Genomic DNA, 144179 nt, shown 5'->3' on the forward strand with positions numbered 1-144179 from the left:
CCTACCTGCTTGCGGGCTTCCCATAACCATCCGGAGAACTGCAGGAGGCGGGACAAGATGGGCGTTGGGACTCTTCTGACGAAGCTTCCCCCGAGGATGCCCTCTCTCCACCTCTTCACTTTTGCCCCTTCCCAAAGGGCAATCAGGCGCGCGCCATCCTCCACCTGCTGCTTGTTTTGTGCACCTCGAGCGTCTCTTCCTCGCGCGAGGATTTCCCCGCTCACTTCGATCCCGACGGGGTGGCGTGGTGGGGAAAGCTCCCCTTCTCGCCGGGCCGTGGCTTTGCCGCCCTGCCCACCTGCTCCACCTCACCTCGGACTACCGCCAGTCATTGCTTGCTAGGTGAAGCACGAGGGAGGAGAGAGCGTCCCAAGCCCCGAAGCAGCAACAGCCGCCTGTGCAGCGCGGGAAGGCGATTCCAGTCCGGGTTTTCAGGCTGGGGCGAGCGAGCGCTCTGCGCCGAGAGAGAGAGAGACTAGCAAAAGAGCCTCGCTTGCTCGGCTCTGCCCGTCCCTCCCCGCAGCTGGGGAGCGCCACCGCCGGGCCTGCGGGAAGTCAGGCAGCCGGGGCCCCGGAGCCACTCGCCCTCGGCGCGGGTCGCCCTCATGGCCGCAGCGCGGCGGCCGGCCTTCCTTCCCAGCAGCGGCGGCGGCAGCAGCTGCCCCCTCGCTTGCTCGCCGTGAGTGCCTCCCCAGCCGCCGCCCCCTAGCTGAGCCCCGCCGCCGCCGCCGCCGCCGAGCGAGCCCGCTGCTGCTGCTTCCCGCGCACCGCGCCGAGGCGAGCTGGGCGCGGCCAGCCATGCAAGCGCGGCGCCTGGCCAAGCGCTCCAGCCTGGGGAGCCGGCGCCTCAGCGCCTCGCCGTCAGCCGCGCAGCCTTTGCCCAAGCTCGACAACTCGTGGAGGCCGCCCCGGCGGGAGGGCTCGGCGGCCGCCCTCGAGGAGGAGGACGAAGAGGAAGACGTGGTGGTCGACGTGGAGGAGGAGGACGACGCCGACGAGGCGGAGGCGGGCGGCGGAGCGGGAGGCAGTGGCAGCCCGCCGCCGGCGGAGCACGCCGGGCCGGGCAAGGGCCACGCGGCCGCCCGGGGGAGCCTCAAGGTACGTTGGCGTCGCTGGGCGTCGCTGGGCGGGAAAAGCGCTGTCGAAGCGCCGCCTGCTGCCTGGGCCGGTGGGGTCGTCGTTGCTCTAGTCTCCGGACGGCGTTCCGGAGGGGCTTCATAGGGCGACGTCTTGGAAGTTGCGCGGGAGGCGCGCCTCGCTTGCCGCCACCCCCCCCCACCCCCCAACTTGCTTGCAACCCCGAATACCAGCCCTGGGTAGGAAGAGAATGGGAGGTTAAGAAAGGGGAAGGGAGCACCGGGGCATACGCAGAGTGCCTTCCCAGCACGAGGCTGGAAGGACGGACTCCATTGCACATCTGACTGCCCTGCCAAGCTGGACGGGAAAACCGCCGCATACCATCCCCGCTGCATAACTGCCCCCCCCCAACCTACCCACGTTTATTGCGAGGAAAATCTAGCTGTCTGCGGGGAAGGGTTTGGGTGCATGTAATGTGTGACAAAGGCATCAGGTGTACGTCTACCGTTCTGGGTGGAAAGGGTACAAGGGTGGGAGGTAGAGTGTATTTAAAAAATAAATAAATTGTGGATTTAAACAAGGAAATGTAGCATAATCTACTGGTTTGTAAAGGCCCTTTGGGATTGGTGTTACCCATCTCAGACAGTTAGCTCATAGTGTAAATAAAGATGGCTGTTGTTTACATTTTTTTAATAAAAGCATCAACAACGATCCTTTTTACACGGTCTGTTGTGCTGTGTTGCAGAACTTTTTGCTGTTGCAGGATTAGGGATGGTGTGCTGTGCTAGAATGAATAACATGAAAGGAAGTGCCCCCTGACAGTAGAGGGCAATGCTGGAATGACCACTGATAATAAGGATCAGCGTTGTTGGGTACTAGGGTGTGCGTGTAGCAAGGCTTTGAAATGCTTGCATCGGAACCACGCTGCTGCAAAAGAATGAAGCCGGCTCAGCTGCAACAGTGAAACAGGAGAGAATGGTAAAACATAATGAGGCAGTGAAGAGAGCCATGGGGATATTAAGTGTCTTGGGGAGGGGGGGTGAATGGGTAATGGGCAGGTTTATTGGGAAAGTAGTTGGAGCAATTAGGGCTGCATCCCTGTACACACTTTCTTGGGAGTAACCCCCACTGAATTCTGAGTAGATGAGCATGAGGATTGCACTGCAAAGCACAATCTTTGCACTGTGTGTGACCAGAGTCCCTTGTGACCAGTGAAGAAATTCATTCATTCAAGTGGTTCTAAAATTTCTGAAACAAGCATGTGTGACTACTACAGGGTGCTTCTTAGGTGATCTTCAGTTTGTGGTGGGATTTGGGGAAGGCAGGCAGTATGTACCTAAGGCTATTTTGGATCTTAAAGGTCAACTTTTATTTTGTTGTTAGGCATTTATTTGATCTTCAATGCATTCATATACAAGTTTCTAAAAATCAACAACCCCATATATATATATATATATATATATATATTACAAAGAACGTTAATAATGCAGAGTAATGGCCTTTCATTTATATTTTTCTATTGCCCATCAGTTTTTTAATAAAATAATTCCAAGGTGCATTGTATACAAAGAAACTTACTAACAGAGGTGACAGAGAAGCGATTAAAACAGAAAAACATTAAAACATGAAAACATGAAAATGCATCAAGATCTAAAGAGCCAGAGAGAAGCTAACAATCAGAGCAAAAATCAGGCAAAAGGTTTTTGGGAAAACAAAGGATAAAAGCTGACTGAAGGAGGTACTTTTTGGGGAACCATAAATTGGGGTGCCACCACTAAGAAGTCCTCCATTGTAGCCACCCTTCCTCTCTTGTGCCCAGAAGACAAATAGGAAATCAGTCCAATACTCCTGGTGGTCAGTCTCTGTTTTATTTCTTATACTTCTGTTCTGCTTGCCCACATAGAGGTTTACATAGAGTTTTCTATGCTTCATATCTTCTTAGCATTGTTACTGTTGTAGAACTAAGCCCATGTTCTGGTAAAGCTAAAACTTATGAAAGGTTCTATGTGGGGCTATCCTATATGACATTTTGCACTTGTCCAGATTACAAAGGTACCTGATAGATTCCCTGAGTTAACGGGGGAGATATGTAACCCTGTGAAGTCTATGCTTTCAATGTATTCTCTGCTGCCCAGTGGAATACAGTATGAAGTGTATGCAAGGCTTTTTATTAATCATTATCAGTATCTACCATGTCCAATTTTACATAATCACACCACAGCCAATTGTGATTTGGCTGAGAAAGCGTGGAGAAATGTTGCACCTGCAAAGGTTGACAGGAGGATGTATCTTTCTGGTGTCTTATCATCTCCCTTAAAATTGTATTCGGCCACTTCCAAACTGTTGCCATTTTGCAGGTAGGATTGAGTCTCATACTATGAAATGCAGATGGCACTATTTAAATGGATTTGGCACTCTGGTACAATAAACCCATATAAACAATTTTTTGGACTTTTGCGGTAAGGGAAGTGATGGGGAAATGTACTGGAAAGTGTGGAAATTGCTTGACGTGATGTTGTATAAGCTCCCTGCGAACAAATTGGGATGAATGCTCTGATAAACAGGTATTGTAAAAGTGGCCTTAGCTTGGGTTTTTCCTTCTGCAGTCTTAACACCAACACCAATGCAAGCCATGATCAAGGATATATGTTGTGCATATGTTTGTGTCTCAGGTGTCTCCCTTTCTTGATTATGGTTAACATGGAAAACTGAGATTTTCAACTCTGGTGCTTTGGCTCCTTAATTGGTAGATGTACCAGTGATGGAACCAGTGGCTGAAGTGCTGTGAGTGTTTGTAGGCAATGGGATAGTAAGTGGTGATTGGAGACCTACAGTTAAAACCTATTTAAAAGTATATACCGTATATTTGTCATTTTTCATGTTCCCTGTCGAAATATGGCAGTGAGAACTGTGCTGGATGCTTGGAAATGTTTTTGGCTGTACAGTGAAGGACACATGCTAGTTTAACCCAATATCTGCTAAAGAAGAAAGCTTGATAGGGTAAAGTAGAAATGGGAACCTGTGGTCTTTAGATGTTGTTAGACAGCATGGACCATGCAATTAATATTAAAGAAATTTAGCTGCTGAGCTAAATTCAAGGATCCCTAAACAACTTGGGATCTAGTTCCCTGTAGGAATATCTTTTCTCATATAGACCCACCTGTGTGTTAAGATCTTTAAGGGAGACCCTCCTGCCTGTACTGCAGGCAGCCATATTGTAGGTGCTGACTCCTGGGGTGCCTGGGCACCCACAAAACTCCGTTGTGGGGGCTGGGCACCCACAAATTTCAGTACGAAGGCCATGCACACTGCATGGCACCCATGGCCCTGGGCACCCACAGTCTCAGGGCCAAGCTGGCACTCCTGCAGGCAGCTGAAATAAACCAAGTGTCAATACAGTGGTACCTTGGTCAGTGGCGGAGGTTCATGCTCCGGCACCAGGAGGCGGAGAGCAGGCGTGGCGCTCGTCCTGGGGGCAGGGTGCGCCGCCTGCAGGGGCGGAACAGCCGCAATGGCACCCTGCTGGGATCACGCTGCCGGGGGCGGGGCACTCCCCCACACTCCTCTTCCTCTGCCAGCGACCTTGGTTTGCATACGTCTTGGTTTGCATACGTTTTGGATTACAAACACGTCAAACCCGGAAGTGCGTGTTCCGGTTTGCAACCTTTTTTTTGGATTATGACCCTTTTTCATTATTATTATGAACAATTTTTTTTTGGAGGCCCCATTGGCGAAAGCGCACCTTATTTGCACCCTGTTTTGGTTTAGAAACGGACCTCGGAACGGATTATGGTTGTAAACCAAGGTACCACTGTATAGAGGAAGGGCCTTCAGTGGTGGTACCTTGACTGTGGAACTCACTCAGCATTGAGGTACAGCTGACTCTTCTGAGTTCCCTCTTCAGCTGAACACTCATTTGTTCACTCAGGCTTTCACAGAACATTAGTCCGTGATCTTGATGGCTTAATATTGTATCATGTTTCCTCCTAGTGATTAAGTTGTAGCCATTTTAGTGCTTTGGGGTGTTACGTTTTTGCATTAGTTTTAATGTACTATATACTATTGTATTCTTTGGAAATGAAAAGTAGATAGTAAATATTTTAAATAAATAAGTAATGCCCACTATAGTTAGTTTAGACAATTCAGCTTCATAATTGGTGGTTTGAAATCGGAAAGTTTTGAAAATGACTACAGCTAGCATTCAGACACTGTTTCTAGTTTGGATAAAACAAAACAACTAAAAGGGGGTGGGGGCATTCCAAACGCCTCTAGGAAAAGAATTGGGGAGGTTGCAAACTCAGGAGAACGCTATGGTTTTTTAAGAAGTGCTAAATCATGGAGTAGCTTTGCATCTGAATGCAGCCCCGTATCTAAAAGCTGTATAATGCTTACTTAACAACATTGCTAAAGGTATGGAATGGACAAGTTGAAACCACATTGTGTACTGATTGCTCCAGAAAGGCTTTTCTCAAAGATCCAACTGTGTTGGTGGTTAATGTGTTATGTTTTTTTAACTGAGATGGAGGCTGACAAACACTTGACACACGATAGTTGGATTGTAATGCAGAGAGTTCTAACCTGTTGCTGATGCCACAAATAAACTCAGCTTGGTTAAGACAAGAAACATCAAAGACATCTGCTGTGTATGACAAGAACACTTCTGTTCAGAAACATGCAGTATAAGGGGAAGTATTATATTTATTTTATATGGGGGAAGGAAGCTGTTGAGGAGTACTGTTTTGCATTGTTAACATTTGGGCCTTACACAGAGAATTTTAAAACCTGGTTTTTTATCATCAAGAGATGCATTGATATAGAAGTAAATAATAATAATCTGCTGGTAAAACCAAGAATGATGTACAGTACTATGACTGATACTGGAAGTAGTTGTACTATAAACACATTGGTCTGAGGGTTAAAAAGTAACTGTGCTATGGTCCCAAAAGCTGCGCCATCAGTTAATGTTACACATTTTTGAAACTCTGGCCAAAACTATGGAGAAACTTTAAAACACAAGACTATTCCTGGCAATGTCCCAGTTTGGATATTGTACTACTCTTCTGATATGCTGGGTCATAATTTGAAGGAATGGGAGCATGTTGCAAATTCGTGGTCTCCCTGCTCCCCTCTCATGCACCTAATCTCTCACTTTTCTTAGGCATTGTGTGCTTCGAAAGCCAATAATGCAAATCATAGGTAGTGCTGACATACAAACAATGGTCTGCAAACCTACTCCAAGCCATGGTTTTGAAGATTTAGTAGTAAAAAGAGTTTCCAGTTTTAGTCATTTAGGGGGGAATCTGAGGCTGGAGGAGAGAATGGACACGCAAAAGAAGGGAGTAGTGAGGAAAAAATGTAAAGGGCAATGGCATGTTCCTGCTTCTTAAAATTATGGTTGAAAAATTACCTGAATTGAGCCATGGCTTCTTTTTTTAAAAAAGAAAAGCATGGAGCAGAGAGGAGCTGCTGTGTTGGTCCGATCAAATGAAAAGTACTGTACACAAATTTACATAAATATGCCAGCTTCAATCGGCAAAAAGAATATGCAGTTACTGGGACTAACAGCCATATGTGTTGTTAATATAAAAGTGTATATCCTTCCCTTCTGGTGACTATGCACAATTCTGGGGTAGCCAATGAGTTGCCCTCCAGATGTTTTGGACGACAACTCCCATCCCATTCCAGCATGATTCAGGAATAATAGAAGCTGTAGTCCAAACACCTGGGGGTGCCATGTTGACCAGCACTGCTGTATATGCACAGAAGTGCCAAAAAGGTGCACTAGTTAATTCCATTTATCCTTTCACTGTTTGTTTTGTTTTTGCATGTGTAAACTATTTTTTGTTTCTTGTAATTTTAAATATAGTATACTGTTTGGGCATCAGAAGATTAGTACCCCGGTATGTTGTATTTCTTTCCTTTTTAAAGCATTTTTATTAAATTTTCCACTTTAACAATCTGATCAAATTACATTAAATGCTCCAAATTATACATATACATATCAAATAGTCTGAATATTCTGCCAAATTATAACTTTTTTAATAGGACTTCCCATGCTTCAAGTTCGGAGGGTTCTGATCGTCTCATACTTCTACTGCCTTTCATAGTCATTTCCGATGGTTCCTCTAATTCTTTCTGTTGTTATCCTTCATTCTTCCACAGCCTCTGAGTTGTTCCCACAAGCAAGTTAAAACAAACAATGATGTGTTTCTGTGTGGATTTTATATTTATGATTCCCCTCTATAAGTTCGCAGTATTTCCTCACAGGCTGGTGTTTCTGCCGAATCAGTCCAAAAGACTTTTCATTGCTGGCAGCCACCATCTTCACATAGTTCCGATAAAATCAAGTCTAAGCGTCTGCTCAGTAATTTTCCCAGACCGGTTGCATCAAACATTAGCCTTTCCAGGGGAGATTTACCAAATCAAACTGGAAATACAAATATAATGACATATTAAATGCTCACCTCCCCCATAGCTGTTAAGTTCTCCCTTCTTTAAAGGGAAATTCCCTTATGCTGAATAGGCTTCCTCATGAGAAAAGGGAAAACTTGACAGCTATGACCTCCCCCTATGACTACTTATAATTCTGCAGCCCGGTCTTGACTTCCAATATGGCGGATTTCTAAATTAAAAGTGTGACACAGCCCCCACATAGATTCCAGGAAACCATCCAAAGTTTTTTAACGACTCTTCAGCGGCTAATGAGATCCTGCTTCTGTCTGATGTCAACAAATTGGAGAATCTTTTATCCTCTTCCAAGCAAATCAATGATCAAAAGCCTTAATTATATAGTATTATTATTTCCACATAGTTTATAATTTTAGAGCCATATTATGTCAACAAATACAAAACCTTCCAGTCTCGCTTGTTATAGATAATGTAAATGGTTCTTTGGGGGAGGGGAGGGGTTGCCAAGTACTATAATAAAGCAAAGTACAATAATAAGAGAGACTCCCCCCCACCTTTCCGTTCCGTTCCAACATACCATCTTAGATGTTAATCCTTCTTCCACTCAGTCTTTTTTGGCACCTCAGTGGCTGGGTTAATTAGCAGAGTAATCCCCCCCTCCTTGCTTGAAGCATGTCCAAAACTTAAATCCAATTTTTCATCTTAAGAAATGGAACTTGATTCGCTTATGGAGACAGCGTCCAGGAGAGCCAGACTCTCCACCCAGCCCCTCCTTCCTTCCGAATTTGAGGCAGGGTTGTTGGGCATCTGCGGATGAGACTGTGTCTTCCCGTACCCCCCAGGAAGATTTTGGGAGGCTGATTACTCCCGTCTCAGCCTCTAATTACCCTGTGGGAGCTGGAGTGATGGAATTTTCAGCCATCTTCCATGGTGCCTCAAGCGGAAGTCCCCGTTATGTTGTATTTCATGCCAGAAAAATGGAAGGGAGGGAAAATAGGCAGGGTAAGCTAAGTATAGCTAAATGTTACTCGTTTCTGTGTTGAGGCCTTTGGATTGTCAAAAGTTACGCAGGAAAACTGTGCCTTTTTTGGCCCTTTTGGATGAAACTGTGCAATATATAGTAGTAGTCATATAATTTCTTGACCACAATAAAACCATTCACATTTCTGTTCTGGAGAAACTGATATTTGAGCAGAATATTATTTCTTCATCTGTTGAATAGCAAAGCTATGAATTCTCTTTCTTTGTACTATATTTTTTTAAAAAATGTTGATTCAGAAGAAATGATGCTTATAATGGCATTCCTAATGCATTATTTCAGGTCGTGTTCTTCAGCACAGCTATTTCCAGACACTTTGAATGATTAGGCTTAACTAGCATAGGTTATTTATAATAAGCAGGCATTGGCAAGGTGAGTAAATAAATTCAAAGAGTACCCTAGAATGTAACAATACATTAAAATTCAGAGCAGCACCTTTCCAAATATTGATAGAAGAATCTTTCTTACCTCATTGTGCTCCTCCGTGAATATTATTCTTGCTGAATAGATTGTACAATATAATTCTTCTTTTTCAAATTGATTTATCCTCAGGCTAGCACAAAAAAAAATATGTTTAAGAGAACTTGAGGTTGGAGTTGTATGTTAAGAATACAAATCAATTAGATTTGTTTTTAAATAGCTTTTTAGATGCTTGATATTTTAACAGCATGAGGTGTAGTCTGGCCCCTGATGCTCCCAGTGATGGTGTGCTATTAAGCATATTTCAGACTTACAGGAAGGGTTTATTGGTGCTAGTAAAAGCTTTGAGGAAGAATTTGCACCCTAAGCATTCCTGTAAGTCTCCTTTTATTATCATTGTAAGTATTTCTAAAAAGGTTTTGTGTAATGTTTCTATGCCCAGAACTCTCCCATTCCATATATCTAGTCCTGCATCTCCAACTAGCTTCCTGATATATATTTTTCATGGCTGTATCATTGTCATCTTAAATACGGTATATGCATGATTGAACTGCTTCTCCTAAGCCTCCTTCTCTTTGGCTACATTCAGACAATAATATTTTGGCCTAATAAGCTGAGGTGTGAATGAGCCTTGTGCCTCTGCAGGGAAGCCAGGAAACAAACCAAGAGGTCTTCAGTTAACTACAGTTTCATGTTGTATCCAAACTGGGAAGCCATGGTTAGCAGTTTGAGAATAAGGTAGGATATCAAACCATGTTTTGAAGTTGGTTTCATATCCGGGCTTCTTCTGGAGCCATTAACTAGCTTCCCAGATGCACATAGTGCAAAATTATGGTTAACTGAAGACTTCTTAATGTGGCTATAGACTAGAGTCTATAGATACTATCCTCCCTGTTAACCAGGCATTAATTCTTCTTATTTCACTAGAGGCTAAAATAACCTTGGTGACTAGGAGCATCTATCTCCAACTAGTGCAGCAACAATGTCCTGGAATTGGGCAGTCCTTATATTTGGATTGACGCGGGTGGCGCTGTGGTCTAAACCACAGAGCCTAGGGCTTGCCGATCAGAAGGCCAGTGGTTTGAATCCCCGTGAGGGAGGGGGGGAGCTCCCGTTGTTCGGTCCCAACTCCTGCCCACCTAGCAGTTTGAAAGCATGTGGTACCGCTCCGGCGGGAGGGTAAACGCTGCTGTGCGCTGCTCTGGTGCACCAGAATCGGCTTAGTCATGCTGGCCACATGACTTGGAAGGTGGCTGTGGACAAACGCCGGCTCCCTCGGCCTACAGAGCGAGATGAGCGCCGCAACCCCAGAGTCGTCTGCGACTGGACCTAGCGGTCAGGGGTACCTTTATATTTGGATTACTGTGATGCACTCTTTGTGGGGCTGCCCTTGGAATTATTTCAGAAGCTGCAGCTAGTGCAGAAGATGGCAGTGAAGGTACCGAGTGGAGAGCTAAAAGTGCTAAAACAGGCTGGCTACTGTTAGGTACCAAGCAATGTTCAGAGTTCTGTTTCTGGTGTATAAAGCCCTAAACAACTCGGGACCAGAATACTTAAAAGATTGTCTTCCCCTCCCTGTGCAGACATGTTAGGATGTTAAGATAATCAGAGAAATCCTTGTTAGTGGTACCACATTTTCTAAGCATGTCACTTGGGGTGGGAGAATGAAAAGGGGCTTTCTCTATTGTGGTGCCCACTCTTTGGAGTACTCTCTCTATTACTGGCATTGCTCATTGCTGATTTTATTTAGATTTTATGTATATTTTGATATTTACTTTTTAAACATTTTAGTGTTGAATTCTATTTTGTAAGCCTGTATGGAAAGCAGTAATAATAATAATAATAATAATAATAATAATAATAATAATAATAGTAATAGTAATAATTTATTATTTATACCCCACCCATCTGGCCAGGTTTCCCCAGCCACTCTGGGCGGCTTCCAACAAAATATTAAAATGTTTAAATAATTTTAATAAAATAAGGTTTTGTTTCAGAATCCCCCCTCTATCTCTCACACACAGAGTTTCAGTCACCAAGTCATGCCACTTCCCTCCTGCACAGCACAGCAAAACAAAAACAAAACAACAACAACAGCAAAACAACCCACCAGGTGTTTTTTCAGACTCCACAAATCACGTTCTGGTTATCTCTTGTCTTGGCTACTGCAAATTTCTGTCCTTCCCTTTATGTACCTTAGTCCTTTCATTTATGTCTAGAACTCTTCTACCCAAATCATTAATTTCTCCACTGAAGGGGGGCGGGGGAAGGTGCATCCTATAAAAGTACCACTTCAAATTAAGTCACAGATTGAAACTTAATTTGGTCTAATAAAGCAAGTTTTGCTACAGACCAGGCTTCTGTCTGCATAGCTATTGAATTAATGGAAATCCCCATCGAAAAGCAGATACAGTAGAGTTGAGTCATAGTGGGTTGCAGCAAAGCAAACTTACTTTATCTGTACCATTCTGCCTTGTAAGTCGCCTGCAGAGTCAAGAGGCATCATGTGATGGACTGGAGAAGCAACTAGCACAATAGCAGGATAGAGTTGTTAAATTTTTGACTTAGGAAGGGTCTCTATGCAGAGCAATGAGACTAAGAGAGAATATGTGTCATAACTTGGAACATTGCATTTCTATTCTTTACCCAAGTCTAAAATTATAATTACCCATCCCCTTTCCTAACCCTTTATAAAGAGCAAGTTAGCCAGTTGAAATTTGAAGGCTGTGTAAAAATCTGGTCTTTGATACATTGTAACTTGATGGGGGAATAGTAACACAAAGTTAATTGAACCTGTTGATTAGAATTTGAATCCAATTTTGCATGAACCCCATACATGTTATTGCAGATTGGGAGTGCTGTGCGTCTGTTCTCTTAAACTGAACTTTCAAAGGGGAAATTTCCATCACCCATAGGCCTACAGATTGGACCGTGAGAACTTGCTGCATCTCCTCAAATGCCTACACAGGTTTCAACATATCTAACAAAAACTCCTAGCTGTCACTTCTGCTGCATTTCATTTCATCACTCTTTTCTCTGCTGACTTTATCCCTACAGTATTTATTATTTATCCCTATTATCCCTATTATTATTGTATTTTAATATTCTGTTGGAAGCCGCCCAGAGTGGCTGGGGAAACCCAGCCAGATGGGCGGGACATAAATAAAAAATATATTATATTATTATTATTACTCACCATATACAGTATTGCCCATTATTGTTACCCATGAATTCAGCAGATGTGAAGTCTTCTGCATTCCTTAGCAGACCCATCCATTTGTACCATTGAAAGGGACATTGTGGGAGATTTTCAGTATACCACATTACCCCCTCCCACAAACACATTTAAAAGGGTGTAAGGTGTTAATCGTCCAAAGGCCTGGTTGAGGAGGGGACATTTTTGCCTGGCACCTAAAGGTGTATAATGAAGGCGCCAGCCATACCTCCCTGAGGAGAGCATTCCACAAACAGGGAGCCACTGCAGAAAAGGCCCGTTATGATGTTGCCACCCTCTAAACCTCTCGTAGAGGAGGCACATGAAGAAGGGCCTCAGATGATGAATGCAGGGTCTGGGTCGGTTCATATGGAGAAAGGCGGCCCTTGAGGTATTGTAGTCCTGAGCCATTTAAGGCTTTATAGGTTAAAAAAAAACCAGGACTTTGAATTGGGCTTGGAAACTAATTGGCAGCCAGTGCAGTTGGACCAGGATTTGTGTAATATGCTCAAACCGTCCTGCCCCAACCTGGCCACCAAATTCTGCACCAGGTTGGACAGCTGACCTACGCACATACATGTCAGGTACGTGCCATGCACACAGTGGTTGTCTGAATTGTCCCAGAATTAGTATTTGATTTCTTCAGGATAATTGGTTTAAAAATCAGCTTTCAAGATGGGAAATCTCATTGTCTTTCAAACATGACCGTTATTACTAAAGTGAAAGGTATACTTGTTTACAATTGTTGGCTGTGTTGTGTTGTGAGCTGCTAGCTTTGCAAAACAGAGGGGCAACATATTTTCTTGGCAATATGTCATTTGGCTGCATGTCGAGAAGTATAATATGACTAATGCTTTCAGCTTGGATACAGTTTGTGTTCTTAAAGTAATCATTCTGGTTTTACTCTTGAAACAAGTGCCAGAAGGCTTTCCAAGGAAACTACAAAATGGGAAATGTATTTAAATATTTTGCCTCTAATCATTTTAAGCGTGCGCTTGCACTGTAATTTTTCATTGTATTTTACAGTAACCTTATACCATATTATTATAATTATTTTTACAGTTTTTAAAAAATAAACTGGCACTGGGCAACAACCAGCAGTGTTTCCTGATAATACCCGTGTTGAACTCCCCCCCCCCCACAATCCATGTATTCAAAATTCTATGTATCTGTTGCAGCTGCACCTTTATTTTTTCACAGGAGTATTTTCACACATGGTCATAGTGTGGCTAGATGCAAGCAAAGTTGTACAAAGCTACCCATTTCTGTTTCAGTTACTCATTTTTCCAGTTTTAAATTCATTTCAGTACATTTCCACATCAGTTTGTGATTTTTTTATTTAAAAAAAAAATTAGTTCCTACTGTAACATTTTCTGCAAGCAGTTTCCCCTAATGTAACACATTTTGTATGCCATTTTCACTAATATATTTGTCGTTTGTTTATTAATTCAATTTCTGTCCCAGCCTTCCTCCCCAAGAGGCCAGAGTAGCAAACAACAAAGCAGTAAAACATGACAACTGCAATTTAAAATAAGTTTGAACACTTAAGCACATCTAAGAATATGTAAGCCATGCTCAAGACGGCTTGCAACATGCGTAATTGCAAACATTAACAAAAGTAATCATAGGCAATAAATGAAACATCAGAAAGTACACATATTGAACAATTTCCACATAAATCATAATAAGATATAAAATAAAGATACAAAAAAAAATTAACATTCGCAAACCATCCTCCCTCAACAAAACCCTAACCCAAGAGTCTGTTCAGCCTTAGCTTTTGTAGCTGGAGTTAGCGTAGGTGGGAAAAGGCCTGCAAGGCAGAGAGCAAGTTGCGACAAACCCAAAACGTTGCCACCAATTAGATGCGACAATCCCGGCGTTGTCACTAAAACTTTCAATGATCCCACCTAGTGTGTGCGGATCCCACCAATGCGATGTGCCTCCCTTTCTATACCACTAGCAGAGTGTTGAAGGAAACTGGTTATTTCACAAACCACCCACCTATCCTTCTTGCGCCCAAATAAACTGCCTGTTTAGGTTTGGGGTCTGCTAGTGATCGAAGTGCAGTTCCAGTTCTCCCAATAACGTGGCCCTGTATCCCTTTTAACTCCTGGCAAGTGTATCAGGAACCACCTTGTGCTCACAGTCAGGATTCCCTTTTACCTAAGGTTCACCCCTGCAGCCTTTGGCTACTTTGTGGCACCTTCCTCCTGGCACTTCTCTTCCCTGGGCTTGACCTTGAGGTTTTAAAACTACATTCCTGCTCCTCAGGTTAAGTCTAACCTCCTCTCTACAGTCACCACCCACTTGAGTTAGGATACTTCACTGGAATAACTAGGCACATCCGTTTTTAAGGTAACATTTAAGAAAGCTTTATTAAATTAGAGGACATGTAAAATGCGTAATGGTTTCATGCGTATAAGCTCTTAGATCATGTTCTTAGTTACAGATAGCATTGGCTGAATAATATATTTCTAGTAAACTTCTCCAAAAGCACTCTAATATCTCCTATAACCACCCAAACGCTCCCGCTCCCAAAACCCCTCTCGACTCTATCAACTGAAATAACTGCTCCCCATTCCTTTTAAACTCATGGCAGTTCCGCCCCTCAGGAATGGAATGCGTCACTCAACAAGGAGGTTGGGTTTAACACTTTCCACCCTGGGGTTCTATCGCAAGCCAGCCCTGTCCGTTACACAAGTCTTCCATGATTCACAGCCAAGATGGTCCTGCTGTGAGAGCATGCTGGGTCTTCCTTCCTCTGTGTCAAGGGTGGGGGACCTGTGGCCCTCCAGAGGTTGGTGGACTCCAGCTCCCATCAACTTCAGCCAGGATGACCAGTGGTCAGGAATGATGGAAGCTGAGGTCCAATAAACATCTGGAAGACCACAAGTTCTAGAACTGAGGCTGGGTGCTGCCCACTAAGAACACCTTTCTTGTTTGCCCTTGCTGCTCTTATTTGATATGTGGATGGCACTCTCAATGGGGTGCTCATGACAATTTGCAGATATCTCTAGTAAAGGAAATGAAGAGCTTTCTGTCTGAAGCCTGCGAAGCAAAGTGGTTGGTAATGTGAGTCGGAGCTGCTAAATAGAATTGGATGCCTAGAGGCTATGTCTGCCCCCTCTTTTTAAAATGATGCAAATGAATTGCAAGAAATCTAATAATCCCTTTTAATTTTTCAGGCAACCAGCATAAAGCGTGAAATGACCTTCGCAGCATTTCAGCAGGAGGAGCTAAAAAGTGATCTGAATCAAAAACTGTCAGACCAACATTTTTTTCTCTTGGCGATGAAGGAAGAGGATTCGAAAACAGCAGACACCAAAAAACCTGGTAGAGTTCATGAGCACGAGAAAGAAAGCACCCGCTCCATCTGCCTTCTCGAGCAGAAACGCAAAGTTGTATCTTCAAATATTGATGTGCCTCCTGCAAGGTAGGGAAGCCTGAAAAGCAGGGAAGGGTGGCAAAATGACTAGCCTTCCAAGTTCAACAAGTTGGGTTTTTCTGATATAAGCTATATAGCACTTCCTACAGGTTGAATGTGTGTGTGTTGTGGAGGTTAGTGGTCATCGTTCGACATGGACCACTTGGGTAGAAGATTCACTGGGCAGCCTTTGGCCAGTTGCTACTACTCCAGTCCTGTCATCGTAAAATAGGTATCAATAATAGTAAATTGTTTAAAATGAAGTGCCAGCAAGGAATATACTAACGCAGAGGCCTTCCACACTTATGACAGGTGAGACAATTTCATAGCCGTGCTGGTGTATCATCAGGAGGGTACCAGGTCAGATAAGGCTGCCCTAAACTATACTCAGAGGCCTGATTCAGCTATAATAATTTCAGTCTGGTTTAGTCTGATAAACCATGATTTCATTAAACGAAGAATGAGCATTGTGCCTTTGCTTCTGTCTTCCCTTCTTTCTTTGTCATTCTGCAGTGGAATAGAATAGAAACTGAATTTGAAGGATGGGTATAAAACCAAGAGGCAGAGCAAGCCAACCCACAACCCCTGTGGGCAGTGTTAGAAAGCTAGGAGCTTAATGGCACCTTAAACCTAGGTTATGGGCGCAACAACGGAATGGCTAGGTGTGCTTTTTTAATAACAAGAATACAAAGCTGAAAATGAATGAACCGCAGCTAAAGTATTATGTTCATTTTTCACATGGTCTAGTCCTTCCCCTGCCCACCTTCCCTAATATTATTAAGAGGGTCTCTTCTCCAGTCTTCAGAGAGTAGTTGGAAGTGGGGAGGTAGAAAAAGCTGCTCCTTTCCATCCACTCTGCAGTTTTAATCTGAAACCTTAGGCGCAAATGCGCCTAGAACAATTAGAGTTTCAAACACCGCCTGTGGGAGGGGTTGGATGGAGCCAGTCACCACTGACTTGCCCCTTCTGGCCACAGATCAGCCATGTGGGCAGGAAGCCTGCTAGTGGTATATCTGGTGGTGGAAAACTGCAAAACGGGGGGCATTCTGGAGAGGGGGACAGAGCGGGGCTGAACAGTCTGAGATTCACTGGATAGTGAGCCTGACTCATGGCTGTTGCTGCCAGCATCAGGCTTGATCCATACAGGATTACTGCAACAACCTGGAGGTGGTGCAGGGATCAGCCCCAATCATTCTCCTGTTCCTTCCACCATAGTCACTATAAGTGGCTGGGCTGTGGACTCAGCAGTGGCTCTGCAAAGTCCCTGCAGTGGCGGGTGGGGTTTGGATTGCAGATTTCATTCTAGTGCAGTACATAGGAAATCAGTGCTGGTTGCCTTCTAGGAGTCAAGACAAAATATCTAGATCAAGCATCCCCAAACTCCGGCCCTCCAGATGTTTTGGCCTACAACTCCCATGATCCCTAGCTAACAGGACCAGTGGTGAGGGAAGATGGGAATTGTAGTCCAAAACATCTGGAGGGCCGGAGTTTGGGGATGCCTGATCTAGATTCTGGAACATCTTAAATCTTCTTGATTCCCCAGATGGCACTCCTCCCCACCCCCTGCATTTGTACTGACTGCTGCAAGTTTCATTCAGAAGACTTATCTTTCCCTCCCTTATCCTGCTTTCTCCCATTTCCCTTCTTCCTTCCTTCTCCTTTCCCTCAATGCTTGCCTTGGGGCATTAACAAAAGACTCATAAAATATATTTACCGTAAGTGTGCTTGCATTATTATGGAAGCCATTCTGTGTGATACGAACCTTCCCCAGAGTTTGAGGTAGTTGGCACCCATGATTTTGTTCTGGTCACTTACTGGACTTCCTGTGGAAATTTGTCGGAAGTTATGGCACTGGGTTGTAGCTTTGATTCTGCCTCCATCCACTCTCAGATTATTAGACCTCTTGGGAAAGCTTTAGAGTTTGATATCCTGAACCCCTTCACTAATTGCTTGGTGCTGCAGCCATTAGGGAGCTTATAATGAAATAGCAAAATAAAACAAGGAAGAAAGGGAGCTGAAGGCATAAGGAAAGGTAAGACTCTTTTTAAAAAATAATTATATATGTGGTGCTGTTGAATGGACATCGTAAGAACAGGGGTAGTAATGGCTATTTCTTCAGGGCAAGTTCATGCCGTAACTACAATGATGCTGAATAAAAATGGGGTATCAACTAAAGAGCCCCAACTGCAATTTTGTGGGAAATTACAGAAAGCAAAGGACATACACTAAATGGTTGTTGTTTATTGAAAGTAGATAGATAGTTTTGTTTGTTTGTTTGTGTTTAAAATGGCCAAGACCATAATCTAGTTGTGTAGTATGATCTGTCATATCAGGGTTCGATTGTGGCAACTTTTAATGCCAGCCCAGTCTCTAGTTACCCCTCTGCTCCCTTGACAATAGAAGGGAACCTTGAGAGCAGCAAATCCCGAGCTAGGCAATTACACCTGCAGTCACTGTTGTCTAATACAATGACAGGGAGCATCAAAGCTGAAGTGCCCCAGGTGCTCTTTTTCAGGCTAGTATGCCATGGCTTATTAAATTCGAATCAAGCTGTACTCTAAACCTCATCAAAGACTGCAGCACCTGTAGTAACTAGCCAACATCATGGCTCACATTCTCCTTGCTAACATTGCCCAATAATATTCTTGGTAGCTTAGCATGATAAAAGTCTTTTCAGACACAGGACTCACGTTTAACTCCAATGTGGTATTTACTATTAGTGTCTTTTTTATACTTTTAGTGAATTTATATTTTTGCTCTCTTTTTCTGCTGCTTGTGCAGCCTAACACAAGACTCTTGCATGCTGGTTCTTGCTACACAAATGGCCTTTGGCATCCCTTTCATTTTTCAGTCCCACCCCCCACCCACCCCGGACTTTTTTGCACCCCAGTTCCATTGACAAAGCGCACAAAAGGGGGGATAGCATTTTTATCAAAATGGTGGTAGCCACAGCATGCCTTAATTGAGCTTGTGTGAGCCACCAGTTGAAACTCTTGTACAAAGGCACAAACACATCGGTGTTTTAAATGTGTATCTCTCAGGTTCATATCACTCCAGGACTCAATGTGCTAGGCTATGCCTGATGGTGGTGTTTTTTTGGGGGGGAGGGTTGTTTGTTTCTTTGCATATCAGCCCATGAACAGAAGCATTTGTTTGAATCTGTGATGTGTCTTGTTGAATTTGCTTTTTGACACTCCTACACAAAACCTATTTTTCTCTTTGGGTATTTGCTTCTTAAAATGTAGGTGAAATATTTCTGGGTGAATAAAAAATAATACTGTTTTCTCATCTACAAACATATGAATATAACATAACTTGATAGAAAATTCTGCAATGTATAAATAATATCCAACAAGTGGTTTTTTTTTTTAAAAAAAACAGCTTTTAAAAATTCCTACAAGTTTTAGGAATATCTTAGGATAGCCATGACTAACTCAAGTCTACAGAGTATGTCTTGTTGTTGTTTAGTCATTTAGTTGTGTCCAACTCTTCGTGACCCCATGGACCAGAGCACGCCAGGCGCTCCTGTTCTCCCGCAGTTTGGTCAGGCGCATGTTGGTAGCTTTGAGAACACTGTCCAACCATCTCGTACCGTTCTCCTTTTGCCCTCCATCTTTCCCAACATCAGGGTCTTTTCCAGGGAGTCTTCTCTTCTCATGAGGTGGCCAAAGTATTGGAGCCTCAGTTTCAGCGTCCGTCCTTCCAGTGAGCACTCAGGGCTGATTTTCTTAAGAATGGATAGGTTTGATCTTCTTGCAGTCCATGGGACTCTCAAGAGTCTCCTCCAGCACCATAATTCAAAAGCATCAATTCTTCGGCGATCAGCCTTCTTTATGGTCCAGCTCTCACTTCCATCACTACTGAGAAAACCATAGCTTTAACTATACAGACCTTTTTCGGCACGGTGATGTCTCTGCTTTTTAATATAGCTATCTAGGTTTGTATGTCTTAGTTGGATACAATCCATTGTCTTCATTCTGGTGTCAGTTTAGGAGAACAATCCATCTTGAGTATATTAACATGCACAATTAATAATAATAATAAAAACTATTATTTACATTCTTTGTTTAATTCTAATGACACAGCAGTGCTTAATTGTGTGCTTAACCTATTAATTCCATTGGCCCTAAATTTATCTAGATTGTGCCTATAACCTCGGAGTTTATGTGGAACCAACACAATCGTCACCATGAAATACAGCATAAAAGCATGTTTACATCACTGCCACAAGGTGTCACTAGAAAGTACTTGCAGCCTTGATACAGGAAAATGGATAAGGATTGTCCCACGCGGTTTTTAAAAAACAACCCAAATATTGTTTGTTGCATATTGTTTATTGTAATTGTATGAGGTTGAATTTGCAGTCTCTTGAGTTTCAAAATTCTTTACAAAGGAAATGAATAAGAATAAGGGTGTTGCATAGAATAGGATGGTGATCCTGTCAAACGTCACACAGCAAAACTCTTTTAATTTTTATTTAGTTTTACTAAATGATATTAAAAATGCATCAGCACTTCTGGGCAATAGTTAAGGTTAATGCTGCTCTTTCTTGTGCACTTTTGAATTACTTTAAAGTGGAGATCACCTGTTGAAGGTCAAAATGCTCACCTTGGTGAACATAAATATATTAGTTGTCAAAAAAATGCATTTGCATTCCTTGCATGGCTCAGAGCAATACAAATCCCCATTAAAAATACAAAAATGCTGATGGGTTTAAAAGAGAAAATTCAAGTTGCAAATGTGTGCCTAAACAATATAGTTTTCATAAGACATCTCAAGGGAGGGAGGGAACTTCCTGCCCAAAGTTCTGCTAGCAGGGAGTTCCACAGGGCAGCGCCTGTTAAACTAAAGGTTCCGTCTCTTGTGAAGGCCAGCCAAACTTCAGAGGCATGAGAGCCACCAGAGGTGCCCCCCCTCAAAGGATCTTGGTGATTGAGGCGAGTCAAATCTGAGTATAGCTTAGTTGGGTACCACCCTTTAATTTCTGGGACTGGCTCTGGAGCAGCCATGCAATGGAATGTGGCGTAGATCTTGCTTATTGGCAAGGAAGCAGTGCTATGATTCCCCAACAGAAATATGAGTAAGGATTGCAAGACGAAATGTGCATTCTGGCTGGCCAGTGTACAACAGAGCTGCTAAATTTACTTTCAGAACGGTTGGTCCCATTTGTCTGCACAGTTAAATCAGTCACCTAGAGAGTTTTATTGTGACTAGATTTGTCTGTTTCACCTAGACAGGTTAGATAACATTCATTGTCAAGTACTAATTACTGATATGGAAATAAGAGTGAGCACCTGTGTAGAAAGGAACTGATATGAGTTATGCACAGTGCTGATGATATCTGCAATTACTGAAGCAAAACTAACTCATGACAATACAGCACTTAATGCCATTAGATACTATGCTGTGTTAAATATGCACGAGCCCCTTCCTTCAAAACGTTCAGGTGCTGTTCAGGGACATAAGAAATGAGTAAGTGTAATAGTCTGTGTTGTGTATTGAGTCAAAGGATTTTATATCTGTATTATTATTGTCTGTATTTGCATTAGGATAAAGTAACTGCCTTTTGGTTCCAGAGGGTACAGCTACTATTGGTTCATTTAAGCTGCTGTATTTGGATCCTCTGTCTTATTGGTTTCCTCCAAAAGGCAGCACTGTGATTGCTTGATATTGTTCCCTCCAAAATGTATCCCTTCCTAGCTAGTCCCCTGTCCCTATAAATGTAGCTTTCCTCTCCTCAGTCTTCAGTCTTGTTCACTTTAATAAAGAGCTGTTACTAGAGAACTGTCTCCAGCATGTTATGTCAAGAGAGCTGAAATCACAAACCCCACGTCACAACAACTGGCGACGAAGGTGGGATCCGGAATGCTGAGGAGCGGTTAAACACAACCCTGCCTCAGAGTCCGGATTGCAGCTGAGAACAAGACTCACTGGCCAGCTGAGAAGACGACCCTGCCCGCTAGGACAATGGAGAGTCCAAGGGTATTGGAGCCCTTCCAGCCATCAGAGCCCCACACATGGGAAGACTACGTCGAACGCTTCGAGTTCTTTGCAGTGGCTCAAGGGATCACCGATGCCAGCAAAAGAAGGGCCACATTCCTGAGCTACTGTGGGCCCGAGACCTTCAAGCTGGCCAAGGCATTACTTGCTCCAGCGAAGCTGAGTGAGACATCTCTCAAAGATATTCTTGCCTGCCTAACAAGCCACTTGGCGCCTACTGAGACCAAGATGGCCCGGCGGATGGAGTTCCATAAGAGGCAGCAGCATGCTGGGGAGTCTGTATCCACATTTCTGGCTGAACTCCGGAAGCTCGCTCAGCACTGCGGCTTCCAAAATCTGGAAGAGACTCTCCTGGATCGGTTTATTGGTGGTCTGAGCAGCAAGAAAGCCAGAAGACGCATCGTGGCTAAAGAAGAGGTTACCCTTGCTTCAGCCTTGAAGGAGGCCACCGCCACGGAGAATTATGAAAGAGAGGAGCTTGATGCCAGTCGCAAGGCCACTAAGCCACAGATAGAAGTTGCGCATGCCATGGACGAGCTAGAGGCTACTCCGAGCCAGAGCCCAGTCCGTGGGGTCGAGTTGGTGCGTCAGGCCTGCACAGTGCACAAAGATCGCCGAGGCAGTTGCCCAGGTTGTGGCGGAAACCATGAGCGGAAGAGTTGTCGTTTCAGGGATGCTATGTGCCGGACGTGCGGAAAGACGGGTCACATCGCCAGGGTCTGTAGATCGGCAGCGTCGGGAGCAACAGGAGCACCTAGACTGGAGCATCGCAGACCGCCCACAGCAACTCGTTTTCTAAAGGACTGCCACTACGTAACGGAGATCAACGGGAGGGCCGTGCAGTTTCCAGCGCAAGGCAAGGCACACGTCAAGGTGAAGATTGAGGGTCAGCAGTGCGACATGGAGGTGGACTCCGGATCTGCATTCACCATCGTGTCGGACCAGACCGCGAAGACATTCTTCCCCAGGGGTAAGTTGCCCCCTCTGGAGCCCTTCCCGGCAACCTTGCAGTCGTACTCAGCAGGCCGCATCCATGTTATAGGAATGTGTGCCGTGAGAGTACAGTTCCGGGACAAACAGGCTGTACTCAAACTGGTGATTGCGAAGGGCAGTTGCCCCAGTCTCCTGGGCACTGACTGGTTCCCCGCCCTGGGACTGAGTATCTCAGGGCTTAATTCAATCCAAACCTGCCCTGAGATGAGCGAGGCATTATGCAAGGAATTTGCTGGTCTCTTTAATGGAAAACTGGGTTGTTATAAAGGGCCCCCAGTTGACTTCGAGTTGGACCCCGGTGTGGCCCCAATCCGACTCAAACCAAGGCGAGTGCCATTTGCACTGCAACCCAAGATCGAGGCAGAGCTGGATAAATTGGTCAAGCAGGGAGTTCTCTCACCCGTGGACTCTGCTAAGTGGGAGACTCCAATCGTCACGCCCCTTAAAGCAAACGGGGAAGTCAGGATATGTGCAGATTACAAATGTACTATCAATAAGGCACTCAGGGGAAACTCATACCCCATTCCAGTCGTATCACATCTGTTGGCTAAACTGGCTGGGGGCAAGGTGTTCGCCAAAATTGACCTGGCACAAGCTTACCAACAGCTGCCAGTAACCCCACAATCAGCGGAAGCACAGACTATTGTCACACATAAAGGGGCGTTCAGAGTTAACAGATTACAGTTCGGAGTTTGTGTGGCCCCAGGGATTTTTCAAGGGCTCATGGAACGCCTGTTAAGAGGTCTGCCGGGGGTCTTGCCATTTTTTGATGACGTTTTGATTGCTGGAAAAGACCCACAGGAACTGGTTGCGCGTGTCCGTGCAGTGTTGCTCAAGTTCAAGGAGGTGGGGTTGCAACTGAAAAAAGAAAAATGCAGTTTTGGGGTGCCAACTGTGGATTTCTTGGGGTTTAAAATTGATGCATCAGGCATCCACCCCACAGATGCTAAGATTAAGGCCATCATCGAGGCACCACGACCACAGAACAAGACGGAGTTGCAGTCATTCCTGGGACTTATTAACTTTTATCATTCGTTCTTACCCCAGAAAGCTTCGGTAGCTGAACCATTACATAGACTATTGCAGAAAAAGAATGTGTGGCGATGGGGGCGGGAGCAGCAGAAGGCTTTTGACTCCTTGCGAGGAATGCTGAGTAGCAGGAGCGTCCTTGCTCATTATGATGAGTCAAAGCCGCTGGTCCTGGCATGTGATGCCTCTCAATACGGTCTGGGGGCTGTGCTGAGTCATAGGGAACCGGATGGGTCGGAAAAGCCCATCTCTTTCTATTCCCGTACGTTGTCGCCCACAGAGCGCAACTATGCTCAAATTGATAAAGAGGCACTGGCTATTGTGTCCGGAATCAAAAGGTTCTATGATTATTTGTACGGTCGCCATTTCTCCATTGAAACGGACCACAAACCACTGTTAGGGTTGTTCAACCCAAACAAACAAACGCCACAAATTCTCTCCCCCAGAATGTTGCGTTGGTCAATATTCCTGAATGGGTTCCAGTACACCTTGACCCATGTGCCGGGGAAACAGTTGTGCCATGCTGATGCGCTGAGTCGATTGCCCCTTCCTGGCGGGAGCAATGAGGATCCTGCTCCGGCGGAGCACATTATGATGCTAGAAACACTTCTGGGGGCTCCTGTAACAGCTACGGATATAGCTGAGAAAACTAGGAAAGATGCTGTTCTCTCCCGTGTGCTCACTTGGGTGGGGAGGGGGTGGCCAGGTGGTCCGCATGAAGAAAAATTCAGGCCTTATGCGACAAGGCAGCACGAATTGTCCATGCATAAGGGTTGTCTCCTATGGGGAGATAGGGTGATCATCCCAGCACCACTGAGAAACAGGGTTCTTGAGACGCTTCACATGGGACACCCGGGAATGGTCAGGATGAAGTCGCTAGCCCGATGTTATGTGTGGTGGCCTGGAATGGACCAGAACATAGAACAATGGGTACGAACATGCAAGGCATGCCAAGAGGTGCGGCCAGAAGTGGCCAGAGCACCAGTCCACTGGTGGGAGCAGTCCAGGACTCCCTGGAGCCGGCTGCACATAGATTTTGCTGGGCCATTCCAAGGGAAGGTCTTTTTGGTTATCGTTGATGCATATTCCAAATGGTTAGAAGTGGCGATGGTCCCTAGCATGGCATCAGCTGCCGTAATCAAGGTGTTGAGGCAGCTGTTTGCTACCCACGGGTTACCTGAGACCATTGTATCAGATAATGGGGCAGCTTTTGTATCCCAAGAATTCAGGGCATTCTTGGCTGATAACTTTATAAGAGGGGTCACATCCGCGCCCTTTCACCCATCCTCCAATGGGCAGGCTGAGCGCATGGTAAGAACAGCCAAAGAATCCATTGCGCGCTTAATGGAGGGTAACTGGTCGGCTCGCATTGCGCGAATGTTATTTTTGCAGCATGCGACGCCGTGTACTGCGACGGGCAAGTCGCCAGCCGAGCTGCTCTTAGGTAGAAGACTGGTAACGGTGCTGGATTATGTCCACCCAGATAAAATGCCAAACCGTAATTCAAGAGCAACCCCCCAGGCTGAGACTGACACAACAAGGTATCTCGCCCCTGAAGATCTGGTCTGGGTGAGGAACTATTCACGAGGTCCGCGGTGGGTGGCCGGTGTGATCACCCGGGCTAGTGGACCTGTGTCCTATTATGTGACCTTGGAAAATGGGCAAGTTTGGAAGAGACATATAGATCAGCTGAGGCGCCGGGCGCTCAGCAGGGAGGAGTCAGATAATTCATCCCTGGCTAATGACGCACAGCTGCGAGACCAGAGTGAAGATGGCCCAGAGGTGCAGTCACCAGGGGCTTCAGCAAATGAACCAGGGTCTGCTAGTCCTCAGGATGACGAGGTACAGGTCGGGGACCCTGAGATGTCTGGGACTCCATCTGTTCCTGACGAAACCCCTATAGCAGCCCCTCCACCACAGGTAACACCCAATCCAGAACCTGCAACACCTGTTGTCAGGAGATCAGGTAGAAGTTGTAGGACCCCACAGTACCTGAGGGATTACGTCTGCTGTGCTCACTAGGGGGGGAGGGGTGTTGTGTATTGAGTCAAAGGATTTTATATCTGTATTATTATTGTCTGTATTTGCATTAGGATAAAGTAACTGCCTTTTGGTTCCAGAGGGTACAGCTACTATTGGTTCATTTAAGCTGCTGTATTTGGATCCTCTGTCTTATTGGTTTCCTCCAAAAGGCAGCACTGTGATTGCTTGATATTGTTCCCTCCAAAATGTATCCCTTCCTAGCTAGTCCCCTGTCCCTATAAATGTAGCTTTCCTCTCCTCAGTCTTCAGTCTTGTTCACTTTAATAAAGAGCTGTTACTAGAGAACTGTCTCCAGCATGTTATGTCAAGAGAGCTGAAATCACAAACCCCACGTCACAACAGTCTGTCTAAAAGAAGTCAGTTGCTGAGTATCCCATGAACCATGCTTTATAGAAAAACTAAAGCAATGAAATGTGTGCTGGCACCATATCTACAGTGCAGGTATAATACAGACATAACATGACTCACACCGAAAGCTTCAGATCTGCTTCAAGACTGTAGTTCAGCTGCAATTCATCTCACTGGTTTTTATCTGAGTCTGCAGTCTAACTTCGTTGCAATTCATCCTTGTTTCTGATAATCAATTCACATATATTGCTTATAAATAGGTAGCTTCCCACTGATTTCTCCAAAATCTGGGGAAAGAAAGAAAAAGAAAGCTATTCAACTAGCTCAATTAAGGCTTGCCAGATCACCAGTTTGTATGAGCATCTTTAATCCTTTTATACTGTCTCCATAGGTAAAAAGGTAAAGGGACCCCTGACCATTAGGCCCAGTCGTGACCGACTCTGGGGTTGCGGCGCTCATCTCGCTCTATTGGCCGAGGGAGCCAGCGTACAGCTTCCAGGTCATGTGGCCAGCATGACAAAGCTGCTTCTGGCGAACCAGAGCAGCACATGGAAACACCGTTTACCTTCCCACTGTGGCGGTACCTATTTATCCGTCGCGGGGATTCGAACCGCCAACCTTCTGATCGGCAAGCCCTAGGCTCTGTGGTTTAACCCACTACAAATTCAGTGGGAATCAGAGAGGTGCATTAATACAAACTGAATCTCAATATGTGTACATATATGTCAAGGGTGGGGAACAGTTAAACCAGAAGCTACTGCTGGACTCCGTTCCCATCATCCCCAGGCAGCATGACCGGTGGTCAGAAATTGCAGCTCTATTTTAAATTTATTATTTATTTGGTTTATATAATGCCCTCAGAGGAGATGGCGCTAGCTGTGAGACATGGTTTTTTTTTAAAAAAATTGCTGTCAAATTTTAGTAAAGGAGAATATAACAAAGGAAATTGAGGAAAGGGGGGAGCAAGGATAACAGGCAGAGAAGAGAAAGGAAAGGATGGTATGAGGCTAACCAGGAGCAAATAATATGTGTCAACATCTTCTAGTTTCAAGGCACTTGTATATTCCCAACCCTCCTTTTAATGGAATACTAAATGTTCACAGTTGCATTTGCACACTTTCCTGCATGTGTAATGCATGAAAGAGACAGGAGACTGTAAAACAGTACAGTTTTTGGATCATTGCTAATGTAAGACATGGAAAAGTGACTAGAGTAAAGGACTTCAATCAATGATGGGGAAAAACAAACCCACTGTATTATTTTTCAAAAAGGCGAATCATTAGCTTGAGAGACAAATAGATGGATCATTTTCGTAGTGTGTGTTCACTCTCCTGTCTTTACACCGTTCTAAATGGGAGATTGAATGAAAAATAGACAGTCTAGATACTGCTTTTAAAGGAGATGTAGTGGATAGCATGTGCACACACAAAGCCTCAGAGAATATTTCTGTATGTTATTTTGAGATTTGTATCCTGCCAAACATGGAGCACTTAGCATGACTTATTAGCAGATACAGTTCAAGTTAATGACTGAATGCTTTGTTGTACAGTGGTACCTCGGTTTATGAACACAATTGGTTCCGGAAGTCTGTTCATAAACTGAAGCGTTCATAAACTGAAGTGAACTTTCCCATTGAAAGTAATGGAAAGTGAATTAATCCGTTCCAGATGGGTCCGCGGCGTTCATAAACCGAAAATTCGTAAACCGAGGTGTTCATAAACCGAGGTTCCACTGTAAATGGTAAAGGTAAAAAGGTAAAGGACCCCTGGATGGTCAAGTCCAGTCAAAGGCAACTATGGGGTGTGGTGCTCATCTCGCTTTCAGGCTGTGGCGTTGGTCCACAGACAGCTTTCTGGGTCGTGCATGATTAAACCGCTTCTGGTGCAATGCAACACTGACGGAAGCCAGAGCGCATGAAAACACCTTTTATCTTCCCGCTGCAGCAGTACCTATTTATCTACGTGCACTGGCATGCAAGTGTAAATGGGAATTGGGCATGCGAAGGTGCATTTGTACTGCTGCTGTCTCCTTTTGTCACATATGTAAAAAGGATATGGGTAATGAGAAAGAAGAGCCTTGCTCAATCAGACCACCTAGTCTAGCACCCTGTTTCTCGCTGTAGGGAACCAGATTCTAACAAACGCGGGGAAGGGGCAGAGCAAAGAGGGGTGAGCATTGGTTGTTATGAACAAGGAAAATCCTTCAGTTACAGATGCTACTCCAGATTCCAACGCCAGCTTCCAGTAGGGAAAAGCCTGCTTCCATTATGGGCTGAACAACCTACAGCTGATCTGCTCTGCCCGGCAGGTGGCAAATTCCAGCAAGAGACTTGCTTCCATCTTAGGTTGAATGGGATCCAGCTGTTGGGTCTTCCTTCCCTTGAATCAGAGGATAGCACCAAGAAAGACCCAGGTGGGAAATGCAATCTTAGTAATCCAGTCACCCTAGGGGCATTTATTTGATGCTCATTTTTGTTATGTGATTTATTTTTTATTTTTTAGTAAGCGACTTCAAGAGCCTCTCAGGGTTATAAAGCAAGTTACTGTATAGGCATTCTAAATGAAATTGGGTGGGTGCTCTGTTATCCATCAGGATCATTTGGGTAATGTTGGTAAGGCCTCTTGCTCTTTTCTCAGGTGTTCATAAGTATTCAGCTAGTATGTGGGGGGGGGGCAGTATTGCAGCAGCAGGCTCTGCCCCTTTCCCACCCACCCCCATGTACATTCATTAGAAAATCTGTATGGAAGCTTACAGGTACAGACGTAAACACAGGTACAGTCCCTACAAAGACTCTAAGGGACACATGTAGGGTTGGAAATGGAGCCTGTTGACCCACTCAGGTGCCCCTTCATCATTCACAAGCAAATGCCTGAATTAATGTCAGTATCTTGCAAAGTATGTGAAGTGGCTAATTATAAGTTGGCAATATGTTCCTTAGGTAAAGGTAAAGGGACCCCTGACCATTAGGTCCAGTTGTGACCGACTCTGGGGTTGCGGCGCTCATCTCGCTTTACTGGCCGAGGGAGCCGGCTTATAGCTTCCAGGTCATGTGGCCAGCATGACAAAGCCGCTTCTGGTGAACCAGAGCAGCACTTTGATGTGCTTTCGAACTGCTAGGTTGGCAGGAGCTGGGACCGAGCAATGGGAGCTCACCCCGTCGCAGGGATTCGAACCGCTGACCTTCTGATCAGCAAGCCCTAGGCTCTGTGGTTTAACCCACAGCACCAACCGCATTCCTTACATTATCACAATTGAGCAGGGGCGGTGGGGGGGGGGAGAAACATTCACACATTAATCTAGGGCAGGGGTTGCCAATGCAGTGCCCTCCAGATGTTGTTGGGCTGCAACCCCCATCAGATCCAGCCAGCATGGGGGTCACTGGCCAGGGATGATGGAAGTTGTAGTTCAACAACATCTGGAGAGCCACTTACTTACTTACTTACTTACTTACTTACTGCTTTATCTTTCCCAGGGCAAACCAAAGTAGCTTACAACCAACCAACCAGACAAAAACACATACATAGATACATTAAAACCGGGGGGGGGGGGGGGTAACATTAACAACTTCCCATGATGTGTGCCCCAATCTAAGCTTTTGGCCACAGTGTGAAGAGGTAGAGGAAAGTCCTATGTTGTGCATAGAACATGGTGCTAGACATTTTGGGTTTATGCTGTTATTGTTGTGCCTGGGCTTATACCTGTTGAAAAAGCTAGTGGTAGTGTTGTTGCTTGTACGTAGCTTTTCTGTTTCCTGTTAATTTATGTTCTGCCCCCTTCCTTGTGGGAACAAAACTAAAAGCTCATAAATCCTCAATTAAATAAGTATATGCTTATATGATACTGCCACCAATAAAGCTTATATATACTGTAGAGTGCTTAAGCCAATAGCCTTTGCTTGAAGAGCAGTACTGCATACCCATTGTAAATGATCATGAAGTGAGGATATGCCTTATTTTCTAGCCAAGGGGCTCAAGAAATAGCTGTGAAATTTCAGGAAACTGTTAACCAGCAGGCAGCATCCTCTGTAAAAGTAGCAGCTTTGTAGCTTGCGTTAAGTAATGTACAAAAATATCTGTTGAAGTGCCAGACATCTGTGCTTACTAAAGCAAGGCTGAGAAAAGCTGGCATCTTTGTGTATGTGTTTAATTTGTTTGGTTTTCCCGAAAATTAAAATAAACCATTTGCAGGGTTTTTTTGGGTTTTTTTTAACGGGTGTTAGCTATTTGATTTTGACAGAGTACCTGCAGTTAAGGCATCCTTTATATCTGTTTTCAGCTAAGGCTAGCTTTGGCTGCTGTTGCAGTGTTGTGTTGATTGGGAGGAGGCCATGAATTGCCGTATGACTTACCCTGGATGCAAGGAAAGAGTATAGGCCTTGGTATATCAATAAACAAAATAGGCCCACCCCGTCACAAAGTGTGTCTTGTTCCGCTCCTGCTTCTGCCCATGGAGCCAGTTTGGTTAGATGTCGCAGCACCATGGAGAGGTCCTTGTTATCATCCTTCAGTGAGGGCCTAAAGTGAATACTATAGAAGCCTTTGAACCTCTGCGTCCAATCCAGTCCTCCTTTATTAAACCCTAGAGATTCTTAAAGAACCAGCCCACTGGGCTGCTTCTCCTTTGTTCTGTGCTTGGTGTGCTCCCTCAGCTGATGGACTGGCAAGGTGGCATGGGCAATACTCAGTTCATCAGGCCCAAGGACAGCACCTGTGAGGGTCCTGCCTCTGGTTCTGTGAGCCTAGGTGCTGTGCCTCTCTTGGGCCCCTGATCAGGTAACACCAGTCCCAGAGCCAGGAATCTAGTTCAGCTCCTTAGCCAGTAGCTCTGCAGCCTTTTCATTTAGTATCCATCATCCCATGCTACCAGGATTGTTGGTCAGGGAAGGTTGCCCAGAAGGGAATGTGCCCCTTGGACTGCAAAAAGTGTGTGCGCGCGTTCGTGTCTCACTGTGCAAGTGTTTTGGTGACTTTCTTCAAGGTGTTAAGACTGAACATCCTGCTCCTTTCCTTTCTAATGTTGTTATGTATTGAGCAGTTTGTCTCAACCAGGTATCGCTGGCAGCTTCAGCCAGAGCAGATTGGTTGGCCATTGAAGGAAGCCAGCCTTTCTGTGGGGATGGCTTGAATCTTTGGCTCCTGCATCAGACATGTGTGGATCCCGACAAGAGATCCCCCTCACTCTGTGCTCACATACTCAGGTGCTTCCATATAAAGGAACTGTGTGATGCTTAAAAATCAGTACTGGTCAGACAAAACTGTTATAGGAAGTAGAAGGGGGGCTGACAGATTTCAACAGGGGGAAATGAATGAGGATAAATTCCCTGTCCAAAGGCTTTGTCCTCAATAATTCTGTTTCCTCGTCCGTCCTTCTGCCCTCTCCAGAAATACATAGCTTCCATTTATTTTACAGAAGAAGAAGAAATGGCAGTGCTGGTGGTATTATTGACCTAAAGATTGGTGGGAGTGAAAGGGGGGCAGGCTAATCCGATGATGTTGAAGCACTGCATTTGTTTTTCCTATCCCCTTTCCCCCCTGAAGCTGTAATGATGTCTTCCTCATAATGAATGATCTTGGGAGGGGAGAAAGCTGTATTGGAGGGGATAGTGGCTGCGGCTTGAGAAATTAGTTTTACGCGTGTCAGGCTTCGGAGAAACATTATGTCATTCTCATTTGCACTGCTTGAGGATGAGCTCATTGGGGAGGAGCCTCCGTGAATCGCAGCTGTGCCAGTTCAGCCTGTAGTGATTAGCATTCTCTGCGCTCACTAGCAGAACAGAATAAGGAGGAGGAGAAGAAAAAGGGAAGCTGCATTATAAATTATTTAAAAACCTACAGATAAGTGTGTGTGTTTTTTTTAAGTAATCATAAAACCCACAACAGATTCAAATTTCCAATCAAAAGAATTCGAGCAACTATTTTTCTTGTTACTGTAGGCTGGAAGGGATTGAGTTCTGTCTCTAAGAGGACGAAAGCTGAGCCCTGTATATTGCACCCAACTTTCAGCCCTAACTACTGATTTGGGTGATCTTCTTGGTACAGTGAGGCTTATCATTTATATTGCTCTTCATCCCTCTCCCCTCCCTTCCCCCCCAATCGATATGATAATCTTACTGGATAGATATCCTGAACTTTTTAGATTATCTTTCTTTTTTCCCCTTTTAGAAGGAAAAAATAGATTGCATTTTGGATTTTGTAACCAGTGAAGCTTGGCACCTTAGCCCAGTGCATCTGAAATATGGTGTGTGCTGTGAATATGGGTGTCTCAGGATCTCCCAAATAGCTTAGTGTTAAAAGCTATGTAATGGAAGGTAATACTGTGCTGAGCATTTAAACAAAAACTGATTTGGATTGGGGGGAAAGAGGTAACAGAATCTGAAAATGAGGAGTGTTTCAAAGAAGTAGGAGAGGGGGGGGATTAAAGAATCAGGAACTAGAAATAAGAAAGGGAAGTTGAAATGGACGGAGAAGTCCTATATTGAAAGATGACTGTAAGGGCTTGTGGGAGAGGCTGAGGACCCCTCTAGACTGGTGGGGATTGGGGTGTCTTCCGCAACATGTCACTGATGCAATAATAGTGCATTCGTGGTGGATTTATACTGGACCATCATTCTGCTTTGTAGTTGTTCTGCAATGCTTCTCCAATTTTGCAAATGGTATTCAAAGTGGGATTACTTATAACTGCCCAGATACCATCATGAAAATGAAACATCAAGAATGCACATTAAAAGGGATGTTTGGAGGGGTCCAGGGGGGCTGTCCAGGGGTAAATCTGGAGAAGTAGCTTCAGCTTGTAAAGGTACCACAGTTATTAAAGAGAGGAAACAGAGAGGAAACTGGTGTTCACAGAGCAGCAGAAGTCAGTGAAAATTTGTCTATTCACAAATTGGGGTGCTGTTTATAAACTCCTAGAGGGCAGGTGCGTTCATCCTAGAGACACTGTTTCCAGAACAAGCATAATTTACTTTTCAAATAATTGTCCCTTTTCTTGTCATATTTATGATCTTTATAGAGATTAAACTATTGAGGTTTTTTAGGGTTGGCGGTGGGGATAGAACGTTGTAGTTTTCTGATATCTCTGTCAGGAAGGTAGACTTTTTCCAGTCCGTTAGTGAAGGAGGCTCCACATTTTAGATACAGTGGTGCCTCGCTTAACGAATGCCCTGCTTAACGAAATTTCCGCTTAACGAAAGGATTTTTCGAGCGGAGGTTGCCTCGCTAGACGAATTCGTTTTATGAAAAATTCGTCTAGCGAATCGCGGTTTCCCATAGGAATGCATTGAAATTCAATTAATGCGTTCCTATGGGCAAAAAAATTTCAAAAAATTTTTCAATGCATTCCTATGGGATTCGCTAGACGAATTTTTCGTTATAAGAAAAGACCCGTGGAATGAATTAAATTCGTCTAGTGAGGCACCACTGTAGTAAACTTCATGTACACTTAGGTTTCCCTCAACAAACTTGTAAAGTGTGAGTGACAGACATAGTTGCATCTTAAACAACCATATACACCTCTCTTGGTATTTTACAGTTTGCATGTTGCCTGAGTGAACTAGTGGTGTCATATTGTTTTATTTACCACAAAGCAGCAAGACTCTTAAGCGTGTTCACGAGGGCCAAACTACACATTACACACACGACACCAACCTGATTGTACATTTTATAGAGAAGGGAAAAGGCAATTTGGAGCAGAGAAATTGTAGTGAGATCATTAACCTTACCCTCCCCCTTGCTGTTTCCCTGGTTCCTAACATGAAATGTGAATTTTGAACCCTGGGATAGGGTAAGCTGCTGACGACAGGGTCATTTGGAGTGCAGAAAAGTGATAGGAAAGGGTTGAGCATGCACACATACCCGTGCTCTTTTTACTTTTTTTTTTTTTAGGGGGAAAGCAGTGGGTGGGAGGGTGAGGTGCTTAATCTTTCCCGAACATGTGCAAATCTCCTATGAAATGTGCCTCTCTTTTTAACACCAACCCAGTCTGCTTCTGGATTTAAAGCTCAGCTGGAGAACATGAATTAAGTCTGCAATCTTATATAAAGCCTTCCTTGGAGTAAGCCCCATTTAACACTCTTCTCCTGCCCTGTTCCTTCACCACTACCAGTTCTCCTTGCAAGTATCTCTTCTCCATCCCTGCATTTGTTTTCTGAGGAAAGCTCAGGATAGAGTGGGAACCCCATTTTTAATATCTACTTCCACCCCAAATCGGACGATACAGAGGCCCCTTTTCTGTTAAGAATTTTAATTTATTTGAACTGATACAGATCAGGGCCTGCTGGGTCAAGGCTAGTCTAGCATCCTGTTTCACAGTGGCCAGCCAAACACCTAAAAAAGCAGAATTTGAACACAAGCCCCCTCCCCACCTGCAATTCCCATCAACTGGCATTCAGAGGCACAGTGCCTCTCACCACGAAGGGAGAACAAAGCCATTATGCTAGTATCCATTTTTATTGCTATAATGTCATTTTCAACAGTAGGCAAGTATTTTAAAAATAAGTATTTTTAAATGGGAAATACAGCTTTTTATAGATGATCCTTCCTTCCTTCCTTCCTTCCAAAGAAAAAAAGTAACAAGTTAATGTTCTGGAGCAAAATTATAATCCAAACTACTGGGCTAAAGGCATCTTTTTCTAAGAACACAAATATTTGTTTTGATTCAAAGTGTGAACGCAATTTTTTAAAAAGAGTAGAAACAAAATATGTTTGCAACCTTCTGTTGCTGTTCTGTCTGGATTTTGGTTATCTTTAAAAGTAAATTATATAAAACCAACAGTCTTTGCTTGCCTATGGGTGTGCAAACATTTTGGGGTCAAGCTCCACATTTGCTCAGGGTGAAGTGGGGGCGCCCTCCCCTCTCCCTATTTCTTACACACACAGAGACACTTCTCTCCTGTTGATAAGCAGGTTCATGTGGAAGTCAATAGTCCTTCATATACCCACATCCCATCCTATATAGGGCTTTGAATGTTACACGCTTTGAACTGTGCCCAGAAACAGACAGGGAAGCAGTGAATCTGCGCTAAAGATGTTTTCTGGCCCACTAGTCCTGCTTTGTAATCTGAGCCAATAGCACTTCAAGTCTTCAAAGGCAGTCCCAATGTGCAACACAATTGCGGTAGCCTAATCCCAACTCCTATTGAGATTGTAAACGGCTTTTCCAGCCTAGTCTTAATACCCCCCAGCAGTGCACTATGAATTTTCCTGCCACTCAGCAGATTTGCATACAATGTTTGCCGCATTGTGAGCCAACTCAGTATTGATAATTCAGTAAATGTTAATGGGAAGGGTATACTGAAAGCAACCATCAACCTTGACTTAAGTACATTATCAAACATTGTGTCTGAAAGGCATTAGTCCGTAGGGATCACTCTCGGGCTTTGGAAAGATAGAAGCTTCACTACATCGTAACACCGTGTGAAGCAAATTTTCCTTTCTCTACCCTATGCTTAAAATGATTGCCATTCATTAGTCAACTCCGTGTTAAAGGGCACTATGTTTGCCTTGAGGCTACTTTGTCTAATTAGCTTCATGGGAAATTAAGAAGGTGCTGTTGTGTTTTTTGCATTTCCCCCCTTTGAATTTCATGTTGTTACTACTCTTCAGTTACAGAGTAAATACTGCTACTGCTTTGACAGATACTTGAGGGTAAAACCTGCTGCCTATTTGTAATGTTCTTTATGCTGAAATCAGGATTGAACTTTGTGCTATTCAGGAAGTGTGTTAACAATCTCCTTCTTCTGTTCTAATCAAACATGATGCTTTTTGTTCTTCCTTTTCAATTAAAACCCAAAATTATTAGGTGATGTATTCGTGTATCTGCAGTGCATCATGTAATCTGGTCTTGATTGAGAGGCTGCCTGGTTGTTGTTTTTTCCTGAGCAGTCAACAGGAACATAGAAAGTTGCCTTACAGTGAGCCAGACTATTGTTCTATCTAGCTTAGTACTGTCAACACTGGCTGGCAGCTGATCTCCAAAGTCTCAGGTGGGTGCCTTTCCCTACCAGGAGGTGCCAGTATTACTGAACCTTGGAATTTTCTGTATGCAAGACAGATGCTCTGCCACTGAGCTCTGACCATAGAGACACCATAGTACCTTGAGACCTCAAGCAGACATAAGAGACATCCTTCACTGTGTTAATGCATAAAAACTTCAGTCCATGTCTGCTAAGTCCCTTTGATGCCTAACTGTGTTGGATTGCCACCCAATATGTTCTTGGTGATGATCCTACATCTTTGGTACTCTTTTGCACCTGAAACACATCTAAGTCGGAGCCAAGAGATATTGCTAGACTTTCTGTTTATTTAAGTCAGCATTCCCTGGACCAAGTTGATGCTAATGAGGCCTTGGCTTATCTGTTTTATCCACTTTTGTCAAAACAGTTTAGGTTTCTGCTCTTTACAGAGCTTCTGAGCAGGTAGAATTTGGAATATCAACAACATTATTGTTTCCCCAGCCAGCCTGCGTTTCCTGCTGATGTAGATCTTTCTTTTCCTTCGCTTTCCATTTCAGAAAATCTTTGGAAGAACTGGATATGGATAAAGTCACAGCAGCTATGGTCCTAACCAGTTTATCCACCAGCCCTTTGGTCCGCAGCCCTCCTGTCCGACCCAATGGTAAGCACTGTATTCCTACTGACAAGAGATCGTGAAAAGTGGTAGGGATAGTGAACTTAAATTTCATAAGTGGCTGCAATTCATGAAGCATGTATGTCTAACTATAGTAAGTATCCATCTGTTGCACTGGGAACATATAGAAAAATAAATCATATAAACCAGGGGTCCCTAAACTAAGGCCCGGGGGCCGGATGCAGCCCAATTGCCTTCTAAATCCGGCCCACGGACAGTCCGGGAATCAGCATGTTTTTACGTGAGTAGAATGTGTCCTTTTATTTAAAATGCATTTCTGGGGCCTGCCTGGTGTTTTTACATAAGTAGAATGTGTCCTTTTATTTAAAATGCACCTCTGGGTTATTTGTGGGGCATAGGAATTTGTTCATTCCCCCCCCATATAGTCCGGCCCCCCACAAGGTCTGAGGGACAGTGGACCAGCCCCCTGCTGAAAAAGTTTGCTGACCCCTGGAAACCATTATGCTATTAGGGGACCTTGTGATCAATGCATTGTTCATGAGTCACTTTTTTCTGAACAAGGGGGTGGGGAGTAATTTTGAGCAGACAAACAGCAGAGAGGGAGATATTTAGGCACTCCTTTCCCTCCCCGGTTTTTCCTCTCTGGGTAGAAGCTTCTAGGCAGTTTTTAATTTAAAAACAAAACAAAAAGAGAGAGAAGGGGGGCATGAAACTTGCTGCTGTGTGTAACAGGTAGCATATAAGATCAAACTGACATTCTTCTTTAAATAAGACAAAGAATAACAAAGAAGATGGCAGGAAAACAAGAATCAGACTTACTCTCTCTTTGTTTGTTTCAGCCTCATTCTATCAGGCTTTCTTCTCTTTTCAAAATTTTGTTCAAGTATAAATCTTTTCTTTTAAAAAAAAGAAAGATAAAGAGAAGTTAAAAAGCCAGAGAACACAGAAACGCCATAATTATGACTGAGCGTTACATTTGAATGATAGGTGCTTTTTTCACCCCTTTAGCTTCTGTGGACAAACAGCATTTAAAACTATCCTCGACTTACTTATTTATTATATAAAATTTACATGCTGCTTGATTGTAAAAAAATACACACATAACTCTGATACCAGCTGTGCTATGTGTGTATAAATTAGTGAAAGGATTGCAGTACTCCCAGGTATAAACTCTTCACACATTTACAGCTGCAGGACTGTTGCCAACATTCTCTTCTAAAAAACTGATACAGTGGTACATCAGTTCTCAAATGTAATCCGTTCCGGAAGACCATTTGACTTCCAAAACGTTCAAAAACTGAGGCACAAAGGGCTTGCTGCAAGTTAAATTGAGAAAATTGAAAACACACAGTGAAAGCTATTCAACTTCCAAGGCACGTTTGAAAACAGAAGGATTTACTCCCGTGTTTTCGATGTTTGAAAACCGAAACATTCAGCTTTTGAGATGGTCAAAAACTGAGGTACCACTGTATTGAGTTGCTTTGGTCCAGGGGTAAACAGAATATTATCCTCCAGATGTTGTTGAACTACAGTTCCCATCATCCTTGAATTGTTGCCCAACACATCCGGGGGGGGGGGGCTACCATGTTGGCTGCCACTGCTTTATCCAGTGCTGTTCAACTTTAATTCACTTTCCTTTCCTTTTTGATCTCACGAATTTCTAGAATCCTTAAATGGATCTTGGAAAGAAGGAGGATTCGTGCCTTCGAGTACCAGCAGCAGTGGATATTGGAGCTGGAGTGCTCCAAGCGACCAGTCAAACCCATCCACCCCTTCGCCCCCTCTTTCTGCCGACAGCTTCAAACCATTTCGACTGCCCTCCCAGACAGATGACGGCATTGACGAAGCTGAAACTAGTAGTCTCCTCTTTGATGAGCCCATTCCTAGGAAGAGGAAGGTGAGCCCAATATTGACTTCATAGGAGACTCAAGCTTATGTGGTACCCTTGGGGTTAATTTACAAACCTGAGGGGTGCATTGTTTCCTAAGGGATAGTATATTCACTGTTTGCTCCAAGATGTTGGCATGCTTTTTAAGTGTCCAACCCTGGGGCTTATTGACAAAGTGCCACAGTCAACTTGTCATGGTTTCTCCTCTCTCTTCTGCCACATCGACGTAGGTCTCTTACCATCTAGTTCAAATATAAGTAATCAAAGGCATTATCCATCTTAAATTAAGTTACAGTGAAAAGTTTGAGCACAGAAAATAACTTGTCTTTTTGAAATAACAGAGATTCCACACTGGAGTGGAATGGAATATTACATCTCTCCCTTTTCACTTTGCAAGTTACATACATACATACATACATACATACATGTGTGTGTGTGTACAGGCGAAACTTGGAAAATTAGAATATCGTCGAAAAGTGCATTTATTTCAGTAACGCAACTTAAAAGATGAAACCAATATATGAGATAGATGCATGACATGCAAAGCAAGATATGTCAAGCCTTTATTTGTTGTAATTGTAATTATTTGTCGTTAGGCGGGTCAATTATAAATGGAATGTAATTAATAAAATGTAATAGCAAGGTTTATTTTTGTTTATTTTTGTATTATTGAAACTATTTGTTTTATTACTGTGGAATTTCCAAAAGAAAGCATTTGTAAAAATTAAAATAAAAATTAAAAAAATGAAAAATGAAATAAATGCACTTTTCGACGATATTCTAATTTTCCGAGTTTCACCTGTATATGTAACTGCATGTGGTGCCAATAAGGATGTCATCTTATTTTAAACAATCTCTGGGTGCATTCCTGTAAACCCCCTAGTGCAGCTGTGGGGGCTTCCTTCAAACAAAGCATATCCCCCCCCCCCTGCAGAGGATCACTTGGGGAAAGTGTTTTGACTCCAAACCACTTCCTCAAAATGGACTTCAAAGGGCTCATTGTAAACACTGATAATCAAATCAGAGGTTATAGTAAGCTCCTTTCAAGGTGCATTCCTGGCATCAGTCACCTGATAGGCAGTGAAAGTACATCTTCAAAGGTGGTTATCAGTTGAACATATCTAATTCCCCATCCCTTTGGTAAGATTTTTTATTAAAAATGCTTTTTTAAAAAAATGCCTGATTAATCAGGAACACCAGAAACACTTATCTATCATCATCATCACAATTATTATTTATTAAATAGCTATCTGCCCAATGTAACCATTTTACATTATAGAAGTAACAATACAGATAAAAGCACCAATTAAAATGGGAAGGGAAACATTATAAAAAGACAATCAAAAGCCGTATGGAACAGAAGAGTTTTACAGCTATGGTAGGTAATGAGCAGCCCAGCCTAATCTCTCTAGGTGTCTCTTGGTCATGGGACATCCATATCAAGGCCTCTGAGAGTCATAGATTTTAGGCAGGTTCATATAGGAGATGGTGGGTCTTGCCTACAAACTGTTTAGGGCTTTATAGGTAAGAAGAAGCACCTTGAATTGTGATTGAAAACAAACTGGAAAACAGTGCAATTGCTGTAGGACTAGTGTTATATGATCCATAAAGCACTCACCAGACAAATGGTTGCCATATTTTAGTTGATTAGAAAAAAGATCTAATAAGTTAATTAAACATGGCAGCCCTAAGGTGGATCAAGACACCGGGGGGGGGGAGAGAGACGGGACACGCTATAAATAAGTCAGATCGTTATAACAAAAGAAAGAAATCTCTATGGAAAACCTCGTTTTAAAATTTTGTGTTCTCTAGCGCCATCTGGTGTTGCATGTTTATAGTGCATTCAAATCGCTGTATCTTTACTAATGGAGCAGAGTCCCTAGTGTGTTCCTTAATTCTTGGTGCTAGATAGCCCTGGCATCATGATGAAGCCTAATGTTTTTTGGGGGGGAGAGTTTATGTGGCAACATACCACAAATTGGCAGTCTCAGTTTTACTTTACTAGAGAAATGAATAAATTATCCACACTTTTCCTAGAGTCTGCCATGATATACTATTATAAAACTTTAAAAGGTACTTTTTCTGCTTCCCTAGGAGTGCCTTTTTTGGTCAAGCAATAGAACAGTTCTACATTGAAAACCACAAACGTTGTACTCAGTGCAGTACACATAATTTACCTAAAAACCTGTAAAAGTGAACACATGGGAACAGTCACTTGAAAGATGCCATACTAATTACTTCTGTATTAGCGTTAAGCAGAAATTTACAAAATGGTCCAATTTATGATACATAGAAGTCAAGCAGATGTGTGAACAAATTAATTAATCTGTATTCTGTCATTGATTATTATTTTTCAGAATTCCATGAAGGTGATGTTTAAATGCCTTTGGAAAAACTGTGGAAAAGTACTGAGCACAGCCGTCGGTATTCAGAAACACATCCGGACCATTCACCTTGGGTAAGAAAACTACTGTCCCTTCTATCTGGGAAAAGACTGATATCCAAATCCATTTTACTCAGAAATAACCCTAATTGATTTCACTTGGATTTATATCCCTAAGCAACAGAGCTTGCTTAGAATCAACCGCTTAGCTGTGGTATCTCAGTTCTAAACTTTCAGATTGATAAACATTTTGAAAAAAATTCTATGGGCAGTTTCCATATTATGTCAGGATATCTTTTCACCTGTATCAAAGTTGTTTCTAAAGTGATTATGAAGATGTCATGCAGGTCTAGTACTCGCGTAACGCTAAAGCTAAACAGTGGCTCAACATGAATAAGCAAATGTGAGCTAAGCCATGCTTTGGCTTAGTGTGTCATCTCAATCTGTGCTCGTGGTTTGCTCTTTCCAGAAAAACCACAAGCTGTAACCAATGTTTGTCCTATGGTTTAAAACAGGCATCCCCAAACTTCGGCCCTCCAGATGTTTCGGACTACAATTCCCATCTTCCCTGACCACTGGTCCTGTTAGCTAGGGATCATGGGAGTTGTAGGCCAAAACATCTGGAGGGCCGCAGTTTGGGGGTGCCTGGTTTAAAATCCGTGGTTTGTCTGGGGGAGCCTCACTGTAACTCATTCCAGTCATAATAAGTCATTATTTATTGTGACCCATTAGCTTTTAAATTCTAGTGCCCCTTTATTCTGCCTCTGAGGCATACATGCCTTGCATGCACACATCAACAAAATGACACAGAAAGCCCACAGCCAAATGAAGAAGATATCTTAATATTGGTCCAACTGTCAGTTATAAAAGTTGTATGTCACATCAGCTACAAAAGATGAGAAATGTAACTTTTTGCATCTTCCCATATACTAACATCACAATTCTACTTTACTGCAGTTAATTTAATACGCTACAAATAACTTCTTGGTCTCCACTTGATTTAGGCGTGTGGGAGAGTCCGACTACAGTGATGGAGAGGAAGATTTTTACTACACAGAGATACGCCTCAACACTGATTCTGTAGCTGATGGGTTAAGTAGCTTGTCTCCCGTCTCCCCGTCTCTAGCATCTCCTCCTCCTTTTCCATCACAAGATGTGAGCAAAAGTGACCTGTCATGTGCCAAAACAGATGTGAAAGGGATGACACCTCTAAGCCGCTCGGCTCCTACCAATCTCTACCTCGTTCACTCTGACCATGCTTACCAGGTAAGATTCTTTTCCCCGTAAGGGTTACTTGCTCAGTGTAATGGGAAGCCCATGGTTTCTAATGTGAATGAGCCATGGCAAACATCAGTCTTGTGTGTTCACCTTCCCCTCCTTTTCTACTCTTATCATGGACAAGAAGCTTTTGATTATTAAGCAAACCACAGTTCAGTGTGACGTCTGAATTTTAGGAAATGTGGTTTGTTCAAACTATGGCTTCCTTCTACTGATCTATGGGGTGGGGGAATCCAGACTATTTATTAGAATCTATTCTTTTCTAATGTTACCATTCCTTTCTTTATAAATGAAATCAAGACAGCTGAAATCAATTAAAACATTCAAATTGTCAATGACACCGTCTACCAAGCCCCAAACAAGCACAACATCAGAAACAAGCAGAGAGAAAATATAGGCACCTAGCAATTCACAAAAGAACAAAGGCTGGTCTGAAAAGCGAGTAGGCTGCCTGGGGTCTGAAGGCATAAAGTACTATAAACTAGCTATCCCCCCCTCTAGGAGAATATTTCAGAAACTTTACGCCATGATTGAACGACCTGTTTCTGATAGACTCTTGCCAAACCTCAGTCTACAAGGGCACCCATAAGCTGGGTGTTCAACAGCTTATGCAAGGTTATATATATATATGAGAGGGAATCGATCCATCACCATTTGCTCCAGTATACGTGTTTCCAATCCCTGTGCAAGTCTTGTAGAGGAAAAATCTGCAGCCCCTCAGAGAATTAAACTGCAAGTCAAACATGAGACGATAGTGTTACTGATATTTATTTAACTTCGTTGTTTTTTCTTTCTTTCAGCAATTGCAGTTAAATTCTGAAAGATCTCTGCATACTGCCTTCCCTCTTTTCCCCTCCCCATTCTTGCCTTGCAATTGCTGCATAAGCCCTGACTTTTTGACTTGTTTCAAAATGATGCCAGATAGCACCCTGTGCTTGCTCATGTTTATTAACTGTTCTTTTCACCATTTCATGATAGTTTCTGTGAGAAACTAGCTAATGTCATTTTCTCTCCCACCCACTCTGGTGTTTGTTTCCCCCTAAAGTGCTGCTTCTGTGATATCTGATTTTTTTAAAAAAAAACCAAAAACCAGTATTGGGTCTGCATATATTGGAAAACCGTTCATTCCTCATGAATTATTGTGAATGCAATTCTTCTTTCTGCTTGCAATACATATCATTAGACATCCTCCCTGTACCCCTCAGAGAACTGCATGAAAAGTACAGTGGGCAGGGAAGGGCCATAGCACAGTAGCATCTGCTTGGCGTGCAGGAAGTCACAGGTTTAGTGCCAGCTAGGACTGGGAGACACCCCCAAACTGAAACCCTCTGTCAGTCACTGTTGGCAGTACTAACCTAGACGGACCAGTGCTGTGACTCTGTACTCCTATGTTCAAAATAATCTCTTTCCAAAACTTGATACCCAGTTTACGGTCCTTAGTATAAGACAGTTTGCAACATAATTCTGTAGAACAGAGATGTTCCTCCTTAACTGACTGCTGTTTTTTAAAACAGGCCACAGCTCCTGTGAACATTCCAGGAACAACAAAGTTCACTCCCAATGGAAATAGCTTTAGCATCTCCTGGCAATCGCCCCCAGTTACCTTCACTGGCATTCCAGTAAGTAGAAAACCAACAAAATAGAACAACGGGAGGTTTTCTTTATACCCGGGATTCAGAATCGCTGTCCCTCCAGATGTTGCTGGACTCCAACTCCCAACAGCCGTAGCCAGCATATGGACCATTGTCATGGAAGATGGGAGCCGCAGTTCAGCAACATCTGGAGGGCCACAGGTTCACTATCCCTGCTTTTATATTGCGGTACAATTGCTGGAAGCAGGCGCCGTTGTCTTTTGTCCAGGTGAACATTCCTTTGTAGCAGTGCTCTGTCCTCTTCCACCTGCCCTGCCCAAATCTGTAATTTGTGGGTGCATTGTTGAGATCAAGAGAGTCTAGTGGGAGCTGAGTAGAAAGACTGGCAAATGAACACAGTATTCCAGCTGTGAATCAACTAGTCCCTGCTGCCAGCTGCTTGCATTTTGGACCTTACATTGATGCTTCTTACTATAACAGGCAGTATCAAAGTGTTTCTCCTCTGGCACCATGATCCTGAATAGGTGATGCTCCCCAAAGTTATAACAGTTAATTCTGACGTCCTCCGGTCTATTGGATTTGTAAGCCGCATAGGACACTGGCTTGATGGTTTCTCCTCTTCTCTTCCCTTCCCTGCATTATTTTTGTTGACATGTGGTCCATTGTAATCCCATATTGCTTTCTATCATTCTTCTGCCCAGCTGCTTATAGCCCCTTTGTTTGCCATTTCTCCCTGCCTTGCATTTCTCCAACACAAATGGCTCCTATAAGTAAATTATGTTCTAATTTTTATTAAAATGATTGTTCCACCATTTAAGTGATTGCCATCAGAGCATAACTCTCCTTTTCCATATCTAAGTGTTTTACCTAAGGCCACACGTTCTGAATTTTCCATTTCCTGCAAATGCACAAAGCCTCTGCTTACTGACAGTGTGAATTAGGCACCGATAAGGTACTGCCCGCTTCTTCCCTCTCTTCACCAAGTGTATCACAAAAGCCTCTTACTGTCAACCTTTGGCATGTCTTGGAGGTTTTCTGTAGAGTCTGTGGTCTCCTGCTGAGCTGATAAAAAATGAAAGTAGCTGAATCAATTACATTGCTTTCTGCCAATGAATATTTATTAAATTCTATCAAGGAACAGCTAGCGGTGAAAGGCATCATGCTGGTAGCAATTTGAACAAGAGACTCTTAACAGAACATGCTGCGCATAAAATACTCCCAAAATTTGATTTCATGACAATACGGTTGATCTAGAATAATTATAAAGGTGGCTTGTTCTCTGTGGCGCTGTAGAAAATTGGCTGAAGTAGCACAAGAAATCCAAGATTCTTATTAGTCACTCTGTAAACCAGATATTGAAGGCAACTGGATTATGCATGTAGGTATTCGGGGAGCTTCAAGCAATGCCAGTGATCTTTTGCCTATAATGACTTACCATTCCCAACAAAATTAAACCAAGTAAATAGTTCAAGTGAATTAGAAAGTGCATGATTTTTGAAATTAAAAATACAACAAAACAGTTTAATATAAAGGATTTTCCGGTTTTCGTAGCAATACTAAAATGCACATTTAGATAAACATAATGCCATGTGTTTCAAAGCATTTGTATTGTTTCAAAGTACTTTTTAAAATCACAGCTATGTGATTTTGGCATGTGTTACATTTAACTCCTAGGATGGTGCCATAGCTTCTGCTAGCACAATTTAGTTGAATACGGTCGAAAGATTATAAGGAATCAATATCATTGTCTGGAGCATTTTCCCATTTCACTGTAGTTTTCTAGACGAGTCCATATATTAGGCCAGAAACTAATAAAATGTTGAAGCTGAATAATGAAAGCATTAATCCTGAATTTCTCTTGGAATATACAGGTGTGCCTTCAATGGCTTTTCTGGAGTGTTTGATAGCAGTCAATTTTTTTGCCCTAACTTTATATAGCAGGTCCAGGATGGTTGCAGGCATAAATCTCTTTGCAGTGTGCATTAAAATTTCACGGCATTGGTCAAACATTGATGAAGTTTTGATGAAGCTATATAGGCTCTTCTCGGAACAGGCTCGTTAATGGTCTGTCACTTGAGTAGCAGCCTCCGTGTTTACTGTGTGTTGAATGTCTTGTCCTTCTCACCCTATGATTTGGAATGTCCTAGGACCAAGTGCCAAAGGGACGTGGGTGGCGCTGTGGTCTAAATCACTGAGCCTCTTGGGCTTGCTGATTGGAAGGTCGGCGGTTCGAATTCCCACGATGGGGTGAGCTCCTGTTGCTCAGTCCCAGCTCCTGCCAACCTAGCAGTTTGAAAGCACGCCAAAAATGCAAGTAGATAAACAGGTACCGCTCCGGCAGGAAGGTAAACACCATTTCTGTGCGCTGCTCTGGTTTTGCCAGAAGCGGCTCAGTCATGCTGGCCGCATGACCTGGAAAAACTGTCTGCGGACAAACACCGGCTCCCTCGGCCTGTAAAGCGAGATGAGCAGTCATTCGCGACTGGACCTAACAGTCAGGGGTCCTCTACCTTTACCTTTAGGACCAAGTGCCAGAGATTCAAGTCCCCTGCTGGAAGATTAAAATGTGTTTTGCTTCTGTTGCAACTAGATATTGGTACTAAGAGAGTGCAGGAAGGTTCTGATTAAACCTAGGGAAGGCATATCAGTTGTGCATAAGTCATGAAGTCTTCCTTGAACATTTTAAAGGGAAGTTCAAATGGTCACCTGCTAGGGGTGGGTAGTGCTGGCTCATTCAAACTGTAAAGTCTACTGTTAGACTTCCCCTTGGCCCCATAGCTGCTGGTTCTGGTGGGTATCCCAGTCCCCATCTCTTCTCCTGCACCACCATTCATTTCGTTTTGATATTGGATACGCCAGAGAATTTGAGACAAGTGCAGTAGAAGAGGAATGAGGCAGAGGAACTGGAATAAATGTTCAGCAGGACAATGTAGCATAGTCCTACATGGAACCGTGCTAGTTCAGATATTTGTCAAAGGACACTGCATGTTCAGATGTTCCCTGTCACTTAACATTTCTTTCCATGCATATGGGTGGAGGTGGGGGGCTGAATTTTTTTTTTTAACATGGGACGCTTTCAGTTCTGCCATGTGCTCCGCTGAATGCTTGGCTTGGCTGTTGGAGGGCCAATGAGATGTAGCAGCCTTTAGGAAATGCAGTACATATAATCCATTGTGTCCCTTCCCATTGAAATTCTGTAATCAGAATTGTATTTTCATCTCTGCTTCTAGATTTCACCAACTCACACACGTCCTGCAGGGTGTGGAGAGCAGAAGCAGCAAATTCAGACCGTCCTGTCATCCCCTCCTAGACTGTCAGTTGGTCTAAGGTAAGAGATGTTTTGCTTCTGACAGCAAATCACTAAATTAATTGAGGGGGGGGGAGAGACTGTAAATTATTTGTTTCCCCTCCATTACATATGTTTCGATGAAATTCTTTTCAATATAACTAGACAGCAAAATAATATTGAAAATGTTTTTAAATCATTATTGATACATTTTTCTGTTTACAAATCCCATTAAATTCTTTCTCAGTCCAGAAAAATAAGTACAAAGCCCATCTTCCGTCTCTTCTTAAAGAAAAGTTTGTGTCCACTGATTTGCTCCTTGGCTAGGAAATGAGAGGGGAAAGGGGAATATAACTTTGCTCCTTTTTTGGAGTTGAAAGGAGACTGATAAAGGATATGTGAAGGTTTTTTTTTAAAAAAAATGAAATGGGTCTGAAGGAGTGACTTTTTGTTCTACTGAATGAGGATGAAGGATTCTTGCTAACTTCACTTGTGAAGATTTAGGTTGCCATCCTATATTCACTTACCGAGGGAGTAAGCCCCACTGAACTTATTGGACTTACTTCTGTGTAGGCATGCATAGAATTGCACTCCTAGCAGAATAGTTGGCCTCATATTTGACCCTTCAAAGAAAATTTAAGGAGTAGTAGAACAGCTGGTTATTCATGTTCAAATAGCTATAGGAAGAAAACCAAGTGTTCCATTCTGTTGAAAATTTTCATTGGTTTACCAAAAAAAAACCCTCATTCCATTCACCACAGCCATCACAAACTAGTCTCAATTGGATAGACTTCTCCTGATTCTATGCTTCTTGCAGCAATTTTCCATTTTGGTTGTCTTTTACATCCTTTTTCAACTCCAGTCTGAGATAACTGAGCTCAAAGTAATCTTTGGATTTCCAGTAACACTTATAGCAAATTCTCCATGTCAGTATTTTAGATGAAATAACCATAAAACCAGCTTTCCTTTCCATTATTCTCGCAGAAAACCGAGGGGAGAGGGGAAGAAATGTCGCAAAGTGTATGGGATGGAGAACAGAGATATGTGGTGCACAGCTTGTCGTTGGAAGAAGGCCTGCCAGAGGTTCATTGACTAAAGCATGGAAGAAACGATGGAGGGGTATGGAGTGATTTATGGCAGGATTTTCTCGCTTGCAGCCAGGCTGTGTGGTTTTCCTCTTCTTTTTCTGTCCACTTCCTTCAGTGCTGGCTTCTACTTTGCACTCTAAAGTGAAGTAGTTATACCCCAAGAGAAGGACTTCTTCGAAGCCGACATGCAGCAATATAGTGGGAAACAAACAAAAACAAAACCTTCAAAAAGTTTTGAAGCAGGAGCAGCTATATGTCTTTTTTTTTTCTTTAAAAGAAAAAAAAGAAAAGAACTCTTTTTAATAACCTTGAACAATTTGCCTGCTGGGACCATGTGTTTTTTTCACACTGCATTATTGTCTGTGTTGTGAACTTTGGGGTGGGGGTGGGAATCAAGTGATACTTCTTTCCCTAAAATGTTTATGCACCACACAAATGCATAACATAAGCTACAATTTTATCAAGAGCAGCTCTCCCGGGAGTGGTGAATATAATTATAATGTGAGCAAGTCTTGATTCAGAGGCGGGGACGTGTCCTTTAGAGGTACTAGGATGCTGCCTTGCTGGAAAGACAAGCATCCTTGTGAAGAATATTTTGTGAGAGGTCTCAAACTTGAAGCCCAAGCACAAGTCTTGTTTCTGTGCTAAAGGAGGATACGTGGGGAGGGCAGAGGAATCACCAGCAGGCCCAAACTAAAAAGTACAACCACAAGTGGGAAGGGAGTCAGTAAAGTTAAATGACCTTCGGCTGAAATAAGAATAAGAACTTGGGTTCCAATATGATCTTCCTAGAAGTGATTGCAGGAAAATTATTTGTGCTAAAGGCCCTGTTAAGGAGGAGCATGTGGACTTTTGTCAGCATTTATTCAGGGATGTGACAATCCAAACCAGCAGCTTCCTTCCCTGCCTTTTTATATGACATTCTGAAATGAACAGATCAGTTAAAATACAAGGCATTATTTCTGGGGGTAAAGGCTACATGGAGGAAAACAGCTGAACAACAACAACAACAACAATGCTTTCCAATAAGTAAAATAGGAGTGTCGCATAGCAGTTATATGTGTATATTAAAAAATACATAGAGGGTAAAGTTCTTTCAAGGTCAGAAATAAAAGGTCTTCAAGCTGCCTTGCACTTTGATAGGTCTTGGTGCTTTAGTGTAATTTAGTATTGGGGTGGCGTCCATTAGAAGGCACATATTATATTAGTGGGGTGGTGGCTGAGCGAGCTTTTGAATATCAGTGGGGGGGAAATGCATACAGGTAGATAGAAATTGTTTGTCTGAGCAGGCCCCACTAAAACAAATGAGATTGGTGCAATAGCACAATGGGATGCTTGTTCTTAAAACATCCTGATGGATTTTTGTCCTGTGATATTAACTCAGGTGGAAAAAGAATGGTATCCCAAGTTGGGAAAACAAGAGCAAGAGTGGGAGCCTATGTGGATGTCAGTCCAACTATTGCATGACTACATGTCATAGGCAAATTTTATTTTTTGTAAGACCACAGATACTGGTCTGTCTACCAATGGCTGAGGGGGGCAGCACAACATTTAATTGGAGCACAGCATCTATAGCTAGGGTTAGTCCCCACGCAAACTTTTTTTTAAAAAAAATAGCTTTAACAATAGGCCTCTTCCTTTGTAGGGTTCTCCACAGGTAAGCCTAAGATTCCAAAACGAGTGTATTTGGGAAACGTCTGGGTTGCATCAATAGGGTTCTCCTGTGTAAGCAGTCCCAAAAGAAATTCAAGCAGTTTTCTCTAACACCTCCAAAGAACACAATCCTACAGATCTTGAGCTGATGCAGTCAGTCTTAACAGCTGCAGGATAAGGATCATGCCTTCCTGGAGATGCGGCAGTGAAATACAGTGGTACCTCTGGTTAAGAACTTAATTCGTTCCGGAGGTCCTTTCTTAACCTGAAACTATTCTTAACCTAAGACACCACTTTAGCTGCTGCCACGCCGCAGAAGCACAATTTCTGTTCTCATCCTGAAGCAAAGTTCTTAACCCGAGGTACTATTTCTGGGTTAGCAGAGTCTGTAACCTGAAGCGTTTGTAACCCTAGGTACCACTGTAACAGAAGGCATGAGTTTTATACAAAACGGCATTTAAAACAAAACCAAAAATGAATAGTGTTGTTACTACATGGCAGCTTTTTAGATCTAGCCTGACCATTAAAGTTAAAAGAAAAGGTAATATTTGAGAGGCAGGGGAGTGAAGCTTTGTTTTTAGTTGCATCTTCAAATGTCAGTGGTGTTTGGCAAGGCTACCAGCAATGCATAGTGTTTACGTGATCGGGAAGCTAACTGCTAATTCCAGAGTTGTATACCTAATGTAACAGTCACACCCTGTGTTCATGCTTTAATGTGTAATGTGTTAGGTTGCAGTCATTCTTATGTGTTGCTGTATATCTCTTGAGTGTTCACAATGATCTGTTTGAGGTTTACTCAATAGGGATCACCCATAACCTCTGTTTGGACCTGTTGCTTGGAGACGAGTACAAACAGTAACCTACTTCCTTAATGTTCAGGGGGAGAAAAGGTAAGGCACAGGCTTCATTCCTAATGTTGCATAGGCAATGTTTGTAGAAGGCATGCTTGCTAAAAGACCCAGGTCCAATTCCTGGCATTTCCATTAAAAAAAACCTTAAACAGGACTATGAAAGACCTCTGCATGAGGCCTTAGAGAGCCACTACCATTTGGAATAGATATTATTGGCACCGATAGGCCAAGAGTTTGACTTTGCAATCACATGTTTTTAGAAGAATGAAGTACCGCAGAAATATTTTGCACTCAGCAAATTCTTTATTATTTAAATGTTCCAGTTGAGGTTCACATGGTCCTGTTCTAGTTCTGTGGCATTTTCACAGGACAATATTGCCATACAAGTGGCAGAATGATAACTCACATTCAAATAAACCATTATATGTCTAAAGGTCACAAAACCAGAAAGTGTAAGGGCAGAGAATGGTAAATATTTAGGCTGTTGGTGGGTGGGGCGGGGGCAGGTATTGGAAATACATAATAAACTAGAAACCCACAGCTGGTATTTCGTTGCATGTATTTATGGATACGATTGGAAATTCTGTTTCAGGATGGTGGCATATGATAGGGACTGTACCAAATTATTATTATTGGTGCTCTCAAATGTTCAGAGCTGAAGTCAGCCCTTGACATAGCTAAATATTCACAAGACTTGAAAACCAATGTTTGACCCTTGATCGTTTTAGCATTTTTGTCAGGCATTCTCAACTTAACTCTGCATTCATGAGGGCTAGAAACACTGAAACATGATCTTCCCAGGATAATGCCTGCTGAATATTGCCCACGACACTCTGTCTTAATGCAATAGCGTTCATAAAAATTAATCGGCATCAACAACTTATTTCTCCCATCTCCATTTCTCTGCTCTGCAAAGCTTTCTTATACTGTGTATGATTCAAGTCTTGAACAGTGGGAGTGTCCTATGTGGCAACACTGAGATAGGCTTTGTCTGAACTACTGTTTGCCATAGCTAGGTTTAAGGCCAAGCTGCCCTAAGATAGGATTTGGTTGTTTACTCAATTATTGAACCACCTTATAAGTGATTCTACTGGACCTCTTACAGGAAGAGAAGAGCGTAATTTTACAATAGAACTGCTTGAGCTTGCCTTGCTGTACATAGTAACTGCTTGTTCTAAAATTGCTTACAACATAACATTCTTTTTTTATTGTTGTAGAATTTCAATAGGGCTTTGAAACCCAGGAAAACCACAGAAAGTAGGTCATTAGCTAGAATTGTAATTAAGCCAGCTTGTCAGGTGAGAAAAAGGCTATACTGAACCACAGGAGGCTGCAGGCTGTTTTTTAAAAATACTTGTTGAAGTCCATTCATTTAAGTGGGTCTACTCTGAGTGAAGTTTATTTGGATACAGCCGAGTTTTGAATATCCGACCATGTCAGAGTTAGCCATCAGAGGCCTAGAGTCTCTTGGATGAACCCGTTGAGAACTGCCTTGTGGTTAGTGTTATATATGAAAATTACACCACCACCAAAAAAACATGCAGTGTGGACTTGCAGCTCAGTGGAAGTTTTTATTCTACTTTCCCTTTGAAAAACCTGCTCTTGCATTTCAAAAGAGGTTGAGCATGCAGTGGAAGAAAACAAATCTGAGGCTCCTTGGACACACAATTGTTTCTGGTTCTTTGTCACTGATTCTATTTGAAATGTGGAATATGCTGTTGTCGACCTGATCCCTATTCTAAAGATCCACCGCATCCTAAACTTACCGTAGTTTAGGAATCTTACCGTAGGCTTGCCCCCTAATTGTTATTCCCCCCCCACCCTGCCCTATTGACTCTTAAAAATTATGTAAATAAATTATTTTCCCTCAGGGAAGGAAAACAAAAAGAATAGCAATATAGTTTTGTTTTAAATAGAATTGGTTGAGCACAGAGAGAGAGATAAAAAGTTTTTGTTTTCTGGCCAGATTTATTCAATAAAATTTGGAAAAATTAGTCCCTTGAAGTTGTTTATAGAAACAAGCATTTATCTTAATCTTGTGTATATTCAGTAAGGCGGGTTTTGAAAGGTGACATTTGTTTACATTAGGAATTGAATTCTAGTGGACCCTAATTCAATTGGCAGTTGACCGTTCTTTCTACAATCACACTGCTCAAGTATCTGCAACAGAATAACCGCTCTTTTTTTTAAAGTTTATTATGTGCAAATAGTGTGTCTTTCAAAGACAAAAAGGTATTTGGACATAGTCAAGCCAGTCATTCCTATGCCCTGTAGGCTCAACATGGGATGCCCACTTGCCCCCCCCCCCCGTGATCCTCTCCCAAGGTAGAAATTAAATTCTTTCCCAGGCAATACTGGTCTTATCTGTACCCAAGGAGTTGCAGGATCCACTTTCAGGCATCTTTTCAATCCCAAAATGGGTAGCAGATTCAAGGGGGTACCAAGTGTATGAAAACTCAGTATTGTGCTGGGGGGAAACAGGCAAGGAAGAGGCTGTAAGACAGTTTGAGGTTTGTTTCCCTTCTGATCTGTGTTCAGATGGGAACTTCTTACCAGAGCTTTTTTTAATTGTTATTTATTTTTTCTTTATAGATTTGTTTTAATGGAACTTCCTCTAGGTCAACTTCATGTCAGCAAGATAGAATTTTAAATAAAAATGAGACTTATTCATATTCCTACATATGAAAATATGGCATAAATGGCCTTTTTGTGGCTACACATACAGGAAACCCAACACTCCCCCCTCCTTTTTAAAAAAATTTTTAAAAAGGCAGTACTTTTTTATGTGAATGAGGGGCCACCCATCCTTTATCTGAGCATAATGTAATACTGTTTTTGTATAGTCCCGTTCTGTCAAACGCCTGGCCCTCAAGTCCAGTATATAGTGCATGATTCCTTTTCGTGATCAGAGCTCTCATAGGGATGCTGATCTTGCGAGAACTTTCACTTTTGCAAAAGTTTTGTAGGAAACGAATACTAAAGTCTGCCCAGAGAGAGAGAGAGAGAGAGGTCATTCTGTATACAGTATTAGGAACATAAAAAGAGCCTGCAGGATCAAGCCAATGACCAGTCTAGTTCAGAGTCTTTTCCACACACACACACCAAATTCGCCAACCAGATGCCAGAGAGAAACTGATTATAATAAAAAAATATAAAAAAATCATTCCAACCTTAGAGACCAACTAAGTTTATCATTGGTATGAGCTTTCATGTGCATGCACACGAAAGCTCATACCAATGACAAACTTAGTTGGTCTCTAAGGTGCTACTGGAAGGAATTTTGTTTGTTTGTTTCGACTACGTCAGACCAACACTGCTACCTACGTGTAACTGATTATAATCAGTTTGCAAGGGTGTTTCTTGGAAATTTGGGGTGCCCAAGTGTGAATATAGTAAAGGCCAGTAAGCTGCTAGGCATTGCAGGTGTTCCAGAGTCTATTGCACCAGACAAAGAGTAGGAGTGGATTGGCAGACAAATTAGAGTCAGGCGGGTTGTCTGAGGAAAAGAGGTTTCTGAGCATCATCGTTCTATGTGATTTTCTGTCTTGGGAGTCCCTAGTTCAGCAAAACACTTAAGCTCACGTTTAATTGAACTTGCTTATGTTTTTTTTTTAAATTAGGACCACTTAACAATGAGGCTGAGTCCCTTACACTATTAGGGTGCTAGAATGTGACTAATTATATTTCTAATATTGTATTTATACATTTACATTGCACGACAATCTGGATTTTTTGAGGTGCCATGCCATTTGTTGTCTAGGTCCAGAAAGCTTTTTTTCCTCCCACAATTTATATATATATAAGGGAGAAGTAATTAAAGATATGCCAAGAAGTAGCCAGCTTCATTGACTCTTTATAAAATATTGTAAAATTAACGTGTCTCGTGGTGGTCTTCGTGTCTGAGATATGCAGTAGTTATAGCAAAAATTAAATAAAAAAGGAAAGCGACAACAGCCTTACTGAATGGTGCAATATAGATTTTCTATTAAACAAAGGGCTATCTTGCTGAAGAAAAGTATAAGCCACTGTGAATAATAATAATAATAATAATAATAATAATAATAATAATAATAATAATAATAATTTATTATTTATACCCCACCCATCTGGCCGGGTTCCCCCAGCCACTCTGGGCGGCTTCCAACAAAACATTAAAATACAGAAATCCATCAAACATTAAAAGCTTCCCTAAACAGGGCTGCCTTAAGATGCCTTCTAAAGGTCTGATAATTGTTATTCTCTTTGACCTCTGGTCAATAATTCTGCAGCATCTTACTAGCAAGTCTGCATAGCCAGAACTTTTAGCCAATTTAATAGGTTTCCAAAATTTGAATAGGGATGTAATTTGAAAATCCGTTTCAGAGAGGGATTTTTCTCGTCATTGTCAGTTTGAATCCTATTCTCAGGGCCATATGTCCCATAGGAAAGGAAGGTTAACTAGTATTTGAGTCCTGAAAAAGTCTTGTCTTTTTGTCATAAACTGGTCTCTGCCTAGTTCTGGCTTTTAGACAACATGAAGGTAGCTTAAAATTTGCTGGTTTCAAATCTGCTGGTTTCAAAACATACTTTGGATTGACCCACAGTCCTAGGTAATGATTATTTGTTTTTAACCACAAGACTGAAGGCTTTTCAAGCATCATAAGGAATTATCTTTTTTCTCTCTTACATTCTTCAAAGGAAAAAGAAAAAATGCTATCTAAAACCCCTAACGTTCACCAAAGATTAAAGATCCAGGGAGCAGGTTATCTTGTCGTTGCTCTCTTTTTTTACCATTGATGTTCTATTGTTATGGATCTCGAGGAAGGTCAGTGTGCAGACAAAAATACAAGCTATGCTTGTAAAGAATTTGAGCCAAGATGAAGTCTTTTTTTTATCAGAAAGCCCTGATTAGGGATACAGTAGTCATGCAATTTAGGTTATCAATATCAAATACCTTAAAATGCACTCATGTTGTACAAAGGTGGCAGTACTTTGCATCAGGTGAACAGATTTCTGGTGGGGATGGAGAACAGAGGCTAACTATTTAGCTGAATACCACCCTATTTTCCAAGTACTTAGATCAAGCTTGTGGCTTAATTACACAGAGTAAATTAATGAACATGGTCTGTTCTAATTGTCAAGCTTTGATTAAATATTTGGATTGATATTATATTATATTGATACTATTCTGGAGATCCCGAGTCATAAGATGGCTAGATTGGCCTCTACTAGAGCCAGGGCCTTTTCAGTACTGGCCCCCACCTGGTGGAACGCTCTTTCCCAGGAGACCAGAGCCCTGCGGGATTTGTCATCTTTCCGCAGGGCCTGCAAGACAGAGCTGTTCCGCCTGGCCTTTGGGTTAGACTCAGCCTGACCCCTGTGTTTTCCTCCCCCATGGCTTGGATTTATGGCCTACTTGAAATGAGGCTGCAATTTAAATTTTAATACTGTATTTTAATCTGTATTTTAATTAATTGTTTTTATGTTTTATTGTAATTCTGTTGGTGTCAGCCGCCCTGAGCCCGGTTATTGACTGGGGAGGGCGGGGTATAAATAAAAATTTATTATTATTATTATTATTATTATTATTATTGATATAGTAAAAGCTTCCTCAGGTTGCAATAATGGCACCAGTCCATCCTGACAAAGAGTAGCAAGCCTAATTATAATTTACAGTGGATCCCCCCCTTATCCTAAAAAAAAGGAACTTTGTTTTACTCCAGAAAGGTGGTCATTTTCTTTTAAAAGGGGGGGGATAGGGGAGAAACCATTTTGTACTTAGAAAATAATATGTATCTGAAGTCTGGGATCCTAAGTTCATATTTGGAAATAAGTTACAAATGAAATAGTAGAGCTGATTTTCAGACAAAATCGGTAAGGGCTGCAGCTCCTGTCATTTGCTGGGAATAAGTATTTAAATATGTGCTTTAATGTCAACAAGACAAACTATAGACTGTTAGGAACTGTCTGTAAGTTGAGGCTAAGAACCTGAAATCCAAGCTTTCCGTTTTCTTACAGTTATTTGAGATTCTCTTTAAATGTTTAGATGTAGATGTTTTAATCAGATTCTGATGTTGTGGAAATACCTTGGTTCTGACGAAGGTGGCACAGGCCTGGTTTGAATGCAGCGTTGCCTGTTTTGCAAACCATAGTTGGTGAAGACAAGAACAAGGGTCAAGCCTGCATACTCTTCCCCCTCCCCTCCTCTTGAGCATTGGCTTCAGTGTGGAGATCTTGGTTTGCTTTTAAATCAGAGTTCAGTGTCCAAAACAGGAAACTGCTTTAATATCAGTTTACTAACAGAGGTATTAAATCAGAAGACAACCCTGGGCAACCTGTCTGAATCCAACCTACTTTTTATTTTTTGACAGACGTGGCAAAGTTGCAACCTGTACATATATTCAACAGAGGCCAGCTCAGCATGTAAACTTCACTAAACAAATCAACTTGTGAGGTTAGCCTAGGAGGGGAAAGTTTGCCTGGCTCTCGACAAGCTTGGAAACCTAGGCTGTAGTCTACAAAACTACTTTGCTGAAGTTCTCTTGCAGATTTTTGCTGAACTTGAGTTTTATAGCTGCAGCCACTGTTGAATGTCTATGCTAATTCAACTTTTATCTCCTGTTTCTGTCTCATGTCCATCTCTGAGCTACGTTGCAGCTTATAGAAGTTTTGACTTATTTGTGAATTATGCTCCTAGCCTTCACATGTGAGAAGATATGTTTTAATATGCATGTTCGTCAGGTTCGGAGCTTTCTAGAAGAGAAGTGTAAGAGATTTCCATACCCTTTTTCTCCCTGTCAAGACTGTATTGCTGCTGAAAATGTATAATTTTAGTGAATGTTGGAGAGGCACATGGTACAAAATAATAAGCTTTCTTTTTTCGGGGGAAAAGCTAAGTTCCAAAGTGTACATGGAATACATGTTATCAAGCACACTTGGTAAGCGCAAAAGCACTAGTTTATATTTAAGAAATTGACAGCACAATCCTAACCATGTCTACTCAGAGGTAAAACTTACTGAATTCCATGGGGCCTATTCCCAGGTTAGGATTGCAGCCTAATATGTCAATCTTAAATGTTTAATTCATGTGTTCAGTTTGGTTTTCTAGCGATTACTTGCAGAGTTCTATAAAACTGCAGTATATTTATAAAGAAAGAAAAAAACGACCTGTTAACAAAAAGCTCATTGGGAATATCACTTTAAATTGAACTAGTGGATTCTAATAACAAAAAAGGTTTCAAGAAGGAAATGTAGTTAATATTATTCAGTTACTGCAGGGATCGGGAACTTTTTCAAGACCTAGGGCCATGTCCCCTTCTGGGAAAGTTCCCAGGGGAGAATGGGATCTGAGGCAAAAAGCAGGCAGAGCAAGAAATGCGAATTTTATAGGCTAGCTTCTACACAGACACTCCTCATCCTATATTCTCAACCCAGGCAAACAAGAGGCACTATCAAAGTTCAAGGATGCATTCAAGGCAGGCAGAAACACAACACTCAGTTGTAGGGCCAGCAAGGGGGTGTAGCCTGTGGAAAGTCCTGAGGGCCCCCACCCCTGAGGTTCCCTGCCCCGGAATTACTGCTTCCACAGTTAACGTTTGCAGGATAACTTATTTATGTCTCCTCCCAGAAGACTCTATGGGTTTTAATGAATGTAACTGTAAAACTATGCATTTTTCATAAGAACATGTGTTACGATATACCGGTTTAGAAATATTCCTAAAGGTCTACTAAAATGGTTAAATGTCGCCCATGGTGAATTGCTTGAATTTCCATTCTTGGCACACTTAAAATTCTGCTTTAGAGGGACGAGAAGGAATGGCGTCGTGGAAGAAATGTGTGTTTCTCTCTCTCTCTAGGTAATGCAGTTTTAAGACAAAGGGAAAGCAAGCAAGTGAACTGCTTTCATGTCCCATTTATTTTTAGGCAGGAGACTTGGGTGTTTGCCGGTGAGTCTTAACAGTGTGCAGTGCATGGTTTTGACTGGGTTGTGCCCCATGTTTTTATATTAACTGTGAGCAGCATTTAGTGGCCTGTCCATTCTACATCCTGCTCTATCAGCGACTGTGTACATTCAGCCCTGTGAGTGGTTACTTGAAACTAGTTGCCATAGAGAGTCGGGCCAGTCTTCCCCACACTGATGCCTTCAATATATTTTAGACTATGACCATCAATTCCAGCTAGCATTGCTGCACTGGGTAGGATTGATTGGGAAGTAATAGTCCAAAATATCTGGATAGGCACTAGGTTGAGGAAGTCTGGGTTCAAATACCACCAGCCAATTTAAGAAGTAACTTTTGAAAACCTTGTCAAGATTCTGAATATGCAGTTGTAACGGAGCAGAGTTGCAGAGTAAAAATGGCATTGTTAAGTTTTATTTTTTTACTGTAGTGTTAATGAGTTAAAATCCTGCCATGTTTTATTGTAAACACAGTGCCAAATATTTCCTTTTGCCTGATTAACAATACAGTTTTAGGAAAACTAGCATCCGTCCAATACAGGATGAAAGTCTCTTGCTAGTCTCCTAGGACTCGAGTTATACAATAAGATGTTCTCACAACTGGGGATCTATGCAGATTTGGAGGAATCTGCCTGCAAACATCATACTGAAGTGCTGAGCCTTGGACAATGCACAGATAGAGCTACAATTACTACATTACTAGAGGGCTTTTTCATAGTAGTATATTGTGCTCCCCGCGCCAAGGAGGTGACTTTAGGTTAGCCTCAGATTAGAGTCAAGCATACCTCGGAGCAGGGAGTGGAATTTCATCCACCAAAATTCAGCATGAATCTATCTGGGGAATAACTGCGGCCTACCTCTAGTCTGACACGGGGACAGGAGGCAACTTATCCCTAGGCGAATGCTGCAAAAAATTACTAACGTGTTTCAGGACCTGTAAGACTATGTCATATGCCTGCGGTTTCACTTCCACTGGAATCAGTGGAGCTCCTTCCAAAGAATGCAATGAGAGTGAGTCATCCTTTGGTTTTCAATAGGAGTCTCTTTTATTGTCTGTTTTAATATGGGGAATTCACTTTATAAATATTTGAAAGAGAGCTTCCAATTTTGGCACTAATGGAAATACTGGATACTTTTAATATATATTTAGAAGGTTATTTGAAAAGCAAAATGGTCTGTCTTTTTATATAATTTTTAGCCAGATACATATACTCTGATTACTACTTCTGTGGATTCCTATCAGACTGTAAGGGGGGGGGGGACTAGTTCAGGTTTCAAAACCCGGGAGGTAGGGGACAGGGGAACTGACTGTTTTGAAGTGCTTTGCTAGTTTTTAGTATATTGTGTGTTTGTATATAAATATATCTATATACAGTATAAAGACATATAAAAATAGGTCTGTAAGGTTCAGTGTTTTGTGTTTTTATCGCTGTACTCTAAGGAAATAAAATGTGTTTTGTATTGCTTTATGAATTAATTACAAAAGGCTTTATGCATTGATCAAAATGTTTTCTAGCTATTTTACACCAGAAGTTGATAAATAACTCTAATCCTATGTAAATTCACAACATTGAGTTTAGAAGTGGAATTTGAGATTTTTAAGCTGGCTCTGATGGCACCAGATAAAATGCACTTTCTTTGTGGCATGTAATATATTTTGCTCTCAATGGGCTTTAAAACAAAAGACCACAACATGTTTACATCTTTTCTTGTGCCCTCCTCGTCCCCTCCTTCCTTTATAATAATTGCAAAAAAATATTTCCTATTTGGGGGGGGGGGACAAACAAATATCTGAGTTACTGAAGTAACATTGTTCAAGAACGGATTGTTGGGAATAGATTAGTATGTTGGTTTTAAAAAAAACAAATCATTTTAGTGATAGTCTTCAGTATGTGAGCTCTATTTTGTGATGCTTGGTTGTGGCAAATATGCTGTTGCTTATCTAGTCTAAATATCATTGCTTTCTTGTATTTTACTGTTAATGGCTATTCCATAAGTTGCACTTGCCTGAACTGAGTCAGAAGAAGTCTTGCGGAACTATTGAGACTGTTACGATGTCCAGAAACATTACTTAAATGCACTTATAATTGATTTACTACCATGCAGTATGTTGAACTGTTTCATGTAATAAAGGCATTTGTTGTATAAACTTTGTCGTGGGGGCCTGTTTTCCTTGAGCTACTTATTTTTGTGCTGAAACAAAAAAATAGGGGGGACAATAGCAAAGGCAGGGGAACACACAGCCGAATCTAATGTACTAATCTACTTATGGAAACATGGAATTTAAGTAATTGAAAGGGTTCAAAAGTCCAACACATTTTTTAAGTGATGGCTCTTCTTTGGGACGGATTACAAAACGATGGATGGGTATAAAGACAAGACCAAAAAAGCAAACAAAACCCAATAGTTTTAAACACCAATATTTGTCCATATGTTATAATGATTTGAGATAGCTCTAATTTGTATACGCTAGATCCGTTACCCTAATGGAAGGGAAGCGAGACTTAAATATTTTGATACACAATTTTCCTTCATGTTTGGATAGTCCTAAGAAGCAAGTATTCTTGCGCAAGTACAGCTACACTGCAGACCACTACTGTAATAAAAACTCCCTTTGCTCAACCGTGTACACCATGGGTAGGCAAACTAAAGCCCGGGGGCCGGATCCAGCCCAATCGCTTTCTCAATCTGGCCCCTGGTGGTCCAGGAATCAGTGTGTTTTTACATGAGTAGAACGTGTCCTTTTATTTAAAATGCATCTCTGGGTTATTTGTGGGGCGTAGGAATTCATTCCCCCAAAAAATATATAGTTCTCCCCCCCCCATGGTCTGAGGGACAGTTTGCTGACCCATGGTGTACACCATGCAGGAGTGCCGGCTTGACCCCACAGCTGGGTTACCCAGGGCCAGGCACGCTGCCATGCAGTGTGCATGGCCCTGACACCTAAATTTGTGGGTGCCAGGCACCGATGACACCATGAGATACTAAGTTCTGTGTATCCTATTCAAAGTGGTACCCAGATATTGGAGTAAGACACACCTGCAATAATCTTCTCCATTCACAAGCCTTTTGCACTTTTACCAGTCTGGCATGATAGGACAGGCACCTGCTAGTGTTGCACCAGAGGGAGTCAGCCCAGCCTCACACACCAGCATGGATTTCCTGCAACTGGCTCCTCTATACCCAGCACAGCAGCACCTAGAACAAAAAGACATCTCACTTTAAAACCAGCTGGAAAACCCGTCCTACTAAATACATGTAAAACCATCTTATTATATACATGTATTCGTTGAGCAAATCTTTATCGTAGGTTGCCCTCTTGTGGTTAGAAAGTGTGTTTGCAGCTTTAAAATCCCTAAAACCGCTATTTACAAAGCAGCTAACGCCTGTCCTCTTTCCAAATAATCCATACAACTGGCAGTGCTGGTGGTGCTGATAGGAACTGCAGCCTAGTTAACATCTGCATCCATTCTCACTAAATTAAATGCTATTAAATGTCACATTCTCACTAAATTAATTGGAGCAAGAGCACAGAAGGATTCTACCTCAGAACCTGCTTGGACGGTCGGAGCTTAGCTCCAGGGCCTGTGGCATCATAAGGAAAGTGAGTGATGTTGATACCTCTGGGCTGTAGGAGGCAGGACTACCACATCAGAAGATGCCAATTCCAGAAAGGATGGAGATTGTGCCCCCCCTCTCTCTCTAAGGTAAAGGTACCCCTGACCGTTAGGTCCAGTCACGGACAACTCTGGGGTTGCGGTGCTCATCTTGCTCTATAGGCCGAGGGAGCTGGCGTTTGTCCGCAGACAGCTTCCGGGTCATGTGGCCAGCATGACTAAGCCGCTTCTGGCGAACCAGCACACGAAAATGCTGTTTACCTTCCCACCGGAGCGGTCCCTATTTATCTACTTGCACTTTGATGTGCTTTCGAACTGCTAGGTTGGCAGGAGCTGGGACTGAGCAATGGGAGCTCACCCCGTCGCGGGGATTCGAACTGCCGACCTTCTGATCAGCAAACCCTAGGCTCAGTGGTTTAGACCACAGCACCTGCATCCCTTTAAGATAGGCATGGCCAAACTTGGCCCTCCAGCTGTTTTGGGACTACAACTCCCATCATCCCTAGCTAACAGGACCAGTGGTCAGGGATGATGGGAATTGTAGTCCCAAAACAGCTGGAGGGCCAAGTTTGGCCATGCCTGCTTTAAGGCAATGAAACAGTTCAGCAGTTTAATGGTGCAAGGGATTCAGAGGAGGAAAGCTATCCTTTTTAATTAATTTGTATGCTGTTATTGACTTTTGTTTCCCCCTTCTTCCTAGCAAAACAGGATCAACTGACCTATTCTCCCTTTCCCCTTCCTAGTGCATAAAAATCCAAATTAAAAGAAAAAGATAACAAAGAAATATGATGCAAGGGGGGTTAAGCTATTGCACAGGTGATGAAGACCTCCTCTCCAATTGTCCCACTAGCACCTGGGTTGGGGGCCACAGAAGGATGTGGCCCTGTTTATGACAAGGATGGCCAGCTGTACAGACCTGTACAAAAATATTTTTTTAATCATGAAACAATAGCTTTTACACCTCAGTTCTTACTATCTTGGTTTGAGGGAATGAGTACGCAAATCAGGATAAAAGGCCTATTGAAGTCAGGCACTAGTGGCAACAAGATTATCCATTGTGCAAAATATGTACAATTTGTGCACCCAATGTTTGAGCTGTACAACTTAGTAAGTAACACTTTTTCGCAAGAACACTTACATGTGTAGAGATACACTGGGCACAGATACAAGCTAATGGGTGAGCAGCAAGCTTTTTTGCATTCCACCACTGATTCCAGTTTTTTGAACTGGAATCAGTGACTTCTAGCCTGGCAGTGGGGTCAATATACAATATACATACCTGGTGTGAGGCAAAGGTGTAAATCACAACAAATTGTCCTGCTTTGTGTGTAGGCAGTGCCTTTCTCCTTGCCTGCTACAGTTGCCTTCCCAGAAACTTTTATGTGCTACTTTCCCTGTGAGATTAGAAGCCCTGCAGCTAAAAGTAATTTCTTTGTTTAAATATTTATCAACCACAGTGTCATAAAAAAAACCCCACAACATACAAAAATTATAATAAGACCAATGAAAACATTGGTTAAAAACATCAATAAATACTGGCTGGCAAGAATAAATTAACATTTCAAAGACCTGCCTGAATAATACTACTTTAGGAGGTGCCTAAAAGAATTGTTGCCCTAAGGCTATGTACTGGTCTCCCCTTTGAGATTCTCCCACCTGTGGTAAGATTTTTTTAGGTGGGGTGTAACACATGTCTTTTCAGATTAGGATTTGGTGGGGCTCCATAGTTTTATTATGTAAAACACCTTGAACCTTGGGAAAGGCTGCTAACTAATGCAAAACAGAAAACAAAAAAAGGAAAGCTTGCAGGGGGAAATGTTAATAATAGAACAATAGGCCAGGTCTCCTCCTCTCCCCACCCCGCCCCACTGGCCCTTTAGCTCTGTCCATGGGGGAAAGTGAGGGGGGGAGAAAGATGCACCACTTTTTGAAGATGGGTCACATATTTGGATGGCTCTCAGGTGGAGGCTCCAATGGGGAAATTTAAACATTGCAGCCCGTTGCTGTAGTGGCCCATCTAGACAGATGGAAGGAATTAGTGGGTTCTCACTGCAGGGGTCACAGCTGCAGATGTCACTGGGAAATTCAGTGCTGCAGCAGCCTCCAAAACACCAAAGACAGTAAAATGGAGAAGAGGATCCAAAATCCCCTGAAGTCATGTGAGGAGGTTAGGTAACCTGAGCTGGAATTCAAACCACTAATCACTTTAGAAAAGTGGGGAGAGTATGCTCACATTTGCACTGCAGCCTAGCAGACCAATCCTATCTAGAGCTTTACCACAGCTAAAGCAGAGTGAGATCAACACTGCCCTGCCTGCTGCTGCTGAGACCTATATTTAACCCAGTTGCTGTATCTCCTTGTGCTGTTCTCTACTGACACAAAGGGAAAACGGGGCCCCTTTTTCTACTACCCACAAAGCTCCTTTATAGGCCAGCCAAGTGCCTTGTGGACAGTAAACCTGTTGAAGCCTTGGCCCCAGCTTTCTTCTGGGGCTTCGTTCCAGCACGAGAGGAAGGGAGTGAGAGGCGCATGGCACTATGCTCCACAGCATTACAAGGTTTTGCATTTTACTTCCACTATTCTTAGATACCCTGGGCACCTTTCGACACAAACACTCACCAGAAGAAGAATGTAAAGCTGGAAACAGGTGCAGCACTTTCAAAACGCTTTTCAACAGCAAAGCATTTACTTACGTTTAGCTTGGGGAACATATGTAGGAACAGGGTTTTCTGGGCCTGGAACCCTATTGTGGATGGCAATACTCCACCCCACTTGCAAAAAGAAGACATATCGTGTGCAAATTTATGGCTTCTTTTACAAGTGTGGTGGATGGGTCACACACAAATAATGTGTGACAGGGTATCAACAAATAGAGGTTTCCCCCTTAATTGAGTTTCCATACCAAAACAGGATTAACCTGTTGAATTTGCACCTGCCACACAGCTGTGGAAGCTGCAAGAATCCTGTTTGCCACCCAATGCCAATGTAAAACATGCAAACAACTTGATCAGTTGTAAACAAGTTGTGTTCCTGTAAGCCAGGGGTCAGCAACCTTTTTCAGCCATGGGCTGGTCCACTGTCCCTCAGGCTATATGGTGGGCCGGACTGTATTTTTTTGGGAGGGGGGGAATGAACGAATTCCTATGCCCCACAAATAACCCAGAGATGCATTTTAAATAAAAGAACACATTCTACTCATGTAAAAAACACGCTGATTCCTGGACCGTCCATGGGCCAGATTGAGAAGGCGATTGGGCCACAACTGGCCCAATTAGGTTGCCTACCCCTGCTGTAGGCCTTTTGTCACTGATCTTAAGTGGGCAATTCAGCATCTCTTTTGCATGCAGACAGCCCCAGGTTTGCTCCCTGTCATCCCCAGGGCAGGGAACGGTTCCCTGGAGAGGAGCTGCAGATCAGTTTGACAATACTACTGAGTTGGGCAGTGCAATGGTCTAATTTTGTGCAGGGCAGCTTGCTTTCCCCAACTCCAAAAGAAAGTTCCTCTTATAGAAAAATGTTACAGAGTTGCATATCACAATTTAAAAATAGCATAAAATTCCACTGTCATAATCTAAAGTGAGGCCTCTTGAATGTTTTTGGCTTTTGTTTCACCTTAATATTGGCTTTTATTTTTGTACGGTATTACGTTGTAAGTTGCTTTGAGTTTACTTTTCATTTTAAAATGACTAATAAGTATACTTTTTAACAATTAAAACATGCACATTATACTCGTAATAAAAGCAGTTAATGCTTTTATTTGACGTAATTAAACAGTCACAAAGAACTATGCAAGGTGTCAAGTGCATCAAAGCTCTTAACCAGTCTGGAAGGAAAAATAGAGGAAGATAAACATGATGGAAATCTCATCCAGGTAATGTTCATATGATTGCATCTTTTTACAGCAATCATAAGCATGTATCATCATCATCATCATCATCATCTAAGAAATTTGCACACCATCCTTCATCAGCAGATATCAGGGCAGTTCACAGGAATATAAAAACACAATACACATGATAAAAAACAAGAACAAAAAAACTAACCAATAACCCCCTCTCTTTTTCAGTTATATTTCTATCCTTATCTTGATTTTTTTTAAAGCTGGTATCACTAGGTCAAGTTCATGTGTTCTGTTGAATTACACTTGTTTTAATTGGATTTTGAATAAATGTGCAATTGATAGTTCCTGTTTTGCATTTCATTGTATTATCTTCTTTAGTGAGTCGTGCAACCCGCTATTCTGAATAATGTTTTCTTTTTAAATAGGGAAGGGTTGCGGCGGGGTGTTTATGTAACGGGGGGGGGGGGGTTGGCTCAAAAAGTTTGTGAACCAGGGAGTTAAAAGAAGACAGAGCCTCTCATTGACAAACCTCTCAAAGAGTCTGCACAGGAGGAGGAGGAGAAAGAGGGAAGGTTTCTATAGCAGCGGCAGAAGCCAAGCAAGCAAACAACGCTGAACTTGGACCAAGAAGAAGTGTGCTTGCACACGAAAGCTCATACCAGTGATGACAAACTTAGTTGGTCTCTAAGGTGCTACTGGAATGAATATTTTTTATTTGTTTCGACTACAGCAGACCAACACAGCTACCTACCTGTAACTTGGACAAAAAGAGTTGGGCTTCAAGTTCACAGCGTTTAGTAGCTTCGCCCTCGTAGGTGTCGGCGATGTGAGCAGGTAAGTGTATCTGGCAGGGCTGATCTGAATCTGAATTTACTCTGCATATAAAGAGGATTGGCTCTAAGGGAGGGACCTTCTCGAGAGGCAAGGAGTTTGGATGGGTTTTCAAGAGACTGGCCAGTGGAAAGCGAAGCCGAAAGGTCCACACGCCTCTTTAACTCCTTGAGGGTCGTTTCCCCATCCCCCCAATAAGATGGGGAGAAATCTTCTAAATCATTTCTTTCGCTTGCTGCCTCAGTTTCCCAACTGTAAAAGTGACATCACCAACCCACCTAGCCAGTAGCATTGTTTGCAGTGCTGAAATTGATTTAAAGCGCATCTTGTGTAGATAAATGATTAATAGTGCAATCCAATGCCTCTCTACTCAGCCACAAGTCCCAGTGGGTTCAGTTGGACCAGGTAAAGTGGGCACAGTGGCTCTTGCCTAACACATTAAACTTTTACTCAGCTGAAAAAAGTTTATTTTTCAAAAATGATGGGAGGGTGGTATACAAGTTTTAATTAAATAAATAATAATAATACTACCTGTGACATTTGGCCTGCCATTTTTTAATGTGACACTGGGGGCTGAGGGAAGAAAGGCAATATAAATTGATTTGGAAGCTTTTACAAAACTCCTAAGATTGCAGATGTAAAAATTAATAAAAAGCAGGTTGCATAAAGGAAGCCTCCTGTCAGCACAAGGACTTCTGCATGCACACTGGGACTCCCTCTGCATTCCCCCAATTTCAAGCCTTTATAAAATGAATTTTTCACTGGCAGGAATCAACTCCAAAGGACACTATAGAATAACGCAGAAGGGAATTTTGAATCTTCATTTAAATAAATGCCATGAAGCATGTACTTTAATAGTGAATTGCTGCAATGTAAAGAAACTTGGCATTTAAAATCTAACTTAAAATATCAAGAACTCCAAAAGTCCTGCTTAACATAAATCTCTGGAACAGGTTGACGTTGTCTCCTGTCCCTGGTTGGGGAAAAAGTGGACAACAGCAGGCAAGGGATCATAATGGACCGATCCTATTCAGAGCTATGTTTAGCTGTGCTCTAACTAGCTGTGCTGTCATATCTGCCCGCATGTCATCCAGTATAAGATTATGCAGGGACACAATTGCTTCATTGACGAATGATTCTGATTTGCCTTACCAGGTATTCAAAGCCAATGCCCAGCCTCCCCTCCTCCCACCCGTCCTTACCCAAGAGCTTGAACGCTTGAATCTCCTTAAAGTAACAGGCCCATTTATGCCATATGGGCTATAGAGGCACAGGATTTGCTTAAAACCGGGGGACACATCCTAAATCACAGAGTCTAGAGGAGAACACAAACAGAATTGAAATCTGCATTTTGTTTTGTCCAGATGTAAGCCAGGGCCAAGCAGAACTGAAAAGGCATAATTCAGTAGAGGGGGGATTCAAGAGGACTAGGGAGGACCTCCCCCCCCCATGTCAAAAATGTGCTGTCCTGTGTGCCCCCTAAATCTGTTCTGGGGGTTCCCTTAAACCTCTGGACCAGATTTGAGGAGCGTGGGAGAGGAGGAGTCTCATTACTCAAATGGAAATTCTTGCACTGATGGGATGATACCACCCCATTGCTTTTTCCTTGCCTGTGCTGTTTCAAAATATGCTTTGTTTCACCTTTACACCCCCCCCCCCACAGCAGCACAATGGACTCTGTGGGTGCGATTGAAGCAGAGTACATAAAGAATTTGCAGAAACAAGTCTGCTTACTGGAATGTGAGACGTCATATCTATATCCTTTGAAGTAATACTGTTTTAGTACAAGTACGGTAGCTATGAAAAGTCTGAGCTGTTCACACACACACAGCCCGCAAATAATATTTAGGAAACTGGAATATTGTGAATCCAAGTCATAGCTCTGGATGGCTTGTACATGTAAACAAACACCTGTCTTTAAAAATCTCAAAACAATTTCATTTGTAGTCAAACCAAGTATACAAAAAGAACACGCTCCATATGCTCATCACCCTTGACAAATGCCTGAAACCAAACTACATTTGAACTCAGTAATATGAAAAATAGAATCACACTTCCACCACACGGGCTCTCGTTTCATTCCTCATCATCAAAAAATTTAAAACAGAGATCAGAGTTAGTCTTATTTACACATTTTTCCTGTTTGTCATCTGATCTCATCCGGATTTAAAATAAATTAAAATGAATGGGGAACTTCAGTCATCGAAATCTTTGCATCCCAGGAGAGCACTTTCAGAACATTGATCTTTATTAATTGCGGGTGGTAATTATTTTTTCCACTCCTCAGCTACATGTACAGGGTGCCAATACTGTAATGTATTCTCAGTGGTCTGTTATTTTAAAAATGCGTAGTATCAGGAAAGCCAGCTCATCCAAATAAGTACTGGAACACCCAAAGATTGGAGCATTTAGGAAATTGGGAGCAAAAAAATAAAAAGCATTCATACCTCTGTAATTCTAAAGGTCATTGTGTAGTTAATAGGAACCGCACAATTGTACCTGCTTACACTTAGAGACTTCGAACACTGACAAGCAAAGATTTAATGTAAGACAGCTGGTCAGTTCAGCAGGCTCTTGGCAACTTATGGACATGTACACACAGCTTGGACAGCAGCAGATATTAACATATGTTTTTAAAGATGATCATTAAATGTTGCTTTTAATGAAACACCTAAAAAAACATGCTGATATCTCAATAGGGTAATGCATATATATTCATTTGAATGCTGGCTGCAGTTACTTTGAAGCACAGGATAACTGAGGTTTAGAGGTTATACATACTTTTACAAATGAGTTACAGATGTCTCCGCTTCCTCCTCACTGCCTGCAATGCTGCTGTCTGTGGATGCTGTGACATCTTCGTTGGTACCCTTGCCATTATCTCCTCTCTCAGCTGCTTCACCCTTTGGGCCACCCTCAGATGCACTTTTAACTTTCAATGGCTGAACGCCTTCTGGAAGCTGGACACCAGTTTCCGAAGAATCTGTGCCAGATGCTGTTTTCGGCATTTCTGTATTTGGATCACCTAAAAACTTCTGCCAACCCTTCAGTCTCTCTTCCCTTTCTCTTGAAGTCTCCTCAACCAGGTAATCTGTTACACCATCCCAGGTCTCCACAGAGAGCTGACGTCCACCAAACCATCGCCCGTTGAGTGCCTGTTTGCAGACATCTCCTTCTTCTGCTTCTTTAAATGACACAGAAGCAACACCATCTGGGTGCCTATCAAATAGAATGACTTTCTTTACTCGTCCAAACTTTTCACATTCTGTCCGAAGATCTTCTCTTATCTCATTTAGCACTAAAGGATCTTCCTCAAAATCGCTTGGGTGGAACATGTTCCTGATAATGATAACACGCTCGTGCCGCATTCGAACACTGCCATCTTTCTTCTCCGGTCGCCAATCCAGCAGTTTTTGTTGTCGAGACAGCTTCTTTTTGTAGTCTTTGCATTTCTTCTTCTTCTTGCTGGCATCATACTCCCCCTTCAGTTGAAACTGTGCAACTTCCACATGCAATTTGTAGCCTCTAATTTCATTTTCATCCAAAAATTTCAATGCTAGTTCGACAGATTCTCTCTTTAAGTAACAGCAGAGCCCATCTCCTTTGAGATTTCCTTCTTTGCCTTTGTAAAGTTTAATTTTAGGCTCCTCTGTTTGCGGATCACGCATAACAATACCACATTTTGACATAACCTGCACGAACTCATCTTTTGTAATGTCTGGTGGTAAACCCGTCACATATACATTTGTGTTTCTCTGTTCTTCAACATGAAACCATCCTGCGTCAGGTTTTATTTTCTCTCCTTTTTGTTTAAGATCTGTTGCCCGAGATGCTTTTGGATCTGCTGACTGCTGGACCTTGGTAGTCTTTGAGTCTGCAGGAGTATTAGATTCAGTCTTTGTAAGAGATGTAGGTGAATTGTCTGACCTTTCAGTGGGAAAGCCGTAGTTAGCATGATATGTTGCCAGGAAATCTTCAGTAACCTTTGGGAACCAGGCCTTCTTGTCGCAATCCCACTCATACTGCGTCCCGTCCTCTGGGTCTGTGTACGTGAAAGGGTCCTCGCCGCCTTCCCCGTCCTTCTTGCCGTACAGCTCCTGCAGCCGCAGCTGCTGGTAGAACTCCTCATTCCGATCCAAGCCGCCAATACTCATCTTGTTGCCAGAGCCCAGGCTGACGAGGCAGAAAATGCAAGGCGACTCAGCAGCGACTCACCAGCTAGGCCACCTCCTGCTTGGGTATCGCCGGACCTCACAAAGCCTTAAATCAGATTTTAAAAATAAAATGCTTTTGAAGGAAAAATCTTTCTATAGTTTTCTATTTAAGTTACATTATGGTCCAAAGGCTATTCATCAGGAAATAAGGATTTGTTTTAAGTTTTTCATGTGTGCTAAAACTTAGTCTAAGTTTTTTTTTTTAATTGTTTCACCACATCAGTTAACAAACATGGATACATATGCTGTAACGTTATTGTTTTAGTTAAATAAATCATTTACATTGTTATTAAGGAAATGATTATTTTTCTCCTTCCATTAAAGTACAGTAGAAAAGTTGTCCAAATATAAGCAGTTAACTTATTAAACCTCACAATAATTTCATAATTATCTGTCTATGTATTTCTAATAGCATAACCAAATCAGTAACTTTGGATATAAGTGTAAAAAACTACTCTGAAAATTTATTATTCCAAGAATGAAACCTTCATCTGGTTGTAAATATTAAGGTTATACCAGCAAGAATGAGTCTTTCTGTTAAAAAAGAAAGAAAGAAAAAGATTTAAATCAAGTCTTACTGACTAGTGATTTGAATCGTGATTTAAATTGATTTGATTTAAATCAAATCCACCCTGGATGTGTGTGCAGGGAAAAGCCCAAGTATGATCCTCAGAATCCCTTCCAACTCTACAGTTCTATGACACTGCAATTCTATACATGTCTACTCAGAAGTAAGTCCCTCCGAGTTCCAAGTAAGTTGGCACAGGTTTCCAGCCTAAATTATTCAAAATAAATATCCACATTTCAAATAACCCTTGGTAAATTTAAAAGTGTTATTTCACATACGCTTTTAAATATGGTTAATGCCACAAGCAGTCAATTGTTGCATTAACCATATTTAAAAGCGTATTACTAGAGGGGGGGCGGGTAATGCCTGCCACATTTTGAAGGTGCATGTGAAATGGAACCTGCTTTGGGGCCCTTGATCCCATAAGTGAATGCATCCAAAAGTATATGCAGGGATGACTGTAGTAACAGACTTTTCCCTCTGTGAGAGGCAAATTGTGACCAGCTGTGTGAGCTTTTGGCTTCACAGAGACCGTGAAACCTTTTCTCTTAACATCAGTTTATCTCAGACAAGAAATTTAGCTGTAAGCTTAGCTGGCAGCATATTAAATCTCTGGGAACCAGAGCTTAGTCTTTCATCTCTACTTTACCTCAGGAATATGGAAGGCCATCCTTTGAGGGGGAAAGTACTGCATTCCTTTTATGTTCTTTCTACTGACAGCTTGAAGTCAGTTCTCTGTCTGCCTATTCAGGAGCAGGCCGCAACATATCTGCCAGAATTATTTTCAGGAGAGAGAAGGCAGTTCCTTTATGTTTAACTTTATCCTACAGGGAACATTTTTTTCATTATCCTAATAAAAGAATGTCTGGAAATGTGCACACCTCTCAAGCTCCATCTGCAAAGCAGAAGCATGCCACATTCCTGGGAACTGTAGCTTGTGAAGGGTGCCGAGAGTTCCCCTCCCAGAGCTCCCTGGGAAGAGGAACTGGCCATTCACCCCCTTTGAAAATTGTAGCTCTTTTATTGTTTTATAATTTGAATTCAAACTGTAATGCAACAAAATGCAGTATGAAAGAAGCAATAAAATATGATTTAAAATATGTATTGTTTTTAATGCAGAAATAATAATAAAAATTATTATTTTTACCCCACACATCTGGCTGGGTTTCCCCAGCCACGCTGGGCGGCTCCCAGCATATATCAGAACATACTAAAACATCAAACATTGAAAAATTTCCGATACAGGGCTGCGTTCAGGTGTCTTCTAAAAGTCAGATAGTTGTTTATTTCCTTGACAGGGAAGGCACTAGTACCACATACTGTGGACCAGGTGAATGAAGCTCACAGACCACCATTTGGGAACCCCTTCTCGGTCCAGTATACCTGAAGGAGCCTCTCCACCTCCATCATTCTGCCATCACTGAGGTCCAGCACCGAGGGCCTTCTGGCGGTTCCCTCGTTGCGAGAAGCCAAGTTGCAGGGGACTAGGCAGAGGGCCTTCTCGGTGGTGGCGCCCGCCCTGTGGAACGCCCTCCCAACAGATGTCAAAGAGGAAAACAACTACCAGACTTTTAGAAGACATCTGAAGGCAGCCCTGTTTAGGGAGGCTTTTAATGTTTAATAGATTACTGTGTTTTATTTTTCTGTTGGAAGCCGCCCAGAGTGGCTGGGGAAACCCAGCCAGATGGGCGGGGTATAAATAATAAATTATTATTATTATTATTATTAATTATTATTGTGAAAACTGGGCACAGAACAGGCCTGGAATATGCCAGTAAATCATATGCACGAAGTGCTATTGTCAGTAGTTATGTCTTTTGTACTCCTTTATATGTGTGTCTGCTATTCTGAGGCTACCGGTAACACTTCATGTACCTGCTGAAGGAGGCACTAGCCAGGAAAGGCTTCTAACACAAATATGTCAATTATGCTGGTTGAGGCACAAAAGCAGTTTCCTGCTTTTACCAGTCAAGACACCCACAAGTCACTCTTTGTTGACTTATTCAAGGCAGGGGCGTAGGAAGATAGGGGCGGTGCGCCCCGAGCGACACGATCCCAGGGGCGCCATCGCCGCTGCCTGCCCCGCCCCCAAAATGTGTGCCCCGCCCCAAAACGCGCACCACGTCACTGGGAGCAGTGCGCCTGTTCTCCGCCCCTGGTGGCGGAGCATGAAGCTCCGCCGCTGATTCAAGGCCATATGTCATGACTAACATCTATTTCACGATACCCAACTCTCCTTTCACTCAGGGTTATATGTAACTTTTAATACCTATTAAGTAAACTAGCTAAATAGCAAGACATTTATGTGAGTGATTGGAGTGGGAGATACCGTATGCTTAACTCTCCCATAGGGCTCAGTGGAGCTTGCCTTAGGATTGTACCCATTCCCCAGCTACCCTCCTCAAATTTATTAAAATCTGAATTGGAAAGCAGCTGTTTTCTGTTGTGGGGGAGGGGTGCATTCATTAGCACTGCAGAAATTATTAGAGGGTATCTCAAACCAATAGCAAATTTGCAGACAGCGCGGGATTGTTAATGTGATTGATATTTCCAAAACATATGAACTGACCTTCCAACATCTCAAACAAATGCTCCTTAATTATCCATCATAAACTAGGGAGAGAGCTAAAAAGGCTACAAGCGTCCAACCCAAAGTTACCAGAGAAGCCGGAAAAATACTGCAAAAAATAAAGGTAACTCCCAAAGTTTTCTTGCCTTTGGATGAATTCCATTTGTAAACAGCTGTTAATTTGTTATCTGTCAACTGTCATCGGGACTCAATGAGCTAATCTACAGGCTCACATTTGTTTCACAGAAATTTGTTCTCATAGTTGCATAGTCACTGCATTTATATAGGAACCGTCACTTAGGAATAGGTATTAACTGTACACTAATAGGATACAGAGGTGTTAGATGTAAGCTTAAAACCTTCTGTTATGGACCAAATGCCCTATTCAAAATAAACCTGACAGTCTCAACATAACCCATCTTCCAGTTAAACCTTCTAAATGCTCCTAGTCATTTTCACTTTGGCAAGGCAGCATAGCTGGCTCTTAGGAATAAAACGCAGAATACTTCTACCAGTATTTAAAATACAGTGGTACCTTGGTTTAAGTACACAATTAGTTCTGGTAGTCTGTACTTAACCGGAAGCGTACTTAACCGGAAGCGTACTTTCCCATTGAAAGTAATAGAAAGTGGATTAATCCGTTCCAGACAGTCCACAGAGTACTTAAACTGAAGCATACTTAACCTGAAGCGAACTTTCCCATTGAAAGTAATGGAAAGTGGATTAATCTGTTCCAGACGTGTACTCTGCAGAGTACTTAAACTGAAAGTACTCAAACAGAAGCGTACTTAAACCGAGGTATGACTGTAAGTAGATATTGACTAGATGGAGATGGCTGAGACCTTACCTCCCCGCAGACTGTCTCGTCAGAGTGCTGCATGCTCTAGTTATCTCTCGCTTGGACTACTGCAATGCACTCTATGTGGGGCTACCTTTGAAGGTGACCTGGAAACGACAATTAATCCAGAATGCGGCAGCAAGACTGGTGAGTGGGAGCGGCCGCCGAGACCACATAACACCAGTCTTGAAAGACCTACATTAGCTCCCAGGAGGTTTCAGAGCACAATTCAAAGTGTTGGTGCTGACCTTTAAAGCCCTAAACGGCCTCCGTCCAGTATACCTGAAGGAGCATCTCCACCCCCATCGTTCTGCCCAGACACTGAGGTCCAGTGCTGAGGGCCTTCTGGCGGTTCCCTCACTATGAGAAGCCAAGTTACAGGGAACCAGGCAGAGGGCCTTCTTAGTAGTGGCACCCGCCTTGTGGAACGCTCTCCCACCAGATGTCCAAGAGAAAAACAACTACCAGACTTTTAGAAGACATCTGAAGGCAGCCCTGTTGAGGGAAGCTTTTAATGTTTAATAGATTATTGCATTTTAATGTTCTGTTCTGTTGGAAGCCGCCCAGAGTGGCTGGGGAAACTCAGCCAGATGGGCGGGGTATAAATAAATTATTATTATTATTAACAGCATCTGAACTACTTTGAACATGTACCATTTGTCCACAGAAGTGCAATCTCAGTCTTTCAGAGCACCACTGTGCATAAAAATCATAAAAAAACACATAAATATATTTTACCTCCAGCCTCATTACCTCAGTCCAGACAGAGCAATGCATATTCAGGACTGGATGTCACAAGCACAAGTGTATTAAAGGCAGAGCTGAATCTTTGCATCTAGCTCTCTAGATTATATGCACATTTGTAGATTTAGCGTGGAGCCCCAAATGATAGATAGATAGATAGATAGATAGATAGATAGATAGATAGATAGATAGATGGATGGATGGATAGATGGATAGATGGATGGATAGATGGATGGATAGTTATTTGGCGTCAACATTTGTCTTCCACATTTGTATTTGCATGATGCTAACCTATAGTGTATATTTTAAAGGAACAGGAGACTGCAATAAACACTGCCCAAATAGAAACTGTACAGAAAGAAAACAGCACCAAGATAGTGGAATCTGAAATCCATGCAATATACAGACAACTTCAAATACTATCGGGTAATAATGAATGTTCCATGAGTTGTTGTTCTTACAATCAAGATATATTCATAAATATGAACTGATGCTAGCTTGGCTTTTGTATATGGCTAGGATACTTCTCTTATGGAAGAGGCTAACATCCAACTACAGTATACCAATGATGGATACATCCAGGGCCGGCTCTAGGTAGACCCCCGGTGGTGCGGTGCGCGGGGCCGGTAGGCAGGGCACCGCACGGAAACCATGCTGCGCCCTGCGAGGGCAGGGGCGCCGGAGCGACCAGGGTGCGCGACCTGCTCAAGACTGCCTTGGATACATCTTCAGTTCATCCACCTTAAGTACTATCCACTGGGTAAAATGGCTGGTGGAATGGACAAAGTCTTATTTCCTGAATGCCTGCTCCCTTTTCATTTTTTTTTTAAGTTGCCAAGTGTGTAAAACTGTATGTGGGCAAGTTAAATGTGTGCAAGTTGCAGGCTTACTGTACACATCTTGAGTGCAGATGCTGCATTGCTTTCCAACACAGTGTGGCACTACCTTTTTTTCATGCAACCTGCGCTGGATCAAGGCACAAATGTCTGCTCTTTCACTGGTAACTTCACTCCAGAAGTTTCTAGAATATGGCCCCCTTGCAAAATTTACCACTGCCCTCAACACATTTTTACAATGAAACCGATACCGGTATATGCCCCAACACTGACTTACAGTCCTGGCTCAAATCTTCCTAGTTCTCTTTCAAGAACCAGGGATATTGAAAACTTACACAAATATTTAAGGTTTTGCATGTATATGAATAGGCATAACTTGTATATAGCTTCCTTGTTATCCGGCTCTAAACTTCTTGCTGGGCTACTTCAGCTGCCACAACCTAAAATACTGCTTATTCTGACATTATATGCCAAGCTGTGGAGTACATTAGAGTATCTCACAGCTCAATCATAAGCATGCTTTATTTGGAAATAAGCCCTGCTTAGCTCAAAGGGACATATTTCCTGTTTAGTATGGTCAGAGCCAGCCCAGCCATTAGGCAGAGTGAGACTGCTGCCTCAGGTGGCAGATAACCCCCAGATGGCACGCCCGTTGGTGCCCTGCCCTGCCCATCTCCACCAGAGGCCAAAATCAGTGCAATATTGCCTGTAATCGCCTGTGGCAGGGTGTGCTGCAGTGGCAGAGCAAGCGGTGGCAGTAGCAGGAGGAGACAGGTGCTGGCAGCAGTGACAAGGCAAGGGGGCACTTCCTGTTTCGCCTCAAGTGGCAAAATGGGACATACCCCGCTGAGCATGGTTCTTAGAAAAAACAACCTTAAGAATATCTGGATGTCTTTTAAAACATATATCACCTGAAAAGTTATCTGCAAAAAGAAACTGAAGTTTATTGGAAGATAGTAAAGCTTTTAAATGCTGAAGTGAACCTGATAATTTCCTGCAGACACAAATGCTAAAGAAAAGCTGGCCTTAATAGAGGCTGCTACAAAGCTGAAGCAACTGGCTGACATCTCCACTCAGAATGTTTCGCACAAGGCAGAAGAACTGCTAAATATTCAGAGAAACATACAGCTCACTGCAAATTCAGTGAAGGAAAAAGAGCACGAGGCCCATCTTTTGGAATCTCAGGTGAGCTATTCTAACTTCATAATAGACCCATCTTTCATAAATGTTCTGGATATGAGGAATTGCTGCCACATTAAGCTGTTAAGCCAGCGTGGTGTAGTGGTTAAGAGCGGTAGACTCGTAATCTGGTGAACCGGGTTCGCTTCCCCGCTCCTCCACATGCAGCTGCTGGGTGACCTTGGGCTAGTCACACTTCTCTGAAGTCTCTCAGCCTCACAGAGTGTTGGTTGTGGGGGAGGAAGGGAAAGGAGATTGTTAGCCGCTTTGAGACTCCTTAAGGGGAGTGAAAGGCAAGGTATCAAGTCCAAACTCCTCCTCTTCTTCTTCTGAATGATCAAGAGATAAAACACTGGACCCAGCTAAATCAAGTGACACCCCTGAATACATCCTGTTTTCTTTACCACAAACTCCAGCGGAAAGAGTGGCGTCCAGTGATGTCTGTCAACTTGTGCAACAGGAATTAACTTGTGCAATGGGACTTTCAGTTTCTCTCCTCCTCATTGCAGCCCCTCCCCCCCCCCAAATCTGCTTCAGAGAATCCTCCAGCCCTTTGGGGCAGGTTTTGTGGGTGTCTGGGAGGTAAGAAGAGCAAGCCAAAGCCCCATTGTCATACCAGCAGGCCCGTTTGTACTATTGCTGGATCGCACTCAGACCATTCTGAAAGCCGTAATTCACTTCAAGGGCTTTTTCATACACCTTTTAAGCTTGCACATAACAAAAGCGCTGAATTAATGCCAGATGACCACTGCAGTGATGTAGCAGAAGAGCTGCATCCTCATTGTTTTTATTCCAAGGGCTCAAAATTACTGCAAGCATAGAGGGGACACACCTATGTGCCATCACTATAATGGCACATCACATACAACTAGTCCAGGAATCCCCAAACTCAGCCCTCCAGCTATGTTGGGACTACAACTCCCATCACCCCTAGCTAACAGGACCAGTGGTCAGGGATGATGGGAACTGTAGTCCCAAAACAGCTGGAGGTACGAGTTTGGGGCTGCCTGAACTAGTCAATAGGTGCACTGAATCCCCATAAAGCAAAGAGCTTTTCAAGTATGTCGCTAATGTGGGTCAAGATGCATCTCAACTTCTGTTCATCCAAGACCCACTGGATGAGACTTTTGGTGTGGAGGGAGATGTGCAACCACAATCAAGGCTGTGAGTTGTTGCCTGTGTCTCCAGCAGGAAGCTAATGAAGAATTGCATGCTCCCTAGGCACAATATAAACAAATCCAGTGCTAGGAAAATGCAATATCCCAGTTACCAGCACGTTGCTTGGAAGAAGACAGCCATCTCAACGCTGTGTAACCAGTGGGTAGCAACTGTGCATTTATTGTACTATAAACAGATCACTTAAAAAAACCCGTCTGTATTTGAACCTTTTTCTCACTAGACATAGTAATTAATTATAATGATCAGAGTAATAAAACATGGTGGGGGAAGAGAATGTTCAGCATTTGCTTTCACAGTCTGCTTTATTCAGCTTCAGCTGCAGATTCAGCAGCACCAAGCTACAGAACAAAAACTCACAGAAAGCAGATCAGAATGCCTACAGCTGCAGGCATTACTTCATCAACTAGAAGAGAAATTACTTATCGGCTCCCAGTCACAGCAGCACATTGCAAAAGAACTTAGGTAGGCAGACACCAACTCCCTGTCTTTTAATATGTTCATAACTATTGAGCCTCTGCCATTCTCACTTGGGTGACCAATGACTTGTGTATGAAAACATGCTGTACAACTTATTAAAGAGTGGTTCATCTTTGCAGGATTTACTGATGTGTTTGAGATGGTGAACCATTAGAACTTTTGGCTAATATATCCGAGCACTAGATGCTGAAGATCTACTAAACTGAAGGGTGGGATTTCCCCTAAAGTTCGTAATAATCTACAGCTATGAATGGCTAGCAATTTTTGTTTAGTACAAGCAGACTTCACTGACAGTTCTGGTTATACAACTCCCCAGATTTGTCTTCAGCACGGGCATTATAAGATTGTCATATATATATTTTAAAAAATATTGTATTGGGAATACCCCATATGAGCCAATATTTATAATTATGTGCATTTAGTGAGGAGAGTGAAAAATTAAGGCAAGTCCTCAAGGAAAAGGAGCTTTCAGCTGATGAGGACAAATATTTACGTGACAAGATGTCAGAAGATTGTGGGCACCTGACAAGGGAAAATGGCCTCTTACAAGCTCAAGTGCTGAAAGCGACTACGCAGCTGAGGAGAGTAAGTATTTCTCTAGTATCCAACATGTTAGTTCTTGGTCTTCAATTTCTATCTAGAAAAAGATTTGAAAAGCTAACAGGTGAGCTTCATTTCAAGATTTTCAATATTAGCTTTTTATGTTGTTGTTTTGGGGGTTTTTTGGGGGGAGGCACAGATCAAAAACAAAAAAATAGATGCAAATAGTTTTGCTAGAATGCTTTCGCTACAGAAGCTAAACAAACAAAACAAGGCAGTAGCTCATTGAACATGATGTATGTCCCATGACCAGTGCAGCCTATATATACCTGGATTTCTGCCATGGCCCAAGACTGGCATTGTAGCAGCTTTCCTTTACTATATACATCAGGCATCCCCAACCTGCGGCCCTCCAGGTGTTTTGGCCTACAACTCCCATGACCCCTAGCTAACAGGACCAGTGGTCAGGGATGATGGGAATTGTAGTCCAAAACATCTGGAGGGCCGAAGGTTGGGGATGCCTGCTATACAGCTTATTATGGCCAAGTAGCTGGAAATAGCAGAACTCTGTGCTATCTCTCGTAGCAAAGAAATATTTCAACAAGTTGGCTAGAGCATGACCTGGCAACTAATTAATGCTTCTGCCATGGCAATGAAGCAGACGACTTGCTTGCACAGCAGCAGGGAAAATGTCAGAAAACAGGACAAAGCTGGTCATACACAAAGCAGTTGCGTGGCTGTAGTCCTCTTGAATGCAAAGTCTATATATCAACAGATCAATGAATTTATACTACAGAACCAGAGAACCTATTGTGATTTCCTAAGACAGGGCATAAGTGTGCCCACACTGATAAGTGCTAAAAGCAGATAGCATGGGATTTCTCCCATAACATGCAACTATAGCACAAAAGACCCAAAAGGATATGCCCCATACATCTACAGATTGTACCAATTCACACAGGCATGCAATTTGCCGCTGTTGTTTATAGCTTAATTGCCCTGAACTGAACAACAGCAAACTGCATTTGTTTTGTACATATACAGCATGCTCTTCCCCCTTCTCACAGGAGATGGCAAAATGGAGCCCCTGTGGCATTACTATAAAGCATTATGCCCCTGCATGGGTGGCACTCTAGCCTTAAAGAGCTTGCAGCTCCTTTAGACTGGAACACTGGAAGGAACCTATAGTCTTCCAGATGTCGTTAAACCCTTAACTTCCAACCGTCCTAGCCAGCATGGCCAACAGCCAGATGGAAGTTGTAGTCACAAATCTGGAGGGGCACAAATTCCCCTATTTCTGCACTGCCTATGGAGCTGTTTTATATTCACCAGTGTGAGGTGGTGCACTCTTGTTGTTGTTGTTTAGTTGTTTAGTTGTGTCCGATTCTTCGTGACCCCATGGACCAGAGCACGCCAGGCACTCCTGTCTTGCACTGCCTCCCGCAGTTTGGTCAAACTCATGTTCGTAGCTTCGAGAACACTGTCCAACCATCTCGTCCTCTGTCGTCCCCTTCTCCTAGTGCCCTCAATCTTTCCCAACATCAGGGTCTTTTCTCATGAGGTGGCCAAAGTATTGGAGCCTCAGCTTCACGATCTGTCCTTCTAGTGAGCACTCAGGGCTGATTTCCTTAAGAATGGATAGGTTTGATCTTCTTGCAGTCCATGGGACTCTCAAGAGTCTCCTCCAGCACCATATGGTGGTGCACTCTTAGCTTTAAGGAATCAGTAGGTCTTTGAGGTTAGGAAAAGGAACAATAATGTGACATGTTTACTGAAGCAATGTTGTAAGGTGAGAGAGAAATAGCAGCATCCCAGGCAAAAGGATGTGTACCATGTCCCTCGTTTATTACCTGCATGACTGTTTTGACTAATGTACACTCTTAACTCATATCAATGCTATAGGAGAAACAGCTGAGAGAGGACAAGAGCACCTCGCATTCAAGAACAGCGTCTGAGCTAGCATCAGGGAGAGAGAGAGAACGGCAATTAGAGAGGGAGCTTAACTACTTGAAGACACTACTACAGAACGAAAGACAGAGAGTTTCGAACGTCCAGGAGCAGGTCTCTGCACTCTCATATATTTTAAGTCAACTGTATTGGTAGAATGTAAAGGTTGTTGCAATTAGAGCACGTCACACATTTTTGAAGGTGAAAAGAAAGGAACCTGACTATTGATATAACAGCAACTTTCCAAATCAGACAATTCTATTAATTGTGTTGGATGCAGCAATTTAGAACAATATTTGTCCAAATATTGTCCAGGGATTAAACTTTGTGCTCCTGAAGTTGATCTGACACAAAATTTGCAATGAATCCAGCACCATCCATTTCCCTTTTATCCCAAACGGTCACTTTGCTCCTTTTAAATATAATTTTGTGTATCTACACAGTCAACGGCTTACTGCCACAGTTTTTAATACTGTTTTTCTCAATTGTTGTAACCCCGCCTGGGACGCTCTGATGAAGGGCAGGCAAGAAATCTCACAATGATGATGATGGTGATGATGCAGTCTTACTAGAGAGAGCTGTGCACCAGTAAGTCTGGTGACTGAGTATAGATTGGCAACATCTGCTTTGTGCCTTGCTGGGTAAGGAACCTGGTTCTTGAAATCCCTCACAGATTTCTACCAAGAGGCAAGTGGCCCAAAACTCCTCATCACATAAGATACGCTTTAGGTTGTAAAACATCTTCTTAATTTCCAAACAGTGCCTAGCACGTTTCCTGCATTAACTACAGAAAGTTCATTTAAGGAGTACGGGAGATGCATGAAAACAGTGTGGATCAGGCCCAATCGCCTTCTAAATCCGGCCCGTGAACAGTCCGGGAATCAGCATGTTTTTACATGAGTAGAATATGTCCTTTTATTAAAAACTAGTCATGAAGCCCGTTAAAGTAACGGGTGCTAGAACAGACCCGTTGCTCTAGCAACCTCGGGGACATGTGCAGAGCTGAAATTGCTCGCCCGCCGCCACTTGTAACGGCCGCTGCCGATTAGAAGTAAGTCCACGCGAGAAGTAAACGGCCTCATGAGTGTGCCTGCATGGAGACAGAGAGCGCGCGCGCGAGCACGGGGCTATCTTGCGCGTCCTCTGGATTCTCTTATGAGAACGCTCCGAACGCGTTCTCTGGATTCTCTTATGAGAATGCTCCGAACGCCGAGAGGCTGAGCTCCCTTAGGCGCCGGCCAACGTGCTCCGTCTCTGCGCTCCAAGTCCCAACGGCTGTCCGTGGGGCACATGCGCAGTAGCGCAATCCCACGGACACAGGGATTGGACGCAGAGACACTTGCACTTTATTATAGAGGATGCATTTCTGGGTTATTTGTGGGGCCTGCCTGGTGTTTTTACATCAGTAGAATGTGCGCTTTTATTTAAAATGCATCTCTGGGTTATTTGTGGGGCCTGCCTGGTGTTTTTACATGAGTAGAATGTGCGCTTTTATTTAAAATGCATCTCTGGGTTATTTGTGGGGCATAGGAATTCGTTCATTTCCCCCCCCTTCAAAATATAGTCTGGCCCCCCACAAGGTCTGAGGGACAGTGGACCGGCCCCCTGCTGAAAAAGTTTGTTGACCCCTGCTCTTGAGCAACTGAATGTCTGGTCAGCTCACTGGTTCTGCACACCAAGTAATGGTTACACAGTTAAATGGGCTGTATATTCCAAAACTAAGGGTTGTATCCACTGTTGACCCTATTCAGAGTAGACTCATTGAAATTAATGATTATGACTTAGATTCATTGGTTTCCATAGATCTACTCTAAGTAAAACTTAGTTGAGCACAACCCTAAGAGAAAACCAACTGCCCTAATGTTACAATAGCCTGAAAGAACACCCCATTGCTAAGTAAAAGGTTGGCATTATAGCAGTAGCTGTGAATGCCCCGGCTCTCTTCTAAACACACTTGCTTAATCCCATGCACAGGAAGCCTGGGATGCTACAGTGAGTTCTCAAGGCAGGGGGAATTAAAATTAGAGCAATGCCTGGACATTAATCAATGCTAATAGAAGCCATTGGTAAATAGGTACTTCACCTCCAGCAAGAAAGGAAATCTATGGATCAGAATGGGCAGTTGCTTCAGTCGCAGCTAATAGATTTGGAAAAGAGACGTGGAAAAGTTCAACTGGAAAATTCCAAGCTGCAAAGAGAAAAGACTCATTTGGTAGAGCACATTGCTCACTTGCATAAAGAGGTAAGTTTATCTCTGCACTTCTCAAACAGCATTTATTTTTTTAGCCTGCACTCCCAGTACAAGGGAGCTTCCATCTCCATCTAATTCTTCATGCAACCACATGCACTGGCACCAAATATGGGAATGGCCATTGACCTCAGGCCACAACCTAGACCATTTTGTGAGGTGTGTGATTGTATTTCATAGCAGCTGGACAGGACGGGGGGGGGGCTAGAGTTAGAATTGAGACTGTGCTGCATCACAGTTTAATAATCCTTTCTCTGTCGCACTCCTGACAAAATCCCCCACCCAACTGCTGTTTTTGCCAGGGAAGGAAAGTTGCTATTGATACCATTGCAACTGCAGCATATCAGGGGCAGGGGAGAGCATCTATTATGTCCCTTTAAAAAATCCACATTTGTATACCACCTTTAAAGAAGGTACCAAACTGTTCAAAGCAATTTACAAAATAAAAATATAAAACAGCATGGGCGTAGGGGCCCCCCAGACTTTTGTTGGGGGGACAGAACCAACATGATTGGTCAGTTAGTTATTTCTATTGTTTTACTTGATGGGGGGGGCAGCTGCTCCCTGCAACCCCCCCCCCGGCTACACCTATGTGAAACAGTGCTATATCTCAGCATTAGGTACATTCTAAATAAAAATATAGGTGACAGTTAAGACTAGAAGTGTGGAATATAAAGCTAGCAGGCAGACCAGATGTGTGAGAGCTTTCCTTGCTTTGAATATAGAATCTGCCATTATTATTATTATTATTTTATTTATTTATTAAATTTGTATGCTGCCCTTCATCTGAACATCCCAGGGTGGTTCACAACAGAAAAATACAAAATGAAAACCCCAAATACATAAAACAATAACAATAACAATAACCACAGTAACCAAACACATTTAAAAAGCCATAAGATATCAATGTAATTTATACTTACAGTTGCAAAATGTAAGAGAACCTTTGGTGGAAGTGCAAAAGGACAAAAAACCCGATCTCATTGTGGAGGAGAGGCAAGGAGCTGACATGTGACTTTATCAAGGATTCTCCCAGCCTACTGATGATGTAACAACCTCCAGGTGTGAGTGCTTGTGTTAGGAAGCTGCTGTAATTTCTTCACCTTGGGGGATATTTACCAAATTGTGAGACTGTGTGCAAGCAAAGGAGCAAGATAAGAACTCGCCAAGTCATGGCTTGCTGCTATTATTTGTATTTGTGCACTTGCCAGGACAACTTACTTTAGCCATATAAAACCAGCATCAATTAATTGCAGGTTTTGAGGACCTATTAGGAAGGGGGGGCTGTACAGAAAGGGCTCCAACCACTTTAACTCCTTTTTTTATCAAAAGTATGGCATCCAAGTCAGAATGAATGCAAGTGATCTTGCCTACCAAATGTTATGCCAAGTGGTCACAGCTGGCATTTTGCTGGTTCTAGCTAATGCCACAAGCTTGGAAAGGAGACTTCTCACCCCTCAGAAAAACCTCTGCTGGTTTCCTTTCCTGCTGGCCAGGAAGTAAGGTATCTTTGCCACCATCACAGAGTAAGTTTCTTACCTGAGCTTAATCATACTTTTTTAAATTATTTTTTTGCCACCTGTGTTCTAGTTGTCAACCCAATTGCTTCATAGCCCTCAGCTGCTCAGAACAAGAAGGCACTGATATGGCTCTACAATTTGGGTGAATATACTTAGGAGTGATTGCTGATCTCCTGTGTGACCTCACCATTCCCAGAGGTCAGGCCTCAGCAGAACTACCAGCTAAACTGCAGGAAACCATATAAATCAGGCATCCCCAAACTGCGGCCCTCCAGATGTTTTGGCCTACAACTCCCTAGCTAACAGGACCAGTGGTCGGGGAAGATGGGAATTGTAGTCCAAAACATCTGGAGGGCCAAAGTTTGGGGATGCATGATCTAAATCCCTGCAAGGAGTGCCTAGTAGGTCAAATGATCAGATAATCTGTGACTACTGAGCCGTTTCTAGCTCCTCCCATCATTGTCTCCTAAACCAGTACAGAAGATAAATTTCAGTTCATGTCCTGATGCACGCACTGGTCTATATATTGAGAGAGGCGTGTGGCATTCATCCTATGCCATCCAGGACAAGGCAGCCTCAGCATGTATGTTCCAAGCCTTGGAAGTCCTCGAAACACCTCAAAGACCATGCCCATCAGTTTGGGCAGGAAGACTTGATAGCAGCATGGACAGTATGCCAAGAGAATCCCCATTCTATCTAGAGCCCCCAACCCCAGGTTCAAAACTGACTGTTGGCACAGGGAATCTGACAAGGGTAGTGGAATCCTTATGGACCAGAAAGAATCATAGAACTGTAGAGTTGGACAGGACCGGTGGGGGGGGGGGTGTCATCTAGTCCAACCCCTACATTGTAGGAATCTTTTTGCCCAACAGGGGGCTTGAACCAACAACCCCGAGATGACAAGTCTCATGCTGTACAGACAGCTATCCCACAGATGTGGGCAACCTGTGGCCTTCCAGATGTTGCTGAACAGAAACTCCCATTATCCCTACCCGTTGGCTGTTTGCTAGCGCTGATGGGACACCCGGGGGAGCAAAATATTACCCCTACCTGTTACAGGTCAAAGCCACTCTGACTCCCCCGCTCTCAGCTGCACCTGACCACGTCAATGAGATTTTACACTGATCACTTCATCCCACCAGATCAGTTAACCATAGGTTTAGCAAATTCTTCCAGGACTATGTTACAGTCGATTTATCACCTTTCCATTGGCCAACCTGGCGTGCACCAGCAGCATCTTAAGGCCAGAGGGTCTGCAGTTGAGCCACTAGTTATCAAGGCTGGGAGAGAGGCTGAAAGTGGAGGCAGTGGAGATGTAGGGCTTGCCATTCCTGCACTGCCACAGCAACCTCTGTCCCTTACAACCCTAATGGGAACCCCACATTCTCCCTTGAACTAAACTCCAATATATCAGCATATTGAGCTCAGTAGGATAAGCCTGTTTTCAAAGGAGCTGTCTTACTTCATTTCTACTTACAGGTTTCAATCCCCCTCTCAATGGCAACCTGTTATTTGAAGAACACTCTGCTCTCACACAAGTTTTAGCTCCCCTTAGCCATCTTTAGTTTGCCCCTCAGGAGACAAAGGCATATGCATTTCCTCACTCAGAGAAACCCCACCCCAAATGGCTGTTCAATAGAAAACATGCAAAATGTGGCCATCTATTCATATATATCTTTGGCCCCAAAATGGTTTGTCAAGGAATCACATCAAGTTTATAATAGCCGCTTACTGTAGTAATGATGGTTCTATGAGCCTGGAAGTTCCACAGACAGGATGCCACTCGGTACCAGATATTGGGAGAGACATGAGAGAAGCCATTGTGTCACAAAAGTGGCCATTCCAATGGTGGCTTCCGACTTCTGGAATACTCTCCCAACATGCTTGTCTGCTTTAAAGCCACCAGGCAAAAACATTTTTATTTAGCCAGGCCTTTGGCCGTTAATTTGGCAGGTAACATTGTGGCTCATCCTTTTAATGGATGGTATTTATTCTTTTTATATATATACTTTGCATGAGCACTTTAGGACTTGTTTTATTGCTTTTTTATTTAGTTGTAATATTCTTTTATCCTGTAAGTTGCTTTGAGACACTTAACTGTAAAAAGTGCCCTATATATATAGTTGCTGGCATCAATATGTCTTGGGAGACAATGGAGGAGTGCACCTTTGGGGGTGAAGTCAAACCACTGGGAGAGGTACATATAGTAAATCATAAAAATAGTGTAATGGTACAGGCTTCCCAAAGGTGTCTGGTACACCACTATGGGAAACAGAATGCTGCATTACATGGACCTGCAAACTGAACCAGTTTTGAAGTATGTAAGCAACACTTGGTTTAAACTCAGAAACCACATATTCAACAGGACATCCAGGTGTTAGAGGTATCAATGTCAGTGCTGTATCTAACTTTTCCATTCCTCATGATTAGGAAAATCAGAATAAAATTTAATTGGCATAACTTATATAGTCACAGAATTCAGCATTCCTTGATAAAGAATGGAGATTTACCTTTGTGAAACTGTTAAGGCTCATTTCCTTATGTCCAAATTACTAACTACATTGCTGATAAGTTCTCTCCCATCCCAAAAGAAAATCTGGAGTCCATAACTATAATGGCAATAAATTCCAGAGGGATATGTTGCTCAGAAACAACTCTGGTAGTGTCTTTAAAAGGAACACATTTATTGTGGCATAAGTTTTCAAAGGCGAGAGCAATCTTCTTCTGATACATTGTATGCCACAAATTAGTGTTGTGTTTAAGGTGCCACATTGCAGTAAGTGACAAGATACTTAGTGAAGAGGAAGCATGTGTCTTATGTGGAACCACCAATTACTTACCCGCAATGCTTTAGGAAGAACTACATTTGGACTGACCACTCGATATACATGATTGTGCAGTGCAATTTTGTGCAAGACTGTAAACATCCCCACCACCACCTTATGGGCTAGAACTACTGCATGTTTTTTTTTTTTGCAAAAGCAAACTTTTCAGTGAGTCAAATGCTCATCAACCATTTTATACATATTTATATGCAGGTAGCAGTCAAAGATGAAGACTGATTTTTGAGCACAGTTTTATTGCTGTTTCAAAATTAACATGTCTTTTCCCATTACCCAGATTGCTGAAAAGGAAAAGGAATTCAGCTTTCTGCACAGCCATGTTAACAGCTTGTCCTGTGACCTCAACAGTTTGCAATCTCAAGTCGATACGGCATCTATTCTGCAGAAAGAAAAATGGAAAGAATTCTCCAATATATTAACAGCAAACAGAGCATCAATGAGCTAACTTTGGGAAGCAATCGTTCTTTTCTGCTGTTACTTTAACTCATATTTCTAGAAGCTTGCTCAAATTGAAAAGTTGCATGTTGTGCCACTTGATGAACTTTGTTTAGGCCATATTCTTACAAAGATAATATTCAGATATGAATAAAAATAGACCCGAGTCGCAGTCTAAAAAAAAGGAAAGTAGTCATTAGCCTATCCTCAGCTAATCAGAGAATGGCATCAATGTATTTTTTAAAGCCCTTTGGGTTATTCAGTGACCAACATTCAACAAGTGGACAGGAAATGTAATGAATTCATTAGTCCTAAGTGAACAAATGGAATTTGCATTGTATCCTTATTGGCAGTAAGAACTTCCATTACCATTGTAAAATTGGAAACCCCTTTCATCCAGATTATGATTCCACACTGAATTGCCTTAGACAAAGGGACAGCAGTTGATAAATTAATGATACCCTGCTCTAGAGGGAGGAAGCAAAAAGTTAGATATCCAAGTTGTCTTCACATAATAGTTCCTGGAAAACATGTAAAATGGGGTAAAGGGGAGTTGCAGCTCTTGGGACACTAACTCTTCTGCAAATCTCAAATGACTCTGGAGAGGATATATTTGGTCAGGGTACTCAATGGAATTAATCTATATGCTGAATCAAATTCTTTCATTTTCTAGAGAAGCTGTAGAGGTTTAGTTTTAACCAGGCCTTTGGTTATGTGGCATGTGCTAACATATAACTGCACTGAGGGGGGGGGAGCATGGATGGCACCCTTTAGCAATGCTAGTTCTAGACTATATTCTACACATGATGTTTCAACAGCACAAACAAGAATTGTATACATGTACCCACCATTTAGTGGCCATCAGAAATTTTCTTCAAATGTCTTATAATCATGGACAAAGAAATACAAGACTTGAGTGTAATAGCATGTACAAGAGCATAGAAATTTTAGAAAAAGTGGCCATTAGGTTATGTTTTAAGCACACTCAGACTTTCAGGATAGACAAACTTCTCTAGCAAAAAGTGCTGACATACACGGCTGAAAGGTGTTTAGCTTGACTATTGTTAAACCATGATCAGAGCCAAAAGTATTTGGATTTGTACCTTACTCTAATCACTTTCCAGAAAGCAATTTGAAAATTAAAATTGACTTCAAACAAAAAGTGTGAGGAGAACTGCTGCACTGGTTTATAAAAGTAGTAATAAAACCTTTTTCAGAAGTCAAAGGATCAGACATATTCTAAATGACTTTTTGATTAACATTTCACTTGACCAAGAGAATTATAGATACTAGCATAGAGGTCTGAGATACTCCGGTTTTGGCTGCTTATTCCAATAAAATAATCCTGACAATGCTAAAGAGACGGTGTATTTCGAAACAAGCAACAACATAAGACAACACATAAGACACGCTATTAAAAGACTTGACCAAAGATCCAAATAATTAATCTGAGGCCAATGTAAGCTTAAATATGTCTACTGTAAAATTTTGTCCAAAAAATATAACCCGAACAAAAAGCACAACAATTCTGTAGTGTACCAAGTGTATATTTCAATTTACTGTATGCAATCTAACAACAAATTTGGTCATAATTTACCAGATATACATAAATGATTTAAGTAGCAAAAGGAGATTCGGTTTCAAGAGAATAAGTAAAATACATTAAGAATGTAAAGCCAGGTCCAGTTTAAGCATTAAGTGAGTAGTATGCGCTAATAAAGCAGATTTAGGTGGATTTTGGATATATATATATATATAATCTTTTTATATATATATAGATCTACCAATTGTAAACTATTTTAAGGGGAATAAATGGGGTGGAAGAATCTTTATACTATAACTTACATATTCACAGAGCAGAACATTTACTTAACGTTTAAAATACTTCCCATTCATATTATCTTTGCCCACTATTTTCTACTTTGGACCCCACCAGAATTACACATTACTCATTTCAGTCTAGAACGAGAATAAGATGTATTCAGTTTTTTAAAAGTAAAACTCAAGAGCTACCCATCTGTCAGGTTTACAGTGATGTGGATTCTACCAATGAAGGTTTTGGATAGAAAAGGTTATACATTTTAATACCCATATAATCTCTGTTTCATCCTGCAGAAACAGTGTCTAACATTAAGCCATTGCTGTATTGAAAGAAGGGATAATAAAGCAGTCTCTTTAAATATATATATATATATATATATATATCTACTTCAATCAGATGGAGCACCATTAAGATTCCATCTGTCAAAGCAATTAAGTTTACCACACAACTACCATAATTTAGTTATCAGATATAAAATAGGAAAATATACTCATTTTAAAGTTAAACTCAAATATGGTGACCCCCTCAACTTATATAATACAGTACTATCACACTGGCCTAGCTATGTGTTATGGTAAATGCTGTGCATATTTATTCATTGTGACATAGAAATATATTGAATGCAGGTAGCATTCAGGTAGCTCACTTGCATTCAGGCTAGTTGAAATTGAGAATTCTAAGCATAAAAAGGTGCAATACCCTCCCTTTCCCTCAGAAAAAGGCCTGAAATCATTGGTACAATATAACAAGTTTAGAAAAGATTTATGGCTACAAAAATTCAAGTTTCAATATCTCATCCAAAAACAGAAGCAAAGAGCATTGGGGATAAATAGCTCTAGCAGTTATATTAACAAATACCATTTTTTTTAAAAAAAATGTTCCAGCAAATTAAGCTGCCAATTAGAATGTAGTTTGGTATATAAAAGAACCCCCAAAATAGTAGAGAAGCAAAAGTTCATTTTGTGTTCACTTTAATGAAGAGCAATGGGGCACAAAAAAAGAGAAAAATGACAGCCTCATGTCTAATTTTCCACATAACAAAAATAGACAAAAGCAGACAAATTGGATTGAACTATTTAAACAAAACAAAAAAAAGCCAATTACATTTACTTCTGTGACACTCCTCAGATTCTAGGACTCTATGCTTTGTGATGGACTGAGGTATACAGTAGTGAATAAAAATGATAGCCAATAGGAATAGTGCTAAGAAAACATAAATTAAAACATGGGTAGCCATGCCAGAAAGTGTCTAATATAAAGTTATTTAAGTGACAAGGAGAAATTTACTTCATTCCAATCACAATCCTCCTTGTAGCTTTAAGTCATTATTGTATTTTTGGTGAAAAGTAGCTTTATGCAAACTCAAGATATCAAAAACCAGAAAGTCAGTAAATTAAATATCAATGATTAAGTTCTCCAGGACTTGTCAGCTAAACCACATCCTGACAAAACTAAAAGACTTAGTTCATGTCATCAAGATGCTGATATTTAAACCATTGAGGGGAAGGCAAGGGAGGTGCAGCAAAATCCCCTTTCAGGAAACATGAGCCGCTAGCCCAAATTAGCTGCATTTTGTTCACAAACTATGATTGGAATCTCAATGGAGTCAACTCCAAAGATTGCAATTTGCTTCATTCGTGTTAAAGAACACATGGATGTGTAACACAAGCACAGTTATTACTATGCTTGATTAGGACCCAAATAGCTATATCCTATAAATAATAAAAAATACATTTCTTTTGATAATTGACTGTAGATGTGAGGACTCTATAATTCAACCAAATGGTTGTATGCTTTACAGTCCTGTGCAAATATCTTAAAAAATTAATAATCCTTTTTTGCTATAAGGCTTTGACCCTACGATTTTCACAGCAACATAACTTCCATCCAGCCTGTACCATGTTTCCAAGCCTTCAGTCCAAAAATTCAACATGGTCAATCCATGTGACGTCCAAATAAAGCATCTTAAGAAGATCAAGCCACCTCAGTCTTCTAAAGGCACAGAGACTTCCCCAGATTCATCCCACCGAGTCTGGTCGTTCTGTTCTTCTACATCATCAGGCAGCTCTTCGTCAGCCTCCCCCACTTCATTTTCTTCAAACTCTTCATCTCTAGGAAAATCTGTGTCCTGTACCTGATCTACTCCTTCTTGCCCTCCTGGTTGAGATTTATCTGCACAGTCAACGCAAACACCATAACGTCGAGATCCATGTCTTATTCCAACACTGGCTGCTAGCATGAAAATCTTCTTACACACCATACATTTGTACTTTTTATCCTTTTTGTGAACCTGCACAAGAGGAATCAGTGTCAATAAGTCACTTATGTTTCATATGAATCACTTTATTTGCTTGGAGCACTGCTATTAATCCAAATTATAGTTGCACACATTTTGTATTAACTCTTTCAAAGCATGAACTCTAACTATTAATAGTTGACCCAAAGTGTTGAATTTCACAAGACGTCAGAAATACACAAGTGGTTCTGTAGTACAGTTAACTCACAACTTATGTACATTTAATATTCAAACATTCAGCTTTACATGCCTGGCAATTTCTTTTAAAAATATTTAAAAGGGGGAGGGTTTATGGGAAAAAGACTTTGGTAATCTCACCCACCTTTGAACCCAAGGTGCCTTGACTATACACAATTTTGGCTTTGTGTACCATCCCCGGAACGTAACTCCCATGTAAGTTGAGAGCCGCCTCTATAACTACAATAGCTATTGTCGTATACTAGATACCTGGCTTAAACTACAAAAACGCTTCTATCCCTTACTGAATCCAGAGTTTATGTTTAACTACGCTGTTCCTGGGCAATGATTTAGAACAGTGTCAAAACCAGAAAGCAAGTTTCTGGAAAATCTGGAAGTAATTAGAACACAATTTTATTATAAGCGGAACAGCTTAGCTGTCTTATTGCCAGTGTGCACCAATATTACTTACTACAGTGACTGCTCAGACAGTTTTAGACAAGTAACACAAACCTTAGCCTTCCTTCCAGCCCCAGAGCTGCAGAGGAGGAAAGACAATTCCCTCTCCCCAACCCTGCATGACAACCCTATGGCACTACTCTCTAAAAACATATGACAGGTCAATGACCTGAAAGTGAGCAAGGTGTTTGCATGTATCTGTATTGCTAAGGGAATATTTCCTTTCATTTGTTTTTGCACCCCCATCTCCACCTCGTGTGACTGGAGCAATTTGTTCAAGGTCTCAGAAAGTATATATATTCCACTGGTGTGTGAATCTGGCAGAAGTCTGCAACCCTAACCCCATTTACCTGGGAGTAAGCCCCATTGAATTCAACAGGACTTACTTTTGAGTAGATGTGGTTAGAATTACACTGTTAAACACACTGGAGTGAAGAATTATAGTCAATGAAAAATTATTATTCACCACACCAAGCTCTCCTCAACAGTTCACTATAATAATTTAAAGCTGTTACATACCAAGGAATGCCTTTTTACATGCTCTCTACGAGTAAATAGCTTTCCACAAATGTCACAGCTGAAAGATCTCACTCCTGTATGAATGAGCAAATGTCTCTTTAGTGTTCTTCTGTATTTGGCTACATAGTTACAGTGTGGACACTTCAGTTTGTTCATGATTAAAGAAGAGTCACCTAAAAATCCAAACACAAACAAATTTAATAAGTAGCAATTTGACACTCAGCAGTTAGTCATGTCCACTGATTCAACATGTCTTCCTAAATTACATCTAGTTGAAGACAGCAGAACCTATAAACGCAGAATCATACACAAGAAAATAGACATGGTGACCATACAAATATCAACAGATAATATAGCAACACACAAAAAATGCTTCATGACCAATATGCAGATGTTACTGAAATCTTTTGAAGTTGAAGGTTATTATTATCATTGTTCTTGTAGGAGAGCAGATGGGAAAGGAGTACCAGTAAGCCAGAAGGAAGGTTCAAAAATCTTCAATACCTATCCCGAGAAGAGAACCATCTCAAATTCTGCCTGAATATCTACCCTTAGGTAGAAAGTTGGGTTTCTCTGGAGCTCTCTGGCTTCTTTACCTCTTCTCTTCTTCCCCCTTTTCTAAATAGAGTGGTACCTCGACAATCGAACAATTCGACTTCTGAAGGTTTCAACTTCCGAAGTCGACAACCCCGGAAGTCTTTTCACCACGTGCATGTTCTGCGCCTGCGCAGAAGCGGCACATTGACAACCAAAGTCCTCGACTTACGAAGACGGCCACAGAACAGATCGTCTTCATAAGTCGAGGTACCACTGTAGGAGTGTTTCACACTTCAGACCCTCTTTGTTCACCATCAATTCTGGATGCAATAACAACACTTGTTTTTTGGTGCCTCTGACACTGGAGATGGAGTTTATCCAACTTGATTACTAAGAGTCAGTATGAGTTTCTCAAAAACAAGTCACACCAGATGGTTCTCCTTTCTTTTTTATATACATAGAGCTTGGTGGATCAAGGGAATGCTTTGGATGTAGGGTATTTTGATTTCTGACAAAGTCCCCCAGGAGGTTCTTGCACAGAATATCATGGTAAAATGGGCTGTTAAGCCGATTTCTAGCTGGTTGACAGATTGAACCCAAAGAGTGCTCATTAATGATTCCTTCTCAACCTGGGGAAAAAGGGCAAGTGAGGTGTCACAGGGTTCTGTCCTGGGCCTGTTGTTGCTCGACATCTTTATAAATGACTCGGACAAAGGAATTGAGAGGATGCTCATCAAATTTGGAGATAACACCAAACTCGGAGGGGTAGCTAATGCTGCTGAAGACAGAATCAAGATTCAAGATGACACCAGATTGGAGAACTGGGGAGAAACTAACAAAATGAATTTCAGTAGGGACAAATGTAAGGTTATGCACTTAGGCAGGAAGAACCAGGTGCACAAATATAAGGTGGGTGACACCTGGCTTACTAGCAGTACATGTGAAAAGGATCTAGGGGTCTTGGTGGACCACAAGCTTAATGTGAGTCAACAGTGTGATGCAGCAGCAAAAAAAGCTAATGCTATTCTAGGCTGCATCAACAGAAGTATAGAGTCCAGATCAGTAATAGTAATAGTACCACTTTATTCTGTCTCGGTCACACCACACCAGGAATATTGTGTCCAGTTCTGGACACCACAATTTAAGAATATTGACAAACTGGAACATGTGCAGAGGAGGGCAACCAAGATGATCAAGAGTTCTGGAAACTAAACCAAAGGAGTGGTTGAAGGAGTTTGGTATGTTTAGCCTGGAAAAGAGACTGAGAGGAGATATGATAGCCATCTTCAAATATCTCAAGGGCTGTCACAAGAGTGAACAAGCAGGTTTTCTCCTGCACTGGAGGGGAGGACTTGAACCAATGACTGCAAGTTACAAGAAAGATTCCAACTAAACATCAGAAAGAACTTTCTGACAGTAAGAGCTGTTCGACAGTGAATCAGACTCCTTCCAGAGGTTGTGGACTCTCCTTCCTTGGAAGTTTTAAAGCAAATGTTGCATGGCCATCTGTCATGGATGCTTTAGCCAAGATTCCTGCCTTGCAGGGGCTTGGACTAGATGACTCTCAGGGTCCCTTCCAACTCCACACTTCTATGAACTTGGAGACTTAATTATATCTGTTGACCCTGTTTTAGTTCTGTTTTGTATATCAGATGAAAGAGTACCAATGCAATGCTCTTCCTTTGGGCTTTATCTGCACCTTCCTAAAAACTGAATGGAATATGTATATCAGGCATGGCTGACCCTTTTCAGCCTGAGAGCTGCATTACACATGCATACCATATACATAGGGACACAACACACAGGCATGTAGTCTCCAAACTCACCTTTGCTCCATCCCAGATCCTATAAGCAAGGGGAGATCTGCATCCCCACTGTCTCACTTGTCTGGGCAGAGACTGAAACCTTTCTACTCACCACTGCCCATCTCTTTCTTCTCTTTCACTATTAATCAATTATTATTGCAAGTGTTAGCTGCTTCTGTAAGCAGTAAGTAAAGGTAAAGGGAACCCTGACCATTAGGTCCAGTCGTGACTGACTCTGGGGTTGCGGTGCTCATCTTGCTTTATTGGCCAAGGGAGCCGGCGTACAACTTCCAGGTCATGTGGCCAACATGACTAAGCCGCTTTTGGTGAACCAGAGCAGCGCACGGAAACACCGTTTACCTTCCTGCCGGAGGTACTTGCACTTTGACATGCTTTTGAACTGCTAGGTTGGCAGGAGCAGGGACCGAGCAACAGGAGCTCACCCCGTCGCGGAGATTCGAACCGCCGACCTTCTGATCGGCAAGCCCTAGGCTCTGGTTTAACCCACAGCTCCACCTGCATCCCATTTCTGTAAGCAGTAACTACTCCCAAATATTATTGTGAGAGACCATATTTCAGAGCTGCTGGTCACCAGTGCCACCTAGTGACTTTAAATGGAGAACAAGATCAAAGCAACATTGTATTTCATCAATAGACAAAAAAAGTTCCCAAGAGCCATAGATACTGTCTATGAGCAAATAGTTTATGAGAAAGCTAATAGTAAGACAGTTATTTTGCTTCCTGGTGAAAGTTAGAAAACACAACTATAAGAACAGTAATCTCTTAGAAACTTAATACTTGCCATTTTCCCAGGTTTCTTTTGGCCAGGATTCAGGCAACAAGCCATACTTGAAATCATTTGAAGAACCTGGTAACAATCCAAACTTGAAATCACTTGAGATACCAGGAAACATTCCAAACTTGAAATCATTTGAGGTACCTGTTGAAAGGTGATATAGGGGAAAATTATATAAAAAATATTAAGTACACATGATTGCTTTATCTATACAGTAGCCTGTAAAGAATGGTAGATATTATTTTTAATGCAGACATTAAAAAAAATTCTATCTTTGGCCGAAGCCACTATGAAGTACTGAGAGTTGTATACTGCTGCACAGGCACAGTGGTCATGCACTGGCATTTAGCTAAGCCTGAGTACAAACCCTGCAACAGGTGAAGGTGGGTGGGTAGTGAAACAAACTGTACATCACTGTCATTGACTAGGCAGATTTCTGTACCCGCTCAGAGAAACAGCCTGACATCCTGTACCGGCATAAAATTGTGGCAGGCAAGCACAGATTAATGCAAAACAAAAAGAAAGTGACTTTCCGCAATCCAGGTTTTATGATAGGGTTGCAAGGATAAAGCACTCCCTATAGCTTTTCATTTGTTACGTTTTCATGATGATCTTCCTCCCAAAGGCATGCCAGGTTGCATACATGCAATCAAATAAAATAAAGACTCATAAAAATTGTAGCAAGTGAGGAAGTAGTAACCGTTTTGGAAGGACCTGCATTTACCCAACGTTTCTCCCCCAAAGCTGGTAGCAGAAGAGGTGCTATCAAAAAGGATCTAAAATATGGCAGGAACAACAGAAACTCTCTCCTTAAGTCCTCACCACACTAAGCACTTGTGGTTTTACATTACAGGCACACTATCGAATAAAACTGCTCAACAGTCATTCCCACCTACCACATTCAAAACAAAATCCAAGCAGTAAACAGACAGTAGATCTGCAACTGAAACTAATTCATCCTGGGAGATAAGTGAAACTCGGCCTCCACAGATGAACTTGGACCTAAACAGCCACACCTACTAAAATGGTTCTGCACAATGTGCAAAGCAAATGCACAATGCGGGGAAAGAGTGCAACTGGAAAGGGGGTGCACTTGAGCATTCAGCTAAAGTACCTGAAGTCATATGTGCACAGCCCAATGAGCTGCATTTCAGGATCTAAACGCTTTACCTGCAGCCCAAGCAGTATCACTACAGTATAGTAAATACCTTCCCTCACCACAAGCTACTGTAAGCTTCCCACAATGCTCTCAGAAGTCAATGTACCTAGAACCAATCAGGACGCAGCATCTTCTCTCCATATGCTGCTGCCCTAACATATTGCCACCAGTGTTCGAAACTCCCATTGTTCTCTAGGCATATTTTGTGACACAGAATTTCATTAATGTGAGCAGTTTCTGAGTTCTGGGTGCAGTACTGCATCTAAGATGTCAGATTGAAACTGCCACTGCTGGAAGGAAAGGAGGATCTTTTTCTGCCTCCCCACTTCCAGCCACTCTCTGAAGACTGGAGAAGGGACCCTCATAAGAATATTAGGGGGGGCAGGTAGGGGAAGTATGGCTTTGCTTTTTGCAGTCTTCAGATGAGGACTAGACCATGTGAAAAATGAACATAAGACTTTATCTGCAGTTCATTAATTTTCAGCTTTGTATTCTTGTTATAAAAAAGTGTGCCTAGACCAGGCATAGGCAAACTCCGGCCCTCCAGATGTTTGGGACTACAATTCCCATCATCCCTGGCCACTGGTCCTGTTAGCTAGGGATGTTGGGAATTGTAGTTCCAAACATCTGGAGAGCTGGAGTTTGCCTATGCCTGGCTTAGACACTGTTATGGTGCCCATAACCTAGATTTAAGGTGCCATTTAGCTCCTAGCTTTCATATCTCAGTTTCTAACACTGATTGCTACTAGTAAGTGTCAATAAAAGTCTTACCATATATGAAATCTTCTTACTCCCACAGGCACATGAATACACCTACTGGACTCACTGGCCAGTACAAGTAAGATCTTGAGCAGAAAGCATAATTCTATGGTAAAGCTAATGCTCCACAAGTCAAAGTCCCAAGTTTGATTTCCACTGTCTCTGGCAACTGAGGCCTGTTCCAGGAACATTCAATACTGCATAATGGATTAGTTCTGCTTTCCTCGGCTATTTCTTTCCGCAATCTAAGCTTGTAACTGTCATTGTTAGCTACCCTGGGATGATTTTTACCTGCCCTGGGCTTCTTTTACAGTATGGACAAGAAGAAATAGTAGTAGTAAGTAACAACATTTTAACCCTTTCTTCCTGGCAACATCATTCCAATGGCAATCATGCATGAGGATCCCGAGGTGCTGGTCTGGGGACTACAATTGATTGTGGTTACAGAGTATACTTCTATTCAATGGTAAACCAAATCAAGTGGGAAAATACTGTTAAAAGCAAGATACCTAGTTATACTAAGAGTAGACCCACTTAAATCAATAGTCTTAGGTTCACCAATGGCTTAATGCTGCTCAGGCTCTACTGCAGCACTTTTTTATGTATTAAAAATATTAATGTTATTGTGTTCTGAGTGTTAATGTCACATGCAGTTTGGCCTTGAGAAGGAATAATGCCTCTTAAAGATGGTGCTTGCCATTCAAAGCTTTTATAAGTACAGTGGTGCCTTGCTAAACGAAATTTCCGCTTAATGAAAGGTTTTTTCTAGCGGAGGTTGCCTCGCTAGACGAATTTGTTTTACGGAAAATTCGTCTAGCGAATCACGGTTTCCCATAGGAATGCATTGAAATTCAATTAATGCGTTCCTATGGGCAAAATTTTTTTTTAAAAAAAATATTCAATGCATTCCTATGGGATTCGCTAGATGAATTTTTCGTTATAAGAAAAGACCCGTGGAACGAATTAAATTCGTCTAGCGAGACACCACTGTACTTATAAAATCTTTAAAAGATTTTTTTTAAAATCTGCTGCTGATTCATTAAGGCACTTTTAGTTGATGAAACTTTTAAAAATGATTAACACTGCAAGTCTAGATTTTACCCAAATAGCATAAATCAAAAGTTTCTGCCAACTTGAAATATATTTATTTTAGCCTTTTCAAGATTGATGCAACAATTCTTTAATAATTAAAAGAGCTACAGCAGATGGTACTTTGCTGCCACAAGAGTACTGTAACAGAAATACTTATTTTATTGTCTTGTATTGTATGCACCTTGTAAGCCAGTGGACTGCCTGGATCTGCAAATGTAGGAGAAAGCATCTCCATGCAATCATGTCAATATCCTGCATCAAATTCACTGTCCCACAGGCTTACCTGATGAGCTACAAGGCCACTAACAATTATTTATAAAATCTAACAAAAACTCCTTAGAACAGCAAGTTTCCAAGGTAGGATGGTTTAAATTGAGCCACAACCATCGGGAGGGAAATTGTGTCCAAGATACAGATCTTGACCGGGTAGCATTCTGTCTATAACAAAGGCATTATTCTTACATCCCTGTCTCCCCAGACACTCCCCCATTTATATAAATGAATGAAAAATCCAGTACAAACTCAGCAATATGCAACACCACACTCGTTTGCTATGGCAGGGAGGCATCAAGTCTTTGAGGCTCAATCTAAGCCTGCTGAAATCCTCTATATCATACAGGTGAAACTCGGAAAATTAGAATATTGTCGAAAAGTACATTTATTTCAGTAATGCAACTTTTTATTTTTATTTTTACAAATGCTTTCTTTTGGAAATTCCACAGTAATAAAACAAATAGTTACAATAATACAAAAATAAACATCACTATTATATTTCAATAATTACATTCCATTTATAATTGACCCGCCTAACGACAAATAATTACAATTACAACAAATAAAGGCTTGATGTATCTTGCTTTGCATGTCATGCATCTATCTCATATATTGGTTTTACCTTTTAAGTTGCATTACTCAAATAATTGCACTTTTCGACAATATTCTAATTTTCCGAGTTTCACCTGTATTGAAATCACTGAGGCTTTCAACAAAGGCCTTCAATAATTCAGCCAAGCAGCCTGTTAGGCAGCAAACTGGACAAATCAGTAACAGAGTCCATTCTAAGTGTGATCCCTAGAAAAATAAAATTAATTTGAAACTGAAAGCCAACTTCACAATATACCTGGCCAAGAAACAAAACTGTATCCTGCATATCACAGCAACCACAATCATCACCTCCTAGCTAAGCACTGAATATTTACCCAAATAGGAACTAGCCAATATAGGTTCAGTAGTCTTACACAGAAAAAGTGCCGCAATGCAGCCCAAGTTAGCAAGATGATCCATTCCTAGTCATGAACATGGCACTAACCCACCAGCAGCTGATATCAGGCCAACAGTCCAAATATTCCAAGTCTTCATATCATTTAACCCAGTGCTCCCCAACCTTTTTATCACCGCGGACCAGTCAACGTTTGATAATTTTACTGTGGCCCGCTGAGGGGGGGGGCATTTATTGTTTATATTTTATTTAGATTGTTTTGATTTAATAATTTTAATTTAATTGTATTTAATGATCCTTAGGCGGCCCGGTGGGGGACCCAGGTGGCGCTGTGGTTAAATCACTGAGCCTAGGGCTTGCTGATCAGAAGGTCGGCGGTTCGAATCCCTGTGACGGGGTGAGCTCCCGTTGCTTGGTCCCAGCTCCTGCCAACCTAGCAGTTCGAAAGCACGTCAAAATGCAAGTAGATAAATAGGAACCGCTACAGCGGGAAGGTAAACGGTGTTTCCATGTGCTGCTCTGGTTTGCCAGAAGCAGCTTTGTCATGCTGGCCACATGACCAGAAGCTATACGCCGGCTCCCTCGGCCAATAATGCGAGATGAGCGCGCAACCCCAGAGTCGGTCACGACTGGACCTAATGGTCAGGGGTCCCATTACCTTTACCTTTAGGCGTCCCGGTACCAATTGATCCACGGGCCGCTACCGGTCCGTGGCCCGGGGGTTGAAGACCACTGATTTAACCCATCCTTCAACATTATCTCCACACAAATCTATAACTGGCATAGGTTTGACCCTGCCATCTCTCCACCACAGAATTAGATTCCAATTTATGTATTACTTTTCATACAAAATTACATCTTAGTAGGAATTATCCAGCCAGGGCTTAATAATTCTTAAGAAGAGGTAATCCCTGTTTACAAACACCAGAAAGCAGGTGTCTGGAAATTTTAGCTGTGGATCAGTCCTTGCTTTCAGGTCAGCAATGTCCTGCCCATTTTTCTTTGGAAGGAAATGTGTGGGTTTATCACATGTAAAATGAGATGCTGTTATTTCCCTTCTTCTAAAGAATTCAGGGGAATGGGAAGAATCTTCTCTCTGTGTGCTAAGATATGTAAAAAGTCTGATGGAATGTAATTCTCTTACTGCTAACCAAACACCTGTAACAAAACAAATTACAGACAACCCCCGATTTGTGTGGGGGTTGAGTTCCTGGTGTTCCCCCCCCCCAAGCAAGCCCACCCTCATGCTCAGCAATTTCTGGGTTGCAGCAATGCACGTGTGCACTGAACAAGTGTAAAATGGCAATTGCCTGTATGCTCTCGCATTTTGCACCAGATACAAAGACTTAAAGTACAGTAGAAGAAACTGTTTCAGACCTTCTCCAAAGCAGACCTGAAAATGAGACACAAGATACCATTCCTCCTCTAAATACCAGTTGTCTCCTGTGCTCAAATTTTTTAAAAAACAACAACAACAACCTACACCTCATTTCATGCTGGAAATCTGCATTAGTAGGCATTATTTTCCTCAGTAGGTGTGGTCACTGATAGAATTCAGTTTATGGTCACTATTGGTGGCGATATGGAAATGTTTGCAGGCCCAGTGGGTAAAAATGTTTAGATTTTCTCATAGATTTTTGATGGGTTCTGGAATCTATAAACATTTTAACCCACCCTTAGGACACATACCAGGGAAAGAACGATGGTACTGATATTACCATGGGATGTTGCATATTAAGCTAATCTCTGAACAAGAAAGTACAAGGTGATGGATTATTCAAGTTAAAATTAATAGGAACATGGAAAGTACTCTTACATGTCAATTGCTTAATTTTCTCACAGAATCCCTTAAAGACCTACCGGTACATCATTGTATATATCCATGTGAATGTACAAATGAAAATGATTTACCGGTAAACATTTAAATGCACAGAACACTCAAGGCACAGCTGCATGAGCTTTGCAATTTTTAGAACAAGAAAAGCAAAATTTTGCACACACAAAAAATTGTAAAAAAAATAGCACACATTTAGTCTGAATAAATAAATCAGCATATAATAGCAATAGAAAATGGGTATGGGCATCAAATGCCTGTCCACTAAAAATCCTACTGAACTCTTCTGGTTATGAAGATTTCATCAGCCTTAATAATTAATAGATTTAAAACAGATAGATTTAATTTTATCTCAATTTTGCAGGCAATGCAAAACAGTCTTTTTGCATGCAAAATAAACACCAGTTTGTTGCAATACTACAAATAGCTACTCAGAAGTCTATTCTGATAGACTATTCCGATAGGTCACACTCCAATGTAAAGGGAACAGAAGAATGTACAGTAGTCTCATTCTTGAGGACTGTTTGTATCATGGCCTGAAAATATACGGGGTGTGGGTGTGTACACCCACACCCACACACCGTATATTTTCAGGCCATGATATATATATGGTATATAAAAACACAGTTAAGTTGGCAAGTCAACCTAGGATTTAGGCAGAAAGCGTGCTGCTCTGGTTCGCCAGAAGTGGCTTTGTCATGCTGGCCACATGACCTGGAAGATGTATGCCGGCTCCCTCGGCCAATAATGCGAGATGAGCGCGCAACCCCAGAGTCAGTCATGACTGGACCTAATGGTCAGGGGTCCCTTTACCTTTAAATATTTTGAGTGTGTACTGAGAAGCACTATATGAGCAAAGGTGTTGTACAGATGAGTCACAATTTGCATGGGGGGTAGGTTCCAGGAACTGCATGAAAAGCCAAAATCACGTATAGCCAGAACAACCCCAGAACTGCCCCCACGCGACCATCACTACCTGTGTGAGACCTTCTGTGAGTCCACTAAGCAAGGAAGAGGTCTTAAAACAGAACTTTCCAAACTTTTTTACGTTGGTGACACACGTTTTAGACATGCATCATTTTGTAACACAGTAATTCAGTTTTACTACCAAACTGGAGGTTAAACTAACCCCTTTCCAGCCCAAGGAGGAGGGCGGGGAGCATTTGCATGACAGTGCAGCCGAAACACTAACTTTTCACGACAGTTTGGAAAGCTTTGCCTTAAAAGCTTTCTACGACAGAAAAACCTGGCTCTGGGAAGATTTCATATGAGCTCTAGAGATCATTGCAAGATATCAGATGACTAATAGGCTAGTTTCAACACACTCACATATCCTCCATCCAGACAAGGAAGAAGTATTATCAGAGTGCAAGGACTCATGCAAGCTAGGCAAGAACACTTAAAGAAGGTGAGATGCAGAGTGAATGAGGGGTGTGGCTGGGCAAAGACTCAAGAGCTACATACAGAGACCTGGAAAGCTGCATTTGTCCCTGTGGCCCAAGGTTCCCAACACTGGCCCTAGAGAATTGTTCTAATTTAGCATGTTTAATTTACTTGAACTGGGGAGCTTGCTTAACACAGTGGTACCTTGGTACTCGAACAGCTTGGCTCCCAAACGCCGTAAACCCAGAAGTGTTCTGGTTTGCAAATGTTTTTCAGAAACCAAATGTCAGATGTGGCTTCCGCTTGAGTGCAGGAAGCTCCTGCAGCCAATTGGAAGCCACGCCTTTGTTTTCAAACGGTTTCAGGAATCGAATGGACTCCCAGAATGGATTAAGTTCGAGAACCAAGGTACCACTGTACTGGATTTGCAACTGACAGACAATCAATGTTACTAATGAATTTATAACACAGAACTTTTTCCATGAGAAAGAGATACTGGAAACTTTTCTAAAAAAATTTCTGCTCCCTGATAATTGTTATATAAAACAATGTACTCCTGAGTGTTTCAGACTCTTCCATCTTCTGCAGGACATGAAAGTAACTCGTCTAATGCAGAAATATACACCAAATCAACAACATGCTAACGTGAGCCAAAAGTTACTTCTTAGAAACTGGTTCTAATTGGCGAAAAAATGAAAAATACAAATTTAAGAAAAAGCCTGCTGCACCCCAGCAGATAAAAAAGTCTTTGGTGGTGATGTGAACCCTGTCAGAAGCTATAATGCCAGGAACCTTTATCATGAAATAGTAGCCTATTCAGAACAATGTGTAAACACAATATGACTGGAAAGCTAGAACATTTAAAATTGCTGCATCCACAATATTGGTCATGTCATTAAGTCAAAATCTTCATCATTATTATAATTTAAAACATAGAAATGGTGTTAAGATGCCTATCCAGTAATTTCTCCTTAAATATGTGATCTTGGAAAGACAAATTTAATAACCAATATACCTATTGACTTAAGAACGCTGAAGCAGTGGGCAACTATGAAAGGAAGCAGCCTTTCAGGAGCAAACAACATCTACACCTTTTGTGGCACTGAAAAGTCAGATTGCCCCACCATCTCCCTTTAAGGGTTAGCCCATTTTAAATCAAATTATAAAACCAGGTGCCATTCCCCCTTTTACTTATAAAAACCTCAAGTGTCTCAGAGCAGCACAGCAAAGGAAGCATTATTTAAAAGCCCTTGGCACTCCTACCCTAAGACACAGAAAAAAGTGGTTGTTACAATAAAGTAAATCTAATTTTAAAATTAAACTAGCCTAGATTGGAAAAATGTGTTCTAGGGGAACAAGTTTACACCCAGACAGCACATTTTACTCCATGTGAGAGGATGTTCTAAACAGTTTTACAACAAGTCAATGAATATAACAAACCATTATGCTTAGGATAACTATGCTACTAGTATTTACCTGCTTCTTCTTTGATAAACTGCAAGTCTTCTTCTGGATATTGGACCGATGATTGAGTAGCTGCACATTCTTCTAATGTTTCTTCATTATTGGGTGGTATATTGTAAACAAACCTTTTAGCAGTTTGGTTTTTCCTTCTTGCTTTTCCAGGTTCTTGAAGCGATTGTCCCTGTGAGCTCATATCATTCCATACAAATACCTTTCCCTCACCTTGAGATTCATTTTCAGCCATTTCAGGTGAGCTGTCCTGGACCCAATCATGCATTTGGTAATTTTCAGATTGGCTCTCATCTATGCAGTAGCCATCATTTTCAGTTTTTATACTGCTTGCCAAGTTAGTAAGATTTCGTGTGGCCCAAAAACTAGCAACTTTCTGATCCCTTGAAGACAATCCATCCCTGCTAACAGACCTTCTATTGTAATCCACAACGACAGCTTCTGGGGCTTCTGATTTTATGCTTATATTTAAGGCATCTTTGATAAAATTGCGACAGGATTGGACAACCTCTGTCATTTGAAGGTAGCTGGCTACTGACATTACTTCAATTGCATTCTGGCTTGTTAGCACAAGGTTGCCAGAATATAGGAAGTCCAAGATGACAGAGAAGCCTTGAACAGCAACAACATCTAAGTAGGTAACAGTGGTTTGGTTACGGCTTTCTTTGTTTGTAAAGCAATATAGAGTCTTGAAGAAACGGCTGCCTGCAACCAGGATGTTTTTGTGAGCTCTGAAGACCTTTCCACTCACTACAATATGAACATCACAAAGAATGCCCTTTTTCCTCTGCTCATTTAGTTCTTGTAATAGTTGATAGCAGTAAGAGTTCTCATTTGGCCTAATGTTGTAATCACAATCCCTCTCATTAGCCAATTCCGATGTTACTTCAGATTCCTGTAATTGAGAATGGAGGAATTAAGAAGTTAGTATCTAAGTAGTGACTTTTTGGTTTGAAGTTCCAAATGAATAAGACTATTTTTTATTTCTAACTTACCAATTAAAGAAGTATTTTGTTTAGTGCTCAGCCCACAGCCTCCCCATCATTCAGTTCAACAAAACATACACTAATAATAATACAGTAATAATAATAATACCCTGCCACTCTGGGCGGCTTCCAACAGAATATTAAAATACAATAATCTATTAAACATTAAAAGCTTCCCTAAACAGAGCTGCCTTCAGATGTCTTATAAAAGTCTGGTAGTTGTTTTTCTCTTTGACATCTGGTGAGAGGGCGTTCCACAGGGTGCGTGCCACTTGTTCTCACAGCGAGGGAACCGCCAGAAGGCCCTTGGCACTGGACCTCAGTGTCCGGGCAGAACGATGGGGGTGGAGACGCTCCTTCAGGTATACTGGACGGAGGCCGTTTAGGGCTTTAAAAGTAAACACCAACACTTTGAATTGTGCTCGGAAACGTACTGGGAGCCAATGTAGGTATCATGCAGTGGTATCATGCAGCCAACACAAATCAAGGATTCTCAACTATTTCAACTCATTATTTCTTGACTCTATGGTAAACTTTATAAATGCATTTTTTATAACAAGCAGATAAGCTATATTAAGGATACAACCTCATGCTGTTTCCAGCTGCTTAGGAGAAACAGGCATTGTTCCCTCAATGAAGAATGCAATTGCACTTAGAATCACGGGTTGGAAGGTACCACCAAGGTTCATCTAGTCCAACCCCCTGCAATGCAGGAATCTCAGCTAAAGCCTCCAAGAAAGAGGCGTCCACAACCTCTCAAGGGGGAGTCCAACAGCTCTTACTGTCAGAATGTTCTTCCTGATGTTTAGTTGGAATCTCCTTTCTTGTAACTTGAAGCCATTGGTTTGAGTTCTATAATAATAATAATAATAATAATAATAATAATAATAATAATACCCCGCCCATCTGGCTGGGTTTCCCCAGCCACTCTGGGCGGCTTCCAACAGAAAGATAAAATAATCGATTAAACATTAAAAGCCTCCCTAAACGGGGCTGCCTTCAGATGTCTTCTAAAAATCTGGTAGCTGTTTTTCTCTTTGACATCTGATGGGAGGGCATTCCATAGGGTGGGTGCCACTACCGAGAAGGCCCTCTGCCTGGTTCACTGCAACTTGTCGACATCCTTCTTAAATTGTGGTGCCCAGAACTGGAACAGTATTCCAGGTGTGGTGTGAGTGACCAAGGCAGAATAAAGTGGGACTATTATTACTTGCCTTGATCTGGACACTATACTTCTGTTGAAGTATAGCTTAGAATAGCATTAGCTTTTTTGCTGCTGCATCACATTGTTGACTCACGTTAAGTTTGTGGTCCACAAGACCCCTAGATCCTTTTCTCATGTACTGCTACAGTAGTAAGCAAAGTCTCCCCCTACCTTATATTTGTGCTACTGCTTCTGCCTACCTAAGTGCAAAACCTTACATTTGTCCCTACTGAAATTCACTTTTAGTTTGGGCCCAATTCTCCATTCACTCTGCTAAGGTCATATTGAATCCCAATCCTGTATTCAACAGCATTAGCTACCCCTCCGAGTTTGGTGTCATCTGCAAATTTGATGAGCATTATCTCAGTTCTTTCAACCAATGACTTCAAAATAAGATGATTAATCCTTTGCTTTAGAAATAAAACTCAGCCATGTATACACTGTGGATCCAAAGTTGAAGGTGCACCTGTTTCAGAGTTTGCTGACACAGCAGAATCCCCTCACAAGAGGAGTTCCTCTCACCCTCAGCCAAAACACCCTCATCCTCCATCCCACAAATTAATACTCAGTGGTGCCTTTCTTCCTTGCACAAGTTACACACCCAGAAAAAGTATAGACGATTCCACTGTCTTTGCCTACCAAACCAATAATCTCAGTTAACACAATTATGGGTATCAACTAACACTCCGTCAAAAGCAATGGGACTAGAACTCTTTGTACCCTAGACAGAAAGAGGGCGGGGAGGGAGAGTAACAGTAGCACACACATACACATTTGATACTCACCTGAAGGCGACTGTTGCTGCAAAATGCTACATCAATTTCACCTTTGCCACGCACACTTTCAACCTATCTGTCCTGTGCAGCAGCTCTACACACCAGAAGTTGGTGGTTGCTCTAGCAACACAAACCCATGTTGATATATGGGTATAAAGCCAGAGGCTAGGATGTGAACCCAGTTACAGTAACTGCTGTATCATCTAATAACTTGATACAGCTGGTAATAGGATACAGCTGAAAACTTATGACAATGTAAGCAATTCATTTGTGAATTGGAGCACAATTAATTCAGGATTCAGCAACCAAAACCTGACTTTGACTTGTTCCCAAAGTGCCCCATGCTTGAGCAATAGATATTTAGTGGTTTTATTATTCATTTGCTATTATCATTCAAGTTAAGTCTTTATGATTACATTATTTCTTTTTGAAAAATCTCAGTATACATATTGAAGGACATGTGACAAAAATATAGTCATACCTCGGGCTGCATCTGCTGTGGGTTGCGTCTTTTTGGGTTATGGACATGCCGAACCCGGACATCCCGGAACAGGTTACTTCTGGGTTCAGCGCGTCCATAACCCGTGCGCATGCGCAGAAGCGCTAAATCGCACTTTGCACCTGTGCAGATGCGACTAATGATGTCACGTGCCTGCATAGATGCTTAGGTTGCGGACTTTTCGGGGTGTAAAAGGCACCCCGGAACGGATCCACAACCCGAGGTTCCACTGTACAAGTAAGACCTGATGTTAGTGTCAATATAGCACCTGAAAAAAGTTAGTATTAATGTAAGAACTATCCCCATATGGGACAGTTGCATATTCCTGCATTGCAGGGGGTTGGACTTGATGATCTTCAGGGTCGTTTCCAACTCTACAATTCTATGATAATTTGCAATAAGTGATCCTAAACCAGTATCATGCTAAACAATTCTTCTTTAAAAGCTCATGTGCCAAAGGTATTTTCTAGAAATTTAGTTACCAATTACCACAATTTGTGGGGTGCGACAAGAGCAGTAGCAGATCTTGATTGCACCTGGAAAGGGACGGACTATACCTTGTGGTAAGAGTGGCTCAGAACCCTGCCCAACTGCCAAATAGGATTAGAAACTGGCTCAATCTCTGTATTAAAACAAGCTATGAATACTAGTAACTATCACTATGCCATTGCAGCTCTAATGCTGAACTATAATGAATGCTAACTAGTGAAGATGCAGGGAAGCCTAATGGTGAGTAACAAGACCACCACTCAGGACATCCCAAATTGTCAACTCATGTCTGAACTTGGGTCAGTTGCCACAAGACTGCCCAATACCAGAATTATTTGTAAGAATCCAGTAAGCAGTGAGTAACAACAACAACAACAACAATTTATTTGTATCCCACCCTCCCCAGCCAAAGCCGGGCTCAGAGCGACCAGCAACAAGTAAAAATAGCACAGTGTACATAAATCACAGTGTCATTTAATTAAAATACATTCTAAAATCAATTCAGAATCAAATTAATGGCAACCATTGGGTTAGGGTTCTATGAGGATTACAGAAAGAGAGAGTGGGTCAGACTGTGCCTTGGCCAAAGGCCTGGTGGAACAGCTCTGTCTTGCAGGCCCTGCGGAAAGATGTCCAGTCCCGTAGGGCCCTAGTCTCTTGTGACAGAACGTTCCACCAGATCGGGGCCACGGCCGAAAAAGCCCTGGCTCTGGCTGAGGCCAGCCTAACCTTCCTGTGGCCCGAGATCTCCAAGATGTTTTTATCTGAAGACCGTAAGGTCCTCCATAGGACATACCAGGAGAGGCAGTCCCATAGGTATGAGGGTCCTAGGCCGTATAGGGTTTTAAAGGATAAAACCAGCACCTTAAACCTGATCCTGTACTCCACCAGGAGCCAGTGCAGCTGGTATAGCACCAGGTGAATGTGATCCCACAGTGAGGACCCCATAAGGAGTCTCGGCGTGGCATTCTGCACTCGCTGGAGTTTCTCTGGGATAGTATCAAGGGCAGCCCCACGTAAAGTGAGTTACAATAATCAAGCCTGGAGGTGACCGTCATGTGGATCACAGTGGCTAGGTCAGGGCAAGAGAGGTAAAGAGTCAACTGCTTAGCTTGGCGGAGATGAAAAAATGCCACCTTTGTTATATAGCTACAACCTCCGCCTCCATAGAAAGGGAGGTGTTGAAGATTACACCCAAACTCTTAACAGATGGCGCTGACACGAATTGCACCCCCACAAGAGATGGGAGTTGGCCCCCCAATCCCATATCGTCCCGACGCAGCCAAAGGACCTCTGTCTTCGAAGGATTTAACTTCAACCGGGTCCCACGTAACCATCCAGCCACAGCTTCCAAACATCTGATCAGTGTGTCTGGGGCCGAGTCAGGATGGCTGTCCATCAACAGATAGAGTTGGGTGTCATCAGCATACTGATGGAAACCCAAACCAAAACTCCGGACAAGCTGGGCAAGGGGGCGCATAAAGATGTTGAAAAGCATCAGGGAGAGTATCGCACCCTGTGGCACTCCACACACCAAGGAGTGCCAAGACAACAGTTCCTCCCCTCCCCCCAAGCACCACCCTCTGTCCCCGACCAGAGAGAAATGAGCACAGCCATTGAAGGGCTATGCCCTGGATCCCCACATTGGCGAGGCGGTGGTACTAGGTTAACGTGCAGACAAATCAATAGTGAACCAAAACCACTGAGCTACCATTTACTGCCTAATCCTATGGTCTTGGGAAGACCTATATTTACTCATTTCTTCTGCAAGTTGACCTACATTTGTTCATTTCTTATGCAACTTAATCAATTGAAAGGCAAGGTACAAATCTTAATTGGTAGCAGGGTTAGAAACTCAGATATACTGCCAGATGGCACCTTAAATCTAGGTTACAGTTGCCACAATGGAATATGTAGGTGCCATTTTTTCATGGAATGAAATTTATTTTTGTTTAATTTATATAGCTGCCCCATAGCAGTAGTACCCTAGGAAGCCAGTGGGGTATAGTGGTTAAAGTGTTGAACTAAGACATGGGAGCTTAGGATTCAAATCCCCACTCAGTCATGAAGCTCACTGGGTGACGTTTGGCCAATCACAGCCTCACAAGGTTGTCATACAGATTAACTGAGGGGGGAGGTAAACAAAAAAGGTGGGATATAAATACAATAAATAAGCTCTTCTGCTTGCTTGCTTAAGAAAGCTGGAGATGTCAGTCGCCAACCTGGCGTCCAGAGATCTCCACATGGTCACAGTTAAACCTGCTCCAGTCGCAAAATGCACCTGACGGATTTCTAACTCTGATTGGTAGAATAGGTTACTGTCCACATTGCAACATTTTATAGAAAAATATTAAGTACAGCCTTTCCCTCCAAGACAAAATGCTCCTTTTCATTCAGAATCCTCAAGTCAACATATGTTTTAAAAAGAAAAAGGTAAACAGTCAAAAAGGCTGATGGGATTATTTTATTTTCCAGCAAAGAGCTGACACTTAAAATTATGGCATATTTTGAAATATTTTCTTCACACCCAATTATATAGAAACAATATACGCAAATAATTTCATGTCAGTGCTGGTCTTTAGCTGTGATTTCCATTTTTTAAAAAAATCTATTTTTATTTATGAAGAATACTACACTATTGACCACTACAGTTTACATTTTAACTTTCTAATATGTGATACAGTTACTTACATTACAATCCTATACATGTCTTGGAGGCAAGTCCCAGTAAGTTCAATGGAGCTTACAGTCATACCTCGGTTTAAGTACGCCTCGGTTTGAGTACATTCAGTTTAAGTACTCCGCGGACCCATCTGGAACGGATTAATCCACTTTCCATTACTTTCAATGGGAAAGTTCGCTTCAGATTAAGTACGCTTCGGTTTAAGTACTCCGCAGACCGTCTGGAACGGATTAATCCACTTTCCATTACTTTCAATGGGAAAGTTCACTTCAGGTTAAGTACGGACTTCCAGAACCAATTACACTCATTCTTCGGGTTAAGTACGCTTCAGGTTGAGTACTCCGCGCACCCGTCTGGAACGGATTAATCCACTTTCCATTACTTTCAATGGGAAAGTTCGCTTCAGGTTAAGTATGCTTCAGGTTAAGTACAGACTTCCGGAACCAATTGTGTACTTAAACCGAGGTACCACTGTACTTCCAAGAGACAGAGTACAAGAATGGAGCCCTAACATTTCAGCTAAACAGGATAGCTACACCCCACTGCACCTCTTCAGATATGTATGCCAAGACATCTAGATAAAAAATAGAAAATATTAAAACACAGGTGTACAATTTCATTGATACAGAATTGGGGACTCTCCACAGCAGGAAGGGCTGTTGTGTGTGCATGCTAGAGAGGAGGAAGGAGAAGTTCATCCATGCAACATTGGATTTCACCCAAGCAATTTCACAAGTATTGTTGTTATTGTGTGTCTGATTTCTGAAGTGGTTCACAATGCATGGACAGGGAAGGGGGGTGGGTCTGCTCTTTACACTAAACTAAGTAAACACACAGCTTCATGAACCCTAGGCACTAGAAGTTTAGAAGCAAAGATGATAGTAACAGAAGCTGAAGATCATTACTTTTCAAGTTAAAGAACTTTAGCTCCCGCTGAGCACAAAGCCTACATATTCAAGCAGAAGTGTGCCATGTGATTTTCCAAGTGCTACACTGGAAAGAGAACAGAAATCCTACTTGTCTTACTTCTCGTAACTGAAAATCATCATCATAAAAAAAAGTATAATTAAATTTTCTTTGTAATGTACTGTTGTGATAATCACACATCACCTTTTCTAGACAAGGCAAAGTTTCTACCTAGACACATTTGACAAAGGGAAACAAGTGAATGGATTCCATACATTCTACAAGAAAATTCAGATTGCTATTTTATACTGCTGCTCCCTCAAATGTCTGTGAAATGCAAGGTGAAATATAAGATGTGCAAACGGGAGGATTTTAATTAGCTTAACAACCTAATCCTCAAACAGATCTTCAGACACAAGCCCAAGAGATTTGGAGACTAACGCCCTACATCTATTTTCAGGATCCTTAAACTGAAGAGAGATCAGCTTCCTGTGCCTATTTAAAATATTATACCCCACATTCTCCACTGCATGAGTCTAAACCAGCTTTCTCAATCTGTTGCCCTCAAGATGCCTTGGACTACAACTCCCATCAGCCCAACTGGCATGGCTATGAGGAAAACCTCTGCATTTTACATAATTAAGTATGGCATAAGGAAAGCAACAACTACGCTAATTGGAGCTGCTCATGTTTTACTTTGAGGGGAAAATAATTTGTTAGGCTTCCCAGATATGCTACCTTCAAATAGAAAGAAAGAGATATAAGACTTATGGAAAATATCTCCCAAGCAAAATGTATTCAAGTCATTTAGAAGGAATCAGAACAATGACTTCCTATACCTGAGACTCCTGTAAACTTGAAACTACAGCTGTTACCCACCACCACTATATCTCAGTGCTGAAATACAATAGCTGTTATAAAGAAATTAGAATACGATAACTATTGAAATGCTAATGTTTAAGGACATACTTTGTAGGACACATTGCTTTCACTAGTCTCCAACACTCTATTCATTAAAATCACTACTGCTACAGATGAGAAACACAGTTTTTCAGTTGTTCTTCAGCAAGTTGATACAAATATAGCCACCAGTGAATATTTCCTTTCCTTTAATCACAGGGAAGAATTTTATAGAGTGGTACCTCAACTTACGAATGCCTCGACTTCCGAAGGTTTCGACTTCTGAAGTCCGCTAACCCGGAGGTATTTTTGCCGCGCACATTCTGCGCATGCGGAAAATGGACATTTCGACTTCCGAAGAGCGCCACGGAACAGATCACCTTCGTAAGTCGAGGTACCACTGTAGTTAAAAGACTGAAAAGATGCACAGTGCACAAAAAGCACCAAACCAAGCTTTGGGTGTTTGAAAGGCATACTGTCCTTTTTCCAGCACAAAGGTTTCAAGCAGGAAAACCTAGAAGTTTATAAAATTGAAAAGGCATTTATTCAATAGTGCTTGAAGCCTAAGTGACTATCCATGCTAAAAGCAGTAGGAACATGTAGCACACAAAGACAGAAGTCAATAGAGAAGGCCACAAATTTAAGCTAGCCTTCAAAGCCAATCATCATTACTATGACCTTGCCCCTTAAGTACCAAATATTGTACTGTTCTGAGGCAAGCACCTTCAAAAACAAAGCACAAATGCAGTGAAAACAATCCTTATTTCCAGCTCAAAGCTCAGAAAAGCAGAGGTGTCTACATTCTGCTTCATAAATTACCTCCTAGGCACCTGTACAGAGATTTCCCTGTACAGAGAACTTCCCTGTAGTTCATCTGTCCAGCACTCACTGGTTCTGGCAAGGAGGCAAGAACATACCAGTGATTTTTTTGCAGGGGGGGGGTGACTGGCCTACCATGCTTAGAGTGAAAGTCTATTTATGCCCCCCCCCAGATGAGAATATTTTGGAGCCTGCCTATGCACAGGCCCTCATTCCAGCCTCTCTAGTACTGCCCTACTAACCCAAATGAGGTAAGAAGCACACTCACACCAAGACATGGAATGGAGGGAAAAGACTGTGTTGAGGGTACATATATTCTGTAATATGCACTTAGGTTTTAGGGAAACTGCCATAAATTTGAACAATGTTTTCCACATGGCCAATTTCAGTTGATTGCTGGGCAATTTAACTTCCATTCTACTAGTCATACTGGCTGGGGCTGACGGGAGCAACAAAATCTGGTGGCCCCGGGCTCCTACCCTTGCCTTAGGCCAAGTCACTAGCCATAAACTAGCTCCAGTCCCCACGTCCAATAAGGTCCCAACTTTGAATGTGCCCAACAGGCTTCATCAGATGACCGCACGATTCAGATGTACATTGGCATCCATTTTATTTACATATCCCTTAGCTGATTTTCTTAACCGATCTCAAATGATTTTTATGAAACTAGAAATGCTATTCTGAATTCCTAGAAATGTAAAAAATTCTACTTCACCACTATTTTAATAAATGTAGAACCAAACATACTATGTAGATATTTAATCATCTATATCCAGGTTTGCAGATGCAAAAGTGTCATGTGCAACTAGTTTCAGTATCAGTTTTACATCTGGAAAGCTGAGGGAATTTCTAAAGTTTGATATTATCTAGGAATACAGAATATTCCTATTGGAGTACGCTAAACGATTAATGTAATATTGCAAACCTGCACAAAAGCTTCTATGCAACTCACTTGGTTTCATCAATATTCTACACATAACCATTGCATTGAAGATAATGAAAGCCACTCAAAGCATCCTTCAGAACTATTTATAAACTATCTACTGTCCTTGTGTGGGGGAGAATTCACAAAACTCTAAGAACTCTTAAAGTTTCATTTCAGCCAATTAGACATAGTGTGGTGTAGTGGTCAGTATTACACTAGGACCTGGGGGACCAGGATTCAAATCCCCACTCTGCCATGAATCTCACTAAGTGACCATTAGCCAGTCATTGCCTCTCAGCCTAACCTACTTCACAGGGTTGTTGTGGGGATTAAATGAAGACAGAAAGTACACCATATTGAGCTCCTTGGAGAAAAAGGTGGGATATAATGCAATAAATAAATTTCAGTATCATTTACAAATTTTTCCAACTGTGGTTATTCATGTTTTTGAAGCATAGGGTGATCTATGTAAAAGCATCATATATGCATCTTGATCCAGGGTCTATGTAGTGGTACAAAGACAAATGTCACAGGGATCAACTGCAGAGGTTACTGCCTGCCAGGAGAACCTTACTTGCGTCCTCTCCATCTTTTACATTGGAGAACTAGATTGGAGAAACAGGTAATTACCATACAGGAAGCTATTATACAAGGTAAACATTATGGTAGCTCACAATGTTAAAAGGTTATGTGGCGGTCGGTAAAGCTTCTAAACAAAACTAACAGACAAGTCAGCTAGAAAACAGAAGGCAGAATAATCTGCTTACTGGAGACAGAAGGTGAACAGAGTACAATGTGCCCTCAAACCCAGGCTATAGGGGAGAGAAGAATCCAGTTAAAGCAGCTTGCACACGTGGGCACGCTGCTTTGCACGAGACTCCCCAAAGGAGAGATATGCCCCACCAGCCCTGACCCCCACACCAGCCGCCCCGCCCGTCCGAACCCGCTGCTCCCCCCTCCCTGCCCTGATTCGACTGACCTGCTCAGCAGTGACAGGCTCGTTGAGGCGGTGTTCGGTGGAGATGTGGTGCCTGAGAAGCAGGGCGCGCTTGTAGTTGCGAGTGCCCTTGCAGAGCTCGTCGTGCCCTCCGCCGCCGTTGCTGCCGCCGTCCGCGGAGGTGTTAGTGGAGGCGGCGGCGGTGCACCAGGCACAGGACACGAGCCCGGTCTGCTGGCAGTACTGCAGCCACGGGAACTCCTTGAGCCAGGCGCTCTGGAAGGAGACGTGCAGCTTCTGCAGGAGGGACTTGGGCCGGGCCGCCAGCGGGAAGTGCTGGATGCTTTCCCCCTCCCCCGCGCCCACGCTGCTGACCTCCGCCTCGTCCCCCCCGGACCGCCTGCTGCTGCTGCAGCTGCCGCCCTCGGCGCCGCTGCCATCGCCCAGGCTGCCCCCCTCGCCGTCCTCCTCGTCCTCGCTGCTGTCGCTCAGCGACCCCCCGTCCTGCACCAGGTCTTTCCCCTCCAGCACGCCCACGAGCTCCAGGTCCTCCTCCTCGCCACCGCCGCCGCCGGCCCCCCGCCCGTTCAACGGCCGCCGCGTCCAGGCCGCCCCTTCGCAGCCATTGTTCGCCGACGCCGAGCCCCCGCCGCGGAAAGCCAAGGTCCGGCGGTTCCTCTCGGCGAACATGGGGCCCACGGGGGCGGCGGCAGCGACCGGCGCGTCGGCACCTTCCGAGTTCGGAGGGGTGGTGGGTAAGAGCAGGAGATCCTTCCCGGCGGCGTCCGTGGCCTCCAGCTCGGCCACCTCGAACTCCACAGTCTCCAGCTCCACTTCCTCCTCCACCCCCTGGCCGTTCAGCTGCTCGGCCTCCTGGCGGACCCAGGCCTCGCTCGCGGCGCCGCCCCCGTTAGCCGTAGGGCCGCCGCCTCCCGCAACGGTGGCGGCGGCGGCCGCGCTGACCAGGCCGCCCCCCCGGAACGCCAAGGTCCTGCGGTTCATCTCCGCGAACATGGCGGGCGAGCGCGCGCGCGCCCCCCGCCCGCCTGCCTCCCCCCCGCCCGCGCGCCCCCTCCCTCTCTATTCCCGCCGCGCGCCCAACTGTCCCCCTCCTAACCGACCGCGGTGACGGGTAAAGACGACGGAGGCAGCGAGCCTTCCCTGTTAGGTTCCAGTCAGCCTTCCCGAGTAATTAAAAAAAAGGGGGAGTAAGGGCGGGGGGGGAGGTTGAAATCTTATCCCGGCGCTCTCTAGCCCGTGTGGCCGCCTCCGCCTCCTTCTCCTCAAGCGCTCGCTCTCCCCCACAATGGATCCGACTCCGCCAGCCACAGCAGCAGCAGCAGCCCTTCCGCCCCAGCAGGCCCCGGCCCAGGTCGAATGGCAAATGAACAACGGACTGCGCCCACAATGCACTGGGGCGGCGGCGGCGGCAGCAGCAGCAGCCGCCGACGCCGCGGGGGAGGGGAGGAGAAAGAGGGAGAAGGAAGGGGGGCGAGGAGGAGCCCGAACAGCTGGCGAGTGTCAGGTTTTAGTGCGCGGTCGCGTCATGCGCGCCGCCCCGCCTCGCCACGAGTTGGCAGGACTTTCCGTGCGCGGCGTCCCCCACTCGTCGTTGTCGTCGTCAAAGCGCCCCCACCACTCCCAACACAAAACACCTTTCCGTCCCCAAAGACACGGCGCGGCTGTGCCCGCCCCCTCGCTGAGGGAGGGCCTTCCACCCTCCTGAGGCGAAACTCCCACCCCTTTGACATCATCGCCCTACAGCGCCCAGAAGTGGACATCTTGACTCGCCCACTTCACCGTGGGCCGCGCCGCCGCGCCCCGATTCTCCTTCCCTCCCCCCCCCCACACCCGGCCCTGAGGACACCGAAACCTTTCTCGGTTACGGCTCGCTGGAGAGCCATCTCTGCACCCCGCCCTGGGCGATAAGGAACTACGACGCTCCCCCTCTGAAGCGCTCGCACAACAAGGCGCCACGCACAAACACACACACAGAGAGGGTGTATAACAGGCTGTGCTAATCTCCTTCCCCTCGGAGCACACGCTCTCCCCGTCCAGCAGCACCCAGTGGGAGAGCCTCGCTGCGCCCTTGAACCCGGCGCCCGCCTCTGAAAGTCGCTCCGCCGGGGCTGTGTGTGAGCGCGCTCAGCATTTTGGAAACGCTGCCCGCGGGCTACGACGCTCCGGTGCCAGGCCCCAGCATAATTACTTTTTGCAAATGCACCGCCCCGAGTGCCTTTATTGCGCTTATTGTGAAACGGGGAATTTAATTATAAAGGTCATGCACGTGCTGCTGCTGTTCCTGCTGCGAGTGAGGGTTGCTCTATTGACACGCACGCGCGCGGCCGTTGCGTCACTCGCCGCCAACCGAAGAGCTGCTTTCCCGGGCATGTTGAGACCTGCGCAGCCTTCGAAACCGGAGTTGACACACTCCAGCGACCCGAGAGGTTGCGACGAGGTTGCTAAGCCAGCGCGGGGGAGGGAGAGCCGGAAGGAGCGCCGCGGCTGCTGCAGCCGGGCCCACGGCAGGGCTGCGAGCGCCGAAGCCCGTGGAAATGGGGAAGTTTCGGTGAAAATAAAAGTTTGGGATAAGGCTGAGGCTGCCAGAAGCTGGATAAAAAAAGTTACAAAGCGCGCGCCGCTCCGTCGTGTTGTAACGTTTCAAAGCATCAGCCGCCCGTTTTCCAAAGTTTCCCGCTATGCGTAAAGGAAGACAGAAGCGGGCCATTCAGTAGCTAACCAAATACTGTACTGCTTTGCTGGTTATTCTAATGGGACTTTTCTTTCTCCGACCAAGGCATTGTTCAGTGAAACAAAGACTTAGGTTTGTTATTTTATAAATAACACATTTCTAAGGAAGATATGCATCCAAAAATATTTTCTCCGCTTTATGGATGGTTATAGCTGGCATATTATTAATAAATAAATAAATTAGTTTAGATAAATACACATATTGGCAATTATAATGGGTGGCATCCAGACAGGGTATAGTCTCTTACAAGGTGGGGGCGATCTTGTATCACCTTTGGGGGGGGGCACATTGTTTTCAAATAGTTATTGTTAATATGCACTTATGAAGCACCTGCCTTCTAGCAGTGCAGTTATGAAAAGATAAGGCAGTCCTTGCCCACAGTCTCACAATCTAATAGATACAAGACCTAAGGGAAACGGAATGGGAAGAAAAGAGCAAAACAAGCAGGGGATAAACTGCTTCAACAGAAGTATCAAGGGAAGAATATTACCACTCTATTGTGCCTTGGTCAGATCACACCTGGAATGTTGTGTTCAGTTCTGGGCACCACAGTTTAAGGAGGATGTTGACAAGATGGAACGTGTGTGCGGAGGAAGGCAACCAAAGTGATCAAGGATCTGCAAACAGGCTTTATGAGGAATGGTTGAAGGAGCTGAGTATGTTTAGCCTGGAAATGTGGAGAGTGAGGGGAGTTATAATAATAGCCATCTGTGTGAAATGGGAGAGGGAACAAGTATGCTTTTTCTGCTCTGGAGGGTAGGACTTGAACCAATGGCTTCAAGTTACAAGAAAAGAGATTCTGACTAAACATCATGAAGAACATTCTGACAGTAAGAGCTGGTGGACTCCCCTTGAGAGGTTGAGGACTCTCCTTCCTTGAACGTTTTTAAGCAGAGCTTGGATGGCCATCTGTCATGGATGCTTTAGCTGAGATTTCTGCATTGCAGGGGGTTGGACTAGATGAACCTTGGGGTCCCTTCCAACTTTACAATTCTATGATTCTATTCTTCACTAAATGTCTTAACTGGAACAGATGCTCCTTCACATATGGATGTCATGTGATTCTGGAAATCACTTGATGGTGGTGGTATTTGAAAACTGAATGAAACAAATAGTATGACTAAAATGTGCATTCAGTTTTGAAATGAATTGGATTTACATTCAATTACATTTCCTATATCATTTCAGCAACATTCACACATGACCCACCTTAGGGCATTCATCTAATTAAATACATTTTAGAGAATGAAATGAAATGGGAGAATTCATGTGAATTAATCAAAATATATGCATATGAAGAAAACTAATACTTTTGAAGGGAAAAAAGCATACTTTTTGCATGATACAAGGACATGCTGCAGGAATCTTGAGCAAAAGCCAAGCTGGTCTTTTTGTACAGGGCTTCAATACTGACTAAGGAGAGTGGAGTTAAGTGTAAGATGAAATAAGTAGTGTGTGCATGCAGACCTGAGAAGTTATTGCTGGGATACCCGTCCACCGAGCTTCAAAACCATAATGGATTTGCCCTAACTGGTTTGTGATGAGCATAGTTTTGAGGCAGTAGTTTACTTCATGGCACAAGATTTGTTGCTATTTTCACCATTGCTAATAATCTAAGTTCACTAATCATGCACATTTTAGTTGATTATTTGGTTTTTAAAACTGATTAAATCTGCTTACGTCTGCATGACTATAATGAAAGCAGTTCTAAAGTAGGGAAAACATTTTGGGGTAAAGTATGCTTGGCATCAGGTTTGACAAAGGTTTAGTAGTCAAATTATGATCTTAATGTTTAAATATTCTACCCTTATAAAAACACTAAAATTCTTCAGATAAGTTAGATAATATCATTTAAAACATAGTTTCTGATAGCATTCTACAGAGTGTTTTACGGTTCCAAGCAAAACACTCAGGGATGCAATATTTCATTGCAATATACAGTACACAGTTGCTTCATGAACACATAGACACCCCTACCCCCCCCCCATAATTTCTACTTCAATTTCAGCCTGTTGGTTTCAACCTCGGTCATGAAAAAATGGTCTAAAAAGTCAGATGATCCTGTGTACTCTAATCTGTATCCTGGAACAACAGCTGGCCTATTAATTATAATGGAATGCTAGGCCTCCTACACAATGGCTATTCAAATAATTTAAGTAATTTTGAGTAGGAGGTTTCACCTCATGAACTTACTCCAAACTCACTATCTCCCATGCCTTCCCAAATATTAGAAGCCACAACTGGATTCTACGCAGACACTAACATTTCAGCCTTTTCCTTTTTGGACATCACAATGAGCTTTAACACCATAGTTTTGAGGCAGATTGCTATGCTGAGAATAAAAATTTCATCCTAACAATTTAGGCTGAACTTCTGAACAATTATTATTTGGAATAAGCACCATTTAACTTACTGAGACTTAGTAAGCATGCATACTATGCTGTTAGTCTGGCAAACAAGTTCTCTGGTGTTTTTCATTGCTCTGTATATCGGGCTACTCACGAGGAAGTGAGTTTTTTAAAAATGAATGTAGGCCAGTTTGTAAGAAAATAAATACTTATTTTTTCAATCTATTAATACAGTGGTAAAGGTAAAGGGGCCCCTGACCATCAGGTCCAGTTGTGTCCAACTCTGGGGTTGCGGCGCTCATCTCGCTCTACAGGCCAAGGGAGCCAGCGTTTGTCTGCAGACAAACAGGTCACATGTGGCCAGCATGACAAAGCTGCTTCTGGCGAACCAGAGCAGCGCACGGAAACGCCGTTTACCTTCCCGCCGGAGCGGTCCCTATTTATCTACTTGCACTTTGATGTGCTTTTGAACTGCTAGGTGGGCAGGAGCAGGGACCGAGCAACGGGAGCTCACCCATTGCAGGGATTTGAACCGCTGACCTTCTGATCAGCAAGCCCTAGACTCTGTGGTTTAACCCACAGCGCCACCTGGGTTAAGAACTTAATTTGTTCGGGAGGTCTGTTCTTAACCTGAAACTGTTCTTAACCTGAGGTACCACTTTAGTCAATGGGGCCTCCCACTGCTGCTGCACAATTTCTGTTCTCATCCTGAAGCAAAGTTCTTAACCCAAGGTACTATTTCTGAGTTAGGGGAGTCTGTAACCTGAAGCGTCTGTAACCCGAGGTACCACTGTATTACATTTCACAAAGTAGTTCCTTCCCAGAGAGTCTAGGTCAGCTGGCACAGGGCTAGTTCTCTGAAACCATATCTGATAACCTGCCAGCCTGGTCCTTCATGCAAAGCCCAATCCCATCCAGATGAGACTGATTCACATCTGCTTGGTCACATGAAACATGGGCGACAAAAAAGAGCCTGTGGTAGCTCATAACTGCCTTCTGGAAGGGCAATAGTTCCAGCACTATATTCTGGAAATGTCCATTCATGTAGGCATGAAAAGACTACAGAACTGTTCCCACATCACAGATAGCTGCTCCAGAAGTCTACTAGGGTGGATGGGATCAAAAGCCACCAAGAAGTCCAAGAGAAATAACAAGGAAGCACTCTCCTCCTCCTTATGACATAGCCGGGACCACATAACACCGGTCCTGAGAGATCTACACTGGCTCCCAGTACGTTTCCGAGCACAATTCAAAGTGTTGGTACTGACCTTTAAAGCCCTAAACGGCCTTGCTCCTGTATACCTGAAGGAGAGTCTCCACCCCCATTGTTCAGCCCGGACACTGAGATCCATTGCCGAAGGCCTTCTGGCAGTTCCCTCATTGCGAGAAATGAGGTTACAGGGAACCAGACAGAGGGCCTTCTCTCGGTAGTGGCACCCGCCCTGTGGAACGCCCTCCCAGCAGATGTCAAGGCAATAAGCAGCTATTTTACTTTTAAAAGACAACTGAAGGTGGCCCTGTTTAGGGAAGTTTTTAATGTTTGATGCTGTGTTGTTTTTAATATTCGGTTGGAAGCCGCCCAGAGTGGCTGGGGAAACCCAGCCAGATGGGCAGGGTATTATTATTATTATTATTATTATTATTATTATTATTATTATTATTATTATTTTATCTTCCAGAGCAACCAAAGCAGTTTCAGTGCCTAGACCAGGAAAGAAACCGGAATGAAAAGGATTTTTTAAAAAACAGCCGTCGTCAAGAATTCCAGGAGTTCCATGACCACCACTAACTTAAGAATCTTGTGCTCTTCTTTTCTGAATAACTATTCTTCTTCCTTTTGCATTGTCCAGGTGGCCCCTCCCCAGTGACCAGATCAGCGATCACAGCACCAAACTGGAAGCAGGAAAAGGAGCACAGTGCTCCCAGGAGGATATAGCATTGAGAAAAAGGACTGGCACTGCAGTAATTCTTTCCCCCACCCTCTGCTGCTTATGCTACATACATTAATCTCTGCTATGGCTACAATTAACAGAACCAAGTGGTGAAGCTTTTCCTGTGGCTGTGTCATTCAAAGTGAAGGTGGTCATTCTAAAATAGTGGTCAGGTAGCAGGGATATCACTGCAAGCAGAAATAAAATAGTATGTCTGGTGGAATCTGTCTTTCATATAAGCTTCGTTGTTGTTGTTGTTGTTGTTTACTTGCAGCCTTTGGTTTCCTGTAGTGGAATAATGAAATATGCAATCTAAAACCTGCAGTCTGACATCCAGGAAACCACAAATCTCTTGACTGGGGAAGGACCATAGCTCAGTGGGGAGAGCAAACGTTTTGCATGCGGAAGATCTCTGGTTCGATTCCTAGCATCTCTAGTTCAAAGGATTGGGTAGGTAGCAGGCAATATGAACCACCCCTCTGCCTGAAATCCTGGAGAACTGCCAACCAATAAAGGGCAGAATAATCAGACAACTTCCTGCATTCCACAATGGTGCTGATTCTGTTGCCCCACAGCTAAATGGACTATCAGTAGGTTTCAGCATGGGGGTTGCCACAGCCCTTTGGTTTCAAAACCCTCTCTTTCAAAAATGCCCTAGAGCGAATTAACATTGGATTCATTCACTTGTGAGGGATGGGTTTAATGTAAGTTTGTGGATGTAGATCGTCAAATCCTTCAAAAGACCATTGTTGTGCAGAAGTGTTTCAGATACATTAGATTTAATCCTATTAGTCTTTGAATTTAATGGGATCAGGATTGTGCTATTTTTTTGCTAAGCATTGGTGATAAAGGCTTCCCGTTTTTGTTGTTATGTTAATATGTACCTTGTTTTGCGAGGGTTTACTGCTGATGGATGTTTTCTCACTCCCTTTTTAACTTTGACATTAATTCAATTACCTGTGGTTTGTCTGCTTGATTGCATTCCTCATTTTCTTCTTTAACATTCTGAATTTGGGAAGCTGTCTTAGACAGCTTCCTTGTAGATATGTTCTCTCTCATGAGAACATAAGGCATAAAAGTTGGTCAGGGTAACATAATAAATGGGTCCATATTACAAGACTGTTTACATTCGTGTGCAAGCATAGATCCCGCTACTAAATTCTGCTAGAAACTTCAGAATGTCTTTTAGCATACTATTAGAATGGGGTGGGCAGACTTTCTTTTCCATAAAAGTTAAAGATTGTTCCCTTTTCAGAAAACGTTTTCCATAAGTGAGATTATGAAATGCCTGGTCCAATCAGACCCCCAAATAGCATGATTATATATTTTTTCTTTTAGAAGCCCAAGGAATACCTGCTAAAGATATTACTAACCATTTGTTGCCTGGTGCCAGATTTTTAATTGCCAGTAGTGGAGGACTCTTAATGTAAATCTCTTTTAGTTTGATTTTCACAGGTATGGGGCTCTATACTTGTGGACAAACTAGTGGCATTGCAACAAGAGCACCATACTGGAAAGAAAAACACAAACTTCGAGTGAATACTACACTTGGGCAAAAAAAATGAAAGGCACAAATACAGGATGGGAGACGCCTGGCTTGAGAGCAGTACATGTGAAAAGGATCTAGGAGTCCTGGTAGACCACAAACTTGACATGAGTCAACAGTGTGATGCAGCAGCTAAAAAAGCCAATGCAATTCTGGGCTGCATCAATAGGAGTATAGCATCTAGATCAAGGGAAGTAATAGTACCACTGTATTCTGCTCTGGTCAGACCTCACCTGGAGTACTGTGTCCAGTTCCGGGCACCACAGTTCAAGAAGGATACTGACAAGCTGGAACGTGTCCAGAAGAGGGCAACCAAAATGGTCAAAGGCCTGGAAACGATGCCTTATGAGCATGGGCGTAGGCAGGGGGGGCAGGAGGGGGCAGCTGCCCCCCCCTAGAAGCAAAAAAATTAATGTATTTTACAGACCATAACCAGCACTTTTCCCCTCCAAAAACTGAAGTGGAAAGGGCTTTGCTTTAGCAAGAGCAGCTAAGTCTCCGCTTGCTGGGGGGGGGGACACAGCAGTAACAAAAACACATCAAATAAATAAAGCAAAGTGGCTACCAGTAGTTAAGCAGTTAAGACAATGGAGCATATATCCCCAGGCAAGATTCGATAGCTGACCATTTCACCCTATTGTTCTTAAGTGGCAGTTGTTAATGAGCATTCAGGAGCATTAAGAGTTCTATTGGCGATTTAATGAGGGTGCAGACTCAGAGGATTCAATTTGAATAAGGTGGCTCTGCAAGGCTAAAAAGAAGTGAATAAGAAAGGGGGGGCTGTAGCATTGACAGACACAGTGATGTTTATAAAAAGCATTGGTGTTCTAGTCTGCCCCTCCTCCTGCATCTGTATACTGTAAATCAGGGGTGGCCACCTCCCAAGAGACTCTGATCTACTCAGAGTTTAAAACTGGGGGTGATCTACCCCCTTTTGGGGGGTTCAGGTCAAAGCTATTGAGTTTTTTTTAAAAGGAAGGGAAGCCCTGTTTTTTGGGGTTTAGGTCAAACTTGTTGAGCTTCTTTTAGGAGGGAGGCCCATTTTTGTTTAGGGCTTCAGGTCATAGTTCAACTTTTTTGAGGGAGGAGGAAAAATTTGGGTGAGCTTTTTTTAGGGGTGCCAGTGACCTACCAGTGATCTACCACAGACATCCAGTGATCTACTGGTAGATCACAATCTACCTGTTGGACGTGCCTGCTGTAAATCAAGCAGAGCGAAAGCTGCTTACAAGGCTCCTGTACATGCAGAGTTCCAGCATCACAGCGTCACCCAGAGGCACCCACAAATATGAGTTATCCCTCTCTCTATTTCTTCCTTCCTTCCCTCCCTCTTCCATCCTTAATAAAATACGGGGGGGGGGCAGATAAGCCCCACATAGAAAGCCCATCAACATGGGGGGATGACTCTTTCAAATACGGTATTTACCAGTAATTGGGGGGGGGGGAGAGGCACCTAGGCCTCTAGGAGTTGGCTGCTATGCCTAGGAGTAGGACAATTCAAGAAAGCAGAACGATGCATATGGTATGGTAATATATCAATAGAATCATAGAATTGTAGTTGGAAGGGACCACAAGGGTCATCTAGTCCAACCCGCTGCAATGCAGGATTTTTTCCCTAAGGTGGGGCTTGAACCATGGTTGAAATATTATGCTGATATGCAGCAACGCCTCGGAGCCGTCGTGGCTGCGGCCATGTCTTGCCTCGCCCTCGCCCGCCCTGCCACCCCCTCTCGCCTGCCCGACCCTCCCGTCCTCTCCAGCCAAGCAGGGTAGCCGCCAACACTACCAGCCCCAGAAGCACAAGGTGGCCGCTGCTGCCACCGCCACGATGTCATCAGGCCCGTTGGCCCTTTAGCCCCGCCCACTTTGTGGCCCCTCCCCTTCTGTGCCTTGGCCCCGCCCCTGAACGACCATGGCTTGCCCCCCCCTAGTTTTGATCCTGGCTACGCCCCTGCTTATGAGGAACGGCTTAGGGAGCTGGGTATGTTTAGCCTAGAGAAGAGAAGGTTAAGGGGTGATATGATAGCCATGTTCAAATATATAAAAGGATGTCATATAGAGGAGGGAGAGAGATTGTTTTCTGCTGCTCCAGAGAAGCGGACATGGAGCAATGGATTCAAACTACAAGAAAGAAGATTCCACCTGAACATTAGGAAGAACTTCCTGACAGTAAGAGCTGTTCGGCAGTGGAATTTGCTACCAAGGAGTGTGGTGGAGTCTCCTTCTTTGGAGGTCTTTAAACAGAGGTTTGACAGGCATATGTCAAGAATGCTTTGATGGTGTTTCCTGCTTGGCAGGGGGTTGGACTGGATGGCCATTGTGGTCTCTTCCAACTCTATGATTCTATGAATAAAACTTGTATTTCCCTAGTTAATTCATTTTTAATTTTATTTTTTGCCAGATTTGTACTTTCACTTACCTCATGCTTGCCACAATTTCTCCACTGCATGCCTACTGTATGGCCAGACTGCGTAAGAGAGATTGGGGCTGCTATCCAGAAACACTAAACTGAACCCAATGGGACTTACTTCTGAGTAAACGCATCTAGGATATCACTTTTTAATGTGCATGGCATACTGGCACAGTATGATAAAGGAAGGATCGCTCAAGTGTTCTAGAATAGATTGGCTCCTATTGTGTCAGGGAGTGGCTGGCCAGATGAAATTAAGCAGAGGAGCTGATCAGAGCACAACAGAGGACAAAGGTCTCTGGATGATTTCATCTGCAATCGTACGCCCACTTAGCTAAGAGTAACTCCTGTTGACCTCGACGTTGACCTGAACTTTTAAGTAGAAATGTACAAGATTGCATTGCACAAAAGTACATTTTTCTTTCTTAGAGTTGTGCTGTACTTGTTCCAGTGCTGATCTAGCCCTAGTAATATTATTTTTTTGTTCCCGTATAAGAGATATGGGCTGTCTAGGCGACAATCTTGTTGCTAGGAAGAGTACAGTCCTGCTTGTGTTCAAGAGATGTTGCTCAGTAGTAGAGCAGCATGTCCCCATGTTCAACCCTCAGGAACTCCAAATGGGGCTGGAAAACACACACTCTCTCTCTCTGAAACCCTGGGGAGCTGCTGCCAGCCAGTGTAGACAATAGTGAGCTAGATAGACCAAGGGTTCAAATAGAAAAAAAGGCAGCTTCGTATGTTTTGAGAAAGCAAGAGGCATGTGCATACCTGTGCTGAAAGGAGGGATATTCAGCTGTCAAAATTAAAGCAATGTTTTAAAAAGTAAACTGTTCACTATGTGGTGGATATTGCTGCAGAGGAAGAGTCAGCCTTGGCAGTAGATTGCCAGTAGATTGTTCAGCGGCCAGGCCACAGGCATAATCACATGGGATAATGGAGAAGCACACAGTCTCTAAATAAATATTTATTTATTTTTATAAAAAAACCTTTTAAAGGTCAACAAGTGCTACGGGCACTGTGGGGGAGAGAAGCAATGTCATTAACAATGTGGACAATTTTCCATGACACTGGGGCAACCATATCTCACACTACACATGCAGCACCAGTGCATATGCTAGCTAGTGGGGGGAAAGTAAATACAATTTTATCAGTAACAAAAAAGTTTGAGAACTAAAGGAAAAAAACAAAAAAAAATATCTCATGCTCTCCTTTCCATGCACACACGGACAGAGAAACAATATCAATATATTTTTGAGACATTTGCTGCTCACTTTATTTTTCAAAATGAATGTTCTTTCGCTTTGGTTTAACTCCACTGCCCCACCTAGAGACAAATGATAATACTACTGACTTGCGCTATTTGTAAAAAGTATTTCTTTGCACAGTCCCTTAAAATTATTTTTTAAGGGATATATCCAAACTTCCTTAGGTGCATAATGGATCATTTCTGCAGCAACATAAAAAGAGGCTTAAACAACAAAGGACCATTTAAGAACCTGGAATGTGATTCATTCTCTTTTGAATCAGAGAGCCAGAGCTTGGTTTCAGCGCCGGCCCAAGGCATTTTGCTGCCTGACGTGGATCAGGATATAGTGCCACCAGCAAATCAAGGGGCACAATATCCAAGGCCTGCCAACTTGACACCTAAAGGAGAAAATCCTACAAGCTCCCCTCTCTCCATCACCCAGCAGTTAAAACACAAACACCACCAAATTGAATAATGAACAATTTGTTGCCCTTTCATGACATCCCTCCTCAACCTTTTACAAGACTGTTAGACAAGGACAGTTTGGGAGCCAGTGTGATCTAATGGTTAGAGCAGGGGTAGTCAACTTTTTTATACCTACCGCCCACTAATGCATCTTTCTTGATGGTAAAATTTCCTTACTGCCCACCAGTGCTCGATGGAAGGAGGATTCAGCTTGTGCCGTAGAACCCCCTACCGCCCTAGAATCCTGAAACACCCACTAGTGGGCGGTAGGGACCAGGCTGACAACCCCTGGGTTAGAGTGTCAAGACTAGCCATCTGCAAGGGATTCCCCCATGGCACGGTTATAAATAGTTGGAATAAGTAAAGAAAAAAGAAGGTACAGTATTGGCTTATTTTAATTAATACTACATTTGTTCTCTGTGCTCTGAAAACTGGTTTCAGGGATCCAAGATGAACTTTGGTATAAACAACTCCTTGACCTTAGTATTTACTTAAGGACTTAAATCCCACAGAAGCGTTCCACAACTTTGCTAAGTGAAGTTGAGTCAACGTCTTCTCAATCCAGTTTAAGAGCACAACACAGCCATTGTCTTCATTTTTGTTTTCTAACACATCAGTCTTCCTGAAGACTGTGAGTCTCCTTTCATCATTTATATCCTCCCCTGGCACTACAGTTGCCTGTCACTGAACTTTCCCTGGAGATGTTCCTGTTCTTAATTGGAATTCATTTACATTTCTAAGATCATAACAGTGCTCTATCAAGTAACAAAAGCACTGAAAGCTAATCAGTATCTTACCTTGGGCAGGGAGTGGGAATCGGTTAAATATGCAATTTCCACTGGTATCTCACCTCCCACATTAGATCACCAAATATGCTAAAAATGAACTTAGTTATTTGAGTGTCACCAAGATGGTATCAGGGAACTTGGGAAAAGCCCATGATTTGCCAAAGAACAAATATCTTTAGACCGCATCCTGCTGCCAGACTAAGTACATCATCAAAGCCATATATGATTGAGGCTGCTCAGTGGGCACTGAATGTTGGCTTGCTGTTGGGGCAGAGGGTGGGACATTGGGGATGGGAAGGAAGAAGGGAATGGAATATCCTGGAAAAGGGCAACGAAAATGGTCAAGGGGGTGGAGAGACATGCCACCACCCCCATGAGAAAGGTTGCAGTAAGAGCTGTTCAACAGTGGAATGGACTCCCTTGGAAGGTGGTGGTCTCTCTTTCCTTGGAGGTTTTTAAGCAGAGGTGGGATGGCCATCTGCCATGGATGCTTTAGTTGAGATTCCTGCATTGTAGGGGGTTGGACTAAATGACCCTTGGGGTCCCTTCCAACTCTACAATTCTATGATTTTCTTCTTGGAGACTTTTTAGTTTAGAAAGGATGTAAGAGGTGGCGTGGCAGAGGTTTATAAAACTATGCCCAGCATGGACAAAGTGCATTGAGAAAAATGGATCAACCCTCTCTCCTAACGCTAGAATTTGAGGACATCCAGCAAAGCTGAATGTTGGAAGGTTAAGGACAGATAAAAGGAAGCATTTATCCATGCAGTACATGGGCGTAGGCAGGGGGGCAGGAGGGGGCAATTGCCCCCCCAGAAGAAAAGGCTGAGGGGTGCAGGCGTGGCAGCCCCAGGCTCCCGCTCCCGGCGCGAAGCTCCAGAGGCGCGCGGGGAGCGTAAGCGGAGGAGCGCTAAGCAGGAGCGGGGAGCATAAGCGGAGGAGGCAGCCACAGGCTCACGTTCCCCGCGTGCCTCTGGAGCTTCGCGCCGGGAGCAGGAGCCTGGGGCCGCCTCCTCGGAAGACCGGGGAGGCGCGGAGGAGGCAGCCACAAGCTCGCGCTCCCCGCGCGCCTCTGGAGCTTCGCACCGGGAGCGGGAGCCTGGGGCCGCCTCCTTGGAAGAGCTGGAAGGTGTGGAGGAGGCAGCCACAAGCTCGCGCTCCCCGCGCGCCTCTGGAGCTTCGCACCGGGAGCGGGAGCCTGGGGCCGCCTCCTCGGAAGACCTGGGAGGCAGAGGAGGCAGCCACAAGCTCGCGCTCCCCGCGCGCCTCTGGAGCTTCACACCGGGAGCGGGAGCCTGGGGCCACCTCCTCGGAAGAGCTGAGCAGCGCAGGCAACATAGCCCCGCCCACATTCCCACTGTGGCCCCTCCCCTCCCGCCCCTTGCCCCTCCCCTTGCCCCCCCTAATTTTTATCCTGGGTACGCCCCTGATGCAGCACATGGTTAAACTATGGAACTTGCTCCCACAGGGGGTAGTGATAGTCACCAATTCAGGTGGCTTTAAGAGAAGATTACAGAAATCTAGCATTGCCTGAGCTCTGCGAGTGCAGCTTTCTCCCGATTGAACTGCATAGTGTTTGAGGAGCGGGACATTTGCAGGGAAACCAAAACGCTTGTTTACAAAGCTATTGTACTATCAACCTTACTGTATGCTTGTGAAAAGTGGACCACTCATAAACGCCATCTCCAACTCCTTGAAAGATTCCATCAACGGTATCTCCGAAAAGTTCTACATATCACCTGGGATGACAGGTGAACCAATGCCAGCATACGGGAAGAAGCAAAGATCACCAGTGCTGAAGCAATGATTCCTCAACATCAACTTCGTTGGACTGGTCACGTTGTGCAGATGCCCGATTATCGTCTTCCAGAGGAGCTACTGTATTCTGAACTTAAAAATGGAAAGTGTAACACTGGTGGTCAACAAAAAAGATTCAAAGACTCTCTCAAGGCAAATCTTTAAAAATGTAGTATAACCACTGATAATCAGGAAACACTGGCCTACGAGCGCTCCAGTTAGAGAATAGCCTTTACCAAAGGTGTCATGGGCTTTGAAGACGCTTGAACTCAGGACAAAAGGGAGAAACGTGTTAAGAGGAAGGCACGCTTGGCAAACCCTCACCGTGATCAACTCCAGCCTGGAAACCAATGTCCCCACTGTGGAAGGACGTGTGGATCCAGAATTGGCCTACACAGTCACTTACACACTCTCTGTTAAGACTGTGCTCATGGAAGACAATCTTACTCGACTACAAGTGATCGCCAAAGAAAAAGAAGAAGACACAAATTCATGGATGGTAAGGCTATCAGTACCGGTAGCTACCAGCCATGATTGGTTCTATTCTATCTCCACTGTCAGAGCCATCATGCCTCTGCAAGCCAGCTGCTGGGAACTGCAGGTGGGCAGAGTGCTGCTGCACTCAGGTCCTGTTTACAGGCTTCCCAGGGCTTAGCTACTGTGAGAAGAGGATGCTGGACCAGATGGACTATTGGCCTGATCAGCAGGCATGTTCTTAGGACAGCAGAAACACTCCACATGACAAGGTCTCACTGATTCTATGTGCAATCCACTGTTTTGTTCCTTGCTCTTAAAACAGTCCTTTAAAAATTAAAAAAAACCACAACCCTCTTTTCTATATGGTGGTACCTCGGGTTAAGAACTTATTTCATTCTGGAGGTCCGTTCTTAACCTGAAACTGTTCTTAACCTGAGGTACCACTTTATCTAATGGGGGCTCCCGCTGCTGCTGCCGCACGATTTCTGTTCTCATTCTGAAACAAAGTTCTTAACCTGAGGTACTATTTCTGGGTTAGCGGAGTCTGTAACCTGAAGTGTTTGTAACCCGAGGTACCACTGTATTGCTATTTCCAGAGAAGGAAACAAACAAACAATAATGCAAAGGCTACAGAGCCAGTGTGGTGTAGTGGTTAAGAACGGTAGACTTGTAATCTGGTGAACTAGGTTCGATTCCCCGCTCCTCCTCATGCAGCTGCTGGGTGACCTTGGGCTAGTCACACTTCTCTGCCCCACTCACCTCACAGAGTGTTTGTGGGGGAGGAAGGGAAAGGAGAATGTTAGCCGCTTTGAGACTCCTTCAGGTAGTGATAAAGCAGGATATCAAATCCAAAGTCCTCCTCCTCCCCCCTTCTTCTTCTTCTTCTTCTTCTTCTTCTTCTTCTTCTTCTTCTTCTTCTTCTTCTTCTTCTTCTTCAATCTCAAGCAAACTAACAAAACCTGCAGAGCAGTAAACTCAGAAAAGCCCAGGTTGTAGCAATAAGCTGGAATTTAAAAGGCATGGGTAAATAAGATACTCTGAAAAGACGTGCAGGAGAATATTGGGGTGGTAGAAAGCATGGAGAAAACATTCGAAAAGTCCACACATCACAATCCAAAAACCCCCACAATTCTCTGCTCATCACCTGCCTGGGGGCACCCAGGCTTCAAAAGGTGACCTTGGATTCTGGGTAGGTTAATGTGAGAAATCCATTTTCTTAAGAGTGTGTGTGTGTGTGTGTGTGTGTGTGTGTGTGTGTGTGTGTGTTTAATCAGCAAAACTGATCAGTTCTCCACCATGAGAGAAAGACTTACAGGAGCAAGTCAAAACGTGCATTCAGATGAATGCCTGGCTCCTCAACACAAAGCTTATTTTTCTGGCACTCTGTATTGAGCCAAAACAAATAAAATAATAAAATAAAATGGTGGCATGTTCCAGAGTGGAAAAGAAATATCTGTCCCAGCCAACTTCGTTTCTTGGGCACTTGTACCACGTAGTTGTACATGTGCAGCTCAAGGCAGAGGAATTGTTGGCCCAGCCAAAACAATGTGTCTGCAAGGAGGGGGGGGGGGCGGAGTGACTGGTTGCCTACAATGGATAAATTGTGACTCTGGAAGGAACTCCTGCCAGCCGAAATGTTGAGAAATTAATTATGAGAGAGGGGTGTGTGGTGGGCCACACTTCAGACCCATTTAGCCTCAGCTTGAGAAAAAAGCAGTTATTGTCTCTGTGTCTCATCCTGCTCCCTTTCAGCCCTCAGAGCCAGTGTGATATAGTGGTTAGAGTGTTGAACTTGGACCTAGGGGACCAGGGTTCAAATCTCCACACAGCTATGAAACTCACTTGGTTACTTTAGGCCAGTCACTACCTCAACGCCTAGTCTACCTCACAGGGCTGTTATGAGGATTAAAGGAGACGGGGGGGGGGAACCATTTACACCACCCCGAGCTCCTAGGAGAAGAAGGTGGCATATAAACACAAAGAATGAATCAGCAATTTGTGGTGGCCCATGAATTGTCAGGCTGCCCCTTTCCTTGGCAGGCAATTAACACACGTTTCTTGAAAAGCAAAGTTCAGCCATCCAGATCTTCAGAGAAAGCCTTGGAAGAAAATATTCTCCTTCTACAGATTTGCAAACACTTTAAGCTGCCTTTGTGCTTTGTTGGGTGGGGATTCTGGCTTGTTTGTTTGCTCCTCTATTCTTAGAAGCCCCCCATTCTCTTGTTGGGGGAATTTCTTCCAAGAAATGGTTACAGCAAGCATTGCCTTATTTCCAGGTTGTCTCGGTGTATCATCTCTTCTGATGGATGTGCCTCTGTAGATGTAGTTACTGTATTCCTGATTTAAGACAGCATTTGTTTGTTTGGTTGGTTGGTTATCGCTCACGCTAAACCTCTGTGTCTTGCTTTCATTAACAGCTGTGAAAGCTTTGCAGTGGCTCACCAGCAGCATCTGAGAGGGTAAGATGGAGACAGAACGATAATGATTGATGATGACTTCACCCTATTGCAGCAGAGGATAGAAAAGACTGGGAAAGCAAACCGGTGACCTGGAAAACAAGCTCAGATTAAGAAATGTCAGGTCAGTAGGCAATAGCAAAGGAGCACATATAGGTATAACAAAGATACTTTTGTCACACTGGATTATGATGGCATGGGGGATGGGAAGGTACTGTTCAGCTCCAACCTCATTGTGATGAATGTTATGAACCTGGGAGAAGGAAGGGAAGGGTAATCCCTCCCATAAACACGCTCAGTATTCCCTCTCCCCATTGCTATTTCTGTATTGACACACAGCCATACACGTTTCTATACACAACCACACACACACTCAAGAGTTTGGAGAATGGACAGTATTTTCATAGATTATTCATGAGCCATCTTATGTATGCAGGTATATTAAAAAAAACAAAAAACTTCGTTAGATACTAGAAAATGCCCCTGGCATTCTGCAGTCATAGATAATGTTTTCCATGACCATTTTGCTGTCCTCAGTGCGGAGATAATTCAGGTGTGTACATTCATGTGTCTTCCTGCTGAGCTCTGCCTGGTGGTATGTTCAGCATGCTGGTTCTGTTGTGACTAAAACTTACACCGCATAAATAACTTCAAACAAAGGAGTAATCCCTCTGGAGGAAAGAAAAACGCTTCTCTGCTTTCTTGAATCCCCGTCAAACCAGTTGATGTGAATGTTTGGAAAAGAAAGCATAAATATGGCATCTAGTATCAACATCTATGTCTCTACATCAATAAATAAAAGCAAAGCTTTGAATATTAATAATATAAGCACATGAGTTTTATTGTACACATAAATATGTGTCCAGGCACACCTGCAATACAGATTTATATCAGCAATACAGCAAAAATTGGGGAGGCCATGCATCCTATTTTATAGAGGACTGTCCTTTGTTTGGACGGTCCCAAGATAGAAACATGTGATGGTTCTTGGAGTTGGCCATCAACAGAGCACCTGGAAAGCAGAATAAGCAAGGCACACAGAACCTGCTCAGTCTTTCTGACAATGGTGGTATGTCTGTACACTAAATTATAGAATTTCTCCCTTAATTTGTAGCTATATATGTCATTTAGTGTCTGCAAGTTTTATGCAAATCTGAGGGTTTTTTGGTCCTTTTTGTGATTGTCTTAAGTGATGTGTGCATGGGCTCCTCTACAGAAAATTATCTGAATAGCACCCTAGAGATGTTAGTGAATCAAGCTCCTGAATTAATCACTGGGGCACAGTGCTTCATATATGCTTAGGATAGTTGAAATCATGACATTTGCACTATTTATAACCAGAGCAGAATACTGACCAGTCCTCTGAGGAAAAAACATATGGAAAAGAAACTGTACCTATTGCGATGGTAAGGAAGCACCGAAAATAAAGGAACATTATTATTCTGCAGAATCAGGGTGCTTGACTTTATAACTCTGCTTAGCATTAGCATTCTAAGGCAAAACATTAATGAGAGAACTGTGAAAATCCATCACACTAAAAGAGATCAAATTTTATGATCAATATGTAAATTGGTTCCTGGGCAGAGGTGAGTAAATCATGATGTAATATCTAGATTTTATTAGACCACAATATTCATGAATATATTCTTCAAGGACAGCTTTTACTTTAATAAGTATCTTGGCTGATTATCTCTCATGCGTCCGTCCTCAAATTGTGCTGAGTGTGTTTCTACCTTACCATCCTTGAAACTGGTTTCACTCCAAGTTTTCACTCCATTGGCAGCCTAGATAATGGACCACACGGTAGATGTTAGCTTGGCAAAGTCTCAACTCTCACATCGTCTTGAATGGCAATATGCTATTGTCATGGACTGGTTGGACACAGAGGAATGATGGGATGAACCAGCTGAGAAGCCACCAGGGGAAGAAGGCTTACTTAGAGCCTGGGGAGTGGTGGTGGGACAACAATGAGTGGTCAGAGGGAGAAGAAGAAATAGAAGACTGGGGGGGGGGGAGGTGTCGGAAGCTGAAGATGTAACAGGGCTTACTGAGCTGGGAGAGTCTGTGGCAGAAATAGGGTTGCCAGACTCAATAGAGGACAGGACTTCTGTGCCTTTAATTGCCCGGCTCTCTTTTGAGTCTGGAAACCTTAAAGAGAAACCAGCAGACCCTTTGCAACAAAGGGTCTGCTGGTTTCTCTTTAAGGTTTCCAGACTCAAAAGAGAGCCGGGCAATTAAAGGCACAGAAGTCCTGTCCTCTATTGAGTCTGGCAACCCTAGGCAGAAAGAAGTCCAGAATCAGAGGCAGTAACTGAAGCAGGTGAGTGGGAGGAGAGAGGCCAAGAGGCAGTGATGAGTCAGGCTGGCCAAGAGTCATGGTTGTCTCCCCTTCCTTCCCCCACTGTTTCCCAGAACCAGAAAAGGCCTGAAATGGGTAGAGTTGTGACAGGTTTCACACAGGCTCAGATGGCGATGAGGAGCCGGGGACCTTCAGTCTTGGGAACTGATTCATGGGGTAAGACCTACCAGGGATGAACTGCTGTGCTCATTAGGCCTAATGCTTAATAGATTCCCCCCATTCCATTCTACAGCATTGTTTTGGCGCTCTCTGCAGGGTGGCACCCATTCTGGCTGCGCCAGTCTTGCTACCCCAAAACTGCCTCTGTGGCTAGTCTAATGCCCTCTAGAGATGGTTAGATTCTACCTCCCATCAGCCACACTGTCCAATGGGCAGAGATGTCCAACAACATATGGAGGATACCATCTTGGCTACCCTCACCATAGGATACCAATGTGATTTTCATGGAATGTTTTGTCATTGTGGGTTGTAAACTGCCTTGAGTACAGTAATATAGAAAAGCTTTTAAATATTGTAATATTTCACTCCTTGGGCACTTAAGAGTTAAAGGCCAGCACCAAAAGTGCCTTAAAAAGCCCCATGACCTCAGAGTATGAGTTGAAATTCTAAGTAGCAGAACAGGTTTTGGTAATGCATTTGGTAATGCATTCAAAACCCAAAGGCTATAATCTCTGCTGCACAATTGTTAACTCTTTGGCAATGTTTCACCTGACCTTCTAGACTGATAGACATCAAAGGGTCGGACTTCTGTGTGATAAAAATAATTGCATTGCTATCTTGCACTTCCAAGTATTACCTTCTTCTTGAATAGTCCACATTTATTTTAACCATTTGAAATGGATACCTAAACACTTATCAGGTCTCACAGAAATGCAGTCTCCTCTGTATGAAATGTGACAGCTGTCTGAGTGTTTCTACTGATAAATGACAATAGCTTAGGGCTAGGGATTGCATACAATCAAATCCAAACAAAATAAAAAAAATCCTTCCAGTAGCACCTTAGAGACCAAGTAAGTTTGTCATGGGTATGAGCTTTCGTGTGCATGCACACTTCTTCAGATACACTGAAACAGACCAACACGGCTACCTACCTGTAACTAATCAAATCCAAATGAACTTGCAGGAAGAGCTATAAACAGGTAAGAAGCCCAATATGTTGGATTTAGGACATCTTGCACAGCTGTTATTTCACACTTAAACATTTTGTTGAAGGGAAGTACAGTACCACTGAGAGCAGGAGATTAGAAGAATGCATTTGCTTCTGCTTTAAACAAACCACAGTTTCTCTTCAACACTTGGAGAGCTGTAGTTTGTTTAAACTCATCCAAACAAACCAAGCATCTTGTTTCAACTCCTGGCTTATTTATTAAACAGAATTTAAGCAAAACACAGATTCCCCCCAGTTCAGCTGTAACAAAGAAATCTTGTTTGTTGAAAATCTCCTGATCTTTTTCTCTAGTGCCTGTTAGAAGAGGGGATCAGGAAGATAAAGCTTGGTCTGGCTTGCTCAGCTAGTAGCAAACCAGGCTTCCCTGTTGTGTCTGAATCAGTCGTTCATATAGAGAAAAATTGGGGTGGGGAAGTTTCTGATAGGTGTTTTTTTTAAAGGAAACCACCGAAATTCTTGAGCTTTTTTTTTTTTACAAGCATGCTAAAATTGTGATTTTTTGATTGGAAAATCCAGATCCAGGACAATGTGCTGCCTTTTGGAAATTTCCCCCGGACATCAATTCTGCCTTTGAAATCCCGGTAATGTCTGGGAAGATCCAGACATGTGGCAGCAGTAATTTCTGATAATTGATAACTTTGGTTGTTCAAATCAGTGTACGTAAAAACAAAATGGAAAACAAATTTCCTATGAGCACCTATGACTGGATTTCAGCTTGAGTTAAATATTTAAGAAAACAGCAGCATCCAACCAAACAAGTGTCTCAACACTTCTTAAAGCAGTGTCGCAGGTAGAAACAGGCCCTTTGTATCATTCTACATTTTAAAAATTGTAGAATCTCTCTGTGTGTGTGAATCTTTACAGGCCTCTGTGTCAGGTTCTTGGGAAATTCCCCATGCAATCCTTCTCCTAGAATTATAGAGTTGGAAGAGACCACAAGGGCCATCCGGTCCAACCCCCTGCCAACCAGTACCTCTCTCACCCAGCTCACCGGCCTTGAAATTTCCTCTGAGCTGCAATGTGTCCTTGACTTCTGATAATGACTCTTGCTCTCCTGGAAGATGGAGAGGCTGTGTGTGAGACTGTGAGCCAGCCTACTGTACAAAGGTAAGTTTAACATCCATTACTGATGTGGTCCTCAGAAGGTTACCCAGAAGAGAAGGCTAAAATAAATTTCCCTACCCCTCAGTTACACCATGGTAGCTCTCCTTTCCCTTTCATTATGAAAAAGAAAACCCCCACGCTCAAAAAACAAAAACAAGCAGGTGGCATAATTTAAATTTAAGCAGCATCTCATGATACAATTAGGAACAGAATCAAGAGCAAAGGAACACATTTTAGATTAAACACCTGTCTTGCTAAGGCATGATTTTCAAAGGCTTATTTCCTAGCGAGAATTGAGTTCAGAAGGAAATCAGCTATTTTACCATCTTAATATGCCTTCATCAGATAACAAAATGGATATACTTTGTTAAAAAAAAGGTAACGTGATAATGGTGATACAAAGAGGAGATAAAACAAGAAAGTCCCAGCATGTCTTCCTTTCATCTTGCTGGTTTTCTGCAAGTTTCCTTACATGAAGGATTTTTTTCATGTGTTCTCTCTCCTCAAGTCTTGTCAAATGATTCCGAACAAAAGTGAGATTAGTTTAGTGGTCTAAGTGCCTCTAAAACATTATTGGCTGTGTGCATGTGGTCGCTTCTCTCCTCAGGGCTCCCTGGGATTTCATCTCTTCCCGAGCCCTGGCAGGAGAAAATTTAGAAAGGAAGACCGTTGGCTCATGGCTCAGTCAGCAGAGCATGGGGTTCTTAATCTTAGGGTCGTGAGTTCGAGCCCACATTGGGCAAAAGGTGCCTACATTCAGTGGCATAGCAAGGACAGGTGGTACCCAGTGCTGAAAATTTCTTGTCACCCCACCCCTCCACATTTAAATTATTAAAAGAAGGAAAAATAAGATACTTACAGTTGCAAGTGGTATTTTCTGGTTTATTTGCTTAACATTGTGAGCATACACACTTAAAACCTTTTTTCCACAATGGGAATTTCTTATTTTTAAAACACATATTTTTTGCCATTTTGTCACCCCCCTCAGTGATGACACCCGGGGCGGCCAACACCCACCACACCCCTTCCTACGCCCCTGCCTACATTGTAGGAGATTGGAGTAGATGACTCTCGGGGTCCCCTCCAACTCTACAATATTCTGTGATTCTTTGGGAAAGTGTATGTACGTTTCTAAACAAAGAATTTAAAAGCACCACATAGACTCTGACTTGCCCCTTTGGGAAGCAACTGGTAAAATCTAATGCAAGTCAAGAACTACTGAGAGCCAGTGTGGTGTAGTGGTTTAGAGCAGTGGTCCTCAACCTTGGGCCTCCAGATGTTTTGAGACTACAATTCCCATCATCCCTGACCACTGGTCCTGCTAGCTAGGGATCATGGGAGTTGTAGGCCAAAAACATCTGGAGGCCCAAGGTTGAGGACCACTGGTTTAGAGCATTGGCAGCATTCGCACCCTACATTAGAAGCATATGGCTTCCCCCAAACAATCCTGGGAACTGTAGTTTGTTAGAGGTGCTCAGATGTGTAACTCAGTGAGTGGCAAATCAAAGTTCCCATGACTCTCTTCTGGGAGATATGCTTTTAATATATTGTCTGCATGCAGATTGTCTGCATGCAGACCAGATAGATCCAGATTCAGATCCCCACTCAGCTATGAAACTTACTGGGTGACTCTAGGCTCCATTTTGCTAACTGTAGGATTTAGTTCAGAGCAAGCATTTGGGGGGGGGATTTTTGATTCAGTTCTCATCTAAATCCAAATTTATGAAATCTGCACTTTCCAAAACAATACTAGAACCAAAACACAGCCACTCTCCAAAATTCATATTTACTTGGATTTTGTGATGCTGCTCTCCAACTAGTGCTTGCAAAAATGCCTATATCGTGGGAAATGCATAAAAAAAGAAAAATATTTCTGAAAATAACATACAAAACATACTTACATTGCTCTGATATTCTCAGAAACCTGTGAGCTTCATTGCAACCAGGTTCCAGGCTGTTTAGTGATATATACGGTAGTTATCCAGTAAGTGGCAGCAAATAACTTAAGAGTAACCAGCAATGAATTCAGTAAAGCAAGTTCACATAGGCTCTCTTTGATGAACTGCTAAGGCCAGGGATCCCCAAACTGTGGCCCTCCAGATGTTTTGGCCTACAACTCCCATGATCCCTAGCTAACAGGACCAGTAGTCAGGGAAGATGGGAATTGTAGTCCAAAACATCTGGAGGGCCGAAGTTTGGGGATGCCTGGCTAAGGCGCTTTTAAGATTTGATGTTTCACTTGGGTCTTTTTCTTTCTTTTTTAACAGGAAAGCAAAACCAAAAGGGGCTGAAATTTGAGGAAAGCAGGATGAAGGGGACTTTCGGTTAGCAGTGTGAAGCTAGAGAAGAAGGGATGGGGCAGCCTTATTTGTATTAGGGGGTATAGGTACAGAAGCAAGAGTCACCACGGGCTTATCATTCTTTTGCTTTAAAAATTAACACACCCTTTATAACTTCCCTCCTAATTAGCAGAAGCCAGCCATTCCCGGGAGAATAGCACAGCCTTCTGCAAAATAAACCTTTGAGGGAGGCTCCTGGAAGCAGAGCACCAGATGAATAGCTGATAAATTCTAGAGGGGAAAGTGTGCTAACCTGCTTGCAGGGAAAAAAATAACATAGCGTCCTGTGCCACCCTAAAGACTGGCAAGATTGTGGCACCAGTTTGGAGGGGATCCAAAATTTCAGGGTTTCTAGTTAGTGAAGCTAAATTAGCTGGCAGGAGGAAGAGGTGGGGGATGTTATTACAAAGTGAAGGGTGGAGACCAAACAATGCAAGAGATAAGAGCATCTCATTATGATGCAGAGCCAACTGCAAACAAGCAAAAAAGGGTCAGTGATTCAGAGGGAGAATTACTCTATTTAGTGGGCTGCCAGTCATAATCTTGATTGAGCTGTGATTGTTTCAAACCTGCATACTGATAGCAGTTCAGCAGCATTTTTAAAAATGAAATCTAGGGTTCAAACTGTTGTTTCTAGGTGGGTGGAAGCACGGGAACAGCTAATAGGATCCCTCCTCCTTTGCCATGCCATTAAAACCTGAGTACTATTTCTTTATTTAAATATTTATGTTATTTGGTAACTGCACTCTCATGAAAAGGTAGTATAACATCTTTCAAAATCTGTTACTGAATGCCTTGACAGGCTGAAATGTTCTCTTGCCAGTATCTAAGTGTTACCATCTTCAACACCTGACTTGTGTCCATTTATTATTTTTGCACAGAAACTGTGTAGTTTGGCTGATGTAAATAATTGAATGGCACTGCTGGAGCATTATGGCCTGTATATATATATGCACCATATGTTAGGGCATTTGCTGGTGAATACACCCTTGATGGTATGGCTGAAGATGTGAGGTCCTGTAGTAGTGTTACCTGAACAGATATGGGGACAGAGTTAGCACCAAGTCTAGCTATATGGCTACTTCCTGGATTTGTATATCCATTGGCATTTCCCTGCAAGGCCTGTGAGAAATAGTGAGTATTTTCCTCCATATGCTATCGAATAGGTGGAGATGCTTTTAGCTAGGAGCTGATGGAAGCCAGCGGGGGGAAGGAACTATCCCCCAGGCATAACTCAGGGATGTTTCCAGCCTGGCTCTCTGACGTCTTCATGACCCGTGGTTTGGAGACACTGAGTACATATTCAGATATCTTGCAGAGTAAAATGCAGAAGGACTGAGGCAGAGGTGTGTGCTAAAAGCTACTTTATTACTAAGTATAAGGCAGAACAAAAGAAAGCATGTCTCCTCTCGCTGAGAGAAGTCCGAAGAAGAAGAAGAAGAAGAAGAAGAGGAGGAGGAGGAGGAGGAGGAGGAGGAGGAGGAGGAGGAGGAGGAGGAGGAGGAGGAGGAGGAGGAGGAGGAGGAGGAAAACAAACGGAGGCAGAATACAGCAAACATCCGCTCCCGTGATTCCAA

At 42.9% G+C, this 144179-nt stretch overlaps 4 protein-coding genes across 6 annotated transcripts; 2 read left to right on the forward strand and 2 right to left on the reverse strand.

Moving 5' to 3' along the window:
* Positions 1-739: 739 nt before the first annotated feature.
* On the forward strand, positions 740-62308 carry ZNF704 (zinc finger protein 704). 2 transcript variants are annotated; one of them, XM_035126040.2, is made up of 9 exons: positions 740-1098; positions 15347-15594; positions 36505-36608; positions 38246-38478; positions 40827-40927; positions 41857-42118; positions 43645-43749; positions 46953-47050; positions 47993-62308. In XM_035126040.2, the coding sequence occupies exons 1-9, from the start codon at positions 799-801 to the stop codon at positions 48102-48104; spliced, it is 1563 nt and encodes a 520-aa protein (XP_034981931.2). In that variant the 5' UTR covers positions 740-798; the 3' UTR covers positions 48105-62308. The 2 variants fall into 2 exon arrangements, with proteins under 2 accessions (XP_034981931.2, XP_034981933.2); XM_035126042.2 differs by lacking the exon at positions 43645-43749.
* A 4239-nt stretch (positions 62309-66547) lies between these two features.
* On the forward strand, positions 66548-90124 carry LOC118089960 (protein CIP2A homolog). Of its 2 annotated transcripts, none has more exons than XM_060277736.1 (10): positions 66548-66828; positions 68492-68581; positions 74222-74300; positions 76070-76184; positions 77595-77779; positions 79263-79414; positions 79852-80014; positions 81872-82030; positions 83991-84158; positions 88805-90124. In XM_060277736.1, the coding sequence occupies exons 2-10, from the start codon at positions 68496-68498 to the stop codon at positions 88970-88972; spliced, it is 1275 nt and encodes a 424-aa protein (XP_060133719.1). In that variant the 5' UTR covers positions 66548-66828; positions 68492-68495; the 3' UTR covers positions 88973-90124. The 2 variants fall into 2 exon arrangements, with proteins under 2 accessions (XP_060133719.1, XP_060133718.1); XM_060277735.1 differs by having other exon boundaries at positions 66549-66828; positions 68489-68581.
* Positions 69499-71886, reverse strand: LOC132592542 (HIV Tat-specific factor 1-like). Its single transcript, XM_060277734.1, has one exon. The coding sequence runs from the start codon at positions 70977-70979 to the stop codon at positions 69609-69611; it is 1371 nt and encodes a 456-aa protein (XP_060133717.1). The 5' UTR covers positions 70980-71886; the 3' UTR covers positions 69499-69608.
* Positions 90125-90130: 6 nt separating the features above from the next.
* Positions 90131-118851, reverse strand: ZBTB10 (zinc finger and BTB domain containing 10). The gene is made up of 5 exons (XM_035125615.2): positions 117459-118851; positions 106296-107187; positions 97380-97517; positions 94236-94408; positions 90131-93074 (listed from the first exon to the last, which is right to left on the reverse strand). The coding sequence occupies exons 1-5, from the start codon at positions 118428-118430 to the stop codon at positions 92769-92771; spliced, it is 2481 nt and encodes an 826-aa protein (XP_034981506.2). The 5' UTR covers positions 118431-118851; the 3' UTR covers positions 90131-92768.
* Positions 118852-144179: the final 25328 nt, after the last annotated feature.

The sequence above is a fragment of the Zootoca vivipara genome, chromosome 8, assembly GCF_963506605.1.
Source record: "Zootoca vivipara chromosome 8, rZooViv1.1, whole genome shotgun sequence".
Taxonomy (NCBI): Eukaryota; Metazoa; Chordata; class Lepidosauria; order Squamata; family Lacertidae; genus Zootoca; species Zootoca vivipara.

What these genes read in the sequence shown, in the direction of transcription:
- ZNF704 (XM_035126040.2), top strand. Translation starts at nt 799, where the DNA reads ATGCAAGCGCGGCGCCTGGCCAAGCGCTCCAGCCTGGGGAGCCGGCGC. An exon ending in CCGCCCGGGGGAGCCTCAAG is followed by an intron (nt 1,099 to 15,346) that starts GTACGTTGGCGT and finishes TTAATTTTTCAG; the next exon opens with GCAACCAGCATAAAGCGTGA. An exon ending in ACTCTGACCATGCTTACCAG is followed by an intron (nt 42,119 to 43,644) that starts GTAAGATTCTTT and finishes TTTTTAAAACAG; the next exon opens with GCCACAGCTCCTGTGAACAT.
- LOC118089960 (XM_060277736.1), top strand. Translation starts at nt 68,496, where the DNA reads ATGGACTCTGTGGGTGCGATTGAAGCAGAGTACATAAAGAATTTGCAG. An exon ending in GAATGTGAGACGTCATATCT is followed by an intron (nt 68,582 to 74,221) that starts ATATCCTTTGAA and finishes TCCATCATAAAC; the next exon opens with TAGGGAGAGAGCTAAAAAGG. An exon ending in CCCATCTTTTGGAATCTCAG is followed by an intron (nt 77,780 to 79,262) that starts GTGAGCTATTCT and finishes TGCTTTATTCAG; the next exon opens with CTTCAGCTGCAGATTCAGCA.
- LOC132592542 (XM_060277734.1), bottom strand. Translation starts at nt 70,979, where the DNA reads ATGAGTATTGGCGGCTTGGATCGGAATGAGGAGTTCTACCAGCAGCTG.
- ZBTB10 (XM_035125615.2), bottom strand. Translation starts at nt 118,430, where the DNA reads ATGTTCGCGGAGATGAACCGCAGGACCTTGGCGTTCCGGGGGGGCGGC. An exon ending in AGCCTGTCACTGCTGAGCAG is followed by an intron (nt 107,188 to 117,458) that starts GTCAGTCGAATC and finishes TCTCAATTACAG; the next exon opens with GAATCTGAAGTAACATCGGA. An exon ending in AAAAGAAACCTGGGAAAATG is followed by an intron (nt 94,409 to 97,379) that starts GCAAGTATTAAG and finishes TTGGATTTTTAG; the next exon opens with GTGACTCTTCTTTAATCATG.